The sequence below is a fragment of the Perognathus longimembris genome, chromosome 9 (assembly GCF_023159225.1).
Source record: "Perognathus longimembris pacificus isolate PPM17 chromosome 9, ASM2315922v1, whole genome shotgun sequence".
NCBI classification, from domain to species: Eukaryota; Metazoa; Chordata; class Mammalia; order Rodentia; family Heteromyidae; genus Perognathus; species Perognathus longimembris.
In genome coordinates, this window is record NC_063169.1 from 49,502,476 (window position 1) to 49,646,654 (window position 144,179).

A 144,179-nucleotide genomic window follows, 5' to 3' on the forward strand; every position below is an offset into this window, starting at 1 on the left:
TGTACCCACTGCCTTACATATGAAACTGTAACCTCTCTGTACATCACTTTGACAATAAAAAAAGTAATTATTCAAAAAGAAAAAAAAAAGAAATCCCCACAATCCAGAAACCTCAAGAAATTTGAGAAATCAGTGCTTTGTGAATGGATGAACCAAACCGGATGATCTGTCTCACCCCAAAGAGATAGTTACCATCTTTAAAATAACGTCTTTTACTCTTAAGAAGTTGGTGGTGAATTCAAACTCACCAGTCAAATTTATTCACTCAATGACTCTTGGGCCTAAGTTGTTATCACTCAAGTAATTATTAAAAATCACAGATTCCCAGAACCTCTGCCTCAGCCTAGTCAGCAGAGGGAACTCAGATCCACCTGTGACATCTGCTGGGTTGGTCTCACTGCTCTGACAATGCTTCTAAATCATTTTATCCCGTAGCCAACACTCTTGCAAGAACTCAAGATCCAACTGGCCATAGCAGTGCGGGCCTCCTATAATCTTGCCTATATCAGAGGCACAAGTAGGAGGGTTTCTGTCCAAGCCTAACCTGGCAAATCTGATCTGAGAAATAACAAGTAGCAGGAAGTGCTGAGGGGGTAGTGATGGGGATTCAAATGGTACCACTTTAATAGACTCAAAGTTCAAATTCCAAAACTTCAAATAAAAAGAAGTTACGATCTACATCAAGGGGGCTGGGAATATGGACTAGTGGCAAGAGTGTTTGCCTCATATACACGAAGCCCTGGGTTCGATTCCACAGCACTACATATTTTAAAAAAGCCAGAAGTGGCGCTGTGGCTCAAGTGGTAGAGTACTAGCCTTGAGCAAAAAGAAGCCAGGGACAGTGCTCAGGCCCTGAGTTCAAGCCCCAGGACTGCAAAAAAAAAAAAAAAAAGACCTACATCAAGAGACAGACTTTGAGTCTTCCAAAGATGACTATTTACTTGTATTTCACATTCAAAAGTATTTTACATACACCATTAACCTACATCTCTGAGATCTAGATTGTCAAATGGTTTTCCAAAGGTTAGACAATAATGAATGAGCCCAGTTCTTCTGACTTCAAATTCAGTACCATATGCAGTATATCATTAAACCTCCCAATCATTCAAATTAGCATGATGATTATTTAATCCAGCCCCTACTATGTTAAAGATCCCATCTTACTGTATGTAGTTGTAGTTTATATGTTGCACATCATATTAAATACATAACAAGAATTAACTCTTGCTAAACAAAAGTGGATACTAATGCTACTTCAATCTTACATGCAAAATAACTAAGACCTACAGAGGAATAAGCAACTTGCCGAAGGCCACACAGACAGTAAATGACAGGAATCAGATTAGAATCAGGGAGGCAGATCTAAAACCTAGTCTTTGAACAGTATGCAATACTGCATAGAGAGTTAGCAATTGTTGAATACCCTGAAATTGAGGGTACCACACATACTATCTCATTTAGTCCTCCCAAGGATACCAGCTCAGGTACTTGAAATCATTTACCCAGTGTCACATGGAACCATGAGTCAATTTGAACAATGTATAACCTAGTGGTCTTGGATTGCAAGTGGCAGAAATTTTAACATTAATAGACTTAATTATGAAAGAAATGTATTGGCTCAAATAACTACAAAGTCAAGGGATAGTATCAGTTTTGCATTCAGCTTGACGGAAGGGTCCAAAATTATGGCACTAGAAATTAGTTTTCTTGGTGCCTACTTTAGCTACCTGTGTGCTGATTCTGTTCTCCCTCTCCACATGGAGTATGTTTTTAGTCATAAAGCAATCTCCTTCCCAGTAGTTAAAAAGCAGAAGTTTTTACTCTGAGACTATGGCTCTACTACCATTGTAATCATATAGGCTTCATAAAATATTGACAGCTTAGCCTGGACGGAGGGTCTGAGAGCCAAAAATAACAGATGCCCACTGCAAAGCAAACTCTAGCCTAGCCTTCCTCCCTATAAATAACATGTTATTTGGGAGTACACTGGTGTGGTTAGAGCCTTTCACAGTGCTTTCTTCATACCATCTGTAGTTTTTAAAAGCTTTTCTCTACAACTTAGGGGAAATAATACAGGTCCACCAAATTGCTTCTCCAGTTTTACATTCCCTCTGCTGCACAGGGGGCCTTCTTGCTGACTCAGAACATTTGGGAGGAGTTTGTCGTTTATTTTACAGATACTTTGGTCTCCAGGGCTCTCCTCTGGGAGCAGAACACAGCTTCCTTCCTTTTTCACAGCCCAGTATTCTATATGGGCTCTGATCAAAAGGCTGCAGGTCCTTTAATCCACCAGAGCCAAGAGATTACTTCTCCAATTTCTTTTCCTAATCTTTTGCTGAGGAATTCTGATCAAATATGAAGATTTAGGCTTTGCCCTATTGAGAAAAAATCCTTACCTTCTTAAAAACTCCAACTCTCAGACATTTTTGCCTGTCTTCACACACCCCAAAGGCCCGAAGTGTTAGGAAGCAAAAGCCAGAAGGAGATTTGTTTGGAGAGCAAAAAGGTAAAAGAAATTAGCATATGAAAAACAATTGTTAATATTTTAGAAATATTTTCCCCATATCTCTACCATCTGTCAAATATTTAAAGTGTACCAGAATATAGAATGAGCACTTTGTACTCTCATTTTTCACAACTACCTACTATGTCATCACTGCACACACAAGGAAACCAAAGCTCAGAGAGGTGAAGTAACTTGCCCAGTGTCATAGGGCCCAGCCTCCAGTTTTTCCTTTCTGCACACATTTCCTCTTCACTCTGTATGGGGAAGGTAGGCTTCCTTCTCCAGATTCCCACCCCAGCTTGACTGCCAGCTAGCTAGACCAATAGGAGCACAAAAGCGACATTGGAGGGTGAAGGTGAAGGAGAATCCATATGTTTCCCTCACACCTTCTAGTTAAATAAGCATAGGAATGATTTCTTTTTGAAACTATTTTTTCCAGTAAAGGAGAGAATTAAGAAGATATTGTACTCTGACTCCATTTTAATTACTAATTACTCTAGAAGGTTGGTATGTTCAACATGTATTCAATAAAATATGGCTAATTGATATTTGTCATTATAAAATCCCAACTAATTCTCCAATGATGTAAATCCATACATGTTGAGATAATTATCTAATTATTTTACCTTAAAATCTGAAGTTGTTAACAATGTCTATATAGACAAACCTATTACCTGCACATACACCTGAAAATAAAAGATTAATGCTAGTTTCCACTTAATTTCTTTTTACTATGGATATCTGATGTTGAATTCATAAAGGTAATTCCTAAACCACATAGGTACATAGAAACAATGTGAAACAATTTACAGCTCTCCAAATGTTTACCTACTTCAAAAAGAATCTTTGTTGGATATACCTTCAAGAAAAGAGCCAAACCAGATGATCAGCCAATACAGTCAGCCCAATAGCCTTCAGCTCAGAGTATAGCAAATTTCATTATCACCTCCAGGGAACTTTTCCCAAGGCATTTCTCTTCCAAGTTCTACACTCCAAAGAGTCACCCAATTTTTACTATTCTATGTGACAGTTAAAACCATTAGTCTGGGGGCTGGGGATATGGCCTAGTGGCAAGAGAGCTTGCCTCGTATACATGAGGCCCTGGGTTCGATTCCCCAGCACCACATATATGGAAAACGGCCAGAAGGGGCGCTGTGGCTCAAGTGGCAGAGTGCTAGCCTTGAGCAAAAGGAAGCCAGGGACAGTGCTCAGGCCCTGAGTCCAAGGCCCAGGACTGACCAAAAAAAAAAAAAAAAAAAAAAAAAAAAAAAAAAAACCATTAGTCTGTTTGTAGTCACTTCTAGACACAGTGATTCAAAATCTCAACATTTCTGCATGTGTTTGGATTGCACATTCAATGGCTCCTTTCAAAGAAAATTTCAGCACAAAGGATGCATCAATACACTGGAATCCAGTTACCTACTGTGCCATCAGAAACTCAAGGCTTTCAGTTGAAAAAGTTTCTGCTAGAAATTTTATGAACCTAGCTTTACTTCTTTTTTTTTTCAGACACAATTAACTGTTTTCTTTATTTTTGAACAATACCGTTTGTTTGATTTTTCCATGTTAGTTCTTTTGACAGTATCATTGACAATAACAACCTGTGTTTCCCAGGATTCTGGAATAGTTTCATCAGGCCACCTATGTCTGGACAAAACATTTACAGTCACATGAGATTCAACAGAACTAGAAGAACCTACATAGGAAAGGTTTTCAGACTGATAACTCTTCTTACTAACAAGCAACATTGTAGGAGAGAGGGGAGCAATCTGGCCATCTTACAACAACACACCTTGTCCCTTTCATAGTGGAGATGATGTAAACAAAAGTTTCCCTTTCATAAAGTTCACAAATCACCACCATCATCTTTAGCCATCCATGAACCCTGACCCTTCCTTCCCACACTCAAAATGGCAGCGGTAAAATCTGGCACCTAACATCCATGTTAGCAGTGACTAGGCCAAAGAAGTTCTTTCCCAGTGCATGGATGCAAAGTATCACGGGACTGAGGATGCCCACTCACTTCATCTCTCCCCCACTTCTACCTTTGCCTTGGACAACTTCTGTGTTAGGTCACCTCCATTTCTGGGCTCTGTAGTGCCTCTGGCCTGGCCTGTGGTCATGATGACAAACCAGGTATATTTGTGTGAAAACAAGAGGTTCCTTGGGATGGAGAACTTCCAGTGCTAAACTGGACAATAGCCTAAATAACTGACCTTCCTCCTGCTAACATCCCTCCGCTTTACCCTAGCCTGCTTCTTCATTCTGAGGTGGGACATGCCTGTCTACAGCTATCCTGAGTCTCTAACAGGCCCCCATATCATGTGGATACTCTGTTTCCATGGCCTATTCAACCCATTCACTTTGTTAAATCCCTTTCTTTGGAACTATTTGTAAATTTTCTCTTTTCTCTGTTAGAATCATGCTAGTATTTTCTATCTTACAGAAGGGATGGGGCAAGGAAAATAGCCGGTAAGGTCTGATATGATAGCCTAGCAAGTAAAGGGCAACGGTGACATTTTTACCAAAGACTGTGCTTTTATCACTCAAATGTATTATATTAGAAGAATGCATTTTTCCTTGCAGTGCAGGGGAAAATGCCCCTCTATACCTGTCTATCCTCATAGCTGCCTGTCCCCATAGCTGCCTGTCCCCACCTACATAATATCACCATCAGGAAATATGATTCTATTTTAGCTTCCTATTGGAAGAGTAAGTCAACTTACACATGAGTTATTCTTAGCCCAAGCAAGTGTCTGCTCTCTCAAGCAGAGACAGGAGGAAAGAAGGGCAAGTGGCTCCATGTCTGACGTTCTGTTGAGACCAGAAGCTGCTGTTCCTCAAAGAACCAGTGGTTTCATGTAGAATAGCAGAGGCCACCCAGCTCAGGCCTGAGCACTGTCCCTGGCTTCTTTTTTGCCCAAGGCTAGCACTCTACTACTTGAGCCACAGCTCCATTTCTGGCTTTTTCTATATATGTGGTGCTGAGGAATCAAACCCAGGGCTTCATGTATGTGAGGCAAGCAAGCACTCTACCACTAGGCCATATTCCCAGCCCCCAAGTTTTTAAAGGTCTTTGTTGCTTAAAAAATGTAAATGTAAGCCAATCTATAAGAAAGAAATAGGATCTTCATATTCAACAGCAGAATCTTAAATACATTACAAAATAGTGATATCAGGCAAGTGTTATTTAGTTCAAATTAGAACTGGTCGTTGTATTTCCAAACCAAAAAAGTTCTTATGAAGTATCTTTGAGATCAATGTGCTTCTCATTTGTATTTAATTTCCCTGCAAAGGTTGAAAGACAGAACAGTTCATGCTGAGCAATGAGCTACGCAGTTGAATCTAACAACTTCTAAAAGCTTTGATCTGAAGTATCTAAGTTCGTTATAGTCTGCTTCTAGATTTTACTTCACTTATAGACAAGTTATCAAATAGCCTGAACTGAGGAGACTATGGGAAGAAATTGCTTTATCTATTGTCTTCCATCACTGCCCCCAAAGGCGTTGTAGAATGGCCCCCTTTGGTTGCCCATTAGAGAGGTCTGATGCAAGAGCCATAGCTTTCCTGCTGTTTTTTTAAGATATAAAAACTCCACACTGCCTCAGTTTATTTATAACTTCAGTCCATCATAATAAGCTTAGCTCCTTCCCCCTGAGGGACCAGGCTGGCCTCTACTCCACCTGGAGTAAAGACCAGTCAGTCCCTCCACTGGGGTTAGGTAGAGAAAGAGAGAGAAGGGGATTTGACTGTGGGGTTAGTTGATTATGATTCTCACTTGGTTGTAGAGAGCCTCCCCTCACCCCTACTCTGCATAGCTGTCCACCCTGGGAGTTCTGCTCTGCCCTTCTCTGACTTGGGGATCATATCTATGGTTCTTGTTGCTTGTTCTTCACCTGCCAGACTGAGACCTTGCATGGCATAGACTCTACTGCTCTCTGAGTGCAGGCTGCATATCCTTTATCCAAAATGCCAAGATCAGCAGTGTTTTAGATTTTGGATTGTTTTGGATTGATGACTGTTTTTCAGATTTTGGAATATTTATAAACACATCATGACATACAATGAGGATGAGACCGAAGTCTAGGTAGGAAATTGTTCGAATACACCTATTCACATGGGCTGAATGTAGTTATAGTCATTTTGTGAGTGTCACTGGACACATCATTTCAGAGTTTTAGATACGGATGCTCAGTCTGTACCTACTTGATTTATCATTCCTTGTCCCAACCACTCTAGACTGATTTTCTCCTGATTCCCCAAAGCACTGAGGGTATATTTGCATAGAGCTTAATTCTGGCTCTCAGCTAATGCCCAGGCTATGGGTGATTTTCTTCCAGCTCACCTTCAAGTGGCTTAGGGATAGGAGATGAAGGCTTACTTTTACCTCCCCGGGGGAAAGCAATTGTGTTTCTCTTCTCGGACTAACAACACAAATATCTGCTTGGACACATTTCTAGATTTCTGTTTAATGTTTGGACTACTGATGGCAGACCTAGTTTTGCTGCTGGGTTAAGAGCTATGTATAGTCTCTCATCTCATTGTTACTTACTGTTTTCACTTTTAGGGATTGGAAATCAACTCTATTTGTCATTCCATTCAACAGTGTATTATATAAAGTGGAAATTTTACAAGACTATTTTCCTCAAGCGGATGCAAACATATTGGAAAACATTAATATAGTGAATAATCTAGAAATAGAGTGTTTATCAAAGCTATCTACAGAAGATATAGAAAAGTCCCAACTGATTTTTCTCAAAGTAATAGATTGCTCCCTCAGGCATACCATACAATAGCTTCACCAGTAATTCTTCTCAACATTGATCTATAGGTTCTACCTTTTCCTTTGTTTTCCACTTTATTTTTTCCCCTTCTCCTCAAAGAAGTAGCTTGGGATTCATTTGCTGGTTCTACTATTTTCCTGCTAATGCATATATGTATTCTATCTTATTTACCCCAGTTTGCTTTTCCTTTTTTCTTTTTAGCCAAAGGTAAAGTCTTCTATTTTTCACTTATATGAAAATATATAAGAATGGCAAGTTGGCCGGGCGCTGGTAGCTCACACCTGTAATCCTAGCTATTCAGGAAGGAGGCTGATATCTGAGGATGATGGTTAAAAACCAGCCTAGGCAGGAAAGACTGCAAGACTCTTATCTTGAAGTAGCCACCAGAAAAACCAGAAGTGGTGCTGTGGCTCAAATGGTAGAACATTAGCCTTGAGCTGAAGAGCTCAGGGACAGTACACAGGCCCAGAGTTCAAGCACTACAACCAAAAAAACAACAACAACAACAACAAACAAACCACAAAACAAAACAAAACAAAACCCCACAAACTAAACTAAAAAAGAATGGCAAATATTTTTCTCAGACCACTACATGTATTCTTAACTGAGTACATACTTGTCCTTTCAGCACTCAGGAGTCAGAGACAGGAAGATCAAATGTTCAAGGCCCACCTGAAGAAGGTAGCAAAATGCTGTTTAAATTAATAAATGCATACATACATACATACATACATACAGTGTTTTTATTATTACATTTTAAAGATATCTTTTGACATGTAAACTGGGAGGGTCATATTAACCCATTTTACTGTTAATTATACTTTGTTGTATTGTGCTAGAAAAAGTGTCATTTTTACTTTTGGAATATCTTCATTTCTAAATCTCTACCAACAATCCTTGAGAAACAGGGCACATACACATTTTTAATATAGCCACCAACTCACCTAGTAACTTGTTCATTTAATTGTTAATTACTAAACAGTAATGATAAGATTATTGCTAGTTGTGTTAGTAATTTTTTCCCTGTACCTTGTTTCACTTACTTGATCTGTTGTGGACTAAGTGAAGCCTCCTGACCTTAGCGCATTTCTGCTCAGGTCTTCCTGAGGATCTGCAAATCCTGCCTTGTGGACATTGCTGCTGTGTTATTTATATCTTCACTGTGAATTGCACTTTTTAGCATTGAATTGCTGAATGCTCCTTGACCTGAATTCTATATTGTCTGATATTAGGACTATGACCTAGTATTTCTTCTTTCTCAAGTCTCTTCATTTCCCTAATCTTAAGAATTTATATTATTTTACTTAGGATTTGTCTTTGCACTGTTCATACTTGTTGTTGAGACTTAGTGGGTCTGAAATTTTCCTAGCATGTACTTTTGCACTTTAAACCTTTTAATCTTTCTCAATTTATTGTAATTGTCTATCTTGTGTGGTACAAAGAGTTATATATTGCTTTGTGGTTCACTATGAAAATCTATTCCTTCTAGTAAGTATAAAGCAGGGCATTTTACATATGTATGTGACAGCTATGTCATGACTTTTTGTTGACGTGTTTTTATAAATCTTCCTCAAGGTAGCCTATTTGCTTATCTTACATTTTACTTCTAAAATGTAATTCTAATACATAGAAAGGCTTATATTTTTCTTCTAATTGCTCCATTTAGAATTTTGTTATTCATGGTTGTTTTGCATTTTGTAGTTTCTGCTAGTGTTCTGCTTCGAGAACCTTTTCTCTTTGTCTTTTCTCTAGTCCCTCTCTTCCTCTACTGTATTTCATTATCTTTCTTAATATTTAAATTTTATATCATTATATGTATCCATACATAGATTACTTGACTACTTTACAATATATACTATGTGTTAAACTGTTTATTCATATAAACAGTTTATTGACTGTGTGGAAGGGGATAATATGAGACCCACTATGAGACCTAGGTGTTATTTCCAGCAAGGCAAATGAGAAATCACAAACAAAACAAAAACAAAATAACAAAACACCCTTAAACTGTCTCCCTTACACAGTGTTTACTAGCTTTAAGAAGAAATAAACAAAACAATAGACATAGAGTGGAAAAACAGGACTATGTCTGGACAGGAAGATGAACATTAACCTGTCATGTATGTCAGGGCCAGGTCAACTTCACATGACCCAGAATTTGGATAATGCAATGTGTAAGATACAACCTTCAATCTAGGAATGTAAAACCTACATCCAATCAATCACAAGAGAATTTTGATAAACATAAATACAGATTTTTTCCTAAAAATAAAAGGAAGTGTTTATAAGTGACCCTTAGTCCTTTGGTCTATTATTTCATAAAAGGCTAAGCCTGAGAAAACATTCTAGATTAAAGAAAACTGAAGAACATAACAATTTAGTACAATACCTGACCCATGACCAATAGATGGGGAATATGCAATAAGTACTGTAAATGTTATAGTTAGATCTCCTCACAAAGGTGATTAATTAGACAACAGAAGTATTATATCAGTGTATATTTATGAGGTTAAAAATTGAACTGGAGTTAGGGAATACAATATACCTATTAAGAAATACATATTGTCTTATTTAAAGGTAAGGTCCATGTGTAACATCCCTTCAAGTGGCTTATATACAGAATAGATAACTGTATGTCTGCATACATATTTATATACTGGTATTTGCATACATGTCTATATAAATGTATGCCTGCACATCCATTTTATAAGTGTGTATGTATATACATACATGTCTATATATGCAAATGCATGTATGTATATACATGTTTATACATATGTGTATGTACTGAAAAAGAAATGAACAATAAAGCAGCTGGGTAAAGTATTAAAATATGTAAATCAATTAAAGAAGACCAGAGATACTTTTGGTTTTGCAACCTTGTATAAATTTGAAATCATTCTCAAATTGGAAAAAATTTAAATGATATCATTTGAATCTTGGTATAGACAAAACCATCAGTAAATGTCACTCAAATCTTTGCATTTCCTTTTCTTCTCTCTCTTATTCCATCACTGGAAGTAGTACTTACTACTGACATTCTGATGGACATTATTAGATTCCCACCTTTGTCTTCGAATTACAGTTCAATTTTTTCAGTATTCACTTCCAGTCCTTTTGCTCTGGTTTACATGAAGCACATATTTATATGCATATATACATACATTCAACATGAATACAGTCATCTCTTGATTTGTTAAAGGCTCCTCTATGCTAATCTACTTAGACTCCTTAAACTGGAAAGAGTATTACAAACAATATTTCTAAGCTCTTGCATTAGACAGTTACTTTTCTGTAGACTTCACATTTGAAGGACAGCTTGCCTAAAGATAAAATTCTTCATGAACACTTGGTTGAAATGGTTCTATTGTCCTCTGGCAGTAGATGTAATCAGACAAGCCTGCAATCAACTGATTTTCTTCTCCCCATAAAATAAAGACTTGGCACTTTTTCTGCTGGCTGACAACAAGCTTCTTTTTCATTGTTATTGTAAAGTCCAAATATTTTAACAGGGTATTTCTTTGTGTTGACTGACCTGGGCCAACTTTGTCTGAGACACAGTTTTAGTGTATATGTTTGAGCCTTCAGAAAAAATCTTGAATTATACCTTGGCAATGTATTGCATTCCATTCTTTTGTCTTAGGTTTTCTCTTTGAAAGCACCATATAGGTTCATATTAGATGTCATCTGTCTTGTTTCTATAGCTTTCACAGGATGGAATGGTATGGAAGTAATTGTCTACTGTTGGCTCTTAGCTCCATACTCTTGTTCACGTGGACATTAATGGCCATATTGTACCTGAGAAGCAAAATGTGCACACCATGCTGCCCAAATCGGGTTTCCGTCTCAGTTTTTCTATACAGTGTTTCCCTATTTTCCTATCAACAAAAGAAGATAGCTGTATGGAAAAGAAAAGTAGGGGCTCCCTTCTTGTTGGCAACAGATACTCATGATTTCCCTGTCTTTTAGTCTGAAAAAACATAATCCAGTGATGGTTACAAGCCCAGTTTGGTAGTTAGCATTTGCTGGTGCACATCGTGACCTTTTTGTGTTTCATTCACACTCACTGCAGCACAAAAAGAAATCTGAACACTTTTCCCCTTCTAACTCTCAGAATGCAGTTTCATAATCCATAAAATGAGCCCAATAAAATTGGTCTTGTGGGATTCTTGTGGGGAGGCTTACTCATAGAATATGTAATTTTCTATTGTGGTGTTTCTTAGGATATAGTGGTACTTACCATCTGAGTAGCTACTGATCTTTCTGTAAGTTTATCTCTTTGCTTCACAATTTTACATTATAAAACCACTAAACTCAATAGAAAGCAAAAACGATTTGGGGAAATTTAGCATATTCCAGAGTTGATAGAATTACAGAAATGAAATTGAAAACAAATTCCCTCTTTGATTTTAGCTCAGTTTAGAAAGTCTAATTTTTGTGCATTTTGCTTTCCAAGCAATATTTAAAACTCAGAGTAGGAAAATACCTTTTTATATTTATTCCCGTGATAATAAAGCATATCTGTTCATGAGAAATGACTTGAAAGGTAGTTTTGAAGACTTAAATGGTGGGAGAAAGATCCAATGAAACACAATAAAAAATTTTAAAGTCAGAAATACCCAGCAATGGAACTTGGTAAGTAGACAGGCACTCTACCAACAGAGATACCACTCAACCCTCAAGCTACATGGCTTGGGTTTCAGTCTATACAATTCCTAGGAACTTAAAAAGGGACATTTACCTGTTTTATAGGACATTAAGGTTAAATGAAATAAGAGATATGAACACCTATATAGTCCCAAAGTATTGTACTATTAAAATAGCTTTGCCATTCATTATTCATGCTTATAAGTCTGGATTCCTGTAGCTTCTATATTCATTGGGGGGCGGGGGGGGGGCAAGGCCAAAGCTACACCAAAGTGATGATTTCCTTTGCTTAGATGTTATCTAAGAAATCCAAGAATGTGTTGATTTCAGCATACTTTTTCATAATTTATTTGAAGCATGAAGAGTTTCAGCATCTGGTTAGACCAAACAAGCATCCTCAGATCATTTCAGCTGGCACTGAAATTTACTCTGGAAATGAGAGCAAAGAGCATAGGGAACAAGACTTGTCTGTACTCATTTCTAGGGCAGTCAATTAAGCCCTTACTGTTACATCTGGGGAAAGGTCTTTAGAGATCCATCATTGTCTGAGCCCTGTAATAGCTATTCATACGTGGTTCTTGTATTTAGTCAGTTGTCCATCATCCTGAGACACTGAGAAAAAATCATTTCTTTTAAGATTATTGTGGACGTGAAATTCTTAAAAACTCTATGGAAATCATGTCTCCAAGGATTCCAAGTGTGAGACCAAGTGTGGTGATCTCTGAATAATGCAATTATCAGAGGATATGCCCATAAAACACTTCAGTAAGCAGTGCGCGTGTTCTACACATCACCCTCAAAAGGCATCAGTGTTGCTGCCATTTTTGTGATCTTATTCATGGCTTCTAGACACATCCCACAGCCATTCTGACAGAGCTCACTTGATCCACGGGAAGCCCCATGTCATCTCTGATGAGGTTATCCCCAAACTAAAGCAATCACTTTGTTATTGTGGGGGCTGTTCAATGTCTGCCAGGTTTGTTTTATTAACATTTTGAAAAGACAAACTTTCTGAGTGTCTCCAACTCACAAGAGAAAGGAAAATTGATGGAGTTGAAATCGCTTCCCCAAAGACAATTTCTGGAATGTCAAGCATTTCCTGACTTCCAAGTCAGAACTGGTTTGCTATGATAACTGCACACTTACATGTTAAGCGCCTGTTTTCTATCATTTATCTACCACTTCACAGAATGGGAACACTGTTTAGCAATAATTTGTCTAAGGCATCTAAGAAATAACTTGCCAACAGCAAGCAAAAATGCTTTCTACATAGTGGAATTCTATCTAAACAATGTAAAAGCTTTGCTATTTCCTCTGGGATCAAGATGACATCCTCCCATGACCCCTCCCTCAGCATAAGTATTTGATAGGTATTTTCATCATTTGAACTAATCATGTGATTTATAGAATTTGATTTGTATGATTACAAAAGAATTTGCAAAAAAGCATTTGGACTGAGTAAAAATAGAGTTTCTAAAAAGAATGGCTTCGTATTAATACAATATTGAATATATGTCAAGTTTATTCTCTCAAAAGATCTTCATGATAAGATACTGAAAGATTATCCTTGTCTGACAGATAACCAAATAGTTATTTTGGAAATATGAGAAGGGGATTTAACAAATGGGCTTTCACAATGAATAAGCAGAGAATTTACCAAAACAAAAGTCAATACTCAGAATAATGTGTGCATAGCCACTGATTGGTTCATATCAACAGCTGATACACATGATGAAAAGACCAGACTATACATCACTAGGACCTTACAAACTGGGCTCACTACGCAATGCCCACCAAAGAGCCACTGTATTCAGGACACACCATCCAGACCTTTCTGGCTAGGTACTGGCCCTCTCCAGAGACAACTGTTCAGACACTAGAACTCTAGTGTGGAGCTAGACTAGAGCTCTGCACAAGTGGCATGGCCTGTGCAGAGAGCACTATGTTATTTCAGGTGTATCCCCTATACCTGCCATCAATACCTGTCTTTAGAGTTTTCAGCACCACAGAAGAAAAGGTTTGAGTGAGCCATTTTCTAGAAGATGGTTTCACTTTCTCCAGGTCCAGATTTATAAGCTCATCCTGAAATATTTTCACACACAGCCTCACGAGAACGTATTCTAGAATCTGCCACATATAAGCCTAGTACCGCTCATCAGTCTCTGGACTGAGTAACACACAACACGTAGTCTACTTGGCCATAAAGAAAAGTCTTATTCTCCATTCTCACTTTCTCCAGGCTGGGACATTCTGACCTGAGAATGCTTTTTAATGTGGTAAGGGTCATTTTCTTCATCTGAGCCATGCTTTAGTATCTGATAAGGCAAATCTGGACCAGTGGAGTTCTTTTTGGATTGGATTGTTTCCAATGATTATTACATAATCAGTATTCCATGCAAATTTTTCAGCTTCAATAGAAATTCTGCTAGGAATGTTGACTATACAGCATTTACTTTGTGTATTCATTTAGGAAGGAGGCAAGATTATATGACACCATCTCTTCCTCTCAATGGCCATGAGAGCTCAGAGTTTACTGAGGTCTTAGCTTTTGCCTTCCAGTGACAGTTTCCTCTCAGTACACATATTTACTTTTCTCACTAAATCTATTGGTTGTTACTCCATTGTCTTTGTTTCTATGGTGAATAGGATTTGCTGAATGGGGACTACCTAAAAGTACAGAAGCCACTGATTTTTCTATGTTAATTCCATGCCAAATCCTCTCAGGACTTCTATATATACTTCTAATAGCTTGCTGTTCATTGCCATGTACTTCCCAGGTAAGAAATTATATCATTTACAAACAACCAAAGCTTTTATATCATTTTGTTTCAAATCTTCACACATTTAGCTTCTTTTCTGCCTTGTAGTACTGATATATAACCAACATCTGTTTTCTAGTTCTAATTAAGCTCACTGTGCTCCTAATATTTTACCTCTAAGTGCATTCTTTGCTAAATATTTCTGTATGTACACTATTTTAATCATGTGTAAGTACTGAATTTTAAATTTCTAATTAATTTTTCTCTAATTACTTGTAATTAGTTTTCAGGATGTAATTACTTTCCCTAATCATTCCAATGATAGTATAGATTCACTCTATATACCTTAGTTTTGTTTCATTAGCTGTTTTTATTCTGACTGTGCTCTGTGTTCTATCTAATTTTCATTGGGCAGTTTTCATTCTTGACTTTGCACTTACCTCTTTGAATAAATCTCTGATGAGATTTAGGTTGTTCTCAGTGTATGAAGCCTCCCTGGAGGGAAACGCAAGGCATTGGGAATCTGCTGGCATTAAATGAGTTTAAAAGGAAGACAGATGCCCCTGGTGGATGTCTTGGCACCTGGTCTTCTGGACTTAATAGCTCTTGTTCCTCCACCTGCCACCAAGGACTTGGTACTCTGTCCTAAGAATTTCTTCTCTTGGAAACAGATACCTCTGTCAAACTTGCTTCTTCTAAAATTGTGTTTGTGATGGGGCTGGGGATATGGCCTAGTGGCAAGAGAGCTTGCTTTGTATACATGAGGCCCTGGGTTCGATTCCCCAGCACCACATATACAGAAAATGGCCAGAAGTGGCGCTGTGGCTCAAGTGGCAGAGTGCTATCCTTGAGCAAAAGGAAGCCAGGGACAGTGCTCAGGCCCTGAGTCCAAGGCCCAGGACTGGCCAAAAAAAAAAAAAAATTGTGTTTGTGAGAGAAAGAGAGATAGAGAGTCAGAGTGAGGGAGAGAGAGAGAGGAAAAAGAGAAAGAGAGAGACAGAAAGAGACATGAAGAGAGGGAAGGACAGAGAGAGAAAAGGAGGGGAACAGACTGCTGAGACAGAGAGAAGAGAGACAGAAAGAGAGAAAGAATGGGAGGGAGCAAGGGAATGGGAGGGAGCAAGGGAAACAGAGAAAAAAAGAGAGATAGAGAGAGAATGTTCTTAAGGCATTCACCAGAAAAGTAGGTTGTTTCATTACCTAATAAAATATCCTTCTGGGTTGTCCCTTGCCCTTGTTTTGGTTCTGGTTTCCACCAGTTGTTAGCTTATAACACAACTAGTATTGTTCTCACTTATTTTTAATTTTCTGTGCCTTTCCTAGAGCTTAAAATCAGGGCCTGGGCACTGTTTCTGAGCTCTTGTGCTCAAGGCTAGTGCTCTACCACTTTGAGCCACAATACCACTTCCGGTTTCCTGTTGGTTAATTGGAGATAAGAATCTCATGGACTTTTCTGATCACCCTATCTTTGAACTGCAATCCTCAAATCTCAGGTATGAGACATCAGTGCCCACCAGTTTTCATTTTTGGTGGTGTCACTCATTGGATTATGTACATATTGTTACCTCTTTTAAATATGATCTCATTGGCTCTAAATAATTCAAGGCTTCATCACTGTTTTGGGGGGGAAACTTCTTTTTCTGGGGACATATATGACAGAGAGATGCAAAAATATGCAGATATAAGCAAATTTCTAGAATTTCTTGTATCATGTCAGTCTTCAATGAGTTCCCCCTGATATTTTGAAATAAAAGCATGTCCTCTTTAAACTGGAAGTATTTTGTCCACTAGAGACACTTTCTAAAATTGGGTTTGAAATCTTGATTATTCAAGCCATCAGTTGTTTGTGGTGGAACAACAAATATATTTTTGAAAAAAAATGTGAATTTTTCTCAGAATAGCTTCTGCATTTAAGGATAGAGATTGGAATTGAACACTTTAAAAATTCCATATTGTTGTGTTTACATCTTACTGGCTCTATTTGGGCACATAGCAGAGAAAATCCATTCATCTCATCAGCTAGGCAAAAGAAGAACATAGCCCTGTGGAGGCCCTGTGGTCCACTCCAAAGGCATTCCCTAATGACAGAAATCCTCCCCACAGGCCCCACTTCCTAAAAGCTCCACCACCTTCCGTTTGCACCATGTTGGTGATCATGCCTTTAATGCATGGACCTTAAAAAAAAACTACTTATTAAAACCAATATACCAACTTACATAAAAATATACTTGATGGAAATACTTGCCTTTTTTCACAGAAAGTCAGCAATACATTCTTTTGAATCTACAAATCATGTTGACTTAGAGAATGTAGAATGCCTTGTTTTTAGAGTGGGTTTTAAAGTCAGGCAGATGTGGGCTCTAATCTTCACTTGCTTAGTTTGTAAATCCTTTCTTGAGACAATCAGAGATCCTTGGTGCATGTGGATTTCTTGATGCTGTTTTCCTGAAATAACATCAGCTGACCTGAAGGATTAAGAGAACATCTCTATGTCTCATTAAAATCCTGTATTGGGTAAAATGGTGCAACTGTTCAAAGCCTCAGAGAAGATTATTGAAATATCCTGATTCTTACTGTTTGTCACACCAGTCTTTCATTAGACCTGTTATTTGGGCTTGCTAAATTGCGAGTGTATCTCCACATCTGTCCATCCAGAGTTACTTAGGCTTTACCAGACCAAAGAGAAAGAAAGAGAAAAAAATAAGGAAGGAAGGGAGGAAGGAAAAGAAGGAGGGAGGGGGGAAGGAGGGAGGGAGGGAGGAAGGAAGGAAGGAAGGAAGGAAGGAAGGAAGGAAGGAAGGAAGGAAGGAAGGAAGGAAGGAAGGAAGGAAGGAAGGGAAGGAAGATATATTCTGGAATCCTGTGACACCAATTCCTTTTTCAGTTGCTTAGTGTTAGTCTTTACTAGAAGCCATGGGTCTAAATCTTGGCTTGTGTTGAGCTCATAGATCTGTCTATAATGAGCTTCTATTGGCAACATCACCTTCATCAACCACAAAGGTGTTTTTCTAGAATGAGGAGACCTCAGCCACATCACTTTCTAATTGCTAACAATGTGGGGATATGTTTGTTTGCTTATATTTGTTTACTTTGAGTGCATTTAGTTTGACTTTATTTCTCTGAAAAAAATCTATAATTCTATGCTGAATTACCCTCATTCTCACACAACAGGGCATCCTGGACCAGCCCCATAGTGACACCATTTAGCAAGGAAAGGTTGTTGTGTTGACAAGATTGCTCTTTGGTACTTCTTGTATTTACAGACAACAAAATTAAAAGATGACAGTACTGAGAAATTTTGAATGTATGAATTAGTTTAATTTTAAAAAGCCCTATTTATTATTTCTTAGTCATCTTCACTGCTCTTCTGCACATGGGTTAGAAGACAATGTGTTTTGCTGTTCTCCTTATACAGTAAGTTTATCTTCTCATGAATATTAATAACTAGCCTATCCATTGAAGGTCATTGAATGTAAATAGTCCTAACAGAGAAACCTAGAGCAGAAAGTAGCTCCTACACTTACTGTATATAACCAGTAAGGAAGAACTAGAGCTCATGATGCTCTGACTCTGGTTATCAGGCTTGTCATTCAATGAAAAAGCAAGCACGTATTATTTACCACCAAGCACCCTAGATAATTGGATTCCATTAATTGGAATAAAGATATAATGATAAATGACCCATAAGTTCAATTTGAAGCCCAAATGATTCTATTTCTCGCTAGAAAGCAAAGTAGATGCAAGAACATGGAATTTGTCCTGGTCATACTAATCACTGTGACCTGGCCAAAGAAAAGTCAGCCCCAAAGCTGTCAACTGAAGATGCTACTTCTTCTGAGTGCTTTCACTAGGATTCTTGTCAAAACTGAACAATGGATGTGAAACCACTTTGTAAATGACTGTCAAAATTGCCTTGTATTTACTTCATTATGAGCTTTTTGGAGCAATTCTAAAAACATATTACTGCCCATTACAAGAGCAGGTTGAAATCACTGCACAAATCTCATGTTAGAGTGATGCTTCTTTAACTTTAGTCCTCAGGGTTGTGGGGCTGGAATTACACCCTTAGGACAAAGGCTCTGAAGGACAATTTGTGTGTGTGTGTGTGTGTGTGTGTGTGTGTGTGTGTGTGTGTGTTTTAATGTTCATTGTTTTATTTATTCTTTTTTTAATTTTTATTTTCAAACTGATGTACAGAGAGGTTACAGTTTCATACATTAGGCATTGGATACATTTCTTTCATTGTTTGTTACCTCCTCCCTCAGTCCCCCCTCCCCTTTTCCCTCCCCCCCCCCACAAGAGTTGTTCAGTTCATTTATTTTTATTTCCAGAAACTGATTTGGTAGGAAATCTGTCTCTATACTTCTGTATCGTACTTTCTCTCATAGTGATACATTACTTCTTGAACATTTAATCTTTCATCCTGTTATTTATTTACTACACATTTCTTTTTATCCAGCACTAGGCTGTGTTGGAAATGAAAAGATGCAGAAGAACCTTCTTCAGAAAGCTTATGTCCGTGAGGAAATGTGTTCATTCCTAGGGAACAGAATTGCACTAAGGCACAGAGTAAAACAGCCAGGCTCGGCTTTGTTATGGTGAGAATTTTGTCTGGAAGGTAGAAGGATCTGGATGAGTTTATATGCCAGAAGAGGGTATTATTCTGTCTCTCAATGTGGTTTTAAGGCTCTTGTGTGTGTGTGTTTTTCTACAGTAACTACCACTACCCCTCCCAGACAATTGTCCACCCTGTTTCTCTGACTCTTAGATTTTAATGATGGCATCATTTCTTCTGACTCAGGTATGTATAAGCATGGTTATGTCCTGTGTATCATTTCAGCCTCCATTCCCACTCCAAAGAAATGACTCTTTCTAAGCTTACCATTAAATAACCCCAAACCAGCATCTGTTCAATGCTTTTAGTTCTTCATTGCAGAAGGCCATAGTATAAATGTCATACTCAGCAAGCTCCTAGTATTTGATATATGAAGGCAGAAAATTTATTTTGAGTGGCTTTAGAATGTTGTTTTATTTCCTTATCTACTATTAGCTGGGCTATGTACAGTTGCTTATAAGTTTATTTTTGAAGGTAGTTACGGAGGGAAACAATCATCCAACTTCTTTTTCTTAGTATTTTTTTTATTACTTTGACATTTCCCATGCAAAGGAACAACCAATTCATACATAGTGCTGCCTTTTGAAAACAAACAACAGCAACACCACACACACACACACACAGAGAGAGAGAGAGAGAGAGAGAGAGAGAGAGAGAGAGAGAGAGAGAGAGAGAGTTTGAGGTGTGTTTGAAATTATACACCACAGTTTAAATTACCCTGGCAACTTGTTCTAAGCTTTGGCCTCCCCAGTGAGCTGAGCTGTAGTATAAGGATTTTCATTTAGTGTATACCCACAGCCAAATGTCAGATACCCCAGACACTCCCAGTACTTGTCATGTGCAGTCCAACATTCTGTTGTTGTTGTTTTGTTTTTGTTTTTGGCCAGTCCTGGGCCTTGGACTCAGGGCCTGAGCACTGTCCCTGGCTTCTTTTTGCTCAAGGCTAGCACTCTGCCACTTGAGCCACAGCGCCACTTCTGGCCGTTTTCTGTATATGTGGTGCTGGGGAATCGAACCCAGGGCCTCATGTATACGAGGCAAGCACTCTTGCCACTAGGCCATATCCCCAGCTCCCAGTCCAACATTCTGGATTTCCATATACAAGGATAACAGGTTTCCTCAAGCTTTCCAGTTAATACACGCTCAGAGTAAGGCTATGTGTGATCCTAGGAGATGAAATAGAGCTCTGGCCATAGGCATCTCACTGTGAGTTCCATAGAAATGAACACAAAGTCCATTCAGCACCCAGACTCTTCCAGGCCCAGGCCAGCCTGTCTCTGCTAGTAGTAGTGGATAGTCCCACTGGGTGCTCTGCCTTTAGTACAATCCACTTTCTTCATCCCTGCCTGCTTTTAACAGCTCTTTCTCTCATTCTCTCTTTCTGCCACCTACCATTTGATCCATGCATATCTCAATAGTGTTTCTCACTTGAGGGTACATCAAGGACAGTGAACAAGTTATAGGTAAGTCCTGAGATTTGATGTACCAGATGCTAGGCCTGGAACAGGACCAGTAGTGAAAATAACACTGTCCATTTCATAATTAAGACTGGGTCATTTGGCCTTCCTTAAATAATTATTGACTAATGACTAGTACTGACAAATGTATTCAAGGAAAAGATCTGTAAGGAGTCAATCACCATTACCACTGAGTTGGGGGACAAGGAAAAGAAAGAAGTGGAAAAGTAGGCGGCTTGAAAGAAACAAGGACCATGAGGGCAGTTCCATTTGTTTTACTTACTCAGTACAACAGGGGACAAAGGATAGATCTACTCTTGGCCATTGTGCCTTTAAAAATTTTTTATGCTTAATTCATATTAACTGCAGAGATTAAAGAGTTTTCTTGTTGTTCACAAACATACATAATGATCTCCATTCAACTCCACTAACCTAATAATCTTTCATCTTCATCTCTCCTACACTTCCCATACCCAATTTCCTTTCCTTTCCCTTTAAGCTCTTCTTCTACTTTCAGGCAGTCATCAGGTTCTTAAATTTATATTCCACTGAGAGGAAATGTAATCCTTTCTATTTTGCATTTAGTTTATTTTGCTTCACATGAAAATTCTCATCACTATCCATTTATCTGCAAATGAAATGAGTTTTTTCTTCTTTATGGCTAAATACTATTCCAGTATATGTGACTCTGTGTGTGTATGATAGATAGATAGATAGATAGATAGATAGATAGATAGATAGATAGATAGATAGATAGATAGATAGACAGATAGAGAGAGAGATAGGTAGGTAGAGAGAGAAAGAGAAGAGACAGAGAGAGAAGAATCACTGGCAAAACTGATTTGTGGATTTCCTTTGGCTGATGTGGGATCATATATATTGAAAACATATGTCCAAGTTCTGGAGTACTAAAGGTGAAAATAACTAAAAGTGATAGCAAGTGAAGACCATGGCATGAATTTAATGGTTCACACTGCCATTTAAACCCGAGTCTACAACTCACAATTAGGCCAAGAGACATTGAATCACTTCATTTTGGAGAGGATATGAAAATGTCACAAGAGGGCCATGTAGACAAATTCTTTTCCCAGAGCACCTTGAAGATTGCGTTCTTTAATCTCAAACTGGCTCAGATGACATATAACTCATCTACTAAACCCGGACAAGGGACGATAGTCTAGAGTTGCAAAACCTGTCGCTGGTTTTCATTTGTTCTGCAGAAAGGCTAGATTCTTATGTCTTGCCACATTTGTATCCAAAGGGTATTGAGACAGATTACAGGGCAAAGTGTAAAACTTTGGGAGATGAGTTTAGCCTCTAGCAATTGTAATAAGGAAAATAATAAGCAGAATATCCACTGAATGCTGGTCTTCCTTCACTATTATCCTTCCCTCTTCCAAACTTAGATTCACTGTATGCCTTTACATGTCACTGCAAATTTGCTCAGGGCTTGACTCCAAGAATCAACTATATGTTTAAATAAACATTCAAGGAATTCAGCATACATTTCTCAGAGTCATTCCAACTCTGAACTTTATTTTTTAAATGATTTTTCCAACTCAAGCTTTAAGAACATGATAGACACAAGGGATATTTACGTGGATTTGTACAAAAGCATTAAAGGAGAAAAACTGTTTTTTTTTTCTGCACACCTAGGCTTTATTATCTGCCTAAACAGTGACAGAGACAGTATTAGTTGTTTGTACCAGTCCTGGGGTTTGAACTCAAGGCCTGGGCACTGTTCCTGAGCTTTTATGCTCAAGGCTGGTGCTCTATCACTTGAGTCACAGCTCCATTTTGTCTTCTTGGTAGTTAATTGGAGATAAGAGTCTCACAGACTTTCCTGCTCAGGCTGGCTTTGAATCATGATCCTCACATCTCAGGTTACAGGTGTGAGTTACCAGCACCCAGTTTATATTGGTTATTTTTAGTTGCATAACAAACCTTAAGAGTTAATTAATATTATTTTATTCAATTATGGAAAACAGCACCCAGGCCATGAGTTCAAGCTCCAGGACTAGCAAAAAAAAGTATAGAGCATGTTGGTATGACTCTATACCATGGATCAAAAATCTCATTGCTTACAAATGAAAACTAGGAAATAGAATGTGAATGAAGAAATACCAATTAATTTTTGTGTTAGATATACTAGTCAAAATCCAAGCTTGAAAGTCTATGGCCCATTAATTATGGTTATATTGTTTAAAAAAGGGGTTTACCAGCCCTAAGAATTTGTGTCTTTAAGAGACATAGTTTAATGGCGAATTAGCCGCTTTACAGAATATTTAGAGGCCCCTGATCTGAAAAGGTCTTTGGTTTTTCTTATAGCCTGTGTATATTTAATAGGGGCAGATATAAAATGAATTCTAATTTAAGTATCATGGATACCTTTTGCACACCAAATGAATGGAGGATATAATAAAGGAATATGATAAATAAAAAATAAAATAAAATAAAAAAGGGGCTTATTTGTGTTGTTTATACATTCCCAAGAATAGAGCCTGGATCACGATAGACAGAGATAACTTTTAAACAAAGAAAATGAAGGAGGAAATCTACTCTATTCATGTATGTTCATGAGAAAATAAAGGCTGGTTGCTGAGTGACTCAGATTTTGGGTTGCTGTCAGTAAACTCATTAGTTGAGTGCTCACTTGTTACTTATGTGCAAACAACCCCTTCTCATTCTTCTTCCCCACAAAGACTGTCCTCAGCTTGTGTACTGCTGTCTCTAACACATTGGCAGTGAAATGTCTTTCCTTTCTTTGCAGTAGAGAAGGAATTTACACCTAATTCCCTCCTTTCCATTGTATTGCTATGTGAATGACATGTCTAATTGGACGGAAATTTGGACTGTACATTTCTATACTTCAGCCCCATTAATCTAGCATTTTGAGTAATAGTAATGTGGGGGTTAATTATCACAGTCCCTAGCAAGGTTATCTTAACATCCAATTTGGCAGATCCTCTGTCTTCATATTCCTTAATAAGGAGATAGTTATAGAAATGATGCATAATGATCCATCTTTCTGCTGCAATGAAAATTTAGTTGTCGACTAAGTAACATTTCCTAGCCTTTTCCTCATTCTCTGTACAGGTAAAGCCATAGCACAGGTGAGGACATTGAGGTAGAGAGGGGTTAAAAGATTGGGGTTGCACATTAAGTCAGTGAAAAGGCAAAAATAGAAGCAGCCTTTCTGAGTCATAGCCCCGTTTTCCAGCCAATGGCAGACCCTGTGCTGATGCAGAAGCTCATATTAGCTCACAAAATAACCACGGGCACAATTCCTCTGAATCCAGGCCGTGCACTGAGTGCATGCCCTGATGCATGTGCAAATTAATTTTTGGCAGCAGGAGGCCCTGGTACATTTCAACTCCAATGTACTAGTGGTTAAAACCAACAGAGACACTTCCAATTTTTTTCCAGGTGAGAGAGCCAGAGTTCTAGGTCAAATTTTGAAAAGTTTTTGGATTTTTCAGTAAACTATAATGAGGGGAAAAAATCCACCCAAAACACTTTAATTGCAGTATTAGTATTTTTGTATGAATCCCCTTCCAGAAAATTCTATTATGTACATGGGAATATTTGTCAAGACTACTTAGGAGGATGCAATGTACAGTATTTTGAAACTGCATGCAGCAGAATTGCAAGAAGTGATTTTTTTGATGCCTTAAATTGGAAAAAAAAATGTTTCCGTTGTTCTCTAAGCAATGGAGATTGGAAAATTAGGGCTATCATAGGAAGTGTAAAGAAATCAGGTCGGATTATGTGGTGAAGCCTTGGAAATCCCTGATGTTTTATTTTATGTAGAAGTCAATGTAGAACTAAATGGCCTAATATATATTGCCTGAACTGAATTTCAAAGTGCAAGTATTGTCTGAACAAACCAATGGTTAGAGACATTTAAAAAGTAGAGGCTGTAAGGCAGGTGCTGGTGGCTCACACCTGTAATCCTTGCTAACCAGGAGGCTGAGATTTAAGGATCATGGTTTGAAGTCAACCCCAGGCAGGAGAGTCCGTGAGACTCATCTGTAATAAACTACTCAGAAAAGGCCAGACATGGTACTGAGGCCCAAGTGGTAGAGCACTAGCCTTGATCAGAAACAGCTCAAAGACAATGCCCAGTCCTGATTTCAAGCTCCGGGACCTGGGAAAAAATGTAGAGCCTATGGATACACTGTATTTCAAGTTGTAGAACCACAGGAAGTACTACATACCCATACAGGTGCTCTAATATACTATATGTTAGCAATAGAAGTAACCCTAATGTATCCAATATGTATAATGCATCTATTCTATGACAGGCAAAGGAAGACCCTAGAGATACAGAAATAAGATGCTTAAGTACTGCCTTCAAGGAGCCCACAGCCATTAAATGGGGCAGCCAACCAAGTAAATGAACAATCTAACCATGGAGCTCTCTGCAGGTGGATCTCAGTGTGCTGTGAGAATTCAGTCATAAGACTTAGGCAAGTGGAGACAGAAATTGTGAAGAAAGGAAGTTAATACTTGACATTTCTGTCCATCAAGAATGGGAGGTGTATGGCTTAAAAGTTATGTGCTTCTAGACTGAATGGAACTTATGCAAGTCCAGCAAGGTGGGATAGAATACAATGAGGTGAAGGATTCGCTCATTTCTTTGTAGCTTTGAGTAATACCCATCCTGCTCTGTTATTAATGTACCACTGAGCGTTTCTCTGTTTGTTTTAAAATTTTTATTTGGAAGCTTGGCACTGGTGGCTCATGCCTATAATCCTAGCTACTCAGGAGGCTGAGATCTAAGGATTACAGTTGGAAGCCAGACTGGGCAAGAAAATCCCAGAGACTCTTATCTCCAAAAAGCTACTCAGAAAAGGCTGGAAGTGGTTCTGTGGTTCAAGTTGTAGAGCACTAGCCATAAGCAGAAAGAGGCTCAAGGATAGTGCTCAGGGCCTGAGTTCAAACCTCAGGACGGGGGGGAAAATATTTGGAAAGAGCAGAAAGGTCCCAGGAAGTAGGAAGAAAGGTTATCTGTTAGGAATGAGTTGGAGAGGAACAAGGATCAAATTCAGGACCACAAATTTCCTTTTGTTAATAGTTCTCTTAAGTCTCAATTTTTTAAATCATTATTTCTAAGTTAAAATTTACATCTAGTAAAGTTTACCCTTTCTAATTATGTTATCCAATGACGTTTGACAAATCAAAAGGGAGGAAAACATGACATGTTTTTCAAGAGTAATTTAATGACAGAATATTATTAAAGCCAAAGATAAAATTTAATAGATATCTTAAATTTAATATGAGAATTAAGGTCAGAGAGTGATGTCTATAGCAGTTTTGTTCCACTTTTACATTTGGAGCAGACATAAGACAGCAAATGACACAATATATTTTGCAACAGAAGTAGACTGATACCGTTACAAAGTTAAATAAGATACAGTAGGTAGAAGAGACAATGGGAAGGCCCAAGCTACCTAAAAACACACCTCAAATGCTGGGCTATAAAGCTAGAAGAAAGGGAACTATTGGAAGAAAGCTGCCATTTTAGGAAGACTTCTCTGATGACACTGTAGACAAAGGGCTAGAAAGGGTCAGGCACAGGGAGTCTCATTCATAGACTGTTACAAGAAGCCAAAGGAAGTAGAATGAGCAATAGTGAAAGAAAGAAGAGAGGCTAAGGATTAAGCATAGACAATTAGCAGCTAATGGAACAGTTTTTGTGAGCAACTAGAAAAGGATGGCATGATAAAGCAGGCAACTCAGTAAATCATCTAAGATGATTCCACATGATCTGGTATCACAGACAAAGATATAGTAAACTGAATATTTGACTTTGAAGCCAGATAGACTGGGTTCAAAACTCAGGTCTGGTATTTTTATTTAACAAAATATCTGACTTGAGGCAACTTTCTTCTATAACTTTTAGTCTTGTTTATAAAATGAAGATAAGATACCTTCTAAGACAGATGTGAGGATTCCTCAAGAAAACATGACATGCAATGTTCAGTCAGCATTTATATACAGAAAGTGTTTGATAAACATTATTCATTGATATTGTCTACTTCTGAAGTCTCTGGGTATGATAGAAACATATTAGAAAGGTTAGAAACATGGAAGCATGAACTCATTAGTTGTATCAAACCATAAAATACCTTGAAGAATCCAAAAAATTGGTATGAAGGGGAAAACTGTGTATCTGAGTGTTGACTGAATATGACTGACAACTACAATCATACTGAGACTGAAACACAAGAAATGTACAGTGGTCAGCATGTATCCTCTACATTGTACTTTTGAAGTTTTCTCATTAATCTTCACAACAATATTAGAAATCCATCATTCATTGTAATTTGCATTTTACAAATAAGAAAATCTCAGCAAAGTTAATGTCATATACAATAGGCCAGGCTTTAAAACGCTATGATCTTTCAACTATATCTTAATCACATTAACAGCTATTTGCAAGTGTCAGGTGCTATGTTAGGTATGCCACATATAATTTCTTATAAGTTACTCATAAGCAACCTAAAAGTACCTTCCACTCATCCCATTTGATAGCATAGACAATGGAAGTCAGGGAGAAATTTATGGCTTACTAATGTTATATTATCTGGTGGTTGATAAAGCCAGGGTTTAAACCCAAGAAGTTTGACTCTGAAGTTCAAGCCTTTAGCCACCCTGCTCAACTGCCAGTAATTTTTTTTTTTTTTTTTTTTGGCCAGTCCTGGGCCTTGGACTCAGGGCCTGAGCACTGTCCCTGGCTTCTTCCCGCTCAAGGCTAGCACTCTGCCACTTGAGCCACAGCGCCACTTCTGGCCGTTTTCTGTATATGTGGTGCTGGGGAATCGAACCTAGGGCCTCGTGTATCCGAGGCAGGCACTCTTGCCACTAGGCTATATCCCCAGCCCCAACTGCCAGTAATTTTTGAGGAACACTAGTAGAAATTCTGAGTGTATGCTAGAGACCAAGAATTCAATGTAGAATGAAGGTCTATGAGAAGGTCTAAATTATACCACTTTGGTCTTAAAACAAAATTAAGCAAAAAATTAAACAAAATAGGGAGGGAGGGTGATATTTCAAAGTTCAATTAGATTTATTAACAAACTAGTCATCTCTTTAGTACACAATTCCTATCTCCTCTTATTAAACTGTTAGTTCCTTCCCATTCTGCCTGGCTTAGATTTTAATTTCAGCTATTCATTGAATTAGCAATACTCCTGAGTTGTGTGTTGAACTCAAATGTGGTAAGATCCTATTGTCTATTGCATCTTAATCCCTGATGAAACCAATGACTGAGATAGTACCCACTGACCCACCTTTAGCATTAAGCCACAATCAGTTCTCTTCTATAACTATTTCAGGACATAAGACAGCAAGCAACCTGAATATAATCTCAAATGATGCCACATAAAACCCTATAGGGTTTAGTTACTAGGAAACTGAACTAAATAATCAGCCATACAAATCCAGCTGTACAAATAATCCTAGCCATAAGGAAACCATCTTTTTTTTTCCTAAACATCACAATCAAAAGCAAACTTTAAATAAAATTTATTTGCAGAAGGTGTTGGAAACAGATAAAGAGACTTAGTAGCAGGCAGCTGAGGATGGGAAGGAAGCCTCTTTGTTCCTGTGGGCCTGAGTCTTGCCTTCCCCAGCCAAAGACACCAGGCTGAGAAGATCAAAGGTGCCTAGCAAAGGCAATAGTCTGGCAGTCTAATATTTCTCTTTTTCTTCATGTCTTAAGTGTTCCCTGCCATTCTAATCTTAACAAACATCAGGATAGTGAGCATGCCCCGCATCAAGCCCATTCCCCTGAGAAAAACTCTATGGCCTGGCCTGAGAAAACTCTTTAACTCCATTAATGAGCATCAGTGAGGGCCATTGAGAGCCAAAGTTGTACCTGATAACACACCATAATAAAACCACAGAGGTTCTGCAAAGTGAATTCTGCCAGAATAGCCCTCAAAAAGAGGCCTGGACCTATATGCTAAACTTAAACAGGGTAACTCCTTCTAAAATAAGGGTGACATCAGAACCAGGTTCTACAACATAATAGATAAAATGCCAGAACACAAGGGGAAAAAAGTAACCTGTACTGTTGAAAACCCAGAAAAATCAGAACTTGAATGACAAAAAGCAGTCAAATGATGGTCAGCCTTGGATGAATCAGATGTTGAAATTCACTGACAAGGATTTTAAAGTAAAATTATAAAACTGCTTCAATGGTCAATCACAAATTCTTCCGAGACAAATCTCAGCAAAAGAATAGGTTATTAAAGAACCAAATGTAAATTATACAACTGAAAAAACACAATACAACAACTTCTTAGTAAAGCAATGGAAAACATGCTGGATGAACTCAATAGCAGAGTGGAGATCACACAAGTTACTATCCACAGTCATCTCATCAGAATTCTGGAAAGAGAATAAGGCAGAAAGAATATTTGAATAAATAATGGCTGTAAACTCCCCAAATTTGGCAAAAATCACAAACCTATACAGATAAGAAGTTGAATAAGACCCACATAGAATACACATAAAGAAATTCATATTTAGCCACCTGATAGTTGAAAATGAAAATGAAGAACAAAAATTTCAAGAGATAAGGCAGTGCCAACAGAGAATACCAATTGGAGTAATAGTAGAATAGAAGGAAGTGGCATAATATTCATTAAGTACTGAAAGAAGAGAATTATCTACTGTGGATTCTTTTGTTTGGGGGGAGGAAGAAGGGAGCCAGTTGTAAGGCTTGAACTCGGGGCTTGGGCACTGCCCCTAAGCCTCTTTGTGCTCAAAGCTACTACTTGAGCCACAGCGCCTCTTCCTGTTTTGCATGGTTAATAGGAGATAAGAGTCTCACAGGCTCTTTTTCTGCCTGGGCTGGCTTCAAACCACTATCCACAGATCTCAGCCTCCTGAATAACTAGGATTGTAGGTGCAAGCCACAGATGCCTGGCTTACTGTGGATTCTTATGTCTGGCAAAATGCCACTGAAAGGATGGACATATGAGAGCAAGCTAAAAAGATTTGGGCTTTTTAGATATATCCTTAGGAGTTCACTTGAGAACTTTCTTTAAATAAACAATAAAATGGAAGAATCTATGTTCATGAGGAAGAAAGAATGGACAGAGAAGGAAGAATTACATGTACATACAATAAACTATCCTTTCCTTAGGAGTTTCATAATTCCTATTTTGATTATTTAAACAAAAATTATGACATCATTTGAACCCCACGACTAGAACATTAAAAATTGGGGGTGGGGAGGAGAAAAACTTCAGTCTAAATAAATGTTGAGCTGGGGATATGGCCTAGTGGCAAGAGTGCTTGTCTCATATACATGAGGCCCTGGGTTCGATTCCCCAGCACCACATATACAGAAAATGGCCAGAAGTGGCGCTGTGGCTCAAGTGGCAGAGTGCTAGCCTTGAGCGGGAAGAAGCCAGGGACAGTGCTCAGGCCCTGAGTCCAAGCCCCTGGACTGGCAAAAAAAAAAAAAAAAGAACTTAAATAAATGTTGATTCTAGCAGACTATCTTAAGTCAATGTTTGTATTGCTGATACCCAGAGAAATCACTACACAAACTACACAAATCAAAATCACTGCTCTAAAATTATTCACTTAAAATCACTTTTAATTAGAACAGAGTTCTAAAAAAAGAAAAAAGAATAGTTAAGAGGCAAAAAATATTAAAAGAAGAGGAAGAAAGAAACAAAAACGAGAAGAAACAAACAAAACCCACAAAATGACTGTCTAGAATGCTGAACTATAATTACTTTATATGCACACAGTCTCAATAACCAATCAAAAAACAGAGAGGTAAGTAGGTAGCAGATGGCTGTGTTTGTAGAAGGACAAAGGTCAATATAATACTGGAACTGTTTAGTATCTGAGTCCACACAGGTGATTCAACTCTTTAGAATGTATAATTACACATGAGTAAGAACAAGAAAGTGAGGAAATCTGAATAACAGAACTAGGCCATCTCATTGTCAAAATTTCAATTATAATATAATACTATAATCTTACAAAATATTTCCATTAGGTGAAACAGAGAAAGATGTATAAAGGTCTCTTATAAGCACGTGTGAGGGATTGGGGATTTAACTCAGTGGAAGGTCACTTGCCTGGCAAGTGCAAGGCCCTGAGTTCAGTCCTCAGTTCTGAAGGAAAAAAATGCTATAAAAGACCAATAGATAAATAAGGCAACCACTGCATGTGACTTTATAAGTTGTACAATAAAAAATGTTAATTGGAAAGATACATCAGCTGGGCACAGGAGGCTCATATATATATTATTAGCTACTTGGGAGGATGAAATCCAGGGATCATGGCTTGGAATAAGTCCAAGGAATGCAAGCAAGACACCTTCTCAAACAAGAGCTGGTGTATACCTCTCATCTCATTTATGTGGGTAGGTAATATTAGAAAAATCATAGTGTAGGCCAGCCCAGGCAACAAAGCCCATGAGTTTCAAAGAGAAGAACTTGGGTGTTGTAGTTCATTCTTGTCATACTAGCCACGAGGAGAAACATAAAACACATATATCCTAATACAGGTATAGACCCAGACAAAAGCAAAACCCTATTCCAAAAATATCTGAAGCAAAAAAAAAAGAGCGAACTGTAGTTCCTGCTTACCCCACACAGGCTCTGAGCTCATAACTAATACCCCCACCAAAACAAAAATGATTCTTATTACATTTTTATTCCATTATGTCATAGGATGTGGCAGAGTGATATATGTATATTTGTATTCCATAAACTTAAACAATTTATGTCTTTGATTAGAGACTGAGTCTATTCATCTTGTTAAAATTGAGAAGTATGTAGAAGAGCCTGTCATGTTACCTCCAATTTTGGTGGTGTGTCTCTTCTGTTCAGCTTGTGTTTATCTGCTCATCTGGTAGGGTCTGTTTTTTCTGCCTCTTTCATGTTCCTGTTGATCTTCTGTAAAGAAGGTCATTGAGTATCATCTGTAGTGCTGGCTTAATGGTGATAAATTGTTTTAGGTTTTGCCTCTATTGGGATGTTAAGAATGAAAGCTTGGCTGGCTGCTTACAGTAATCTTGGTTGGCAGCTGTTTGCTTTCAGTGCTTAAAATACATCATATCCAGATTCCTTGCTCTTAAGGTTTCTGATGAGAAATTTGCTCTTATGCTGATAGATTTTCCTTTGTAAGTAACCTGTCTTTTCTCTCTAGTAGCTCTAAATATCCTCTCTTTATTCTCTATACTACAAGTTTTGATGACAAAGTACTGATCTGTTTGATAGGGTTTTCTCAGGGTCCTGAAGCATTAGTCTCCTCAGAAAGAGGTAAAGAGGTTAATACTAGGAGTGGTTAAGGAGGCTACTCTTCTTTGGAGAAAAAAGAACTTATCAAAATTTGGAGTTGTGTCACAGTGTCATCAGTGTCCTCCCATGTACTCTATTCTCTCTCAGCCAGCACCCTCACATTAAAAGTCGATACTCTGGAGTCTGAGAGTTAAACTTCCCTTACAGTTTAGCCAATTGTTTGTGTTGCTATTCAGCAACCTCAGCCTTTTGGCTACAGAAGTTAAGATTCTCCTTCAGGGCACACTTAAAAGATTTTAGGCTATTTGTGCACATCTGGAACAGGGAATTTGAGTCCCTGAGCTCATTCTTTGCTTTCATCACTTTGTCCAGCTACACAAGAAGCCATCAGCCAGCATTCATTAGATTACTTGATTTTCTACAAACTTGTAAAAGTATCCAGTGTACAGTCACTAAATTTCTGGCCATTTTGGTGGTGAGTAAAGAGTGTAAAATGAATTTTGTGCTAGTCAGATTTTTGTCTCTGTGACCAGATGCCTGAAAAAAAAAATAGTAGCTTGAAAAGAAAAGAATTATTTGATAGGTTATAGTCCATAGTTGACTGGTTCCACTGTTTCTATGAGTATAGAACATCATGAGGTGCGGTAGAACATCATAAAGAGATGGCATAGAGGACCAGAATTGTTCTTCATATGACATCAGGAAGGAGAAAGAATAGCAGGAAAGGGCTAGAACTAAATGCACTCTTTAAAGACATGCTCCCAGAAACTCATTACTTCCAATGAGGTCCTACCTTCCATAGTTTCACCACCTCCCAATAATCTACACAGATTTTTAATCCAGGACAAGATTAAACCATTCATTAAATCAGAACCCTCCTAATCCTATCTTCTTTGGAAATGTCCTCACAGGCAGGCTTAGAGGTGTGCTTTACCAATTTCTCAGGTGTTTCTCCATCCAATCAATTGACAAGCTTAGCCATCACATTTGGTTTGTATATCTCTGTCTATGAACAATTCTCTATGAGCACCCAGGGACTATGGGTGTATTCTATGCTATAAAAGTACAGTCCCTAACATTTTTAGATTTAATCAGACAAGAGAGCCAATTTAGAAACTTCTAAAGCAATTAACAAACTTTATTCCTGAAATTTTATTCCTCTAGAATAATTTCTTGGTACCAAAATCTGGGTTAGTTTGGATTTTCCAGGAAAACAAAGTACATAGGAGGGAAAGATAGAAGTAGTGATTTATTAGGAAGGTGGGTCACAGAGTTGAAAAGTTTAGTAGGCCGTAGGCCAGCTCAAAGGTAGAGCACCTGTCTAGCAAGCACGGGACCCTCATTCAAACTCCAATGTTGCCCACCTCCCAAAAACGTTTGAAAAAGAGAAGAAAGAAAAATCAAAATAAGAAATAATCATTCCACAGCGCCCATTTACAAGAAGTTCCAGAGAAGCTGGTAACATGACTTGGTTTAAGAATCAAAAAGTCTCAAACCAAGGAGGTCCAAGGTATAGCCCCCTTTCAAGACAAAAGCACCAACAACTTCTGCAGGGCTGCAGGTGCAAGTTCTAGCATTCAAAGGCCTAAGGGTTGCAGCAGGAGAAATACCTCACTCCGGAAGGAGAAGTCAGAGAGATCATCATGCTTTCTGCTCTTCTATCCTATCTGAGCCCCAGGATAATTAAATTGTGCCCTCCCACATTGAGCTAGGCCCTCTCCACCAATCCGTGACACACAAACCAGTCTCCCTCAGAAGCACCCTGAAGCACTCAGAAGCACCTCAGAAGCACCAACAAGCACTGCTTTACCCCTTCCCCAGCATTCCTTCATCCAGTCAAGTCCTCCATTAGCTATCACATAGCCCACTGTCAAAAAGCACATAAGCATTCAAGCCAGTAATAGAAAACCTGGCCCATCTAATTATAAAGTCTTATTTCTTTCCCTCTCTACCATTTGTCTAATGACTCTTTACTGGTTAGAATTAAGTCTACAATATCAGTTCCCACAGTTGTTTTCTTTATCTTGCAAGACATTCAATGGTTATCAGATGTTCAGCCTTTTGCCAAACAAGATAAGGTTTCCTACAGCTGTCAGGAGAGTTAAAAATCCCCCAATACTTTTATAGTTTGTTTCTGTGCAATATAATCTGGACATGGTTTGTATTTCTTAGAACACATTGGAAAGAAATGAACACTCAAAACCAATTTTGCAATTTCAGCCTGAGTCCCTACAGCCTGGCTTGCAAACATTAAATTGAAATGAACACTTTCAGAATTTCAATCAATTCAGCATTAGGAATTAAATATAGAAAATGTATCAACAAATACATTTAAATGATTTATAATAATGACTTATCTACATGGGGATGTAGGCTGTCTATCAAATATCTTTTTGTAATTTTCTTTAAATTACAAACAGAACTTCACGTTTGCTCATGGTAACAATATGTTAAAAGTTTGAAGGATTTTGTTTTTCAGACTGTTTTACAGCTATGGTGTCATATGAGATGTAAGCAGAACTCCAGGAAATTCTTCTTAGGGAAATTGGACTTGTTTATCTGTGTCTTTTACTCTTTGCTTTTTTCTTCTGCCCGAGAGGAAACATGATGCTAAGGGTAAGGCAGCCACTTTGCCACCATGAGGCAACAGTCTTGAAAATTACAGATATACATTAAAGATGGTTGAAAGAGTCTAAATCCCTGATGCTACTTGCCTACCCAGTCATTTTTTTTTCTTTCGGGAACAGCATTAAGTTCTTGCTCATAAATTGACTTTTCAGTTGCATAGCAAACTGATGTAGCTGAAAGACCTCCCTGTCTTAATGCTTTAGGGGGATTCTGGGAGCTTCATCCCCTTCATTTAGAAACTGTAACAGTCACAGTTGTTTGATTGTTTATTGCTGTGGCCATGGTTAAATATTGAATTGGTTTAAATATTTCCCTTGCTGCTTATCTCCACAGGGCTTGATGGTGTACAGCATTGAATCCATGCACATATGGCATGTGAACTGACCTATGGCAGCAGGCAGAAATGAACTGAAGACAGCAGGTTGCTATTTGCCCATGAAGAGTGGATGGTCCAAAGAGCTAATTAGCATTTTTCTCCATCTTTCTCTCCCCATCTCACCATTCTCCAAACTCACTTATCTTCTCTGCAAGAGACAGTCCTTCCACAGAGATGAGGTCCAGTTCTTGTTTTCACTGAGGTATCTTCAACCCTTGGGAATTTTAGGCCACCTGATGTTTCTGTAAACCACATCACTCACCCCAAAGCTTAAGACACAACAGCAGCAGCAAAGCCCACACTTCCCATTTCCTTGGGTCTCACAAATCCCTCCTCCAATGTGTATTTATATATATTCTTATTTTCCATAAACTGGATGGGTAGAAAATCTGGTCCTATTCATAAAGGCACCTGGCTTAAATAGTACCAGAAATGTGGCTACCCTGTGAGTTGAGGTTCACTTTATACTTCTATATGATTTACTGGAGTGGGTAGTGAGTGTACTCGTTTTAAATATTTTGATTCTGTCATATTTTCCATTAAGTTTTTTAAAAAAATTAAATTGGATATTAAACGGTGTGGACATCATTTATTAATTTTAAATCGTATCCCTTAATAACAATCAGGTTCTTAAGGATAAGTTATCCCCAGTGAAAAGCATGGTAACATGAACTTTTGATACAAGTGTCTTGACTAAATACAGAGTTGGCTAAATTTTTAAAGTGTTCAACACCAAAATGTTAAGTAATTAACTGCTAGATTGAGTCAGTCATCACATCTGACTAGAGACCACTTTCTTGGCAAATGACTCATCTATGTAGGTCTGTTCTTCTAAGGCAAGGGCCAGCCAGCTATGCACAATCCAAATCTCACAGACTGCTCCTTTATTTGTAAATACCTACCTATGGATGCTTTCCCACTACAGTGGCAGAAGTTGTGACAGAGACTAAATTTAATCCACAAAGCCTTTTCACAAAATCACCACAAAGTTTGGCAGCTGTCATCAAGGAGCCAGGGTTAAGAATAATGTTGGTTTGAGGGTTTGGAATTAGAAGACTAGTTTATAAAAATTTTAACAACATGGAAATAAATATGAAGTTCTAAGGCCATAAATTATCTAAGAAGTTAATGTGAGAAAATATTTTATCTAATTCTGTCATGAGAATTTAATGAGGTAAGCTATTCTGGTCAATGTGGCATTAAAAGGAATATAAGTTTTTACAGATAATTCTAAACACTTAGAACAATAAGTAATATTCACATTTAGTAAGCATCTTCATGCTGTGATCCATAATAAGAGATTTTGAGTTTTATTGTACTTACATAAAGGTAGCATTAAAAAGACAACTTCACAAAGTATGTTAAAGGGTTTATAGAGAATTGAAAGTATTTATTATTACCAATAACAGCCTTGATAGCCACGATAATTTTTTCCCTGTGTAAACATTGGAATTATACTACAGGCAGTATTCTTTGTGTTCTGTGGATTTCAGCAGCCAACTTTCAGTGAATGCAGAATAAAGTCTACATTTGTACCTGAACATAGAGCAGAAGATATAATGGTTACTTCTGTTAGCTCTGAATTTCTCTCACTAAGCCATTGATATTTGGCCATCCCTATTCTGAGCACCAAATGGTTACTGTGATTGTCAAATAAAATTGTGCTGTGTGTCAATCTTAAATCAGCCTAACTCTTCCTGACTAGAAAAGCAAATGGCACCATATGGGTTTAAAACATTGGATTTGTAGTTGACATTAATGAATTAATCCTCTGTTCATATTTTAAATAGGGGTTTAGACTCTTAAGTTATTTGTACCCTATACCCATTATAAAGTAAAATGGTTTTTTATGATTACTCCTTATTGCCTTTCTTGAAATACATTGTTATGAAAAGGTTTTTATAGTGAAATCCATCTTAGAAAATTAGGAAAAGAGGAAAATAGCAAAGTATTTATTGTTCTGTTTATCATAATTTAGAACTCATACTCAAGTATTTTGTAGTTTTTACATTCCTTCTTTTTAATCTATAAAATGGAGAATGTAAAATTTTCTCCTAAGTTGTATATTGTCAGTTCTACTATGTATTCAACATCAATGATAAACATGTAATAAACATGAAAATAAAGTTAAAAAAAAGCGAGTGGGAGGAGTTGGAGGCATGATTCAGATGGTAGAGTGCCAGCCAATGAGTTAAAGCATCAATTACCAAGTTAAAATTCCTGTCTTGGAAAACAAAATTTTTCTGAAGTAAAATAAAAAGGAGTGATCACTTCAAAGATCCAGATGAATAAATGTTTCTAACCTCAGTGTAGTTGTCCAACTTCTTTTGTAAATTAAAACAAATGGAGAAAAGATTTGTTACATAAACAAGTATAGAATTGACTCATTCTAATGTGAATCAAATTTTCAACCTGCTTAACATCTACCATAGCCAACAGATTCATCTGAAACTCCACAATGCCATAGATGAGATGCAGATTATTGGGGGGCTAGTAGGTTCAGGTTTTCATTCTGGATGACAAAGTTGCCTTTGACCCTGCTGTTTGGCTAAGAGTCCAATTTCTAGATCTGACTGCTTTCACTTTGACGTTCCCGCCACTGTCCAACAGCTGACATTTTTTTCTTAATCTGAAAACGGGAGAATGTGGAACAAATACTTCTTATGCCATCTCTCCTCTACATATCTATGGGTTAGTCTGCTTCTAAAATAACATATTGGCCTGCTTTTTTTTTTTTCTCCTCCTAAGCAACGGTTTTAACAATTCACGGGAAGACAGTTTTTCTATTTTTTTGTTGCCGACAAGTGTGGGCACCGCGTGTTTTGTTCCGTGCTCTTCACATGCATTATTCAGAATGGCAGATCAGATGGCAGTAACTCCATCCAGGCAGGAAGTGGCATTTATGTATAATCCATGTGCTGCCTTTTAAAAATGCACAACACTTCAAATGAAGTCAAGTCTAGTCTCAAGGCTCCAGTTTGGGTCCTCAAACATATGAAAGGATTTATTTCTTAATTAGCTGAATAACCATTATCAAATACCATAATTTGAACATGAATGACTTCTTGGGAGCATTACATGTATGTCCAAGCCCATTCTCTTCTTGACCCTCAGCATTCACATTTCCATGATGCTGGAAAATACAATACACAGTCATTTGAGCCATAATCCTGTCGGACTTCACCTACTACTGGACCTGCCCGAAGGAAAAACTTTGCGCGTCAGGCCAGAGTTGAATTCATTTCACGACCATATTGGAGCCTGTGAGTGTCATGAATTAAACAGAGACTTCTATGTATGTCATTCATTATCTAGTTCTCTCCGCAACTGTTACTGGGACCAAATGTGAAATGGTTACTTTCAGTGACTCTTTTTCTCTTTAATTAAACCACTTTTGAAAACTGATTTTGCACAACGGTGCATTCTCCCCTGGAGAATGTTTTCTTCATCTGCTCCCCATATTTTTTCCTCCTCGTTAAAAAAAAAAATGCATCTGAGCTTTATTTCTTTTCTTCTGTGAGTAACTAGGAGATTCTTGTCTCTTTTCAAATTAGTGAATCCCTGGGTTTATGCGTCCCAAACCCCTCGCTGACTATGTGTACGGTTGGCCTGATACTTCCTATGCATTAAGTGTTTTAAGGTTAAAGGGACTAATACTATATCTAAAACCCTTATTTTGGATTCTCTAAAGAGAAGCCGAGAAAACAGCCAATGGTATTCATTCTCTAAAAGGAAAGCAGATTGATCACTAAGTAGCCACTGGAATCTAAAGCAAAATTTTACAACAAAGCAATCAATGTTTTTGTTAAACATGGATTCCCACATAAATCCCCTTGGCAGCATGAGTTGAATTTCACTTTGATTATGTTTGCTCTGTGATGTTTTTTCTGTGTGTTCACCAGTAAAAACTATCAAATAACCTGTGTGATATGATCATGAAATAGATTTGGTCTCAGAACTCACCAAGAAAAAAATGAGTTGGATTTTCAAGTTCAGTTTTGGAAACAAAACACACACCAGTGGCATAGTGAGTAAAGTAAGTGATTACCCTCCATTGAGGCTGAAGGAGTTTGCCTAAGAATAAGGATCCTTCCAGCCTGTGTTTATGTAAGCTTGGAGGAGACTACAGAGTAAGTAGAGAAAAGATTGTGTGCATTAGCATAAAAATTGTCATTATTCTGAACAATTTGTATAGGTCCATGCCTGTGTAAATACCCATACTGCTTTTCTTATAAAGTAAATTACATAATATAACTTGAAACAACATATAAAAATATAGTTTGGACAAAAGTACCACATCCCAGTTATCCATTTATGCAAGTGCCTTCTCAGAAGCATTACTGCTCTCAGCTTTTTCTTCTGTCATAGCCTTGACTTCTTGCAATGAGACTGATGCTGACAGGTCAAAGTCAACACGCTGAGACGCTCAAACCCCATTTCACGTTCTACTTTCTCCTGTCTTACAGTTCATCCCTTCCTATCATTCATTTTATTTTTTATGTCTTTACTATTATCTCTCTTCCGTAATACAGAGCAAGGAATATGAGAACTAGAATATTATGTATTTCCCCATTTATTATATTATTTTTTAAAATAGGTGTTGGTGGTCAATATATTTCAGTGGGTAAATGACTCTACACAGAAAACCGCATGCCTGATAAAGCATATGTACATATATCTCCCATATTTTTACCCAAAGGTTAATATTAAAAAAAACAGTAAATTTTAGTTTCTTTCTTATCTAATAGGATTATAGGAAATTGATAGAAAGAAAAACACTGGGCCAGGTGTCAAGTGGCTCAGGCCTGTAATCTTAGCTACTCAGAAAACTTAACCAATAGATGGATCCTATTGGTTGAATAGCCGTCATTCCAACTACTACAAAAATAATAAAGATCATGGTCCAGGATGCTTAGTGAAAAAAAAATAAGAAAAGTCTGGTTATCTCAGAAATAACCAGAACAAAATTGTTTGGAAGTGTGGGTTCAGTAGTAGAGCGACTGCCTGTGAGGCCCTGAGTTCAATATCATCTCCTAAAGAAACAAAACACACACACACACACACACACACACACACACACTCACAAATACACACACGCATTGAAAAAAATAATTTTAGTAAAAAACATATTTATACATCCTGGTGTTTTTAAACTTTACCAGGCTATACCACAAAGTGTGAGTATTTCCTCTCCAAGAGATGGATATTATGAACTGGAACACCAGCTCAGTTGAGGAGGTACTACCACAAAGAAACAGGAAGATTCAGTGAAGATTATGTAAAGAAGAATGCTGAGATTTTCATCTAGGGACGAGGGGAAATTCTCCGAGTAAGTTGACTCACTGATAAGAATTAAGGATACAGACATTCAAGTTTGCCAAAGTATATCCCAAACAAATCCCTTCCACCAAAACCCAGGGCTGACAAACCCTTCTGGCACTATGGCAAGTTTGGCAGATGGCCTCAAATGTGAAAAATAGTAGTTGAAATAAATAGATGGAAAAGTAGTTTGAAGGAACCATAGTAAAGAGGAAGAAGAATGTCTGCCAGGAAGAGTTAGCAATCATGCATATGGTACAGCTCAACCAACAGCATGATGTACAAGTATACCATACTCTAAACATTGACTCTTGGTATAATCATGTTGGCAGGTGTATCACTTCCATACAAGTCTCTTCAAAAAAAGATAACTTATTGGCTAAAACACTTTAATCATAATTTTTGGTGTAGAGATTTGGAGGCAAATATCTATAACCAATTAAACTATGTGAAGAAATCTATCTCTGAGAAGCAGAAAGTGACAGCTAGAATTGAAACAGTGCCAGGTTATTAATAAGACTTCTAGGATTATTTAACCATCTGATATCAGTAGCACTTACAAGGTATGAGATATTATTAAGGTAAATTTAAATATAAATGAAGTGATGCCAGGGACTTCGGGCTCACACCGGTAATTCTAGCTACTCAGGAAGTTGAGATCTAAAGATCAAGATTTGAAGCCAATGGGTCAGGAAAAAAATGTGAGACACTTATCACCAATTAATCAGGAAAAAAAAACAGAAGTGAAGCTGTAGCTCTAGTTGTACAACCCTTAACTTTACAGGAGTGCCAGTCTTGAGCTAATTAGCTAAGAGACAGCACCGGGCCCTAAATTGAAGCCCCATTACTGGTATAAAAGCTAACTAAATAAATAAATAAAGTAAAAACATTTTGTAGCAAAATAGTTGGGGAAGAGAGGGTGCATGTAGGAAGAACCAAGTTTATTCTAACTAAGGGACTGTATGTTAAATCTATTCCCTACGCAAGTTTCATCTTCATTTGAGATTGAAGTTGTCAGAGTGGAGTGGTTTCTTTATCTAGTATTTTGTGATGATTCTGGCTTAAAACACACTGCCATATAAGTATCCACAGAAAACCCATGTAAGCTGGGAAGCAACACAAGTGTTGGTAGTTTCTTTGTTTTAATCAGTCCAGGAATTTTTAGACCGCTACCCATCAGTAGCATCTGCAGTGAGATGTGTTCTATTTGAAAGGATCTATGGTCCTTGTGGGTCATATATTGAAATTATATCAAGTCATCTGAAATTAAATTCTATGGGATTACTCTGTAGACTTCAGTACCTAAAAGAATGACCAAACATAAAGTAGATCATTCAATAAAGGAGGAACAAAGGAAAGGAGCTAATATTTCTCAAGTATCAGACACTATGGCAAGGGATTTACATATTTTATCTTGTTTAATCCTCACAGTAACACTACTGAGTGGATATTACTATCTTTGTGTTTAAGAAGAAGGTGAGAACTTAATTAAAGGCATGCAGTAAGAAAAGAAGCTAAGGGCTGGGGATATAGCCTAGTGGCAAGAGTGCCTGCCTCGGATACACGAGGCCCTAGGTTCGATTCCCCAGCACCACATATACAGAAAATGGCCAGAAGCGGCGCTGTGGCTCAAGTGGCAGAGTGCTAGCCTTGAGCGGGAAGAAGCCAGGGACAGTGCTCAGGCCCTGAGTCCAAGGCCCACGACTGGCCAAAAAAAAAAAAAAAAAGAAAAGAAGCTAAGTGGAGATCTGTTTTTATATAATGTTTCGTTGTTCTTTTACTAACATTGAGTTCAGGCTCTGTTCAAACTAAATAAAATGAACATTGTTGAAAATGGAATACTTGGAGCATTCCATTGATATTTTGGAGTATGAAGAGAGAATTTCACTGTGTATTGAGATATATTAGTCCATCTCCTATTGCCATAACAAAAAAACCTGTGGTTAGGTACTTTGTAAGGAAATAGAGTTAATTTAATTTAGGAGTTTATTTAGTTTACTTTAGTGAATTTGTTTCATTTGGGAGGTTAAAGATCCAAGATTGGGTAACTTCATTTATTTGGCTTTTGGTGTGGGTCCCCTTGGCTTCTGTGTTACAACATAATAAATAACATCATGACAAGAGCATGTGCAAGAGAACAAGGTCACATGGTGAGATAAGAAGTGGGGCTCCCCGCTCTTATTAACAACCTCCTGCTAAAAACTAAGTAGAGTTTCATGACAATCACCTTAATGCCTTCGAGGGGAATTTCCTTAATAACCTAGGGACCTCCAATCCCAGGAGACCAGAAATCATAAGGATATTACCACCTCAGCACTGTCATGGTGAGGACCAAGCAACACACAAACCCTTGGGAGACAGAGTCAAACTGTGCCCAAACCATAGCAGATCCTTTTATTTCTTGTGGGGAGATTCTGGTATATAAGTCAGTGGGAAAACACCAGATACATACAGATGTTTCCTTCGTGCTTGAATCACAGAAAGCACATCTAATTATAGAGATCAACCTGTACCAGGAAACATCCACCCCACAGACTCCAAAGTACATTTTTAAGCTCCACAGAGAGCCAGGATTTGCATGACAAGTAAAAGTCTTTGCTAACTGTAATCCCTTGCTGAATTAATCAGGGTTAATCTCTTCCTTTGAGATTGAAAGGAAAAATTAAAGAATCTTTCCTCAGGCTAGGAATGTGGGTTAGTGGTAGAGTGCTTGCCTAGATGCATGAAACCCTGGGTTCGATTCCTCAGTACCACATAAACAGAACATAAACAGAAAAGGCCAGAAGTGGTGCTGTGCCTCAAATGGTATAGTATTAGCCTTGAGCAAAAGAAGCTCAAGGACAATGTCCAGGCCCAGAGTTCAAGCCCCAGGACTGGCAAAACAAAACAAAAATCTTTCCTCAATGGGCCTCTAATCCCAGAGACATAAGGATCTTGAACTTGAAGCCAGCCTGTACTACACAGTGAGACGCTGTCTCAAAGAAAAAATCATTTCTGATATTGACAAAGGTTTTTCAGTCCAGGCCATGAGCACACTTCAGGGAAAATAAAACTGTGCTATTATACTGGTGACTAAAGTCAAAGTAGTAATCTATACATGACATTTATCTGAAGAGCAAGCTTGATTCTTAGATGTATAAATAGTGAGGAAAAGGGCCTTGAGCAGTTGGTGAGAGGCTGAAAGAGAGACGAAGACACGGATCAGAATTGGTGACATAACTTTAGAAATTTAGGAGTCATGGGTTCTTGACATTGTAAGATTAGAGGTCAGAAGTAGAGCTATATTCTACTCTAGAGGAAAGCCCTAATAGAAAAGAGCCATAGGCACCTCAGGGTCTCTCTCTCTGGAGCTCTATTTTGAAAGATGCTTAGAGAAGCCATGTCTCCTCCTCCCCACTTCTGACTCATAGACACAACCCTAGCTATAACACTTTGAGACCAAGTGGTGCTTGTCACACAGCCCTGGAAGTCTTCACACAGCCTCAGCTTTGTTGCCCTTGGTATGAAGCAACTACAAAGCTGGGTGTCAGCTCATTGTATGTGCAGACAGCAATAACTGCTAGCTATGCTGAATCAGAAATCTTCCTGTGACATCCATATATGCATTGTATTTCTGTAGGCGTGGTGCTCTCCTGTTTATCATTTATACAGCAAGTATTTGGAGATAACATACAGTCTTCTAATTGTTTTGTAATTATATTCATATATAGATGAGATCTAGATGAGTTAGTTGAACCATGACCTAAAATATAGGCAGTCTGATCCAGCCTAAAATTCATAAACAACTTCTGACACTAAAAGTTGCAATGTCAGATATTGACCCTTAAAAGCTTATCACTTTTCTGGTCACCAGTGGCTCATGCCCATAATCCTAGCAACTCAGGAGGCTGAGATCCCAAGCTCGATGACAGTTTGAAGCCACTGGGCAGGAAATTCTGTGAGACTTTTATCTTCCACTAACCACCAAAAGAAACAGATGAATCTGTGGCTCAAGTGGTAGAACACTAGCTTTGAGCAAAAAAGGCATAAGATAGTGCCCAAGCTCTGAGTTCAAGACTGGCACATGTGTGTGTGTGCGCGCGCACACACACACACACACACACACACACACACACAAAAGAATAGTGAGTAGATTACAGACTTCATTTCTCCTCTACTAGAGTCATGCTTCAAAATGTCTTTGGAAGTTATATCAAAATATGCATGTGGAGACCACCTCTCTGGATAGTGTAGGCATGGGAATAATCTGTGTATTTAGAAAATGACTCAAATAATTCTGAGACATACTCCTAGCTGAGAACCTGTGTCTACTGTTGGTTCTAACATTTGTGGTATCATCTCTCATTCTCATTGACTAAGAACAATTTAAGTAGATTCAGCTTATGCCAGTCATATATTTAATACTATCACTTTGACGTCCCCACATGGTAGTAAATGAGATCTCTAAGGAAGGTAAAATAGTAAGAGTGGAAAATGTAGGTTCAAAAATGAAGAACATTCAGACTGAGGACAAGAAAACAGCTTATGGCAAGAATTGTTTATACGGAGTAGCTGGAGGAGGAAGAGAGGAAGGGGGCAAAATTTAGGACTTTGAAAGTGGGTAATGGAAGTAGCAAGATAACATCCCAATAAATCTAAACTGCTCTGGCCTGAGCTCAGGTTGTCCACCAATCCCTGTTCCATTCTCTAGTATCCACATCCTACCCTCAGACCTAAGGAAAGTTCTCCTTTCTTTACACAGGCTCTTCAGATCCTCTTTGTATTCCCTTGAATAAGACAGGGATGATATTCTTCATCTACAGTAGTCAGTAGATCTTTGATCTGGATATTGTTGTTGTTTTTTTTGGCCAGTGCTGGGGCTTGTACTCAGGGCCTGAGCACTGTCCCTGGCTTCCTTTTGCTCAAGGCTAGCACTCTGCCACTTGAGCCACAGCGCCACTTCTGGCCATTTTCTGTATGTGGTGCTGGGGAATTGAACCCAGGGCCTCATGTATATGAGGCAAGCACTCTTGCCACTAGGCCATATCCCCAGCCTGATCTGGATATTGTATAGATCTTTGAAATATAAATCTTTGAATACAAGATTCACATTTAATTGTACCTAAATCTAAAGCCTGTATGGTCAATTCTCATATTGCATTGCCTTTCCTTATGACAGTTTGGTAATGAAACCAGAGAAAACAATTCTAGAAGTAGTATCCTCCCAAAAACAAGTCTTGGGAAGATAACAGAGTTGAGAGAACTGGGAGTCATAATGTAAATGGTCAATAGGAGACAATGTCACTGTCTGAGGATTACGGTCTCCTTGCAATGACTAGTATTATACACTTTTCATGTACTGAGTTTAAGTCATTTAATGATAGAGGCCTCATCATTAATTTGTGGTCTGTGATCACTTTAAAGGCACAGAGTGCAAAACAATATGGAGTTCTAACTGTTAAAGTGATGGAGTTTTATTCTTAAGAAAATTTGGTGAAAAGAAACTATGCTATGACACTTAGAAATTATGCCTAGTAAGAGGTAAGACTAACAGAAGCAAATACCAGGGGGCGGGGGGGAAACATCTTTATTCTCTACAGATAGCACTTAAGAATTTGAGTAGGAAGGATGAACAATGTAATTGTGGTACTCAGTAGACACTATGTGGAAAATGAACTATGCAACTTCTGGGCAGGGATGGGAGGAGGAACTGGTGGAAAGTGAAGGAAGGGTGACATTGGCCAAAAAGAAATGTACTCATTACCTGACCTATGAAATGGTAACCTTTCAGTATAACACCTTAGTGATAACAATAAAATTATATATTAAATAAAAGAATTTGGGCTGGGAATATGGCCTAGTGGCAAGAGTGCTTGCTTCCTATACATGAAGCCCTGGGTTTGATTCCTTAGCACCACATATATAGAAAAGGCCAGAGATGGAGCTGTGGCTCAAGTGACAGAGTGCTAGCCTTGAGCAAAAACAAACCAAGGACAGTTCTCAGGCCCTGAGTCCAAGCCCCAGGACTGGCAAAAGAAAAAAAAAAGAAGAAGAATTTGAGTAGGAGACCCTATTCGTTTCAGCTTAGTTAGACTACCTTGCCGATGCATTTTTGTTCAGCATCTATAGTGATGTTCCCTGGCCGCTTAGAGAGAGGAAAGTATAGCTGGAACACAGATCTTGAATTGTTACCTCTTCCTTCACATATAACGAGCCTCCCATTACAACTAGTTCTGGCTACACCATCATGTAGTGAATGGTCACAAAATAAGACAGAGAGTTATGAACAAACTTCTGAGAAAAATTGGTGGCACTATGTAGCTTGGCTCTAGATATCACGTTGAGGTAATTTAGATACATCAATAATTCTTTGGTCTCATGAACACCAAGAGACTGACAAAAAAAAAAAACAACACAAATTCCAGGGACATACATGGTCTTAAAACCTTTGAGCAATATACACTATGACTTATTCACTTCATGTTTTGGGCCAGGAACCCTGGTCCTTTGCTGGCCACTGTTGTGTTTTTCAGATCATGCACACCTTCTAGAGATTGATTTGATTGTTTCTATCAGCCCTTTCTCTCACAAAGAAATGTCTCTACATTTTGTTCCAAATATTATCAAATATATCTGAGTAAATTCTCTACCTTTTCATATCTTAGCACATATAATTGGCCTGGACATTTTCTATCCAGAAATCATTACTGTGGAGGCCATAAGAATATTAATATTTCAAAGGTACTCTCAAGTTGATTAACTCATTTATCCTAAGAGAGTCTGTATAGTCCTTCAGGAGTCAGAGTGCTTTTCTTCTTCCTTCCACATCCTTAAATATATTGACATTTTCTTTGTTACAATACTCTTGTTCTAATAAAGAGAAAGCACACACTCATCGGCTAACAAGAACCTTTATTCACAATGGCTGGTATTGAATGTAACAGAAAAGATGCTTAGTCATTACTAGTCTGAATGTAACTAACAAAAACCTAACAAGTCAAAATATATTTGAATGTCCAGATTTCAAAAGAGTGACTAATTTATTGTAGTTGATTCTTATCTCCTAAGATATACAAATAAAAGTACCTGGAGTGTATATAAAAGGAGTGTCCTGACACAAGTCTTTGTGATTCTGGACTATAATTTATAGTCAAGCTTCCTGCATATGGGAGGGTTGATCTATTCCTGAGTCTTTGTTCACGGAAGGCTGTCCTCCTAGAAGGATGCCTCAATCCTGCACCCAGCCTATGAGATGTAGGCCCCTCCACCCTGTGACCTAGCTTCTACAAAACTGGAGAGGCTTACTTTACACTATTTTTTTTATTCCTAAGACCTGCTTAAAGAAGAATAGCTTAATTACCACATCAACTGATTTATCTTAACTGGGGAAAGTACACAATTTTTAGAATGAAGACATCTTTACAGCTAGTTCTTTTCAGCACAGATTTACTTGTAATTAATTTCCAAGGAAAACATTCTGAAGTGAAACAAATTCAGGATGATTTTCATTTTTTAAATAATGTTATTACCACTTGGGAAATTTTTATAAAATTCTGATCAAGTATTTATGAATAGACATTGGCCAAGTATAGAAGGAGAGAGAAAAATTTCAGGCAGAAAAAAAGACCCATACAATCAGAATTTAAAAGGATTTATAACACTAATAAGCTACAAGAAGATTGGAATGGATGATGCCATAACAAATATACACACACATATACACACATACATATACACATATATGTAAATACATGTGTATACATACACAAATATGTAAATACATGTGTATCATACACAACCCATATACATGTACACATATGTGTGAATGCATACATATAGATATACATATAGGTTGTAAGAAAGGATGACAGATAAGAAAAAAAAAGTTTTCTTCTGTGTTAACGACTTTGAGTTTTATTCCAAAGCTTGCAGGAGCTACAAAAAGACTGACTCTGTGAGTGATATGTCCAAACTTAGATTTAGAAAGATTTACAGAGCAGCAGTGAGAAGGGTAGGTTGGACAGCATCAGGTTGGAGACAAAGACAGGTATGACCTTACATAAATTCCTTCAGTTCCTAGAGCCTTTATTTGTATATCAGTGATGTGGAGAGTAATCAAACCTAATTAGTTTGTAATTAATTCAATTGCACATGGAAAGTAACTTGGAAAGCGCTCATCAAGAGACTATAATAAAGCAATCTGGACAGGGGTAGGGGAAGAGGGTTGGGAAATAGTAGGACTGGGGGAAAAAAAAAACATTTCTTGAACATCTACTGTCACCCTAAGTGCTGAATGATAGGGTATAAATGCAATCTAGTAGACAGATCCTTAATGTTGACATGCCTTATGTCCTAACCGAAGCCATCAATAGCAAAAGATGACTTACACTGAAAATACTCCATGATTCATGGCTAGAGTTTCTTTTTTCCTATTATGATCAGAAATAAAAGATTATTTTAAAAATATGTCTTGCTTAATAAATTCCTCAATTCCATGGTCTGTCAACACATCAGTGATTTCTTTACAATACCTATCCACATGGGCTTGCGATTTTGTGAGCAAAAATCAAAGCTAAGTCCATGAATAGTGAGTTGGAATTTCAATATGCACAATACCAACTTTTTTTCTACAATGTTCTGGTAGCAAAGAATAAAAGTGGAATGTGCTCATTAGATGAAATTTGCTCTACATTTTGTGAAAATAGTTTAATATTGTACTTATTTTTTAGAGGCACAAAGTAAACATTTTTATGCTGCAGGCTTTATAATAAAACTAAGTTAAGATAAAGAGCTAAAATTCAGCTGGGGTGCTAGTGGCTTGTACCTATAGTTCTAGCTACTCAGGAGACAGATCTGAGGACTATGATTTGAAGTCAAGTTGGACAGGAAAGTCTATGAGACTCTTATCCCCAATTAACTATCAAAAAGAACAAAAAAAGTGGAGCTGTGGTTCAAGGGGTAAAGCACTATCCTTGAACAAAAATGTGCAGAGACAGTGAGTAGGCCCTGAGATCAAGCTTCAGGACTGATAAGCGCATTCACATGTGCACACATACCCTCCCCACCCCCGTAAGATCCAGAACTTCAGAAAGGATTCGTAGGAATCAAAGAAAGGTTGGACAAATGGGACTGCATCAAACTGCAGAGCTTCTGCACTGCAAAGGACATAGCTTGTAAGATAAACAGAAAGCCCACAGACTGGGAGAAGATCTTTACCGGCCATTCAACGGACAAAGGCCTCATATCTAAAATACATGCAGAACTAAAAAAATTACCTTCTCCAAAACAAAACCGCAAAGAACTAATAGCCCACTCATCAAGTGGGCTAAAGACCTACAAAGAGACTTCTCTGATGAGGAAATGAGAATGGCCAAGAGACATATGAAAAAGTGCTCTATATCACTGGCCATAAAGGAAATGCAAATCAAAACAACATTGAGATTCCATCTCACCCCAGTAAGAATGTCATATATCAAGAAAACTAACAATAACAGTTGTTGGAGGGGATGTGGCCAAAAGGGAACCCTACTTCATTGTTGGTGGGAATGTAAACTGGTTCAGCCACTCTGGCAAGCAGTATGGAGATTCCTCAGAAGGCTAAATGTAGAACTCCCCTATGACCCAGCAACCCCACTTTTGGGTATTTATCCAAAAAAACACAAACAAAATCCCAGTAAAGCCACCAGCACAACAATGTTCATTGCAGCGCAATTTGTCATAGCGAGAACCTGGAACCAACCCAGATGCCCCTCCGTAGACGAATGGATCAGGAAAATGTGGTACATATACACAATGGAATTTTATGCCTCTATCAGAAAGAATGACATTGCCCCATTTGTAAGGAAATGGAAGGACTTGGAAAAAATTATACTAAGTGAAGTGAGCCAGACCCAAAGAAACATGGACTCTATGGTCTCCCTTATTGGGAATAATTAGCACAGGTTTAGGCAAGTCACAGCAGAGGATCACAAGAGCCCAATAGCTATACCCTTATGAACACATAAGATGATGCTAAGTGAAATGAACTCCATTTTATGGAAATGATTGTTATATCACAGATGTAACTACTTTCAACATCCCATGTGTATCTGTAGTTTCTACTATTGATGATGTTCGTGTATCACCTTCTTGTGATTGTATCTACACTATCTCTGTAATCTTATCTGAGTGTATGTGGGAAACAGTGTGTACTGGTATTAGAATTAGGAAATTCAAAGGGAATACCAAAATTGAGAGACAAAGGGTAAAATAAGAGAAACAACAACAAAAGCAATACTTGCAAAACTGTTTGGTGTAAGTGAACTGAACACCGCAGGGGGGGAAAGGGGGAGGGGGAGGGGGTATGAGGGACAAGGTAACAAACAGTACAAGAAATGTATCCAATGCCTAATGTATGAAACTGTAACCTCTCTCTGTATATCAGTTTTATAATAAAAACTTTTAAAAAAAGAAAGGATTCGTACGATGCTTATATTGGTATGTTATTAAAACATACCTCAAGAAAATTAAAACTGTATTTAAAATGATATAAAACCACCAAGTTGTATCATTCATATGAAACTTTCCTCGAGAATGTTTTTAAATTCATAATAAAACAAACTAAATTTTTAATGTTTATTTTTAAATAAGGCAGTGGAATTTGTCTTGAGTATCTAGGAAAAGTTTTTTTATTTTATAATGAACTAAGTTTTTTTATTTAAATAAGTTTTAAGAATTAGGGCTGGGGCTGGGGATATAACTCAATGGTAGAGCCTTTACCTACCATGTACAAGGTCCTAAGTCCTATCCTCAATATGAAATAAACAAAAAGCCAACTATACCTGTTCATTTCCATGTTCTATGAATCATAGTCAGAATCAACCTATGTAGCTGTCACTCTTTGATAACTGTCTACATGTTCCTCTTTTACTAATAACAGAATTCTTCCTTAAGTGCTTCTAAAGTTCTTCCTAAAGTACATCTGCCTCAGGCCTATCATCTCATTTGTCAAAAGTTCTTAATGCTGGATGTAATCATTTGGTAAAGGAAAAATTCAGGTGATATCAAAATAGAAGTCAACCTCAGACCAAGAACAGGTGACTTACTCTGAAGTAATATAACACATAACAACATGCAGTTTCAAATAAATAAATGTATATGATTGTGTTCTTTGCCAGACATGTACAAAAGAAGCAACAATTATTAATGTATATTACCATAAATGCATAAACAGTAAATGTCTGTGCAGTTCTGAGTGGCTTTAATAAAAACTTCAGACAAATGAAAACTTTTGAAAAAAGCACTAAGTCCCTTCTTGGAAAAAAAAATACAATGACTTTGAATTTTCCCAAGCAAAATATAACTTAAGTCCTAAGATTCTATCTTTGGTTCATTCATCTCTTCTATAATATATGATCAATTTTTATTTTTGTTTAGAAAAAGACTTTAGGAGAAAACAGATAGAAAATTTTTAGAAATCTCTTATTTATTCTTTACACAAATTAGTTAGGGAACACAAATCAATAATCTAAGGGACTATTTTGAATTGTAAAACTCCCCATCACTGGAAGTTCTTGTTGAGAAAGTCACATGCATGTCTCCACGTAAGACCTGCTGGCTCCACGGGGACCTGCATGCACCATTACTTTATCTGGGAACAAACATGTAGACGTAAAGAATGACAAACTAACTGGGAGGAAGGTTGTCCTAAGTGTTTGTATGTATGTGAGGCAGCAAGCGTGCCCAGGTGGTAGTGAGTCAGCACTGGAAAAGAAAAACAAAAGTAAGGATGCCATGCTATTCTAAACACAGGAGTGCTGTGATCTTGACTAATGTTGGAAGACTACTTCTGACTGGTATATTAGAACAACTTTATGAGGGCAAGAATGGAAGAATAATGACCATTTGGAGGAAAAATACATGAAAATAATTTATTGGAGTAGTGTAACCAGATTGGAAAGTGATGAAAATAAGTAGAGCTTAATGATTTTTTTTTAAATCACCAGAGTGACAAGTACTGGGCAAGTTTTGTGTCTATTGTTAAACTGTGCTAATAATAAGAAATTCATTTGCTATCTGTATGTGGCTTCTTGTTTTTATATTCTTTACAATTTGCCAATGTGTGCTTAGAAATATTTTATTGTATCTTTATCTGAAGGTTTTGTTGGTTATTTTTATTTCAAATGTGTCTCTCAGGAAATAAATATATATTCTCTTAAAAAAAAACTCCCCATCACTGAAAATAGAGATACCAACTCATTGTGGTGTGCATTAGAGAATGTAGATATCTAAATCGACATCTGTTTTTAAAAGTACAATTTTTAAAGTATCTTGAAATTATTGCCCAATATAAACCCTGAGCTATTTTAAATTTATGTTGGTATTTTTAATTTTCATATTACAAGAAAAGGCATATAATTATATAAATCTGTTTGGGAACATTCCTTCTAAGCTTCTTGTCTAGGAATAAGTTTACATATAAAGATATATTTGGCCACATTTGAATGATAGAATAGCATGAATGTATTTAGGAATAAAAAAATTGTGCAAAGTAGCTACAGATGTGCACAATTAATCCTCCTTAGTCATAAATACCTGGGCTATCTCACCAGCTATGCTACTAGCTAATTCAGTAGATAACAGAGTATAAGTACAGAAGGGAATCTACAGTTTATGTAGCAAGCTGCTTCGTTTTAGAATTCTATCTACCAGACATGAAAAATTTTTAATCATAAATTCTTATTTTAATCATGGGGCTGGGGCATTTTGGAGACTCTTTTATTATTTTTGTTTTGTTTTGGTGCTAGTCCCGGGGCTTAAACTCAGTAAGTTGGCCTGAGACTTTTTGCTCAGGGCTAGCACTGTATGCTTTGAGGCACAGCTCCACGTCTAACTTTTTGGTGGTTAATTAGAGATAAGAGTCACATGAACTTTCTTTCCCAGGCTGGCTTTGAATCATGATCTTCAGAACTTAGACTCCTGAGTTGCTGGGATTACAGGTGTGAGCCACCAGCACCTGACTGGAATTTTCTCTTTCTTAATAACTCTAGTGTTCACACAGATCCATTTAAAGAAGAATAGAAAAGGGACTTGTAGTTCTCTGTTTTTTAATTTCCCATAAACCAAGGAAACATACACACACACACACACACACACACACACACACACACACACACGTATACACACTAATGAGGTCAGGCTCAGGCAGGATAAGTACAAAGGAAGGATTTAGGTTTTTCTAGAGATTAAAACTTTTAAGAACTTATATTCTTACTTATAATAAAATAATGTATGTACAGTGAATTAAATGGTATCTTAGAAAAAGAGAGAGAAAAGGATAGGTCTAGTTCCTGTGACTTTAAATAAAAGGTCTTTGCATATACAATCAAATCTATAACTTAGGATGAGGAGATCAACCTGAATTATCTAAGTGAGCTCAAAATCTTGTGACATATGTCTTCATAAGGGACATACAGAATTGGAGGCATGACTCAGTGATGTACTGAGGTCAAACCCCAGTACCACCAGCATGCAAACAAAGTAGAGAGAGAAAGAGGGAGAGAGACAGAAGAACAGCCCATGTGACGCTGGAGGGAGAGACTGAAGTGCTGGAGCCACAAGCCACGTATAGCTGACAACCACCAGAAACTGGAAGAGCCAAGAGAAAGAATTTCCCAGATTATCTGAAAGGAGCACAGCCCAGACCAGAGCCTAATAACAGAATTGTGACCTACAGAACCACTAGAGAATAATTTTCTATTGTTTTAAGTCACATAGGTTGTGATCATTACAGCAGTCACATGAAACTAATAGAATATGTACTTATATACTTGGGTATGTATGTACATCTTATATTTGCCATATTCAAGCACTAAGCCACTATAGTTACCCCTTACGCACACATCAAGCCATGGAAATTTTCATTAAATCGAAGTGAAATTAATCTATTCAACACCATATCTTAAAATCAGGTTGAGTTTCTGCTATTTATTGAATGTAACTGATCTTCCAAGGACTGTATGAGACCTGTGGAATGAACAGTTCCTCAGACAGCATCTGTATTTATGGGATACCCCAAGGGATCACAGAAAAGCAAACATTCCCATATGTTATGAATACCTGGGCCACCGTGGATGTGTGGGGCCTGAAGAAGAGCTGGAAAGAACACAGTTTTCCAGGAGAAAAATAAAATAAAATTAATTGAAAGCCAGGGACTGGGAGCTCACGCCTGCAATTGTAGCTATTAAGGAGGCTGAGATGTAAGGATAACAGTTCAAGTCAGCCCAGACAAGAAAAGACTGAGCCTCTTATCTTTAATTAACCACAAAAACCAAAAGTGCAGCTGTGGCTCAAATGGTAGAGTGCTAGCTTTGAGCAAAAGAGCTCAGAAACAGTGCTTACATTCTGAGTTCAACACCCAGGACCAGCACAACACACACACACACACACACACACACACACACACACACACACACAATTAATTGGCATAATGGTGATAAAATGACATGGGATTCAGACTGGAGGAATAGGGGAAGAATAGAGAGCATTTGGGGCTGGAGAAACAAAATATATATAATTCTTAGAGAACTATGGGTCTGAAAGAAGCATGAGATGACATGGGACAAAACAGAGGTCAGGCTGTAACAAGTCCTGTAAGTCATTCTAAAGAGTTTATATTCTGCCATGAAAGTATTAGGAGCCATGGAGGGTAGGGGTGTGTGTGTGGCGGGGGTGGGGAAGTGTTAGGCAGGAGATAAGACCATTACAAAAAATCAGTGCTGGTGGAGAGCAATGGCAGGACGAAAATTGAAACCAGAGGTACATTTTATGAATCTACACCAGCAACCCAGGCAAGAAATGTTGGTGTTTTGGCTTGAGGATCCATGCCAGGCTGAGAACACATATGATAATTTCATGGACTCATAAAGAAGATGTAAAGAAAAGGAGCTGACACTCAGGTGAATCTAGGTAAAGAACAGAGACCTGGGTTTGTAGCTTGAGTAACTGAGGGGTCAATTGCTGAAATCTGGGAAGTGGACCAAGGAGGAGACTTCAAGGTGGAGGTATGGACTGAGGGAGGGTGAGGAGAACCCCTCCCCAGAGGAGGTACTGAGACGACTGGGCATCTGAATTGGTTTGCACCCACATCCAGATGTCTCTCTGCAGAAACATCTGGGTCAGGGGCACAAACTCAGATGTCATCAGCTGACAGATAATTGCTGAGCTCTATGGGGTAACTGGGGGATAGAAGGAAAGCCAGTATGGAAGTGGCAGGAAAGCCACATCGAAAAAGGAAAAGGACCAACCACTGAAGATGACAGGAGGAAAATCAGGAAGGTAAGGTAGTACAGAGTCAGAAGCAGGATTATTTTTATAAAGATGGACGTCATCAGTGGTATTTCAATGCTCCAGGTAGTGTCATAATGACTCAGAAGTTTCCAGTGCATCTATCAACAAAGGGGGTGATCCATGAACTTACCAAATCATTCAAACAGACCAGTGGCTACCAAAGCCAGACTTCAGCAGAATGGAAAGGTGAAATGTGGGAGGCAGCAGCAAGTGCTGTCAATTCTTACAAATAATTTCAAGGGGCTTAACTATAAAGGTAAATAAAGAGAAATTTTGTTCTCTTTTATTTGGCAAGTTGTAAAAAGTTTGCAGTAACAATAATCACAGACATTTTTCTAAAACGTAACAAATACTCATTTGGGCTTTCGGAGTTTAGAATAGTCATAGAATTGGAGGTAATCTTAAGTTAAATTCCTGACTATCAGCGTTCTTCCCATTAAGTTCCCTTTCAGACTCTGTTAAGATACATCTATGACTACTTTGCTCTGGTTACATTGCTGGGCAGCTCTGCCATTTGTAAAACACCTTTTTTTAAAATTTTTATTGTCAAACTGATATACAGAGAGGTTACAGTTAGGCATTGGATACATTTCTTGTACTGTTTGTTACCACCTCCCTCATTCCCCCTCTCCCCTCCCCCTTTCCTTTCCCCCCATGAGTTGTTCAGTTGATTTACACCAAACAGGTAAAACATCTTCTTAAAGCAACATAAATATGCCTGGGTATTATAGGAAGGCGCTGTTGGTTTGTGGCAGTCAACTCATCCTATAAGATTCCTGACTTTCAGGTTGTATACTTTGGAGAGGACACTGCCCAAGTAAACACACACACACACACACACACACACACACACACACACACACACACACACTGCATTTAGGAACTGAGTGAATCATGTGACAGATGGGAACAGGGTATTCTGAAAAGTAAAACTGGGGAAGGCTATTGCTGAATTTAGTTTGACAAGTAAGAAAAATGGCATTAAGCTGAAACCTGAAGGGTGAATACATTGTTTTCTTTTGCTTTTGTTTGGGTCCAGAGAAAAAGGAGCTGTATTTCAGGCAGAAAGAATGTATGAACCACTTACCCAAAGGTGCAAGAGTTGTTTCAAACCTTATTTTTTCCCTATGGCACACAGACTTCTGAGATTTCTTGGTGAGAATGTAAAACATATAAGTTAGTGGATGCATTTGTAGATGGCGAAAGATGGATTCCTTGGCATGCAAATAAATCCAGTATGGTAAGAACTCTTTATCAATAGTTTTATATCTACTGGAAACTGAAGCAGTTTTCATTTAAGTTTATTTGGACAAATAGCATGAAATCCTTTGTCATAAGTCTCTTCCCACTGTATTGTCATTATTAATGTCATCTAAAAAGCACCATTCTATTTTTAAAGCCCAATAGCTAACCTTTCAGAGATGAATAGAAGACCTTGTCTTAGGAAAGGTTTGCTGAAAAGATGCATTCTGTAAAATACACATAATTATCCTCCTATCTGTCTTCAAGACCATCAAATGAAGCTCTAGGGTAACCACCTATCTGGCTCACTATTGAAGGTTGGTGTCCTGGACAATCTCTATAGTTAGGGGCTATCTACTTCCTAGAGGGGCCATGTATATGGTTTAATGATTTGTTCTCCCTGTTTGGAAATTCACATTTTAGTGAGGGCTCCAATTTTTTTGTGTGAAACAGGAGGTATATGTGGTTTTATTTACACATGCATGAGATGTACACATGAGTCCTCTGTTCATTTTCTTTGCTGTGTAGCTGCCATTACAACTGGGACTCTGATGGCTGGCTGGGTTGTTCTTTCTACGGTAGCTTTATAGTTCTTAGTGGAAACATTGGGAGCAGTTTTAGCATAGTAAGCTTTGATGCACATGAACAGCAATTCCAGATCATTGATTTTGTGAGCCAGGAACTTTCAGAAGCCAATGGGTTCCATATGCTGTTTGCTCCAAAAGCCATGTTGGGCATCAAGATCTGGCCCTTAAATCCCCTCTACACACTGTTGTCAATACCTCTGGATTTCTACCAGTTATAATTAATTTTAGTATGACTGATACCAGATGAACTTCATAGTCCTATTTTTATGATCTTGGGTTACATGAGATGTCTGAGGGGAGCCACAATTCATGTAGGAGATGGTCACTACCACCATAGACAGCACAAAGGAAGAGAACCATTCCTATTTATCGCTGAGCTCCACACATTATTTGGCTGCTTGTTAGAAAGTAATATTCACTATGTCTTACCATGTGTTACTGAATGGGTGGCCTTATGTTATTTCATCTAATAATTTTTTACCACCATGAAAGGGAGCTATGACTATCCCAGTTTCACAGAGGAAGAAACTGTGGTTTGAAGAGGTTAAACAATAGGAAAATAGTTAACTAGGAGGAATAGAAATTCAAGTTATAAACAGCCTAGTCCTAAGTACTCTGGGCTTTCTATTCTGCTGTTTTGCAGCTTAAATGCCACCCACGGGTCAGGTATGTTAATCACAAATGAACAGGTGCTGGCAACTTTCTAGAGTTCCATCTAACATACTTGACCCATGTTAAAATCACCACTGCTTTACACAAGAGCAAATCTTCTCACTACCTTAACCTTGACATCATTTTATCACTTTATTTCTTCCTTTAAATTTTCCTTAAAACAAAAGTGGTATGTTTATAAGAATGAGGGTTCAAAGTTATTCTCTAAAAGAAACAGGCAAATGATTCCAAGTTAGGAAATAATTTGGGAGAAAGAATCCAATATACTTCTGACACAAAGCAACATGGGCCAAATATTTCCCATAATTTCCCTCAGAATTCCATGAGCTATGTTTATTCTGGTCTCTGGTAACCATTTGGAAGCAGAATTTGAATTGTCCATAGACTTTTTATATAGTTTCTCAATGGCTGTGTTCATTAGAGAATTCTTCTGAATGTCTATCAGAGCTGGATAAGTAAGATTTAATCAACTTCCATTTTAAATGTTACCTAGAAACATCAATATAATTTAATTTGCTCCTACTGGCTAACCCTACAGCAATTTGGGCACTATATCTCTATAATTACATGATTGTATTTACCTCAGACCTAAGCAACCACTATATCCAGGTTTGTTGGAATTAAACATCACTGTATGAATGTTTAGAGTGTTGTTTAATCATGTTCAAGTGTAAGAATTTGTCTTTTACTAGCCATTAGGTTTACTTGTAAGGTTTATAGTCACATTCTAATTATTACAAATGAGGGAAACCATGCAGCCTATGTTTCTTTCATCTGACTCACTTCACTGAGCATAATTTTTCCAAGTCTTTCCATTTCCTTTTGAATAGGGCAATGTCATTCTTTCCGATGGAAGCATAGAATTCCATTGTGTGTGTATAGTACATTTTCTTTATCCATTTGTCAACTGAGAGGCATCTGGGTTGATTCCATAATAAACAATGCTGCAATGAACATGGTTGTGCTGGTTGCTTGAGTGCAGCCTGGCTTGCGGCCATTTGGATAAATGCCCAGGAGTGGAATTTCTGGGTCATGCAAAGTTCAAGAGCTCAGCAGCTATGTGCATATTGTGGGGATGCTGGCCGGATACGTAGAGGGGCGGTCCCCGATCGACCACCCTTCTTCCCGCCCTGGGACGGAATGGCCAGAAGCCACTCCTACGCCTCCAGGGTCCGGAACCGGAAGGAGTAGTTCTGGCTTGGCCCGCCTCCCGTCTCGATCTCAGGCCCACGTGGATGCCTCCAAGATGGCGCCGCCGGTGCCAAGGGGCGGTCCTATTGGGGCGTGACGTCAGCCCATGGGGGGAGTCCCAGGATGCCACTCTGACCGAGACAGCCCAGTTCAGCCAATTAGCGAAGCCTACCTTCCCGCCTTCCCCACCATAATAAAAACCTTCCCTCGCCCCTTGGGCGGTGATTTCGGTTCATAACCTCAGACCGTCTCCCTGGAGTCTTTCTTTCTCTGCGCCAATCGTCGACACGTGAGGAGGGGCAGGGACGGGGGACTTCAGTAGTTCACTCTCCTCGGCTAAACGCAGCCCAGCGAGAGCACGCCCTCATCTTCTGCGGGCAGAAGATAAGGTCAAGTGCTCTCTCGTAGTTTTTTGAGGTTCGGACCATTCTCCCCGAGAATTTGGGGAGAAAGGGATCGTCCAGATCCCAACACATATGATCATATAAAAAGATACTATTCAAAATGAATTCCAAGAAATGGAAACAAGAGATTTTTTTTTATTATATTGTTTTTTTCTTTCCTTTTTCTCTTTGGTTTGTTCCCCTTTTTGTTGCTGTTTTTTATTTCTGTACCACTTGTCTTATATGTAAGTTATCTGATTTGGGGATTTGTTCCCCAGAAATGATGGAACAAAGGGTAAACCAATTCAGCAATGATGCTCACTAGACACTATTTTAGAAATGAAATATACTACTTGGGGAATCAGGAGGGGAAAAGCTGGAGGAGAACGAGGGAGGGGTGACACTGTTCAACAGGAAATGTATTACCAGATGTAGGTAACAGTAACCACTCGGTACATCATCTTTACAATAAAATTAGTTTAAAACAATTTTAAAGAATTAAACTTCAAAGTTTCAGGGCCTTTAAAGATCTTTGAAAGACAGAGACCATGAAGACCTTAGTACTGTGTGGCAAAGTGGGGGGTGAAATACACACACACACACACACACACACACACACACACACACACACACTTCCATGCCATAATGCAGGCAGTTATGGTCATCTACACTGATTCCAGCAGAGCTCCTCCTTGTTATAAAATCAATAAGTTGGAAAATTTTCAACAAAGAATTATTGACTGAGACTTATAAGCCCAATTTGGAGATGGTGTCAATCCTTCATCCCCTTATGCACAGTTGAGTAAAACAAGAACTATTTTTCACACATCAGCTGATAATGTTAAATTCTCATTATATCTGAGCCCATATAGCTGCTGAACATACGTGCTGATTCTGAATGCTGTGAGATTTTTGTTTGCTAACATTTCTGAATTTGGAGAGTGTTTCTGCATGTCCATTTATTACTCTAACAAGAAGCTGTAGATTGGCTGCCATCCTCTTCCTGCCTATGGGAGTTGATTATACTTTGCCTCCTCTACTAGTAACATTGAAGATGATACAGTCTGTGCCTTTAATGTTTATTAGAGGGAAAGAACCAACTGTAGAGGTTTGGAGTTGTTCTGAGCATTTCCTGAAGGGAGTTTTGCAAATGCATCATTTCCTTTATCACCCCCTTATCTTCTCGAGAATTGGTTGACTATATTTGCATGCTCATATGATAGAGTAATTGTAGTCAATGCACATTATGCAAAAATTGACCTACATTACTTGAGGGTAGGGATGGGATGGGGAAAAGATGGGGGAGAAAAATAAAAAGAGTGATCAAGATGCATTGTACTTATAACCTGACTCTGGGATTGAATTACTTTTATACAGCTACTTAGTAAAAACTAATAATAATAAATAAGTAGTTGAATAACAAGTGATTAATATAAAATATCTGCTAAAACAAAACATTTTAATTGGCTCAGTGAGCTTAGCTGATACTCAAATAAATCTTTCTATATGGACAAGTAAAAATAGTCACCCAACATGACTCTGGATTCTATCTTTCATGGAGAAACACCATCATTTCAAGAGGGCTGTCATAATTAATTCTGTATAATCTGTGCCCTGTCAAATGGAGCTTTTTCCTGTCTTTCTTAGGGACATATTATAACTTATCTGGTAATGGGACGAACTAGAGAAATTTGGAGTTGAATCTAAATGAAATACCACTCACTGGTCAGACATAGGACCGATAGCAGTTGGCAATGGCTCAGTAAAAGGATGGGTGTGCAGAACATGAGTTCATAAATAGGTCCAGAATTAGGAAGTGCATCTAAGGAAAATGTTTAGGAGACAAGGGGAACAAAATGCATGGCAGTATATGAAATGTATGTGTTCTGAAATAAGAAGCAATAAGCTAAGGTATTGGAAAGTAGGTATTGGAATGTAGGTACAAAGCATTGTGCATTCATTGTTAGATGAGCACAGTCACTAGGCAACAAGGTTGGGACTGCATATCAAATGGTAATGCAAGAGATAGGTTACTAGGAAACTGGGTACCAAGTCCAGGAGGAATCATCCTTCTCTACATCAGAGATTATATATTCTATCCCCATGTTAATGCAGTATGGCTAAAGATTATAAATGAAATCTGCAGAGGCAAAAAATATGTCAACCCTTAAGGGCCCCCACATACACACACATGCATGCATGCACGCACGTACACACACGAACAATCATTGGAGGGAAAATTCAATTTATTGTCTCTCCATGAATCAAATATTTTAATTTCTACACGTGTGGATTTTGTGGTACAGCAAAGGAGTAAAGAAATGCAACCCTTTATTCTGGAGCAGCAGCTGTGCATTATGAAAGTGGCCTCTAGTTAACAGGTGGCTGTACCTCATCTGCCTGGAAGCGGCAACCAACACCACACAGTTTTGCTAAGGGAAATATATAATTGGTCCCCTTGGTTGTCAAATCAAAATCTCCAGAGGGTTACTCCAATAATCTAAGAAGAAATATGAAAATCCTATAGAACATAATTGAATATCTTACGGTTTCTCCTGAACTCTCTCATATGTGCTTGCTAATCAACTGAAATACATGTCAGGTTATAAATAAAACATTTAAAAAAAAAACAGTAGCAGAAAAGCTGTTCCTTGTGAATATATACAAATATTGATTATATATGTACCTAATAAAGTAAGGAGACTTGATTTTTTTCACATGATATTTCACTGCTAACAAATTTCCCCAACCTTATATTAGGTCTCTGTGTCAATCACTCTAATCAAATACCTGAAATAATTAACTTATAAAAAGAAACAGTTATCTTGGCTCATATTTTTGGAGGTTCCAGTTCAATATTGGGTGGGTCCATGGCTTTGGTCCTCTGGTAGTTGTGTCAAATCATAATTGGCAGGGATTTCATGGAAAAGAAAACTGCTTACTTCATAGCCAGGATGTGAAAGAGGGGGGATGGGCCAGAATCCCCTTCAAGGCCACGCCCCGCAGTGACCTCAGGACTTTCCATTATGCCCCACCCTCTAAAAGTTCCCTCATCTTCCACAGTCACCACCCCAGGGAATAATCTTCTAACAGGGGACATTCAACATCTGAAGGACAGAAGTTAAGTGTTTCAAAATTATTTCATTGCGTTTGATTGTCAAATCTTCCAACTCTCTAAATAAATATTTAGTACTACAGAAAGGGGAGAATTATTAGTTACAATAAGTGTTATTATTTTGCTTTTCCTGATTTTCTCTCTACATCAATGGTTCTCAAAATGTGATCTCTGGAACAAAAACATCAGTATCATCTGGGAATTCTTTGAAGTACAGATTTTAGGCCCCAGCCCGAAATTTACAAAACCAAAAACTCCCAGGGCAGGATCACAAAACCTGCCTAATAATCCTGCCAGATGATTCTAGTGGATTCTTGAGAACCACCTTTCTATACCACACGGATGGTTTCTAACTCTATAGCTGTCCCAAAATATCTGAAGAACAGATAGAATTAGCACAACCCAAATAGGAAATTAAATTTGTCATTTCTTTGATAAAACTAGTTCACCTTTTCCATATTTCCCATCTTCATCAGATCTGCCCAATAATTCAAGGTATTTGTAGTCTAGTGTTGAATAACAAATCACCAAACCTTAGCATATTAAAACAAGAGTGTTTCAGATATGAGAAGCAGCATTGCTGAGTGATTCTGTCTCAGGATCTGAAGCGGTTCGGTTAAGATGTCAGATAGGGCCAGAGTCATATAAAGACTCCTTTGAGCTGCAGAATTGATTTCTAAACTGACTCACATGTCTGTAGTCAAAAGGCATCCATTCCCACAGGGCTTCTGACTAGGAACAGCTGCTTCCTCTTAAGCAAACATGCAAGGAGTGAACAACCAAGGTAAAAGTTATTTGTAAACTAATATTGAATGTCACATATTCTATTGGCCACAGAGAACAACTCAGGTACAGTGTGGGATGGGAGTACCAGCAGATGAAAGTCATTGGGCCATCTTGGAAGTTGCCCACTGTACCCAGGATATTTCCAATTTTGTCTTTCTGCTAGCTACAGCTCACTGTCAGGATTTATCTCCTAGGTATTCAGTATTCCCCAGGCCTTCCTCTTCTTTATGGCCTAAAGCTTCCTTGCTCAGCCTTTTACCATCCTGTCTCCATTCTCTAGCCTCATGGCTATTCTCTTTTACAGCTAAATAACATTTTTAAAATATGCTATATCCCCTCAAAAAGGTTCAGAATTTCTCTGTTAAGAAGAAAGTGAGCACTCTTTAACATGACACTAAAGTCCCCCATGCCCTGAGGACAATTCTTCCCAGACCATTTCCCACTATAACTCTTCCCAACTTACCCTCTGTTCCCTGCTAATGCTTGCCTAGCGCCTCTAAGTCTCTGATCACAACCGAACTTTTTTGATGTGTTCGATTTATCCAGCATATCCTCTCTTTACTCCAAGACCCAGAACAAATGCTGTTTATCCATCCAGACCGATTTTTCTTTTCTGTGGTATTTTAAAATACCCCCATTACAAGATTTGTTGACATTGTAGTTAGTTGTTTGAGTCTCTATGTCACAAACCGAATTTAATATATCCAGAGTGAAGGGTGTTTAATTTTTATTAAAATTTGACGCTACAATGTCAGAGGTTTTTTTAAATTAAAATGTATAATTTCAACAGGCCTTTTGATAACAAGAGATGAGTCACTATTATTAATAATATAAAGGAAAGTATCTGAGTTAAGTGTTAACTATGACTATTTCTCTAAAGAGTAATACTTTCTAAAATGCTTCCAAATTAAAAGAAAAACAAAAACCGTCCCATATACAGACTATATTTTCATTTGGGCGACTTTCCCTAAGGACAGATGGATTTCAGCTTCCATGGTGAAATATTATTTCAAGAGTGCTGTCATCATTAATTCTGTATTATCTGCACATTGCCAAATGGAGCTATCCTGTATGGTTTCCAAGGACATATTATAGCTTATCTTATATAGCATGAAGCCTAAAGGGGGATATAAAGTGGTGAGAGACCGTAAGATTTATAAGTGCATTAAAAATATGGCATATATATATAGTTAACCAGGCTGAAGGTTGCCCCTAATGAGTTTCCTCAAGAAGCATCCTTGATCAGAATTTTTGTGGGGGCCAATTGCCTCTAACACAGCCAATTGCAGGCTACCTGACATTGTGTGGCATCAATGAGTCATGGGATGGGATGATGCTGATAGAAAGGTCTCCTGATAGTAGGCAGAATGGAAAGAGGATAGTTGCTTAAGAGGCAGATACAGTGGGATATGATGATTAACTGTGAAGCAGAAAAGTAATGGTCTTAAATTATGCCTAGGTGAAGACTTTGTACTTGTGAATCTGGACCTCTGTAGCAACACTCAGCATTTACTTTACATGGTACCAGCATCATAGTCCTGTTTGGAAGATGATGGATTCTGTGGGGAAAACGAAGGAACTATCACGAAATTACATTGACCTTTTCGCACAAATGAATAGGCTCAAAATTAGATTCTTACACCAACTGACTAAAGGGAAAGCTATTAAACTGTCAGGCCAGAACTCTGCATAGCTTTTATGAATTACCATGATTCATCTTTCCAGGGTAAAGATCTGAGGGAGAAGCATTTCCGCTGCTTCTCAGGAGCTCCAGAAGGCTCACACAGGAGAGCATTAGAGAATGATTCGCAATAACGGCAGCAAAGATCAGATTGAATATCAAAACACAAAGTGTACATTCCTGCTATCTTATTCTGATTATCAAGACTAGTATATAGTTTTACTAAATCAACTTGAGTTTTCTGGTATAATACATGTCCTTCATCAGTGAGGTTAGCGATTATAGAGATATAGACTATAGCTAGACGTGAAACAAAAGCTACCTAAACATAGGCAATTGATACCAATTGTGGAAGCCTTGCCCACAAACATTCTTTTTGTTATTAAGAAAGTGGAGTTTTAATATGGCATATGACATTGGAGAACTACCAGAGAAATTACTAGTAAACACAACATATCTTACATAAAGCTTTGATGAGCATTTTCATTTGAGGGAGGAAGGAACTTCTAGTCCACAGACATAGACATCCTTCATTTTCTCTGGCTCTTGGGGCAGGCAGAGACAGGTATCTTGGAGAGTAGTGAATGCAGATCCCTGAGCCAGTTCGAAAGTGAGCAGAACAGGACGATTTTAATGCAACTTACCTTCTTTCCCTCATGTGTTCTTATGGTAAAGTCAGAAATCTCTAAGAAAACTCACACAACCCTGTGTGTCTGGCTCCATCCCTCTTCCTAGTCCCTTGTCCTACTACTTACTCACTCTCCAGTCCCTGACTTATAGCCTCACAAAACCTTACAGGCCAAGAAGTAGAGCACTGTGCCAGCTTATCCACCGTCCCCTTCAGGACCAAGACATTCATTTTCCTCAGACCCCAGGAGTTTGGGCTCCTCTGTCCACTGCTGAATAGTCCTTCTCCTCCTCCTGCATTGCCCTCAGCTGGCTGTCCCAAGGTTATGTCCACCTTCTCTCAAGACCCGTCTCTGTATGCAGGGATCCAGAGAAGTCTCAGTGGAGGCAGTTCATAAAAAGCCCCACAGCTCCAGAGCCCCCCACATTGGCTCACAGGTGCCATTCCTAAAAGCACCATCAACAAACATCTGCCCCCAAGCAGATAAACATCTGGGTCTGTTCAGAGGAAAAACAGCTAACAAGGTCAAAACCTCCCCACAGTTTCCCTAAAGCCTTTGCCTCCACTCTTGCCTCTGTTTGTAACATTTGTCTGCAGTCTTCCTCTCCTTTGCTTAAGTGTCACTCTTAACACTTTATTTCCCCAAGAATGTCAGGTCCCGCTGTTCCACTCTTTCATGGAAGTGATTTTCCATCATCCAGAGGTCTTCCATTAGCAAGCATACAGGTGTTCATTTGTGGGTCTGACTCACCTCCAGCTCACCTGCTCCATAGCAAACTGTGAGAGGAAGAGCTCTGTGCTCTCTCACGTCAGCATTTCAGCATCCTGTACTGAATCTCGCTCAGATTTGGAAATCATTGATTAGTTGTTTAATGAATGAATGGCCTCTCCCATCAGAGTCCTCTCTTTTTTCCTGAATCATCTTCCTAAGAGGAGGTACCCAGTTTTTGCCGATCTCCTTCACTGCAAGATGAATGTGAGCCATATAATAAGCTGTGATCACTGTTTTGATTAAAGTCACCTTTCAGGTTGTTACTTTAATCCATCAAATGCTAATCTTATATGAATGTTGACGCTGAAACAAGAACAAAGGAGAATTCTATATCTCCACAGCACTGCTTCCACAGTGACAACCACAAACGGTTAATGGACAACAATACAAAAATAATAATTAGGATTTCAATCAACATCTGTATTTCATTATGCTCTCTTAAAGATGTTGTAGTGAAGTAGTGGGAGATGGGTTTCTAAAAAGGAGTAGAAAAAGCTCTCTGTTTGCTTCTATTTTCAGAAGCTTTTGTTCTAGAGTTTATTTTTAGTGTTGATAAAATATGCTAATTGAGAAAACTAAACTGAAAAGCATTATATTTGGAACTGAGGAAACATTTAAATAATGTATAATGGTTCTTCAAGCAGATTTAAAATTAGAGTTATGTTTTTTTAAGCTTTTCCTTTTTTTTTTTTTTTTTTTTTTTTGCTTAAGCAACAATAAAAATAAAATACCCTAATGGTCAAAGATGACTAGAGAAAAAGGAGCCCAGTGGCACTTGCTGAGTAATGATTGAGTAAGAGAGTCAAGGCCATGGCTGTAGCTGTCACTCATGCTCTGACCTGAATGATTCTGAAATCCAGTTATTGCTTCCGACAAAAAGAAAAGAAAAATTGATCCCAAGAACCAGGACCGGGCCTGGCACTATCATGGGGACCTTAGTGTTGCTGCACACTAGCCTTACACTCAAAGCTTGGCGGGTTGTTTCCTGCTGAACATCAACAATTTCTCAGTGCAACCACAGCAGCCCAAAGGCCTATCATCTGGATGAAATCAAGACAACTCCACATAATGTCTGAACCCAGAACAAGAACACTGCCCAAACCACTAAAATGACTAACCCTTATTCTGGCTCATCTGAGAGCTGTTCCCTTACCACTTACAAAGTTATTCTCTCTCCCTTCCTTGTGCTAGCCACATGAGATTATGAAACATATTGAATCACAGAACTCCCACTACATCTTGACAGCATCCAGGCCAAAACTCCACTTCCATGAACCTTGCCCCCAAATTATCTGAGGGAAGCCCACATCCTACAGGTCCAATATAATGGTCTTTCATGGAATCACCCACAGCTCTCCATGATGTGGACTCTGACTTATTGCAATGAGTCATTATACCCCATTTTGTTAAGCTATAGCTATACTCCTGGTTGGCTTTTACTGAAGTCCATTAACAACTTTCAGTAGGTTTTTGGGTTTTTTTAGTAAAACTTCAGAGAGCTGCTATAGGAATAGCAGCCTTTATCAAATATTTGATAACTATTTGAATTCAAACATAGTCTCTAGTTGCAAATGGCAATTTATATCAGCACCATTTCCTATAATAAAGTTTGATTTATTAACTCACCTGTAAAAATGTCTGTGTGATATTAAACCCAAAGCAGAATGTTACTATTAGTGTTAATTACGTAAGCTTATTTTAACATATCTAAAAGTCACTTAAGCAAATAACAAAGCAAGATATGTAGTTTCCATAGAAACAGAAGCTAATATTATTGAGAAAATTAAAAAAGAATATTCCAGGAGACAACATCTCCCATTGGGGACCCTCACTTGTGGCCAGTTCCTTGAGCAAGTAGAATTATGTGGGTTCTACCACCGAATGCTTGTTAATATTAGTGATGTCTAATAAAGACTTCACTAGGCACTTGATCATCATGATGGAAATTAGATGGCCTAAGTAATTCTGGTTTTTCTTTTACATTGAAACTTAAAAGTAAATCTATTTCATCTTGCCTTCCTAGGGAACAATATCTGTGCTAAAATTGAAAAAAGGATGATAATGTCAGAGTGTGTAGTTGCCTTTTCAATTTTGAAATTTGGAGTTATAAAGAAAACTTTTTCTATAGATTCGTGCACGTGTGTGAACACAGCTTAATGAACCCCAGAAAACATGGAAAAGGGAGGGAAATGGAAGAGGAGCAATGCCAATATAGTGGAGAGGTTGAATTTGTTCAAAATTCATGTGTGTGTGGAAATGTCACAATGAAAGCCTCTCATTTAACCAATTCATGTCAATAAAAAAGAAATAAAACAACACTTCCTGAAACTGGCTATTGAAAGGATAGTAACATTATGAGGATACAATGGAATGCTGGTTGCCCACACTGAAGTCCATTGTGCCTAGTTCCAACAGAAAGTAACTTTATGAAGTCATCTATGAGCTTCCAGTCCAGGACCACCTTTCCATCTGCGTCTTTGGAAATTGTCTGACTGGTATAACCAAAAGCACATGGCTGTCCCAAGTTGTAGGAAAATTTAAGATTAGAATTATTTGCAACTTAAAAAAATAACCCTTTGGTAGGTAAGGCAAATGCCCCAAAAATAAGCTCTGGAGTCAGAATAGCCAATGTCCATTGCTAGCTGCTAAGAGAGTTGTAGGAGTGAAGAATCCAGCAGGATGTGTCTACCACTCCTCAGGGAAGAGGTATGCTGAGTATCAAGAATTCGTTCTACTTAGCCGGTCCATATGTTATTGTAAAAAGAGTAAGGTGTCTCACCACATATAATAAAATTGTCCATGAAGACTACATAGCTCCCTGGGCTTAACTCATATTCTTCCCATAGGTGGTTGTTTTTTGTTTTGTTTCGTTTGTAGTCTTTAAATTTCCCCCAAAGCATGAGCTTACCAACTACCAAGAAGAATAGTCTTCTCTGTCTTATAATAAATTAAGAACATTTGTTTGACACTATCAGGCATTATCTGTAAATACTAGACAAACCAGTCCTTGAGGGGCTCACAACATGATGCTGGAACTAAAGTCACCAAGCAGCATGCTAAATGCACATCTGAAATGAACAACTGAAGTGAGGCTGGCCCTGAAGTCCTGCCCCTACCAGGGGGTACAAACCATGCTAAGTCCAAGTTTCATGATTAAGAGTCAACCAACGGAGAGGTAATGGAGAGAGGCGTGTTAGGATGAGGAAAGGAACAAAGGTAAACAATATTAGTTTCTTTCATTAGTTCCAAAGAGCTGGGCGGAATGGAACATGGGAGAGGAGGTGGGGAGAGGTATGAGAAGAGGGGAATGCCAAAGCAGTGAGGCAGAGGGACAGATGGAACCAAACAGACATGTATTTCTTGTTAAGAAATTTAAGGGATTCTCCTCACCCCTTCATGCTTTCTCTTTCAGTTAATTTCTGGAAACTGTGTTGAGAACAGATTCAGTTTCAAAAAATGTCTCATTTGGGGGGTCTAAACTTGAGACACACCATCCTACACTACATACTTGTCTTTGTGGGTTAACAGACCGCTTACTTGATGTGTTCAGCTACCTGCATTTTCTTTCTTTTAGCATTCAAATTTGGTCTTTTTAAGAATAAGCATGAAAAAAGGCAAGATTTTTCTGATCATACTCTCAACCACAGAAGACATCATAGAAGGTGGGCACTTGAAAGAGGGTTCTTTGGAGAGGAACAAAGTCTTCCTGTACCTCCCTCGGAGACACCTGGGGAGCTGCGCTGTGACTTCAGAAAACAGTTGCCTGAACAATAATTATGCTTTGGCATTTGCATAAAGATAATAGGAGATTAATGGGACAGAAGCAAATTAGATACCCTTGTAGCCTTCATAAAAAGAGAAGAGCATAAAGACAACAGCAAAAGAAATAAGGAACTCTCACATTGCACATTTAAACACTGTATTTAGGTGCAACCTATCATCATGAAACACATCACTTGCCAGCTGCACCCAACAGGGCCTGCCTGATATACTCTTGTCTGTTGCTCAGAGCTTAGCAGAGGTGCTGCTTGCTAACTGTGGGTTGCCAAGTAAACTTTGTGACTTTGGATAGAGTTAAGGAGAAGGAAGGGAAGAGAAGGTCACAGGAACATTAACTGATTAACAGACTTGTTGTACAACCATGACAAGATAAATGGATTTCTCTGGTTCATAAGGTCAAGTCAACTGGGCCTCATCTGTGAAATGACATAAATGACTTTAAATTAGGGGCAAATCTTACGAATAAAAGCATGTTCAGATCTCTGTCTATTGGGAGGGATTAGGAAAGAGAGAGAGAGAGAATCAGGAGGTAAGCAGACACGCATGCAGCAAGTTGCCTGTAATCACACAGGGTCTGGCCCCTGCCACTCCAACCAGCTTCCCAAATGGAAGAGTCCACCTGAGGCTGGCTTGTAAACCAGGATGTCAGCGTGTTACTCCATAGTAAAGAACTATTTTGATTAAATGTTGATATTCTTCTCTATGCTGCACCTTTCCTAGACAGGTAATGGGCTTAAATACAGAGTATCAATTTTCAAAATTTTAAATCTGTAACATATCACATCAAACAGTTATTCTCCCAAACTCCCAGGGATATGGCAAGATATTGAGATGAAATAGACCTTTAATATATAAGCAAATAATGTGTTTATCTAAAAATAAAAAACCAGATATCCACTAAAATCTGTTCTTTCAGTCTTCTAACAGCAAAAGAATTATACCCAGACACATGGCTAAGATACATTTTCTAAACTCCCTTACAATTGTGACCATGTAACTGAGTCCTTGTGGATAGAATATGAGCAGAAATGACATGGCTGCTCCACCAGAGAGTAGGAATATGTAGCCAAGTACTTGCTCTCCTTGCTACTGGCAGTAACACAAATATGCTTGTGGCCTACTCTGGACAGGTAACTAACGAAGCTCAGGGAAGGAAGTGTCTTGACTTCCTCTTTTTTATGTGTGCTAAAACTGTTTAAACCTGGAATATTCATATTAGAGTGATACCTGAGGAAGAAATTAAACTATCTCTTCTTTAAGATCTATACTTTGGGTGTCAGGAAAACATAACTCCTGTTTAATAAGAATCTCCTGTTTGCTAATAATAATCAATAAAATTGATATTACAATATTTAAACAGTATCATTTTTTGAGAACAGTCATAAATGTGACCTAACTAATATTCTTGCTGAACAAACTTGTAGGCAACTTATCAAAATCAACACACATTCCCCTTACCCTGTCACGCTATCCATATGCATCCTACACTTTTCTATGTGCTCAGCCCCAAGCCATTGGAGTTAGATTTGGCACCACTCTTTCTATGAACCCCGCACTCACCACAACCTTCTGTCCTTCCGCAAGCCACCACAACCCCTTGCAAGAATCTCCTACTTTGTCTCCCTGGTTTCATCACTGTCTTTCTGCCCTGATTTCCACAGGGCTACCAAAGTCTTTTAAGATGCAAATAGGAAGGTACTCTTTTTGCCTGTACTGAGAGAACTTGCAGATAATTCTTAGAAAATCTTAGAAAATAAATGATAGAATATTAGCTATAGTATATGCATTTAAAATGTGAGACAACTTTTGACAACAAATTACTTTCTAACATAATCTGAGAAATGACATGCAATTATAATGCATTTCTGCTCCCCAGAGTTCTACCTTGTTTTGATCATATGAATGCCAAATCATTTCCCACAATGCCCCCCATACCCTATTTTAGATAAAAGTTCAAGGCCTCCCTGATCTGAACTACAACTACTTTTTTCCTTCAGATCTTCCTATATCTTTACCCAAACCTTTTGCTGTAGCCAAATCATGTTTTTCAGTCTTCCTGGATGCACCTGTCCGGCTTTGGTGCTTGTGTTCAGGCCATCCCGCTGGAAGCCATGCTAATTCCATGCTGTCTCTTTGAACCTGTGTTCTTTAGAAACCTCCCCCCACTCAAGCCCACCTCACCCAGACAATCTTTCTCAGCTTGCAAGCCTGAAATAATGTTCACTTATCTGTCTATAACATAATATCTCGGGGTGGGGGGTGGCGAATGGAGGAGGAAGATTGAGCAAATGCAATCATTACATTCCGTATATATTATGTAAAAATTGAACTATGTAACTTGAAGTTAGGGATGGGGGAATGAGGGAGAACAATGGAGGGAGTGACTTGTGGGATTGAAATCTCTTTGTACAACTATTTAAATGAACAAATAAAATTTCATTCTTTCATTGCTGTGCCTAACTCCCACTTACTTTCAAGACCCAGTTCTTGTGTCACTTCCTCAGTGAATGCTTTCCTAATTTTCCAGGCTTACCAGGCAACATTGGGTTTTTAAAGACACCCTATGAATACTTCCATATCTTTCTATATACGATTAAATATCTCAACATAGTGAACATGGTTTATTTGGGTTTTTTCCTTGTATGCTCCTCAACTACTTGGCTCAAAAATATAGTGGAAGATCTCAAACTATTGATTTTCCCATAGCAATCTGCACCAAGATATGCACAAGGAATGCTCATTTCAGATTTCCGAAATGAAAGCAATGAGATAAATGCCCATCTCTGTCCATGTGAGTAGATATAACAAAATGCCACCCACTGAGAAATTTATAAGTAATCTGTTTATTTGTCACAGTTTCTGGACATTGGGAACTCTGAGATGGAATAAGGCACAGCTGTGTTTGGAATGTCATCAAAGTTGCTCTCTGCTTCCTAGACAAGTGTCTTTCAGTTGCATCCTCTGGATAGAAAGAATGCTTCAACTTAACTCTGTGGTTGGCAGAAGGCTCTCACCAGTTCCAAACAGCCTTTTCAGAGGCACTAATCTATTCATGAATCTTCATGGCTTTAATAGTTTTCCCCAAAGCCTCACCACACTCTGGATTAAATTTCAACTGTCAAATTTTCAGTAATTGTCAAAATTTCAACTGTGTCAAAACATAGTATTTGGTAAATTTCAGTTGTCAAAATTGCAATAACTCAAAATTTCAATAATTTCAATTGTCAAAACAGCAATGTCCATTAATTGAGAAGTGGTCAGATCAACTCTAATTAATCTATACTTGTTCATATTGTAGTAAGTAAAATAATAAGAAAATAGATGCATTTAATCTCACAGGAAAGTAGATTTAAGACATTCTCAAATTTAAAAATCTATCTACAACAACATTCATTCAGTATAACTTAGTTTTATAAAATCATCTTATCTATGTGTACTTGTGCAAATGTTGAACAGGAAATTGTGTGAATAGACTCATTAAAAAGTATTTATAGTAGTCACTTTTGGAGAGAAGAATGGAATGATGGAAGCTGGAATTAGAGGGAACATTTTTTGAATTCAATAAATATTGAGGCTATTTTTGTATTAGAGACTGGACTAAAATCAATATTAGAAGCTACTCAAATGTGTGTGGGAAAGCAGTTACTAAAAGCTATTCATGATGGTTGCTGATGGCTCATGCTTATTATTTTAGCTAGTCGGGAAGTTGAGATCTGGAAGACTGAAGTTCAAAGTCAATCTGGGCAGAAAAGTCTTCAAAATTCCATTTACAATTAACCAGCAAAAAGCCAGACTAGTGGTGTGGCTTAATGGTATAGCACCAACCAGAGCAAGCAAGTCAAGTGGAAGGCCCTGAGTTCAAACCCCAGTATCCCCACCAAAAAGAAACAGTGCTCAAATTTTCATGACAAAGCATTTGTTGAAACAGGAACACTCAACAATAGAAGCTACGGTTTCACATGGCATGTTGAAAGTGATTACAACAGTGATATAACAGTTGTTTCCATACATGGAGTTCATTTCACTTAGCATCATCTTATGCGTTCATAGGGGCATAGCTACTGGGCTCTTGTGATCTTCTGCTGTGACTAAACCTGTGCTAATTACTCCCTGTGAGGGAGACCATAGAGCCCATGTTTCTTTGGGTCTGGCTCACTTTTCTTAGTATAATTTTTTCCAAGTCCTTCCATTTCCTTATGAATGGGGCAATGTCATTCTTTCTGATAGAGGCATAAAATTCCATTATATATATGTACCACATTTTCCTGATCCATTCGTCTACGGAGGGGCATCTGGGTTGGTTCGATATTTTAGCTATGACAAATTGTGCTGTGATGAACATTGTTGTGCTGGTGGCTTTAGTGTGTTCTTGTTTGTGGTCTTTTGGATAGATACCCAAAAGTGGGGTTGCTGGGTCATAGGGGAGCTCTATGTTTAGCCTTCTGAGGAATCTCTATACCACTTCCCAGAGTGGCTGAACCAGTTTACATTCCCACCAACAATGAAGTAGGGTTCCCTTTTGGCCACATCCCCTCCAACAATTGTTATTGTTAGTTTTCTTGATATATGACATTCTTACTGGGGTGAGGTGGAATCTCAATGTTGTTTTGATTTGCATTTCTTTTATGGCCAGTGATGTAGAGCATTTTTTCATATGCCTCTTGGCCATTCTCATTTCCTCATCAAAGAAGTCTTTAGCCCACTTGTTGAGGGGGCTGTTGGTTGTTTGCGGTTTTGTTTTGGAGGAATTTAATTTTTTTACTTCTACATATATTTTAGATATGAGGCCTTTGTCGTTGTATGGCCGGTAAAGATCTTCTATTGTCAATGATCCTCTTGTATCCTCTTCCCGTGGTTGTACCCGCACTATCACTATATCTAATCTGAGTACACTGGATACTGTATATTCTGGTACTAGAACTAGGGAAGTGAAAGGGAATATCAACATCGAGAGACAAAGGATAAAAAGACAAATGACTCCAAAAGCAATACTTACAAAACCATTTGGTGTAAACCAACTGAACAACTCATGAGGGGAGAGGAAAAGAGGGAGGGGGGAGGGGGGAATGAGGGAGGAGGTAAAAAACAGTACAAGAAATGTACCCAAGGCCTAATGTATGAAACTGTAACCTCTGTTCATCACTTTGACAATAAATAAGAAAAAAAATAAAACCACTTCCCTAAACTAAGTAGAAAAGGTATTTTTAAATGACCATATTTCTATAAAATTTGATATATTCTAAGATTAACTTTTTAATCTTTAAACAAGTTTTTTAAATCCTACAAAACACATTTTTTGTGTATTAGCTTATAGTTATGCTAGAACTCAAATTGTCTTTCCCCTAAGAACATACACCTTTTAAAGTATGGATCCTATTGACTAACAGAGATAGGTCTTTAGTATATAATCTGGAAAGGTGAAGTTAATAGTTTTAGAGGGTATAGGAATGATCGAGGGGGGTAATCATAAAGACCCTGAGAGCTGGGACACAGGAGTCAGCAGGTGGGGTGCTACTGATGTACACTGATCTGAACGTTCCAGTTTCAACATCTGGATGAAATCATTCAGCTCTATTCAAAGAACATTTTCAAATAGAAGGAGGAAGATACTGCTGGCAGGGGATTGAGAGAAATGCAAAAAAAATAAGGAATATTGTATTAGAAAACACTAAATAATTCAGTTGTTCAAGAAAACTATAACTGCTTGTTTTGCACTTTACTTTTCTACACCAAGATTCACCTGTCAAGCCAGAATAACCTTTCAAGAGAAAGATTAATCAAACTTCACTTTCCCACCTGAAACAGGCTAAAGGCAAATCGTTACAGTCACAAGATTTGTTTTAGCATTAGCAGCACTTCTGTTCTATAACCTAGCACAGAACTAAAAAAAAAAAAAAAATACTTTGATCACTAACGAAAATTAAAGTTTTCTTCTTATTATTTTAAGATGAAACATTCTAGAAAAAACATCAGCATCAGTAGCCAAGGATCAAAATAAATTCAAATTATGACTCCAGTGCTCTTCAGAAAGGTCATAAGAAAAAAGCTCTTTTATAAGTTATTCCTGATATTATCCAGTTCAGCTTTAAAGTAACACCAAACAGCCAGGACTCTTTGATATTTATGACAAGGTTAAAAACAAAACAATAACAACAAAAAAGATGTGAAATTGAGATCTTGTTTCATTAGATAGATGTTTGTAAAAAGGAAATAAAAACCCTAGTTGAATTCAGTTTACCAAAACGGCCAGATTAGGTTGTCTTTTTTAAGTGTTAAATGTGGATCGTATGCTTAGGAGTGTTCCAGGGTTACTGGAATTGTAAGGAAACACGTGGTAAAAATTCCTGCCCTTTAAAGATGACAATCTAATCAAGAAAATAATTCTCACTCCTGTGAAAAAGAGCAGGCACAACTGGAAAGTGTTAAACTATGAGAGGAGTGCCATGAACCCTGGGAAGCAACAGGAGTTGGACAAGACCAGAGTTAGAGAAGATACCAAGTTACAGACATTTGCATTATAATTGTGTTACTCCTACTAAAATAAAACATGGCTTACAGCCATTAAAACTACCTATGAGTCAATGATTGCCATTTTCTGGCAAGTACTTGACTGTCATTTTCTGAACTTTCTGTGAATGCATAAAAATTTCCCATACTTTAAGATTCTGGACCTTCTCTTTTCTGAGATGAGGCAGCTGGAACATCTTTCGTTTGTTTAAAAAAGTGTGTCAAAACTACATCATTTCATTTCATTGTATATACTCTTGAGATATCCCTGTTTACCATAAAGCAATATCCCTAACAGTTTTTCACATGTTTAACAAGGCAGGAAAATATCTAACCTGGTAGCCCAAATCTGAAAACCTGTTTTCAGGTCCTATTTTTCAACTGATTCAGAATCATGCCTTCTCTTATTAACATGATTATTTGCTATAAAAACAGCACAGGCTTTTGAAAAATTGGAAGAAAATAAAACTTGTCTTTGAATCAGTCTGACCTCTGTAACCCTGGGAAAATCAGTTCACTTCTCTGATCCTCCAGTTTCCTGGAGATTAGTTACCCCAACTGGGCAGATTGTGTAGGAAAGACCTAGTAGAAAGTTGGGAACACACAGAAAGAGAGAGCTGATAGAATTTTTCACCTGCTGGCATGTAATTTTTGCCATTGCTGAAACTGTTAGTACATTTCTCATCAGACAAGCTGTCTTATACAGTTTCAAATAGTATGTTAAAAGTTCTCAAAAATCCAAAAGCTCTGAGACATTCCTGTTCTTTCATTTCCTATCTTTGGCTGTCTTATTTAGAACCTTTATTTGTTCCATTTGGCATGTAGTCAAGTGTTTGATATGGGATATTGCTATGGAAGTTCCCAACCAGGCCTTTTGAAAAATATCTAATATCTGCAATGCATCTGCTCTAAGAGTCATGGATAAAGGACCATAGAATTATGGTTGTTGTTGTTGTTGATGATGATGATGATGTTTCCATCTTATAGTAACACGACAACTTAGCTAACTTTCTTTGCTACAATTTTTCAGTCATTTGAAGTATGATTTGGGGTGTGTGTGTGTGTGTGTGTGTGTGTGTGTGTGTGTGTGTGTGTGTGTGTGTGTCCTGAGGTGTAAACTCAGGACCTAGGTGCTGACCTTGAGTTTGCACAAAGCTAGCACTCTACCACTTGTGCCACAGTTCCACTTCCAGTTGTTTGATAGTTAATTGAAGATAAGAGACCCAAAGACTTTCCTGCCCAGGCTGGCTTCAAACTGTGATCCTGAGATCTCAGCCTCCTGAGTAGCTAGGATTACAGGAATGAGCCATCCATACCCAGCTGAAGTATGATTGACATAAGAACAGCTGTTTTCAATAAGTATAACTATAAATTTGGTAAATATGTTTTTGCAACGTCACCAGCATCAATGCCGTGAAAATATCTATCAACTCCAAAAGTTTCCTCCTACATGTATGCATACATGTGTTCATTTGAAGAACATTTAACATAGAATCCAGTCTCTTAGTAAATTTTTAAGCATACTTTAAAGTATACTTTTAAGTATACATATTTAAAGTATACTTTAAGTATACTTTAAAGTAAAGTATACTCAACTCTGTACATTATTGTGTATCTCTACAGCTTATTCATCTTGTATAACTGAAACTTTGTACCCTTGGACTAATTCTCCCCATCTTTTTCATACCAGCCTCTATCTCTGCTTTTATGAGTTTGACTTTTTAGACTCTTTATATAAATAATATTGCACAGAATTGGCCATTCTGTAGCTTTTTTTTCACTTCATATGATATCCTCTAGGTTCATACATGTTGCTACAAATGGCAACATGTAGCCTTATTTTTTAATATTGGATAATATTCCTTTGTGAGTATATGCATGTATATTCTTTTGTATTTTTGTTATCCATTCATCTGTTGATGGACATAAAGGTGGATTCCATTTCTTGACTATTGTGAAAAATGCATAAATGAACAATGGAGTGTAGATACACTTTTGAGATCTGACTTTAATTTCCTTGAACCTTGAAGTGACATTCTGAATGATATGGTAGTTCTTTTCTATTTTTTAAGAACTGTCCATATCATTTTCTGCAATAGCCACACCAAAATGCAACTCCTTCCAATAGTATATAAAGGTTCTACTTTCACCACATCTTGTCAATGCTTTTTGCCCTCTAGAATTTTTATAACAGCCATCTAACAAGTTTGAGGTGATTGTGGTTTTGATTTGCATTTCCCAGATGATCAGTGATGTTAAACATCTTTTTTCTATTTCCTGTTGGCTATTTGCATACTTTCTCTGGAGTATTTCAATTCATGTCCTCTTCTCATCTCCAAATTGGATTAAACAGTTTTATGATTGCTCATTTTATTTTGTTGTTTTGTGTTTTGTTTGCTGTGAATTGACTACTCTATAAATTTTCATATTAATTATCTATCAAATATATTATTATAATTATTTTCTTCCATTCTTTTATATTTTCATTCTGTTTATTTCTTTTAGAACCTTCTTAGTTTGTATGACCTGACTTGCCTATTAGCTTTTATGGCCTGCATTTTTGCTTCAATATCCCAGAAATCATTGCCTAGATCAGAGTCATGGACCTTCTCATAATGTTTTTGCCTAGTGGTTTTAGATGCAGGTCTTACATTTTAGTCTTTCATCTCATTTGAGTTTTGTGTACCTTGTAATGTATAGGTATAATTCCATTCTTTTGTATATGGACATTCAGATTTTTTTTAAATTTTATTTTATTGTCAAGGTGATGTACAGTTAAATACATAACATAGTGAGTACATTTCTTATCAAACTTGTTATTTCCTCCCTCATTTTCCTCCCACTTTCCCTCCCCTCTAACCCCCTCCCCACAAATTGTATAGTTAATTTCCAGCATGTTGTCTTGTGCGTATCTCTGTTGCATTGGACATCCAGATTTTATGACAACAGTTGGCACTGAGACTTTTCTTTTCCCACTGTATATGCTTGGTATGCTCATTGAAATCACTTGATTGAATAGCCTAGGTTCATTTCTGGACCCTCTATTTTGTTCCATTGTTCTATGTCTGTTTTATATGAGAATCCCAAATTGTTTTGTTACTGTTACTTGGTAATTTTTTTTTTTTTTTTTTTGGCCAGTCCTGGGGCATCAACTCAAGGCCTGAGCACTGTCCCTGGCTTCTTTTTGCTCAAGACTAGCACTCTGCCACTTGAGCCACAGCGCCACTTCTGGCCGTTTTCTGTATATGTGGTGCTGGGGAATTGAACCCAGGGCCTCATGTATATGAGGCAAGCACTCTTGCCACTAGGCCATATCCCCAGCCCATTTGGTAATATTTTTTTAAACCAAGAAGTACAATGCCTCTAGCTTTGTTGTTCTGGCTCAAATATTCATTTGGCTATTGGTAGTCATTAATATTTGCAAGTGAATTTTAAGATTATTTCTCCTATGTCTGTGAAAAATGCCATTGTAATTTTGACAGAGATCATGCTGACACTGAAAGTTAATTTGGGAAACATGGATATTTAACAATATTAATTCCTTCAGTCCATGAACATAAATTATCTTTACTTTATTTGTCTTCTTTAATTTCTTTCATTAGCACTTTACTGTTTTTTTAGTGTACAAGTCTCCTACTTAGTTAGCTGAATCATTTCATATTTTATTATTTTTATAACTTTTACAAATGAAATTATTTATTTTTAGATTCCTTCATTACCCAGAAATATTTGAGTTATAAATAGACATTACCATTAACTATAGAAAACCCATTAATATTGACATCCAAAGTCATCATTCAATTATCTTTAAAAGAGACAACATATTTGTACAAATTCGAAAAGAATTACTTTATTTTTTTTACTTTCTAAGTCAATTAAAGTCCTAAGTCTAGAAAAATTAATCAACTTCAATTCCTATACTTCTCTCAACTTAAAATTTAAAAGAAAAAAAAATCAGCCTGTAATAGCTACTCAGATGGCTCAGATATGAGGATTGTGATTCAAAGCTAACTCAGGCAGAAAAATCTATGAGGCTCTTATCTCCAATTAATTATTGAAATAAAGCCCGGAGTGGAGCTATGGCTCAAATGGTAGGGCACTAGACCTAATTAAAGAAGCTCAAGGATAGCACCTAGTCCCTGAGTTCAAGCCCCAGGACAGGCATTTGTTTTGTTGTTGTTGCTTAATTATATTCTTACTCTCAGCTCTATCCTAGTAGGACACAAAATTGAATTCTCTAGTTTTTGTTGCTATTGCTATTGTTATTGTTGCTACCGCTGCTTTTAAGGTAATAAATATACCAGAAGCAACAGAGTACTTAAAAGCCAATCAATTTTTCATGCTCAACAAGTTGCTGTGGCAAGATTGATGAGTCACTTGCTAGAATAATAAGAAGGAACAAACTTCTTCCTGCTGGTGGGATAAAGTAGTACTCAGCTGGGAGCCTTTTCTAATGGCCAAAGAATAATGGAAGATTCTCTGGGAGGCCCTTAAAGGATTTAGTGTCTCTAAATGACACTCAGGGAAATGAGGAGCATGTAGATCCTGATGCTTCATCAATTTGCAGCTGCTGGTGTTCATACCCTTTGCTAAGACTAATTCGCATGTTGTATTAGTAATTAATAAAGAAGACTGTGAAGTAATTGAAAGGGAAATAGTAAAGTTGCTCCCTAGTTTGGAACCTGTAGGAGAGAGGTGGCAATACTGGGACTTAAAACTCAGGTCCTGGGCACTGTGCCTTAGCTTTTTCACTTCAGGCTGGTGCTCTACCATATGAGACATAGCCACTTATGGCTATTTTTGCTGATTAATTGGAGGTAAGAGTTTCACCAACTTTCCTGCCTAGACTGGCTTCAAATCACAACCCTCAGATCTCACCCTTCTGACACCTAACATTACAGTCATGAGTTACTCATGCTTGGCTATTTTGGAACTTTAGTAAAATATTATTTGCACATCTGGATTTTTATTTTACCATATATTTAAGTCACATAAAATAGACCAAATGATAGGGAAATACTAAGGTGATACAGAGAGTTCATTATTTGTGGCCCTCATCCGCCTTTGAAAAAGCCAGTTCTTGTTAAATGAATTTGAATTTTTAAGAACAAAAATGATTCATAATACAAATAATTGTATGTCCTTTCTACAAATCAAAACTAATGTTGAGAATTTCACCACCATACACTCAATTGTACGAAGGGAAATGGCAAATTGTTTCAAATTCTTAAGGTGGTAGGACACTATCCAAAAGCCAAGTTCTCTTTAAACAGTAGTGCATCAATTGGAACTTGCAATAGTTGTTGGCACCCTGGGTGACACATTCCTCTCAATTCATATTGTAGCACTGTTGCGTGGGCCTCAGATTACCTTTCAGAAAGCAGGACCAGCACTAACTTTGGAGGAGAAAATGTCACTAAGATTCCATCTTCTTTTTGTGTATTTCTTTTTTATTTTAATTTTTGTTGTTAAGGTAATGTACAGAGGAGTTACAGTTACATACATAAGGTAGTGAGTACATTTCTCGTCCTGTTACCTCCTCCCTCATTTTTCTCCCCAACCACCACCCCCCCCCACCCCCAGTTGTACAATTGGTTTACTCCACACTGTCTTGTAGGAATTGCGGTTGCATTGGGTCCCCTTTTACCCTTTATCTCACTGTTAGGATGCCATATTCTATGTGTCACTGTGTCTTCTTCAGAAAAGTGAGCTTCATTCCCTGTCAGCAAGCACAGGGACCACTGACTCACCTCTGAGTGAGTTCAGCTTGCTCAGTGAAGGTCAAACAGCTTTACTCTACAACCAAAGGAAAGGCCTATAATATGAGCCAAGAAATGGGACTCAGATCCCATTTGAACACTCATCCTGCAGGGGTGAAACTTCTTAAAATCTGGAGAATGTGGATGTAATTAGGTCCTTTACAGTCCCAGGTAGGCTGTATCAATTTAGCCAGTCTAAATTTTACATTTGCTTGAATTATCAAGCACTATCAGAAATTTAACATTTCATATCAATTTTCACTTCAGATCAAAGACCTCATTCTAGTTTCCAAATCTGATTTAGTAACACATCCCAAATTAAATCACGGAAAATATGACAATTATCTATAAAATTCTAATTTAGTATTAAAAGACAATTATGTGATATGTGAACTGAGAGCACCCAAAGCACTAGAAATGTTCACCAAGAAAAATGTCAGTAAATATATTTCATTGAGATAGCATATATATGTGCATATATCTATCTATCTATCTATCTATCTATCTATATATATATATATATATATATATATATATATATACATACACAGAGAGACAGAGAAAGAGAGAGAATCACATAAAATTAAGAAACAAAAACTGGGTAAAAGGGCTGGGAATATGGCCTAGTGGTAAAGTGCTCACCTTGTATACATGAAGGCCTGGGTTCAATTCCTCAGCACCACATATGTAGAAAAAGCCAGAAGTGGCTCAAGTGGTAGAGTACTAGCCTTGAGCAAAAAGAAGCCAGAGATACATTGAGTGGTATGCAATTATACACCAATGTATTAACTGAAATACAGTAGACTAAAGGGAGAACTCAAACGGCATAATTCTTTAGGCAAAATCAAAGTTCAGCAAAATAAGACACTAGAAAGCAGGTACTCAACATAGGTGGGTGGAGTCAAGGAGAAAAGGGTAGCCAAATGAAGAAGAGAAGAGGAGGAAAATGCAGTCAAGAATCCAATGTATATCCTCCAAAATTAAGAAGATGAGGGAAGAGAGAGGAATTAGTGAGAATGTTGAAAGGAAGAACATTGATCAAGATATATTGTATTCATAACTGTTTTGTTAAATGGCAACTCCCTTGTATGCCTACTTAAAGATAATAATAAAAAAACTAGCATATAAATAAAATGAATATTAATACAAAATGTTTTGGCATTTTTTTCACTAAAACCTTTTTGTAAAAATGCACACACTTTAGACCAAAAAATATTTGCATAAAGAGACATTCATTGTCTGTTACTTGTAAGTAAAATGACTACCCAGAAGTTTGAGAAACGAGGAATATTTAAATCTATTATTAAAATAATGTACAAGTATGCATTATGTATGAATTTAAAAGTTGCTTAAAAAGACTTTTTTGTACTTGAAATGTTTATGGTATATTATAAAGTACATAATTTTTTATAACAAATATGATTTCAAATGTGGAAAAAGTATGCATAAAAATATTGAAAATATACCAACATACTAGTGGTGATTTACTCAGCACTTCATTTGTTTTGAGTTTCTCCTTTGTACATTCTGTAATTTTTAACTCCTCATGAAAGATATACAGGGGAAATTGTGAACTTTGTTTTAAATATGCATCAATCCAGGTGCCTAGGTCAGAAGGCTGATATCTGAGGAACCCAGTTTGAAGTCAATTTAGGATGGCAAATTTATAGGACTTTAATTTCCAATAAATGCACCAAAATACAGAATTGGAGGTATGAATCAAGTGACAGAGCAACAGTCATGACCAAAAATGCCAAGTAAGAGCTCTAGGCTCTGAGTTCAAATTTCAGTACTAGAAAACAAAATGCATAATCTTACATGTGTGACAAAAGTAGTAGTGGCAGAAATAATTATGTATCTTGAAAAACTATTGCTGAACCCAGAAATGAACCCACAGAACTACACCTACTTAATCTTTGATAAAGGAGCTAAAACAATAGTTTGGAAGAAAGATAGCCTCTTTAACAAGTGGTGCTGGCAAAACTGGCTCAACACATGCAACAAACTGAAACTAGATCCTTATATCACCCTGCACCAAAATCAATTCCAAATGGATTAAAGACCTCGAAATCAAAACAGACACCCTGAAAAAACTAAAGGAAGGAGCAGGAGAAACACTTGGGCTCCTTGGCACAGGACGGAACTTCCTGAACAAAGACCTAGAAAGGCTACAAATCAAAGAAAGGTTGGACAAATGGGACTGCATCAAACTGCAGAGCTTCTGCACGGCAAAGGACCGCAAGATAAACAGAAAGCCCACAGATTGGGAGAAGATCTTCACAGGCCATTAAACAGACAAAGGCCTCATATCTAAAATATATGCAGAACTAAAAAAATTACCTTCTTCCAAAACAAAGCCACAAAGAACCAATAGCCCCCTCATCAAGTGTGCTAAAGACTTACAAAGAGACTTCTTTGATGAGGAAATGAGAATGGCCAAGAGACATGAAAAAGTGCTCTACATCACTGGCCATAAAAGAAATGCAAATCAAAACAACATTGAGATTCCATCTCACCCCAGTAAGAATGTCCTATATCAAGAAAACTAAGAATAGCAATTGTTGGAGGGGATGTGGCCAAAAGGGAACCCTCCTACATTGTTGGTGGGAATGTAAACTGGTTCAGCCACTCTGGCAAGCAGTATGGAGAGTCCTCAGAAGGCTAAATGTAGAACTCCCCTATGACCCAGCAACCCCACTTTTGGGTATCTATCCAAAAAACCACAAACAAAATCACAGTAAAGCCACCAGCACAACAATGTTCATTGCAGCGCAATTTGTCATAGCGAGAATCTGGAACCAACCCAGATGCCCCTCAGTAGACGAATGGATCAGGAAAATGTGGTACATATACACAATGGAATTTTATGCCTCTATCAGAAAGAATGACATTGCCCCATTTGTAAGGAAATGGAAGGACTTGGAAAAAGTTATACTAAGTGAAGTGAGCAGACCCAAAGAAACATGGACTATATGGTCTCCCTTATTGGGAATAATTAGTACAGGTTTAGGCAAGTCACAGCAGAGGATCACAAGAGCCCAATAGCTATACCCTTATGAACACATAAGATGATGCTAAGTGAAATGAACTCCATGTTATGGAAACGATTGTTATATCACAGTTGTAACTACTTTCAACGTCCCATGTGTATCTGTAGCTTCTACTATTGATGATGTTCTTGTATCACCTTCCTGTGGTTGTATCTACACTATCTCTGTAATCTTATCTGAGTATATTGGAAACCGTCTATACCAGTATTAGAACTTGGAAATTGAAAGGGAATACCAAAATTGAGAGACACAGGGTAAAAAAAGACAAACAACTACAAAAGCAATACTTGCAAAACTGTTTGGTGTAAGTGAACTGAACACCTCATGGGGGGAAAGGGAAAGGGGGAGGAGGAACGGGGGAATGAGGGACAAGGTAACAAACAGTACAAGAAATGTATCCAATGCCTAACGTATGAAACTGTAACCTCTCTGTACATCAGTTTGATAATAAAAAGAAAAACTATTGCTGAATTTAAGAACCATTTGAAAAATGCACTTTCCTCTTTTGTGGCAAACTGTTCGCTATAGAGGAGAGCAATAATGAGCAATAATATGTACACAGTGTAATGTGTGCATTTGTGTACATTTCCAGACATGGTGAAGTCTGAGAGCCACTGCTGAAAAGTGTGCAGGTTAACAAATGCAAAGAACAGAACTCATTTTCCTTTTATTTCCATGAGTAATTTAAAGATTCCAAGAAGACATCCTAGACAAGAGAGGAAGGAGTTAATCATTACAAAGTTTTCTTTCTCAATGTGGTACATATACACAATAGAATTCTATGCTGCTATCAGAAAGAATGACATTGCCCCATTTACAAGGAAATGGAAAGACTTGGAAAAAATCATACTAAGTGAAGCGAGCCAGATCCAAAAAAACATAGACTCTATGGTTTCCCTCATTGGTACTAATTAGTTCATGTGTAGGATAGTCCTAGCAGACGATCACAATAGCTCAATAGCTATATACATATGAACACATAAAAATGAGTGGTTTATCTTTGTTGTTATTTTCAATGTACCATGTGAAATTCTGCTTTTTTCTTTTGTCTTTCTTCCCCATGGTTTTACCCCTGATGTCACTATAACTCATTTTGGTACCCTGAGTATTGTATAAACATTTATCAGTGCTGGGGAGGGAGAGGGGTACACCAAGGTAGAGAGACAAAGAGTGAAAGGAGAACCAATGCTGCAGCAGTGCTTGCAAGACAATGTGCTATGGACCAACTGTGCAACTTGGGGGAGGGTGGGGAGGAAACTGAAGAAGGGGGAGGATGGGGGAAAAATGAGGGAGGAGGTAACAAGTTGGATAAGAAATGTACATATGAAACTGTAGCCCCTCTGTACATTATTTTGACAATAAATTTTTTTAACTTTTCTTTCTCAGGACCTCTCTTTCTACAGGAATCAGTCAAAAACCATATTGACATACTACTGTTGGCCAATAAAGTAAGCAATGTTTACTGTGATTTTGCTTTAAACACAACAGATTCGATCTTATACTAATTAGCTGCCACAACTGCTTAACAAGGCTAAAGGTACATATGTCTCTGTCTTACTTGGACTAATAACCAATATTTTTTTCTCACTTTCTTTTTTTAATTTTTAAACATATTTTTATTGTTAAGGTGATGTACACAGGGGTTACAGTTACATACGTAAGATAGTGAGTACATTTCTTGTCAAAGTTGTTACCTCCTCTCTCAGTTTCCTCCTGCCTTCCCACCTCTCCAATCCCCCCCACAAGTTGTACAGTTAGTTTACAACATATTGTCTTGTAAGTATTGCTGTTGTATTGGTTCACCTTTTACCCTTTGTCTCACCTTTTTTATGTTCCCCTTCCCTTCCCTACTTCAGATAAACATAATTTTACAAAGTGTGTTAAATATAACAGCAATGATAAACCACTTGTTTCCATATCTTGGAGTTCATTTTGCTTAGCATCGTCTTATGTATTCATACGGACATAGCTATTGAGCCATTGTGATGATTTGTTAGGACTATCCTAGACATGTACTAATTATTAACAATGAGGGAAACTATACAGTCTTTGTTCCATTGGGTCTGGCTCACTTTACTTACTATAATTTTCCCAAGTCTTTCCATTTCCTTACAAATGGGTCAACGTAATTCTTTCTGATAGAAGCATAGAATTCTGTTGTGTATATATGCCACAATTTCTTCATCCGTTCATCTACTGAGAGGCATCTGGGTTGGTTCCATATTTTAGCCATGGTAAATAGTGATGCAATAAGCATAATTGTGCTGGTAGCTTTAGTATGTCCTTGTTTGTGATCCTTTGGGTAAATGCCCTAAAGTGGGGCTGCTGGATCATAGGGGAGCTCTGTGGTTAGCTTTGTGAGGAACCTCCACACGGCTTTCCAGAGTGGTTGAAAAAGTTTACACTCCCACCAACAATGTAGTAGGGTTCCCTATGGGCCACATTCCCACCAGCAATTGTTGTTATTACTTTTCTTGATAATGGACATTCTTACTGGGGTGAGGTGGGATCTCAATATTGTTTTGATTTGCATTTCTTTTATGGCTAGTGCTTTTGAGCACTTCTTCATGTGTCCCTTGGCCATTCTCATTTCCTATTCAGAGAAGTCTCTCTTTAAGTTTTCGGCCCATTTATTAATGGGGCCAGTTGTTCTTGGAGGACTTTTTGGGGGGAACTTAATTTTTTTTAGTTCTAAGGATATTTTAGATATAAGGCCTTTGTCTATTATATGAGTAGTGAAGATCTTCTCCCAATCTTTGGGCTATTTATCTTGCAAAATGTAGCCTTTGCCATGCAGAAACTCTGGAGTGCCATGCAACCCCATTTATCCACTATTTCTTTGATTTGTTGTGTTTCTGAATCTTTATTAAGAAAGTTTCTACCTGTGCTAAGGAACCCTAGTGTTTCTCCCATTCCTTCCTGTAATGTTTTCAGGGTATCTGCTTTATGTCCAGGTCTTTGATCCATTTGGAATTGATTCTGGTACAGGATGATATATAAGGATCTAACTTCAGGTTTTTACAGCTGTGTAACCAATTTAGCCAGCACCCTTTGTTGAAAAGCCTGTCTTTCTTCCATCCTATTTTTTTGGCTCCCTTATCAAAGATTAAGTGGCTATAATGACCAAAAATTTTAATTAGGTAATAGTTGCACAAGAAAATATAGAATACACTACTTTGAATCAACACTACTCCTGAGGAAGAACATAAATAAAAGGTAAATGTGTCATGAAAGTTGGTCTGCAATTTGAGATTCCCTGGGATTCTTAGCTCAGGGCCCAGTGAGCCTACCTACCACCTGGAATTGGCAGCCAGCATGAGAGGGGTCTCAGATCCTCCTGCCCACTAATCTGCCTCTCATGCCCACTCAGGTACTGGGGGATTCAGAGATGAAGAAAATAATTTGTTGGTTTAAGACAGAAAGCTGCAATGCTAAGGAAATGCATTCATTTGGGGACCTTGAGAATACGAAAGATAGATTCTAATGGGTCAGACAAGACTCCGGAGGGAATACAAAGTTTTAATTTAGTACACAATGAACCAGGTTTAACTTCAAAGTATTATTTGATTGTGTCTCTGATTTGGTGGTCTTAATTAATGGCTTAAGAATATCCTTTCTGTTCTTTCTTCTTCCTCTTCCTCCTCCTCTCTCTCTCTTCTTTCATTTTTTGACACAGTCTTGCTATGTAGTCGAGGCTGACTACAAACTCATAATTTTCCTGCTTCATTCTGCTGAGTGTTTGGATTATAGTCAATACCACCACACCCAGACTCTGTCATATATTTAAGATACCTGATACATAGAAACACTTTCTATCATATGGACTTTTCTCCAGTTACCCCCTGGGATTATTTGAGATTTCATCACAGATTACTTTATCTAGATTTAAAGTTTAAAAATAGGAATCTTAACAAAGATTGGTTTCCTGGGGAATTTTATGGGTTTTTTTAAAAGATCATAATAGTTAAAAAATTCCTCAGCTGATATATAACAACCTTAGACTTAGTATCCTTAGTTTTGAAGGCTCTTAATCTAACAAAGTTCTTAGTAGAATAGTCTTGTTTGTATAAATATTTATTTCTACATGAACACAAAACCACACATCTTTTGGTCAGTAAGACTGAGATACTAAGAAATAGATTCATGATCTTTCCTGGAACTATAGTTTGCTGAAAATAGTGAACAGATTTTAAAAATTGAAGAAAGAAGGAAAGGAGAAAGGAGAGAAAGAAGACTAAAGATAATAGAAGGAAGGGGAAGGGAGAGAGAAGGAGATTGGAAAGGAGGGAGGATAGTGGAAAAAAGAAGGACTTGAGTATGAAACCTTGATCAAGTTTAACATAGCTTAATCACTCCAAGCATTAAGCTAAATGGAATTTTTTATCAGGCTTTTTTTAGGCATTTGTCCTAATGACACCATTAGCCATTCAAATTGATAAAGATTTGAGCTTTCTTCTACAATTCAAAGAAGTAGTTTGAAAATGGTACTTGATTTACAAATACTGTTTATTAATATTGCAATTTACATTTATTATTTAACTCCAATAAGTTTACTACAAAATTCCTAGGGTAACTTATTTACAGAAATGACTTAAATTATTGTTTTAACTAACATCATGAATTAGAATCCAAAGAACATCAAATACTAGATTTTTAACACTTTAATTATAGTTTAAATATATAATTTCATTATGTCTTCTTCATATAGATAATTATGGTTTTGACACCAACCTATAGTAAATTCTCTACTTCTAAAGCATAATTATGTTCAAATTATAGTAATAAATTCTTAATATAACCAAACACTGGTAACCATGCAAAAGATTGTATTGAATAGCTTAATAATATTTTTAATCACAGAATAGCATCCTTTACTCCACATTGCTTTAGTTAAAATAATAATAAATGTACTTCTTTCTTTATAAAAGACTTAAATATACAGTGACCCCATTGACTTTTATGCACTGTTTGCTTGATCCGAACCTTCTTTCTGATGCAGAGGTTTTATTCCATCAGCATAATTTTTAAACCTGATGTCTTTCTTAAATATACTAAAAGACATATTTTTCATACTGACTAAATAAACAAATTAGATATAGTGTGATTGAGATGCCATGAAACTTCATTATGCAACAAGCTATGTACACAAACAAGAAAATATTTTTGCATACTAGATACAATGTTCATTTTATTCATTCATATTTTTCTTCAGTATTCTGATTTTGATTTTTTGCAGTACTGAGGCTTGAACTCAGTGCTTGCTAGCCAGATATTCCAGCACTTGAAACACACACCTATTTCTTTTCCTTTCTTTTCTTTTCTTTCTTTTCTTTTCTTTTCTTTTCTTTGCTTACTTGCTTATTGAGTAGGGCCTTATATTTTTACCTAGGCCAGCTTCAGATTGTGATCCTCTTGCCTGTGATTTCTGCATTGCTGGGATTACAGGTATGAACCAGTATTCTCTGTTCTTTACAGCAGATGTTTCTGCTGAGTAAGCCTGCCTAGATCAAATATCACTTCCAAGTGTTGGTAGGAATAGTTTTTAGCTACTGACTTTCAAAAGCAACACAAAAGTTATCTTTTGAAAATAAAAATTCCAAAAAAAGAGAAATAAACAAAAATCCAAGTGATGACAAAGGGGGAAAGACCTTTTTTATCAGAAGAAAACAAAATAACTAGTGTAAGTGAACTGAACACCTGGGTGGGGGGAAGGGAAAAGGGGAGGGGGAGGGGGGCATGAGGGACAAGGTAACAAACAGAACAAGAAATGTATCCAATGCCTAACATATGAAACTGTAACCTCTCTGTACACCAGTTTGATAATAAAAATTTGAAAAATAAAATTAAGCCATTGAAAAAAATAACTAGTGTCGATAAATACAAGTGTAAACCACATGCTGCTGCATAAACACAAACTGTGGATAGTTAAAAGGGTAACAGTGTGGTTCTGTTTTGCTCTGCTTTAGGAACTAGCAGTCCCTCCCTTCTGGAGCCCCTTGAATTTCTTCTGCTTTCCTCCTGTGCCTTTATCCACCTGCACCACCCTACTCCACCTCTGCAATCCAGGGACTTGATTGAGTTCCCACTAGGTCTTTCATTTCTTGAGTCATAATTGACACATTGCAACACATTTTCAGTGTTCACCAAAACGCTCAAAGATGTTTTTAATTCCAGTCCCCCACTGGAGGTTGACTGAGCAGTGCCCACTATAAAGGCTCTAAGTGATCTGGTGCAGTTCTGTAACATTCTCATTCTCCATTCCCATTCCCTATTCCCACTCTCCATTCCCACTCTCCATTCCCATTCTTCATTCCCATTCTCAGGAGAAGACAGTTAAAGCCTCTCTTCTGACTGAGACCCAACCCCTCATTTCACCCTTCTTGATTCCTGCACCTCACCATATGTGCCCACTTCCAAGTCTGTAGTGTGCTTGAAACTGTCCCCTTTCAGGGAAACATTTTTATTTTTTTGATCTAGGCTCCGGTTATAAAGCTGCATTAAGTTTGTGAAATTCACTAAGCTGTGGAGTTGTGATTGTTGGACTTTTATAGCTTATTTTCAGTAAAGAACTTTAAAGAAGAAAAAAGAAACCACACTGTGCCAAGACTTTTCTGGATGCCAGCTTCACACAAGATATAGTGATCCATAGTTTCTAGGACATTGGCAGGATATACAGTATTGGAAAACATTTCCCTAGACTTTTACAGATGTAATCAAGATATATATTTGGCGTTAATAGTATATAGGTTATTTCCTCTTAATCTGCCATAGCTTATTTCATTTGGGGTAAATGTGTCACATTACTAATACACCTGTGTAAGTCACTGGTGAAGTGTTTCCACACACAAGCTCTGCTGTCACTCAGTTCAACACTTCCCCTAACACTGCTCTTTATAGCTGGTCTCAGCAGTGGAGAGCAGGCCTCCACATGTTATGTAATGACTTAACTAGCTGCCAACTGGGCCCAGTGCAGATAACGTCTTGTTGCCTAGTGACTATTATCCAAGGCAATCAGAGTAAATAGCAAATAGCATAGATATTTTTGAGCAGCCACTTTCTTGACCCAGATGCAAAATTTATGTGGCTGCCTAGTGTCTCAGACGTAATTGGGCTGTGTCACATTCTACAGAAGAGAAATTTGTTATTTTTTAACTATTCGTCACTATTCTTTGAAATACTTTTTTAAAATTTTTAATGAAGAAACCTTTGGAAAAGAAGAGATAATAAATTCCCAGTAGGAAACTCAAAAGTCCCTCAAGTTTTATTTTTAATTCACATGTACTAGAAATGTTTCCTACAGCAGCACAGGTGAATGCCTAAGAAGGACTGGATGTTGTGACTGTAAAGTCCACTCCTGGGAGGGCTCCATGCTGATGCCCCCAGCCTGTCTAAAGTCTCTGCCCAGTACCTGCACTACCTTGGTAACTAGCATACCTACAGGCAGCCACCTCCCCTCACCTGGCCACACCTCCTTGTAAGGTTTATTAAAGTAGGTAGCCAATGAAGGAGAACACCGTGTGGTATTCAGGCAGGAGAGAAAAGTTTATTTCCTAACTGCTGAATTGCTGGCCTGTGGCCGAGTTGATGCATGGCTGGAGAGAAGGGCAACCAATCACCTGTCCATGCTTTATCTAGGGCAGGGGAGGTGTGGTCAGGGGACAGGAGGTGGGTGCCACTAGGTATGCCAGTTACCTAGGTAATACAGGTACTGGACAGAGACTTTGGGGAGGAAGGGGGCACCTGCATGGAGCCCTCCCAGGGGTGAACCTTACAGTAATGGTTCTTCCTTTCTCCTGAATTGCATAGGTGTGATACTTCCTTGATAGTGAGAATTACCATAAATCAGAATGAAAGCAAGTTGACCTTAACCTCTGCAAGACATTAAAATGTGGATGAAATATCCCAGAAAAGCCACTCAGGCTCAGTGTTTGGGGGTACTTTCCTTCCCCCACAGAATATATGTCCACCAGCCCTTCTCCAAGGCCCCTTATCATGCTGATGGTTGATGATACATGCTGATGATGATGGTACAGCTCTGTTGAAGTTGTTAGCACATGATGATGCAGAATTGCCCTGCATTCTGCTGCCATAATAAAGAGATACTTCTCAGAGAGATATGGCCCAGTCATATCCAATGCCTCTTGACTGAAACAAAGTCTGCTAAAGACATGAAGCCTTTTATTCTGCTTGGTTATAACCTGATCATTTTATTTAATGTTTCTTCAAGACTGTTATGAATTGACTGTTTCCCCAAATTCATATGTAGAAATCCTCATAGTCAATGTAAGCATATTTAGAGAGGCTATCTTTGGAGGTAATTAGCCTTAGATAAGGTCATGGAGGTGAAGTTCATGTGATGGGGTTTACCAGTTGTCTCTCTCCACCAGCTGATGATACACAGAGGTTATCTATTCACCATGAAGAGGGCCTCAACAGAGGTCAACCATGCTGCCGTGCTGCCTTCCTGCCCTCAGGCTTTCAGCTTCTGAAAGTGTAAGTAATAATTATCTAATGATTGTGGTATTTTTATGGTAAATGGAGATAAGACAGAAATCCATTTTAAATATGTTATTTATCTTAATATTGGATATATCATTGTATAGAAAAGGGAAAATGTTATGACTCGGAAAACTGTGCAAAACAGTTCATTAGCCACTTAAGGAAAATCATGAATCCTTTACTCCTCAGGCCAAAATAAATTCTTGAAGTGACAAATATTTCAATGTTGAAAGGAAGTGAAAGAAGGAAGAAAGTAAGGAGAAAAGAAAGAAGGCAAGGAAGTAGGCCACTAGATACTCAGATTAATAGTTGCAAACATGGTTCTACGTTTGAAATGACAGAAAGCCTTTTATGTACCATACATACAAAACTCAGGAACTATGAAGGAAAATTTTCCCATGTAATTTCTTTTCTGCAAAAATCACACATCAGTAGCTTTTCTGTATACTAATAATGAACAGAGTGAGAAGGAAGAAAGCTTTTGTATGCACTTTGAACTCCAATGCACATTTAAAAATTGTATGTCATTTTATTTTCGTGCACAAAGTATGTCTATTAATAAAAGATAGGTACCAAATCCTGGCTTCAAAACAACAATATAAGACTATTTATGCTCGCACAAATAGAAACTTTCAGCTGTCTCTGATAAAGAGGATTTGAGGTAAAGTTGTTAACATTTGCATTTTACCTAATAAAGTTTTTTAGCTTTTCTAGAAAGTAATAAATGTATATTACTTTTATTATTTAAAATTATTAATTAAGTTAAACCACCAATTAAATTAAAATCTAGCAAAAAGTGCCTTCCCCTGACACATTTGTACAACTTAACATAAGCATTCAATGTTATACCTAAGCAAAATATCAAAAAAAGCGAAATAAAATAATATAGCCAAAATAAATCACACTGACAATAAAGTAATCCAGAAACAAATAGCATATGCCAAGCAGTTGACAAGCTCCCTCCCAGGCACAGAAGTCTGGAAGCCCTGAGAACACCTGTAATAAACCCTGCTTTCAATCACAGATGCATGAGGGTACAAGTCAAGAGAGGAGAAAGAAGCCTTTTCTAAAGGAATGAAGAGACAGAGAGGGAATATTACAGAAAATAACAAATCATCATTTATAACTGGTTTACACAAGATCAAAATCAGCTATGACCTCCAGTAAAGATAGACTTTGAAAAATAGGTTCTTAGCTAAGAAAAGTCACCAACGCAAAGAATCCCATATTTCTTCATTTTAAATTCAGACCCTACACGTAAGCAACAGATGTATTTTTTTTATTTTTTTATCTTTTTTTCTTATTTATTGTCAAAGTGATGTACAGAGAAGTTACAGTTTCATACGTTAGGCCTTGGGCAACAGATGTATTTATATGTGCATTGTCTGCAAGGACATGGGAAGGGGTAGGGGAGGCAAGCTGCCCACATGGGAACCATAGTATGTCCTAACCCACACATGCTCTGACTTCACCTTGCACTGATCTCGCACTGCTAAAGACTTACCTCTTACCTATGAGGAAGAAATATTCATTTGAAGCCATAAAGTGTCCTGTGAGAGTAAGAGCTGTACATAAACATGTTTACTTTGGGTTAGTCTCTACTTCGCTAACATCCAAGTAACTTCCAAATACATATGCTTAAAAAAAATCTCTTTCCATGAGACATTTTTTTCCTGTGGAGAGAAAAATATGAGAAATCACAGGTCTCTTTATCCTTAACTGCTGGTACTGGTCGAAAACAACCGAACTCGGGGTGAGTCTAATAAAGTAAAACTTTTTTATTTGAGGTAAATACAATGAAATACCTACTCGTGACTCATGAGTTTGCATGTAATGATTCTTTCTTTTAGTTCTTTCCTCCTCTCCCTTTTCCTAAAAATCTTTTGCTCAGTAAATTATATATACATATACACACACATGCCTATGAGATCTAGTAATGATATCTGTTGAGGCTTTGTTTTGGTTTCTCATATTACAGTAATAAGTTTTCTGGCCAGAATTATCCTATAAATCAGCAAATGGGTATTCGTATCTGCAGAGTGACTCCTGCACCTACAGCAGCAATAATTGTGTAATGGTAATGCTGGACTTACAGATGCCTTTTACTCAGAAAGCAGCAGCAATACTTCAAAGCAGAAGACAAAGGACCTGTCATACTTTATGGGCATGTGAAAGAAAATCATTGCTCCTGTTACATAGCTTGGTTGCTACATCTAGCACCATGTGGCATAACATCTGAGTTTTTTGAAGGATGACTATCACACATTACATAGCCAGGGGGCGACATATCCCAGCCCTCAGGAGACTGAAGCAGGAGGATCTGGAGTTTGAGGCTAATGTGGGCTTCATAATGAGTTCTAGGGACAGCCACGTTACACTAATGAGAGGCACCATAACATTGCAATACCCAGTCTTGGGTGTTGCTCCTATGTGTTCAGAGCAGCTTTAAAACAATCTTCTAAGCCAATGGCAAATCTATAGTCCCAGCTTCAAGGGAGGCTGAGGCAGGACCATGTGAGCCCAGGAGTGAGGAAATGGTGAGACATCAGCTCAAGAAAGCAAACACAAATAAAATGACCTTCACCAACTAACCAAAGAAAATGACTTCACACCTGTATTTCCTGTCCTCTTCTTTTCTTTCATGTTTAGAATCATTTTCTTCCTGTTCTTCATTGTTCAATGTAAGGAAAGGCTTCAATGGCAGCCTTCCTATTTTGCCAAGTATTCTAAAACCACAAAAGAAGAAAGTTTTTCAAGGAGATGATACTCAGAGATGTAGCTGTCAATCTATGATGACTGATCTAGGACTAGAGAACTGTGAGGTAATCAGAACTACATCTTTTTTTTTTTACTTACTATTTATTATTTGATGCCTGAGTGCCTGAAATAATTTTGTGTTCAAATAGTATTTAAGTCATTAATAACTGTAATTTGTTAATAAATAATAAACTTATCTCTTCAATCAAAGGAATAATATAAATGAGTATAAGGATGCTAGTAGGCATATGTATATTACATTTGTAAATATGTGATAAATGCAAGCATATAAGTACATGCACTATATCAAGGAGTTTATAAGAACCTACACAAAAACAGTGATATCTGTGGAATATATACTACATATGTAAACACACGTATGACTATATGCAAGTATATAAAAATGTATATACTAACAAAGAGCTTCTAAGAATCTACATGAAAACAGTGATGTGTCTGGAACATATATTACATGTGCAAACATGCATACATATATGTAAGCATATAATTACAGGCCTTACAGCAAAAAATTTACAATGATATACATGATAGACAAGTTTATATATATATAGATATACAAGTCTTCAGATTTGTTTTATTTGCATAATCATAACAGCTTAATTTAACTACTAAACACTTTTTAAGCATTCCTCAGTTGGTTGTAGATGCTTTTCAATTTCTATGTATAATAGTTTCAATCATTAAGTGATGACATTTGTTACATTTCCAAGAATGCAATTCTGAGGTTTATGAAAAGGAAATTTTAATTTTTTTCCAATTATCTCCTTTAAAGGAATTTGATAATGTGCTCTTCACATCAAGAGACATGCAAAATTGGAAGCAATGAACCACTTCAAGATACTAGTGATGGAAGGAAACACCTACAACATGAGGGGGAAACAAACAAGAGACCCGAGGGCTTTGCAAACATTGCTATTATAATAGTAATAGAGGCTGAGTAAATTCTCATGTGCAGATGGCCTGAACTGAGCCAGAAGTTATCCCCTTTAAAGGGGAAAATAAATAGCTCTGAAAATGAAGTTTCAAAAATCAAAATAAATTATAAACATGCTACACTACTTTTTCCTAGGGTACATTAGTTGCTTTATTGGATCTTTCACTGAGATATAGAAGCAGTAAGTGCAATTGACTTATAAATATTAATTACTTTCCACTGGGATAATTGTCACCTTAGTGGTGAGATCCGCACAGCTCAGTGAGGGAGTCTCCATGCATTGAGCTGGTAAGCTTGTGGACTCCATGACCTGGGGTGGGGGATGGGGCTCTAGGAAAGGGGGTCGGGACAAAGGAGGAAGAGAAGCCATCTATGCCCTCAAAATGTGTCCTCCAAGTATGGAATACATGAGAACAAGACACATAAACTCAAACTGTGCAAATTTGCTTCTGTAGAATGAGTGGCAATTTTTTTTCAGCCATGATACTCTTTGGATGCTTGCCCTGAGCTGGGACTGCCTTGTGCCACAGCAGCTCATGCATTTTTTTTTTTTTTTTGGCTTGGTATGGAGCTTGACATTTTATTCTGTCAGGAAACACATTGGTGAAACCTACTAGCAACCCTCAACACTGTCTCTCTCTATAACCATAGTGAGAATTAAAACACCAAAGCCAAAAAGAAAAAAAAAAAAAAACAATAAGGAAGCTGAGCAAAGTGGCATATGCCTGTAATTCCTAGCATTTAGGAAACTGAGGCAGGAAGATCATGAGCTCAAGGCTAGCCTGAGCCAGACATAGTACGTTTTACAACACAAAATGATCTCCTCCTGATTCTGGGAGGCAGGGCTACACTCTTTCTGAGAGCCCTAGTGGAGAAGCCTTCTTTTCTTGTGGCTTCTGGTGGTGTCTGGAAGCCTGTTGGTTCCTGGCTTCCATTTATATACTCAAATTTCTGCCTCTGTCTTTTCAGGACATTCTACCTGTGTATCTAAGTCTCTGGAACCAAATTTCCCTCTTGTATGGACACCAGTCATCTTGGATTTAGGACCCAACTAAATCTCATATAACTAACTAACCTATTGCAAACTATTTGCCATAATATGCATACTTACATACTTACAGGCACATATGTAAATATATTGTATGTATTTACACATTTCATAAATATTCCACAGGTATTATATCAGATGTAAGAGTGGCAAATGAAGTCACTGGGGGAAGGGAACACATGGAGGCTGCCTACTACAAACACGTAGCATGTTGGCTTGCTAGGTGAAGGCTATGTGAATACAGCTCCTGTATGGGGGTCATAATCAAAAGAAGCAAAGGTGAGCACTTATCACAGTGGTTAAAACAGTCTTAAAATTTATATGTCATATACAGACATCTTCAATCTCTAGAAATAAATGTATACATGTGAAATCCTTTTTTTAACATTTTTCAGGTTTTTTCTTTAAATTTTCCTATTATTTCTCTTTTTCAATAAATGCTCATTTTATTTTTTTCATATACAAGATAAAACAATTGACTTGCTGTGCATTCTATCAATATCCTTCCACAATAATATTTATTTTCTTCTTTTTTTTCATTTTTCCTGTTCTGATTTTTTTGTAAACTTTTTATTGTCAAGGTGATAAACCAGAGTAGAAAAGGATATTGGAAATTAAGTGGCAACTCTTCCATTTTAGAGCTGGAGCACCGTGTCCAACTGACAAAATTCCTCATCTGACTATTCCTAGTTTCTCCTCCTTTCTCAATAAAGGAAAATGCTAAGGCAGAATTGTGTCTTCAGCTAGTAGTGTTCATATCCATGCTACAATGTCTTTGAGAAGGGAGTGAATTAGAGTGAGTGTCCATCCCCACATTTCTCTGTGCCTACTTCCAGAGCATCTGCAGAGCGATTTGTCATCTAGTATTTGGGTAATCGGCTCCACTCCTATGCAGTGATGCTCGTGTTCACTGCTGGGCAGTGAATGAAGTGGCCTGTTGTCACAGACACCAGGCACAGCTGGGTTCAACTTGCCTAGCAACAGGGGCTCTACTGTGACTTCTTTATTTCATAAAATTCAGGCCTCTGAAGTACTTCAAGGCGTTTGCAAATCTTGTGTCTGTCTTACTGTGTACCATATGATCTACAACATATGTCCACAGATGAGAATAGAAGCCATTATGAATTAGAGGATGTTGAATCCAGGGTAGAACTAGCATGGAATATAAAGTGTTCACTTTGTACTTACTCAGGTAGATAATAATAGAGTAAGAGTTGCCCACAGAAGAGTAGAAAACTACAAATTATTTACAGTGCTCACCATAAAAATGTGGAACTAGAAACACACTGAGTTAATATTGAAAGGAAATCTGTAGGTTGGAAATAATCTTGCTTTGTTTGAATTTCTCCTAGTTGACCTTCTAAAAACTTAAGCTCAGTTTATTTAGTCCATCCCATATTGTTTATCTTTCATTCAGCTTTCATCTTAACAACAAATCCAGGGAAAGACTTTCGATATATTCGATTTCCTGTCATACAACTACCTCTGAGTTCTGGTGTGATTGATTGGGAGATTTTAATAGCCACTAGGTATATGCCTTTGCAAATTGCAATTCTTCTTGCATTTTATTATCTTCACATTTCCAGGCTCTTTTCATTTCTAGAAATGAAAATATAATATTCTTCAATCCATTTATATGATTGATTAAAAAACTATTCTATATTCTTTTGAATAGTATGCTGCACTTATAGGAATCCACTTAATTTTCAGCTAAGGCAACGATCAGCTGAGAAAAGAGAAGGCTTTCCTAAGAAAACCCTCCTTTGTTCTCACTGTGTAAATGTCAAGAGACCTGTATAATTTATCATATACCACTGTATTATTTGTCTTTTACCATCCAGTGTGTTTACTTATAGCACACTCTAGTTATCACAAATCAGGGAAATCATGCAGCCTATGTTTCTTTGATTCTGGCTTACAATACAATTTTTTCCAAGTCTTTCTATTTTCTTACAAATGGTACAATATCATTTTTTCTGATGGAGGAGTAGAATTCTACTGTGTATATGTATCACATTTTGTTGATCCATTTGTCCACTGAGGAGCATCTGTGTTGACTCCGTATCTTGGCTCTGGTAAGCATCACCTTTATAATAACAATAAACTATACATATATCTATATTAAAAAAGGTAAGACTGAAATTCTGAAATGACATACTCAGAAAAAGCATTTGCCATTGATAGGGTCTAGGAATTGGAAGTATACAGCCTACTACTAAATATATAGAAAAGTCTGTTGATACTGTGTGTTTCTTATACATACTATTTAAATATTGCTGATTATATAGCAAATACTATTAAATTTCTTGCATTTAATTTTGTGCTAAACATTCTATGAGCACTTGTAATAAGTATGCTGGTTATATTCTATGTTAAAAAGGATTGACTTCTTACCTTTAACATAAACACTCTTAATGGTTTAATCTTGTCTTATGGGTAAGTCAATACACTATTAGATCTATGGAATATTATCTCTCTTTAAGCACTGTATTTCAGTAAAAGTCCTTCTGCTAATCTGCTACACCATACCAGAGTCCAAAACTAAATGTAAAATTTAAGAGTAATTGAACACAACAGCATTTTACTTTAGAACTGTAATAGTTCTTACTGTAAGTATGTGCAGGTCTGCGTTAGGGGCCAGGCTCGGGTTGGTGTGCTTCCATCTTACATTTACCTAAGGATCCAACACAAATAAGCAGACAATAGGCTAGAGTTGCTTTGCTACAATGATTTCATCAGCCCTCAAAATAGCTAACATTTGTGTGTGCTGGTTTTGTGTCTTGAACTTGTGGGCCTGGGCTCCGTCTCTGAGCTCGGGTGTTTGGGTAGTTAATTGGAGATAAGAGGCTCACAGACTTTCCTGCCCAAGCTGACTTGCAACTATATTCTTCCTAAGTGCTAAGGAATTATAGGCGTAAGCCACCAGGACTAGCAATTGCTACCATTTTCTTGAAAGACTCAAATTCTGTAAAACTTTGTATAAATAATAACTTTCCATTTATTATTGCTAATTTCTAAATAAAACACAAAAAGTTGTTTCTCTTTTAAATATCACACAAATTTCAGAATGGTCTTGGTAAGTTCTAAAAATTCCCCTGGACACACATTCTTCTCTATGCTGTAGGTCACAATATCCTAGAATTTACCCAAAAAAATATAGGCCAGAGAAAGATGTGAGAGTAAGTGCTCTAAAGAAACAACCTTCTAAATACCTAATTTACATTCTAAAGAAGTTTAATTTTTCCTAATCACCCAATATCAACTGTAATCTACGTGATCAACACAGTCTTGGGATTTTAGTAGCAATACTAAAAGCATACATACTGATGGTAAAAGGAATAGGTGTTAAACAGAGTGTATAGAGCTCTATATGAATCCTGCCATTTGCTACATGGGCATACTTGAGTTGCATAACATCTCTACATTTGACCTTCATGGTCTGTAAAATGGGGATATTTCTAAACATATCCTGTAAGGCAGCTGTACTTAACCAGAAAATACATTTGGTATACTCTGGACAAGTGGAAGATATTCTTTTTCTCCCATCCAAGTACTAACCAGGCCCAGCCCTGCCTAGCTTCTGAGATCAGACGAGATACCCCCTGTTCAGGGTGGTATGGCCGTAGACTAGATATTCTGTTTCTGAGATCACATTTACTATGGTGTTTAACAATTACAACAAACCACTTAAATAAGCATTAGGTTTTGTGTAGTCATAGAGTGAAACACAGATATTGATACTGTAACAGCTGAAATTTTTTTCAAAGTCTATAGTGGTAGTTATTAGAGACAATGAGCACCACTGTCATTGGTTTTGCTTTGTCCTATTTTCCTGTCCACGTGGCTCCATCATTACCACCTGGAATTCCCACTACTTCTATCCCAACTACAATTGAGAAAAACACTAGCCTGTCTGGCTGATCCAGTATGGACGTGGAGTTCTGCTATAGACATAGACACCATGCTCTACTAAGGTGTGAAGTCACTAGAGAAGGAGGATACTGCCTAATCAGAAAAGTGGCTTTCTGTGGGACCCCTTCACCCTCGCCGGGGTTCCGGGTGGAACAGCTGGAGTGTGGCCCCACGTGAAAGCCTTGGACTGTGTGGAGAAGCGAAGACGCCCGCCCACCCTCTTATGCTTAAATGAGGACACAGGACACAGGAGCTTTCTAGGGGAAAGCTTCATGGAATTCCCCCATTTAACCAGGGGAGGGGTTTATAGGACAGTAATGGCGGCAGGAAGGGGAGGGATCTGCAGTGGCTAGCTGGACGGTAGTGACAGGCTGACCTGGGCTGTCCATCACTGTGATGTTACGGAACTTCCCCCAGAGGCGGATATCACAGCCCACAGGACCGCCCCCTGGGGACCTTCCCTTGGGTTCACGGTGCCATTTTGACATACATATGCTCCGAGTCTGGAGGTGGGCCTGGTTAGAGCCGCCTTTCCGGACCTGGAGAAAAGGTAGGAGTGGATAACAACCTTGCAGCCCCAGGGTGGGAGAAGAGGCGGCCTCTCAGGATTGCCCCCTCAATGCCAAGCAGATGCCCAACAGCTTTCCTTTAAAAAAAAAAATGGCTCTAGACCTGTTTCAAAATTCTAAGTTTGAGCTTTGCCTCGCACGTCTGAAGCCCTGGGTTCAATTCCTCAGTACCATATAAACAGAAAAAGCTAGAAGTGGTGCTTTGGCTCAAGTGGTAGAGTGCTAGTCTTGAGCAAAACAAGCTCAGGGACAGTGCACAGGCCCTGAGTTCAAGCCCCAGGACTGGCAAAACAAACAAAACCTCTAGGTTTCTAGAAGGGCTCAAAGCATGACACAGAAATTCTTCTACATTCATTTTGCAGGAGTAATCATGACCTGTAACACCTTGAAAAATCGGATTTGGATGTTAGGCAGAAGCTATCTTACATTTATTTGTCAGATGGTATGTTCGTTTGTTTTATTATTGTAATATGAAACCTGACACTGGATGCTTTGTTTTTAAAAGAAGCCCATTGAGCTCACAGATTTGGAGGCTGAGAGTTAAAGATCAGTTGACCCATTTTCTTGGCTCTACCACATGGTAAATGGAATCACAATGGTAGAAGCACATGCAGAAAAAGCTATAGGGTAACACCAGAGCCAGGGAGATTCAGGAACTAAATTTGGTCATTACATAATTCACTGTCATGGGAACTGCCTAGGGTCCTGAGAAAACCTCACTGGCACCTGTGAGGGTTGCTCCCCCAATTTTCTAAGCCCCAGAGTAACTCATCAAAACTCATATATTCTACCACCAATTACCACTAAGCCTCTAGCACATGAACGACTGGGAGACGCACTCAAACTAAAGCTAAACCAAGAGCATGGAATATATTTCTTTGTTTTATTTATTGTAGTTTTTTTTAACAGTTCATGTGTGCTTTCAATGTACTAATCACAACCAGAAGTGATAACAAGATATTTGCTTTATGATCAGTCTAAATCAATAGTATTTCCTGAAAATTTACACACTACAGTCTGACTCTTCTCCCAACAGAGCATCACCTCACTGGCTTCAATGTAGCTCTCTGAAAATAATGAGACAGGAGTGAATCACATAGAATCTAAATACCACTCAGGGGCTTAATAATAAGTATATCAATCTGAGACATATTACACATGATTACTAATAGGAAAGCCTATGTATTTCATATTTATAAAATATGTGGCACTGTTTACATTGCTGTTTAAATTTGTTTCAAATTTACAACAACCCTGTGAGGTAGGCTGAAACTGGAAGTAGAAGGTGTTCAGGAACATGCTGAAGGGTAGACTTCAAATTAGCAAGCCTATCTAACATAAGCCCTCTGACCCAGGGAGCTGTCCATGAGTCATGGGAAAAAGCAGTAATTCTTTGTCCTGTCAAATCAATCATTTCCAAATATGGGCACTTACTGCCAGCCAAAGATCTTAAGTAGGGAACAAACAAATAAAACCTCTGGAAGAAGAGGAGGCCAATAAGCTCAGAGGTCAGGCTTTGACAAACAGGAAAACCTCCAGAAGCAATAAAAAGTAAAGACCTTCTGTCTAAGGAAAATCCACGTGGCTCATGGGCCTCATTGTGCAGTATCTATGAGCCACATAGGACTGTTGTGTGGCCTTTGAGGGCTAAGGAAGCCACAGGAAAGAAAGCACAGTCCCTGGGCAGTTGAACGCACTCAGTGACGCTCAAAGGAGATGTCTGCTGAGCACACACAGGGGCAATCTGGAGGACAGCGGCCTTGCTGAGATGACATTTCAGTGAATGGACTTCCCAGAACCTCTGAAAAAATAAGCCATGAACAAAGCCAAAACATGGTCTTTGATCTTTGGACTCTCCATGTTTCTCCTCTATCCATGAAACCATTAGTCACTGAAAACTTCCAATCCATCTGAATCCAGGACAGCCTTATACTACTAATTGTATCCACAAAGACATTACTAAATAAGGTTACATTCTGAGATGCTAGATAGACATAAATCTCAAGAGATTCAAGAGATAATCAACTGCAAGCATTCATAGTAGCTACTCTTAGCTTGCCCCAGACAAAAGAAAAAGAGTTCTGATCTGAATTTTGTATTGAGAAACAGAGTATAAAAGTATGTTTCAGTTTTAAAGAGGAAAACATAAAATAAACCGTGCCATAGTACCTTTTAAGAGATGGAAATAGTTTTGTATGTAAATAGTCATCGTAATGGTTCTCTTTTGCCTTCCAGCAAAATCATGTGTTAAATAGGAAGCTCTAATGGTTGTCTGATGTTCTCCAAATGAAGTCACTGGCTGTACAGAGAATAAAAGCTGCACCAGCTACAATATGTAATGGAATACACTCAGGGTATCTAGGTTCAGCTCTGTTATAATTATGATCTTCCCCAGTACTGATTGCATGCTACTTGATCTGGTTTTCCAACGAGCACCTTTAGATTTTTGGTGCCCTTATAATGGCAGGTGACTTGGTTGATTTCTACAGGTAGTTCATTTACTCAATTAAACTAGAATATCAGAGTCAAAGGCTCATCTAATTAGCAGCCATAATAAATCAAACACAACTAATTTGGTTGTTCTCAATGCCACAGCATTTCTTTTAAGGTCACTGCCAGGGTATATGCAATTAGCAGCCTGTCTCCCTGAAGGAATAGTCTGGCCAGACTAAATTGTTCTGTGGTGGGAGAAGTAATTGGGCAACAACCTGCTGGGTTGTTATAATAAACACCCTCACTGTTATCCTTCAGTTATCCTGTTATCACTGTTATCTTTTGCTACCTAAATTATCATTTTTTATTCTTTTTTTATTTTCTCTTACTTAGGTCTAGTTTTCAAAAAGATGTGTCTTTGTAAATTATCTCAGTTATAGATTTGAAACATCAATCAATGTATTATCTTGAAAAGTATTTTAAGTCAGAATTTTACATATATATGCAATCTAAACATACAGATATAGACATATATATAGTCATAGACATATATATGTGTTCTTATATACAAGCTTATTTCTAAGGAGTCAAATTAAAATCAAAATCCGATCTAGTAGATAAATAAAGCTCAACAACATTTCCTTATTTAGGATCTTACTTCTTCCATTCCATGCACCATTTCTGTTGACCTTCCTCTGATCACTATTATCATTGCTCCCAAGTGTCTGTTCCTTTTCTTCTCTCTTCTTAATTCCATTCTGTCTTCTCATAGTCTCTCTACCCACACTGTCCATGAGGGGTATCAGCTGAGCTTAGAGTGCCATTCTCTGAAGACTCACAAATCAGTACCAAAGCCTGATGCAACTCTTGGGAAACAGATTTTGCAAAGAGGTAATTCTTTGCAAGTTGAAGTTATTAAAAAGAGGTAGAAGAAAGACAAAGTTATAGTGGATGTTATGAGCTAACATGTTGGTTTGTTTGTTTCAGGTAGAATAGAAGAAAGGATACTTCAGACCATCAGAAGGTACAGGCAGTGTGGGAATGCCAAAATGAGAAAGGGCATGTGGAAATTACTACCTCAGCTGGCATGTGACATGTGACATGTGAGCGGGACAGGGCCTCCAGAGTTACAAGTGGAGGGATAAAGAGACTCAGACAGCACAAGGGGCTGAAAACTTTGAAAGGCTTCCACAAAAGATGGTGGAAGGAAGTCCTGTTGTGGAATGATAGATGTAGTAAATCAGCCTGGTGGTAGAGTATAAGATGAATTGTATCAAAGGAAATTAGTTACGGGGCAGTTGTGGTAATTAAAGCACAAAATGAGAAGCTGTGGACAGAATGAAAAAATAAAACAATCAAGAAATAATTCCCAGAAAGAACTGGCAGGCTCCCACGGTAGATGTAAGGAAGGAGCTAAAGAAGCAGGAAAACAATAGAAGTACTGGGTGATGAAGAAGAGTAGAAATGAACTCAATCCTCACCCTGTCACCAAAGACCCATTTGAATTTGAATGGATGTCTTCTTGAATGTCCAGAAAATAAAGGAGTCAGACTAGACAGCAGTTAAGGTCTTCATGCCAGCTAGTGTGCTTGCTCAATGGTCCTCTAGGAGCAAGAGAAAACATATCCAATAAAATCCTTAAGTCACAAACCACTTAAAAGGATGGATCCACAGTAGTATGTTTTTTGTTTTTTTACCATCAGTTTTGCCATCCTCAACATAAGTCATGGGTCACAGATGTTACTTAAAAGTGTAAGCCAGAGGTGCTTACATTTTTTGATTTAGAAAATTCAAGGCTCTGAAATGTGTACACATTCAACATCCAAAACACAGGGATTGCTTAGAGGAGCTGACTGTGTCCGAGAAGGTCTTGAAGGAGTAGCTTTCTTTCTCCTCTCTAGAAATTCCTAAACAGTTCTGGGTTGCTATTTCACACTGCTTTTTGAAACTCTTGAACAATTTTAAGGATATTTCAATTTCTTTTTTTTTTTTTTTTTTTTTTTTGGCCAGTCGTGGGCCTTGGACTCAGGGCCTGAGCACTGTCCCTGGCTTCTTCCCGCTCAAGGCTAGCACTCTGCCACTTGAGCCACAGCGCCGCTTCTGGCCGTTTTCTGTATATGTGGTGCTGGGGAATGGAACCTAGGGCCTCGTGTATCCGAGGCAGGCACTCTTGCCACTAGGCTATATCCCCAGCCCCTCAATTTCTTGATTCAACAAATTCTCAAAATAATAGGCCTGATGTTTGAAAACAAGTTTTGTTTTTGTTAGTCACGGGGTTTGAACTCAGAGTCTAGGCACTCTCCCTGAGCTTTTTTGCTCAAGGATAGCACTCTACCACTTTGAGCAACAGCACCATTTCCTGTTTTCTGGTGGTTAATTGGAGTTAAGAGTCTCACAGACTTTCCTGCCTAAGCTGGCTTCAAACCGTGATTCTCAGATCTCAGCCTCCTGAATAGCTAGAATTACAGGTGTGAGCTATTGGTGCCCAGCTAGAAAACAAGTTTTAAAAAAATTCTTAAGAATTATTGTAACGGATTAGCATGTACTATATCCGGTCATCTCGGAAACACTATTGTCAAATAAATATTAAATTTCTGCCACATACAGAAACTTGGGGATTTTGGCATAGTCAAAGTAGAGGGCATTGGGACACATTCTTACAAAGAAAAGAAACAGACAACCAACCCTTTCTTATGACTCCTACAGTCTGGCAATGTAACAGCTTCTCTCATTATATTCTAATCATTTTCTTCTTACTCTTCAATTTGTCTTCAACTCATAAAATAATATGAAACTCTATGCACTTTTATTTCTATCCATCTATAATTTGAGTGCATATGCTCTTTTTGTATTCTAGGGGAAAAAATAACCATTTGGTAATTCAATTTCATTCCATAATGTATTGGCTTCTGCTACATATCTAATAATGGTGGGTACAGAACATTTGAAAATAAGTTCTGTTCAAAGCAATCATTTAAATTGATCTCATGTTAAGATTGCTGGTAGAAAGCATAGGCAATAGTTTTTCAGCTCTTATCTCTGATATTTGCCAAGGCATTTTCTTCATTTTCAGGAACTATTGAGGGAAGCTGGATAAATGTTCGCTGGGTAGAGTTACTCAGGAGAAGGTCTTTCAAGTTCAACCTGAAGTTGTTGACACTGCAGAGCTGCAAACACTCTTTTTATGTTCTTGAAATCATTAGAAAAATCCGTTACTCACGAATAGCTTTTTGGGGTAACAAAGGATATATTTTGTTTTCTTGTGGCAATTGTGAAAGCGTCTGAGCACTTGAGCTGTCCTGAGTTGTGTGACAAGGCAGCAAATAAACTATACAATGTCAGCAAAAGCTTAAGCTCAGAGAGTCAAGTAACTGAAGGGGTTCACACTGGGGACAGAATGGATGAGAGGCTGAACTGACCTCAGTTCTTGACAAACAGAGGATCTGAGTTGAACTTTAGATTAGAAAACAAATTAAAATATTCATTCTTTTATAAACCCAATTTATGGGGGTCTGATTGACATACAGATATTTAGTGTGTAGAACTTGATGAGTGTGGAAGTAGTATGCACCCATGAACATATCACTGCTATGTGATCAATTACTGGCTATAAGTATACTCATGACATCACAAAACTTTCTCGCAATATTTCTGAGTTTGTCTCCCCACCTTGGAAAACCCTTTGTAAGTCAAAACACACTTGAAATATAAAAGCTAAACATATGATCATTTGTTTGCTTTTTTCCCCTAAAAAATACTACAATTAACTTGTGTGTGTGTGTGTGTGTGTGTGTGTGTGTGTGCATATGTGATTAGAAAAATAGGTAGGACTAATTCCAACACAAGACTAACAACCAATTTTTAATCGCAACCAGAAAGCTTGGGGGAATTATATAGAACTTCATGTTTGTCTCTTATACTTTTATATACTACATATGGCTGATTTGACATTTCTATCTCATCCCTCATTTCCACTTCAAGTCCTACGCCTGCACATGCTGTCTGCAGAGTGCCTCTCCCTCACTTGCTCTCTACTCAATAGCATCTTCTGTATCAAATCCATTGTCTTACCTTCCATTACCTTATTGAGTTTCCTCACCTCCTTACCAGCTCCTTGACCATGGTGTTTTTCTTGCTCTTCTGACAGACATCACCTTTGTGGTCACCCTACAATTCTATTTACCAGGGTTTAGCCTGGCTTCTGGGAAGGGCTTTTGTTTTCATTATCTAGTTCTGTTCTTTTTATTTTCTGTGGGGTTTTTCTCTCAAAACTTGTAACTGGCTGAACCTAAACTCTGATTGCTTTTCTTTCATCAGACCCTTTTTATATGCTTGTACCTACATGCACACAGGCGCAACCCCTGACTCAATGTCCACTTCAGTGCTTTCTGTAAAATGCACCACTGATATTTGAGTCCCAGTTTTTGTCTGTTCAAAAAAAAGAATTATTTCTTCAACAACTCATGCTTTGAAATCCTCTGTGTATGGATCATTTCAAAGCCTATGTCAGTGTCTAGCGTTCCAAATTAAACTTTGATATTAAAGAGTCTGAGTCCTTCCCCAGCTCCCTGAGATAGAGAAGTGAAAGAACTGATGTATTGCACAGAAGCTGCTGAGGTAACAACCAAAACATGATCAGAATTATCAGGTAAGCACAGAGGGAGTTTAAACGGATTCTACACCATTATGTACATATAAAATACATGTATAAATGAATGTTTTAAAACAGTTATTTGAGGCCAAGACTAGTGGTCCTCTCCTTTACCCAACTACATAGGAGGCACAGATCAGGAGGCTCACAATTTGAGACCAACCCAGGTAAACATTAGGTGGATCCCATATCAACAAATATACAGCGCTTGATGGTTCGCACATCCAATTTGCCCTACACAGGAAGCAGACGTAGGAGGATCATAGTCCCAGGCTAACCCCAGAAAACAAAGTAATAGACCTTATCGGAAAAATAACTAAGGAACAGAAGGGATAGGACTGTGGGTTCAGGTGCTAACACACTTGCCTAGCAAGTAAAAGGCTCTGAGTTATGGAAAACTCAGTGCTACAAGAAAAAAAATGGAAGAGAGTGTCCTGATATGATTAAGAGGGAAAGTATAAGAACACTTAAAAATCAGAGTGTTCAAAGAAAATGTTTTCAAAGCTCATATTCATTCTGATTAAGATCTTGACAGATGGTCTTTAATAGACCATTTGTGCAGGGTAATATACCCAGCAGTACAAAATATTAAAAACAAGTACTTCTGCTTGCAATAGCTTAAAGCCAAGATCACTAACTTGAAAATGAGCCATAATATAACATAAAATGTATAAAGTTCACAAAAGGAGAACTTGATTAGACTGTGCTGAGGTGAATTTTCAGAAAGAGATTCACAAGAGATAGTGGTAGTCCTTTATCATGAACAGTGCCTAGTACTCAAAAGAAAGATCAAAGTACAGGTGTGGTGGCTCACATCTATAATCCCAGTTACTCAGGAGGCAGAGATTTGAGAGAATCATGGTTCAAGGTCAAGTAGGTAAAGCGTTAGCAAGACACTCCCCCCACCCCCACCCCGTATTGCAACTAATAAGCTGGACCTGGTGGTATCCGCCATGATCTTAGCTATGTGTGAGGCCCATCAAGGATCACAGTCTGAAGATGGCCTGGGCAAAATAGCAGGATCCCATTCAAAACATAACAAGGCAAAATGGGTTTAGTGTGTGGCTCGAGTGGTCGAGGACCTAAGGCTCTGAATCCAAACATCACCACTGCCAAACAAGAAGATGAGAGACTGGAAGGATGGGTGAGTGAGCTGGTTGGTGAATGAGAATAAAATAACATTTAATTCAGATTGCAAAGGAAGGAAAAAAATTCATCCTGCAAAGATTGTAGAAGAATGCCATTTGAAATGGAGAAAAGACCATGAGCAGAGGCCACAGGTAGAAAACTGCATAAGGTGTTCAAAGACAAAAGAAAGTGTTTAGTTTGGGTTACATTTTACAAAATGGTCCAGAAAATAAACTGAACAAGATAATTCATGTCTTGCAAGTAGAGGTGCCAAAGCTGATGTCAGCTGCTACAAATCCATACAGTGGCAGCATTATTGCTTACTACCATATTAAAAGATATGCAAACAGCTATATTTATAACCATAGATAGAAGACAGATGATCAGACAGATTAGATCCCTGTCTACAGTGGGATCTAAATGTTTCCCTAATGTGAGGCTCATCCAATAGTCCAGTCCATTAAGCAGCCTGACAGTTGAAAGTACATGGATAGATGTGAATTGGAAATAGAGATGTGTTCAATCCTAATTCTGCCATTTACCACTAATGTGGTGTTGGCAAGTTAGAGTCTAAACAATAACACACTTATTTCAGAGAGCCACTGTAAAATTCCATGAGCAGTGCACACAGAAGATGCTCAATAAATCACCACCTATATTTATTGATCACAAGGTTATTTGTTATTGCTCCTCCCCAGAAAAATCACACTGAATTCACTAAGGAAACAATTGCTTCTGACTTGATGACAGTTTTTACCTACCCCAAACTATTCCCTTCACAATTCTGAAGGGATAGTTAAAACCATAACCTTGCAAAAGTATGTTTGAAATGTGAGGAACATCTACTAGGAGGTTTATTTCTTTCCTGAGATGATCACAACTAGAGGCAACATTAACATCATAGAATGAGCTCCATGGTAGGTTGCTTTTTGTCTCTTTCATTACCACATCCTCAAGGTCCAGAGCAGTGCCTAGTATGTAAGGGTAGCTCAAATTTTTCTATGATGAATGAGTGAATGAGCGAGTACATGAATATATGAGTCTGGGTGAGGAAGAAGCATGGGTCTACTAGCAAGATGGGGTTATAAAAGTGGGCTCATGTTAACACTTGGGTGGCTTATAAATATCTATTCTTTTTCATTGTTCCTTATTTTCTCCTATTATGGTTTAGGAATTGCCTCTTAGCTCCCATGTGTACTTAGCAGAAAAATTATTTAAAGGTCAAATGTGAATTATAGCTTTGAGCAAGCCAAAATTTAAATTAGTATTTTCAAACTAAAGAACAAGACCCATGAGTTGGTTATGACCCTTGATTTAGTGGATGATCACCACCATTTGCTTAAAAGATAGAGGAGATTATAATAAAATAGAAACTTTCAGATTGAACTACACATAAAGTCAGCATTACATGATGAAATATGTTTCTGTTGTATGTATTCATCTGTGTCTGTGTGTGCTTGTACTTAGCACCAAATTTGCTATTTACCATAAAGTTGTGGTTCCATTTGTTAATTATTTGCCCTATTTGTTGTGTCTCTGGAATTCTATTCAAGAAGTTTCTTCCCGTGTCAACAATATCTAAGCTAAAAAGAGACTACAGAATGGGAAAAGGTCTTTGCTAGCTTCCTAGCAAAGGTCTAATAACCATAATATACAGGAGCTCAAAAATTAAAACAACAAAGATTAACTCAAATAATAAGTGGGCAAAAAAGCTAAACAGACACTTCTCAGAGGAAACATGAAGAACTTCACAATAAAAACATGATGACATGCTCAACAACTCTGGCCACAAATGAAACAAAAAGCAAAACAACATTTCATCACACTTCAGTAAGAATGGCCATCATTTAGAATACTAGTGAGCTTGAAGAGGAAAAGACACCTTAATACACTGTTGATGGGAATGTAAACTAGTGCAACCACCATAGAAATCAGTATGGAGATTCTTCAAAAAACTAAACAGACCATTTTAAGCATTTATCTGAAAGACTGAGTGTCAAGATAGAACAAAAACACCTGCTTATCCATGTTCATCACAGCACAATTTATAATAGCCAAGTTATGGAAACAGCCCAGATGTCCCTCAACAGATTAATGGACCAAATCAAACTGATATACATATATGTGTGTGTATCACACTTACATATATAGAGAAATATAGATCTAAATGTATTTAAAAATACATCTCCATAGATATATGTATATATATACAAATATATAGATATAGATATATGTGCATATGTATATCTATACATATAATGGATTTTTATGCAATGACCAGAATGAATGAAATTATGTATATTATATAGTGTATATTATACTATCTATTGATAATATAGAGAGATCCATATGGATATATACCAATATATAGATATATGTGTGTATATATGTATATATATATATACATTTAGTGCAATTTTATGAAACTACCAAGAGGAGTGAAATTTTATCTTTGCAGAGAAATAGACATATCTAGAGAATATACTGAGCGACATAAACCAGACCTAAAAAAACAAATGACATGTTTACTCTCACATGTGGATCTTAGACCCATAATATTACCAACCCCCATATAATCACACAAAGAAGTATATGATTCTATACACAATTTAGCTGACATCTCCATAGAGTAAACCTTTCAAACAAATAATGGATAAACAAAATGCATGCCAGAAGCTGAAATAAAATTGTGAGGAAGAGGGTACTAGAAGTAGAAGGGATAAATAAAATAGGGAACAGGTGACAAATACAGCAAGCGCACTCAATGTAAACATTTAATAAAGGAAGTGGGAGCCAGGCAGTGAGTTGGGGGTAGAAAACAGACAAGATAGGAGAGAATTACAGATGGAGTAACACTACAGAGCAAGCATTAGACACTTAGATTGTTATGTATCTTAATTTGTTACCCCTTTGTACAACCTTTTAAAGTTCAGAAAAGTAAATTAAATGAGAATTGGTAAAACAATAAACAGTCTACATGTTTGATTTTTTAAATCTCTCTTGGATAAAAATCCCTCCCTGTCCCGGAATCTCTGCCATTCTTCCTGAGAGCCAGAGCTGGGATTGTAAATTAGAAAGAGCATTGTAAGCACATATACAGAGTGTTTGTTTGGATGTAACAAGTGGAAAAATGCAAAACTTGAATGCCCACCCAACAATATGTCTCAAGCTCATGGCTTTGCTGAAAACTCTGAAGAATGTAAATGTCAGTCTGTTTTTCTTTTTCTTTTTTTTTTTTAGCTCCTACTCTAAAACAAGAATTTTCCTTTCCTCTCCCTGACTCTACTCTGGGAGGAATGACACTGAGACACTTGAAAACTTTTCCAAATGTTATCCCACTGACACTTAGGAAAACAAGGAGGTCAACATTTGTCCCAAAGGACTTGAGGACTAGGGTGCCTGGAGCCAGACAGAGCTCCTCTCCTGACAGGCTCAGCATGGAAGTGGGGATGGTTGAGATGGCATTCAAGAATCAACTGAGATGCCTTTTTAAAACCACAAAGAACACCCTTTAGCTGAAATATTTGGCAAACTGATCTGACAGCCATCCTTCCTCCACTACCTCCAGCACCATTCCAAAGCAAGATCTTGCCTTGATTTGGATTCCCTTCACTGGTGTGTCTACTGAGAAGAGATGATTGCCATGGTAAGTTCATGAGTATATCAGATTTCATTCAATTTTATTGTGCAAGCCATGTTTTAGGGATCTAATAAATCTCTGCAAAATTAGAAGGAAGATAAGATCCTAAAGTTGAGAGAACCAGAAGTAAGCTTGAAGGCTTTTCTGTCCTCTGGGAGATTGAATCTACAAGTGGACAATGGTCACACGATACATAAAAATAGAGTTCTGACCCACAGCCTCAGCAACCTGTTCAGGAAACCAAGCCCTTATGAATTGTACAGCCCATGCAGCCCACCTGCTACAGGTCAGACTTGCAGGAAGCCAGTGCTATCGGTTTTGAGTGTATTCCCCACTCCTAGATTCACGTGTTGGTGGCTGGGTCCTTTGTGTAGCAATGTTGAGATCAGTAGAATCTTCAGGAGATGGAATCTAGTGCGAGGAGATTAGGACACTGGGAATTTTGTCATAAGAAAGGCTGAACTAGTCAAATAACCTAGTTGCTATAAGAGAACCATCCTGGCCCTGGATTGCTCTCTAACTTCTGGTCGCACCTGCTTAAATGTGCTCACACCACTGTGCTGTCCTTTCATCATGCTGTGACTTATAGCCAGCGAGACCCTAACCAGAATTGATTGCACCACCTCATTGGATGTTTAGCCTCTAGAATAATGCGAGAAATAAACTTTGTAAAATACTCAGCCTCAGTTATTTAATCATGTCAATGGAAAACAGACTGATACAGCTAAGTTGCTATGTCTTATAACAAGCCCCAAAGCTAAAAAACATCCAGAACAACCCAGAATGACTAGGACTTTACAATAATCAACAGTCTCCCTGGTTTTTGCTTTTGTTTCCAAGTTAGATCTAACCAGAGAGGGCAAAATATGCCTACCAACCTGAGCCATGAGAGCACATCTATTTTCCATGCTAAAGCCCCCTACCTCTCCACCTGCTTTGAGGCTCTGCCGAAACACATGTGATAATTGCTGACTTTTTTTTTATTTAATGAGCTCTAAATAGCTTTGTTATTCCCACTTGGCTGCTCTTCATTCATTTCAGTTTCACAGTCCTCGTCTTCACTATTAGGTTTATAAAGTAAACAGAGAAATATATTTTATAATAATGTAATAACTATTGTTCTCGGCTTTTATCATTTAATTTCAGGATGGTATTGGTTTTGTTTTGTTTTGAGTTTTATACTATTTCATCAAGTAAGTTAGCATCGATCTTAAAGATTATCTATTTGGAAGAGCCTTGTCTGGAAAGCTGAGACCATCACAAAAGAGAAGTACTTCCCTCCCCTCCAACCACAGCCATGAGAAGCAGATTGGTTGTGTCTCATTTTGTCATACTATAAATCATTCATCCTTTGTCGCCTTGGTTAGCTAAGATTAGAGCAAAGAATTGCCACCCAGTGAACCCTAAGACACAGCTTCTTATTGTTTTGATACACTGCATTTCTAAAACACTCCATCTCTCTCTCCCTATTCCCTCCTCTCTCTTTCTTTCATGAATAGTATGACATGTAGATTAACTTAGAGCTGACATATTCCAGACTTGCAAAAAATATAATAGATGTATGGGATGTTCAAATTGCAGAATTTAATCTGAAATGTAATACTGAAATTAATAGTCCTTTTATTTTAAAATCAAAGCCTTTTAGATTTACTTGAAAAAAAATGTGTCACATTTGAAAATGGCCAAGGCTTTCATTGTTTGCCCCTTCACAAATCCAGGGTGTTGGTTGTTTTTGTTTTTATGTGCATTTTAAATGATGTTGAGTACAGAAAATATGAAAGTGGAAGTTGCAAGTGTTCCTAATCAGACAATAAGTATATTAGGCAGTCTTCCCAGGGGCAACAAGATCAGGGAAGATGAAAGGAATTAGAAAATACTTTGTTAAGGGAAGGGACAAGGGGAAAGATCTAAAAGCCAGGTACTATCATCCCAAAGTAGTCCACGGACCACACCTGTTGGACGCCCTCTACAGGGAGACCCTCAGAACCACACAGCACTGTGGACTCCAGCTTTCACCATGGATGCCTGTATCTAATGGAGGAAATGGGGCCAATAACCATAAAACAACCCTGAAGAGGTTGATAAGATCCTTACAAGTGTTCACTGCTAGAGTCCAATGAAAACATTGCAAAATCATCTAGCACTCATTATCACTGCAAGAATTTTAGCCTAGGAGAACTTTACATTACATATAATTCAGTCCTTATCTTGGCATTAAAAAGAAGAGGAAAAAAAAACAGTAAGAATAAAGACCTGACAGAAAGTTCAACCTTGAGAAATGAATCTAGAAGTCTTATGACTCCCTTGTCCCTTAGCCTGCCTTGAAAGAGTTCTAAGACTTGCCTCATGGGCCTCAGTCCTGTGTGGCTACATAGCCACACTGTGGGGACCCATGCAAGATGAGAGTCCCCTTTATTCTCAACACCAGGCAGTACCACCCTATTCCCAAACAACTGGCATTTGATCCTGTGGATGCTACCAACAGGCTTAAATCCAAATTTATTATAGAATTGTACAACCCCAGTTTCATACACTAAATTCAGTACTGCTTTCATCTTATTTTTCCTATCCCTAATTTTTCTGTGTCCTGATTTTCTCACTTACTTATTTTTCTCATTTTAGTTCTACTTATTATGGTGTTATGTGTTTTGGAAAGGACTATAAATCTTTCCAGAATTTAGTGGTATATAACTGACTACCCAGGTAACTGGGAACAGCCAATTTAAAGTTGGATGGATAATCTCTGTCACTATTTCAGCTTCAAGCTATGTATATATTCTACCCTTTCCAGGAAAATCTTTTTACTGGTTGTTCAGAAAATATTCTTCTTTAGGTCCAGCTGAATAGTTAAAATCTTCAATTTTGCTGACCATGGCATCTTAAGAAAGAAGTAGCCATTTGACCTTTTTGTCACACTAAGTTGTTACTTTTTAAAAACATATTTCTCCCTCTGGTAATGATCCTTCTTGAGGGAAAGGCTTTGTTATACTCAACCCTGTAGCTCCAGCAAGAATCAATTTTGATACTTGCAGGAAGAAAGGAGAAAGAAAGCGGGGCGGGGGGGGGGGGGGAGGAAGGAGGCAGAGAAAGGGAGAGAGGGAAGGAAGGAAAGGAGGGAGAGAGGAAAAGGAGAGAAAGAAAGGAAGTGGAAATGGAAGAAGAGATGGAAAAGAAGGGAGGGAGTGTACATACAGAGAGGTGGGAGGGGAGGAAGGGGAAGGGAGAAAGGGAGGGACAGACAATGTAGAGAGCTGGAAAGAAGCTGCTCAACTTGAAAAGAAGGAGAATTTGGTCCATTTCTATTTATGACCAAAGGTAAGAAGGCATTCTCCCTGAAAAAGATATTTTTGTTGCCCTGCTCTGCTTTTCTCCATTGGTCACCTATTGCCTGTTTTGTAGATTCCTTCTACTCCCTTCTCCTGCATTCCCTCAGTGTCCACTGATAACTGTGCTGAATCCAACAGTTCTGGCAAATGCATCTGAAAGATGACAGAGAAGTGTTCAAAAGACAGGGCCATTACTGCACACAAAAGAGGAGTAAAACTTTCACACTTTTTTTCACACCAGTCCCATGTGGTGTTTTGTGATAAAGAAGACAGTGCCTCCAAAGGGAAGGAGCGACCAGCTGGCATCTCTGATCAAAAGCCTCAACATCCTTGATTAGAAATTCTCCTTTCATTTGGGGGCCTTTGGGAGTCCTCTCAGACTTCTGAGCAGACAGTGACATAATTAAAAACAAAGCCTTAGTGAGGATGCTTTTAATGGTGATGTGGAAAGTTGGGAAGGGGAGAAACAGAGAGGGGCAGTAGGCAGCACCCCACAACTGGCAGCACCCCACAGTGGCAGGAAGTAGGAGGTTGGCAGTTAAACCTGAAGGAATCTTCTCATAAATTCAACACGTTTTGCTGCCTGAGTTCAGGAAGACCTTCCTCTCTTCCAAATTAGGACATCAGTGACAGCTTAGACTTCCTTCTGAAACAGCCCCAGAAAGTTCCTTCTTGAAACTTGAAAGACCACTACCTCATCCCCTCTTCTTTCAGAGCCATTCCTAAAGCCAAGCAAAGCCAGGCAGGCCCAGAGGAGGGGCTAGCAACTTGAGCACAGTCCAGGGAACAGCCAACAGGACAATTTTGTAGTGGACAATTTTCCTCACCCCTTTCTGACCCATGCCAACCCCCCACATATCCACTCTTAGTACCTAGTGAAAGTATGTATGCAAAAGGGCTTGGATTTCTTCTCTTTTTAAATGCCCGAGCTATCCCTGTATGCTTCCATGATGGACAGAATTTTGAGAGGCTTATTCAAGTTTCACACCCCTGGTTCTGTGCCAGTGGCTCACACCTATAATCCCCGCTACTCTCGAAGCTGAAATCCAGAGGATTAGAGTTCAAAGGGAGCTCATAAGACTCCATCCCCCAAATAACAAGCAAAAGGGAAGGCTGAAGGCCTAGCAAGAGTGTCATCCAAGTAAGCAAGATGAGGACAGGGACGGAGGTCCCTCAGTTCAAACCCAGTGCGGAAGAGGGGAATATCATTCACACCCCTGCTATGCATGCTCTCTCTATATAATGCTATCCCTCTTCAGCATAAATAGATGAAATTCACTCCAGGATTAGGATTAGAATTCATTGCTGGAAAAACAGGTGATCCAAAACAATCTGATTGAACTAGTCAAATGAGGAATTCTTCTGAGTAGGCCCGACCTAATTAGATGATTCCTGATAAAAAACCATTGCCCATCTTGGAAGGGTGGATTGCAGGGGAGTTTATCTGCTAGGTTTTGTTTGTTGTTTGTTTTTAGTTTTCTGAAGCAGCTTCTCATTATATAGTACTATGTGGCTTTGAACTCCAGATCGTCCTCCTAAAACTCCCTGAATAAACAAACTTATGCTGCAGATATAGCCAGAAAATCACAGTATACTCTGATGTTTATTAATGTGCCCAGATGTATTATAAAGCTAAAATCTTTAGGAATTTGTAAAGATAAAATATCTTGACATTTACTAATCCGTGTAAAAATAAACCAATTTGAGTATTCTAGAAACCCATACACATTGTTCAGTAAATAGATACACCAAATTTCCAACCTGTTATAAGAAGTCAGATAGTCTTCTTGATTTCTTTATGCTCTTAATACAAAAATTATGTGGTTTTAAATTACCCCCTGGAGAAGCATGCAAGGATAATAGCAATCTCAATTATAACAAAATTAAAGATACATTTCTTTTGTGAGCAGTGCATTGATACAAAGGAGAAACCATGATCATTTAAAGTTAAATGCTGAGTTTGGAAAGGAAATGCCAGAGTGTTGCTAGGACATTGTTGAAAATAATCATTTTTTTAAATTCAAGGTTTAAAAAAATCCCATTAGTATATTTTCATTGAAATTTACAATTGCTTTCTGGGACATGGTTTCTTATTAGCAGGTTAGCTTGCAATTTGGGCCTGGATGGTGGTATGTTTGGGGGAAGGGAGTGTGAATTTTTGCTGAAGATGCCAGCTGAAGCAGTCTTCCCTGCCCTGGATAAGTTATTTTGGGGGATGAAAACTTAAACCACAACTTGAACAAGTCCATAAACCTTCGTAGCCACAACAGGTGTTTCTCAGGCCTCCAGCCAAGAACCTCAACAGGGTCACATCAGAAATGGGAGGACAGCAGTTTGTGACTGGGCCCCACCAGCTGGGTCCTGCTATGCAGTCCCTCCAAATCCCTTCCTCCAGCTCAAGGGATATTTCTTTTGCTACTTACATTAGTGCAGTTATTTTGTTTTCTCACAGTCCTGCTCTCCTAGGATTATCTTCTTATCCAAAGAGTACCCCAGGCCTACCTGGGCTCTCATAGCCCACATCTGTAATTCTAGCTACTTAGGAGGCTGAGCTGTGAGGATTGTAGTTCAAAGTCAGCCTGTGTAGAAAAGTCTGAGAACCTTATTTCCATTTAAACAGCACAAAGCCGGGAAGTGGAGGTGTGACTGAAGGAGCAAAGCAGCAGTCTCAACTTGGCTTTTAACGTAATACATGTAAAGCTATCATAAATATATATATATATAATTTTATTATCAAACTGAATTACAGAGAGGTTACAGTTTCATACATTAGGCATTGGATACATTTCTTATACTGTTATGTAAAGCTTTTTAATAGTGTGGGGAAGGAAAAAATAATTTCCATTCTTTCTCCTTGAGGATTTAAACCACTGGTAAGTTTCTGACATTTATGAAAAACAATTGCATGTACACAGTATTTTTAGTCAGCACAAGACTAACAGTAGTTAGAAAAATGTCAGTCAACCTTCTGTTCGTATAGCATATATCCAAGGCTATCAACTTATTAAGAGCAAAAGTTCATTTTGCAAAGTGCATTTTAGAGTTTCAGTCCATGATTAGTTGGTCTGATTGCTTAGGGACCTATAGCAAGGGAATACCTTATAGCAGAAATGCGTGGCGGAGCAGAGCTGCTCATCTCAAGGCTAGGAGGAAAGAGGCTAGAATCCCAGCGGGCACAGCCCCACCCACCTGAAAACCTCTTGGCTATAAAAAAGGCTTACATGTTGTTTATTTGCTGCTTTGTGCTGTTGTTTTGGAAATGAAATCTTGCTTCGGCCTAAACTTTGAAGTCCTACTGCCTCAATCTTCCAAGTATTTTGATTAGGGGTGTATATTACTATGCCTAGTGCTAAATTATACTTCCAGAGTCTCACATGTTGCTCATTCATAAACAGCTTGTGATTATGGAAACAATACATAGCTTCCTGGCAAGTAACATTATCTGTTAAGGTGGTACTTTCATTGGACAGAAAATTCAGCATTTTTTTCTGTCAATTTTTATTCAATACATTTGACAAAACGGTAGGAACAGGTTGCACAGAAAGAAGTAGAAATAAAGCAACCTAATAAAGCAAATTTTGAATCCTTATAAACTCTCTAAATATATAGGTTAAAATAAATATATCTATAAAATATCAAATCCTTATAAAATATTAAAATGTAGAAATAAATAAATATATAGCTATATTATAATGTATAGGTAATATTGATAATAACATATGTAATAATATATTATCTATGTATCTAATATATGTTATCTACATATTATAACATATAATATAGATATATGATATTTATGTATTATAAATTCCTAAAACAAATGCTAGAACCTGATCATGTTCCCTTTATATCATGATTGATAGATGAGTACCTGCTGTCATTCAGTTCTGAATCATCAGCTGAGCAGAATGCAATAGCATCACAGAATTCTCATAAATCTACAGATTCCTTCCCCAGCCCTTTCTTTATTTTCACTGATTTACCATAAGAACACTGAAGTGTACACCACCAGATGGTCCCTCTGGGATAGAAACATAATAGCATCATTTGAATGGAGGTACAGTCAATCCCAGCTTCTTTGCTTCTGAGGAGACAACGGAGATATTGGAAGTCTGGAAAAGCACTATAATTTTAAAGCCTGGTGGTAACAAGTCAATTCATCATCACCACTATCTTATTTAGAAAAAAAATGAGGCAAGCAGGCTCATTTTTCTATTCTCTGTACAGAGCAATAATCAGAAACCATCTTCATCTTTAGAATTTCCCACATCTCCTGGAAAATCAGTTCTGATTCATTGTTCGCCATCCTTTGAGAAAGTGTTAGAAGTTACTCTGGAGAGAACAGAACCAATCAGATAAAAAGTGCTTAGATCAAGGAAGCCCCCCAAAAGGTGGCAAAAGAACAACTATCCTTGTTCTCTCAAAACCTCTCAAAGTCCTGAAAATCTGATGAGCCCTGACTGAACCTAAACAGATGCTGAGGGGAGATAGATAGGACTGGCTCAGGAAAGGGGATGAGTGTAGAAAGTGCTAAGTGTGCGAATTAAGCAATAAAAGGTTGTCTATGCCCTTTCACCTGCAGCCCAAGTCTGTAAACTAGCAACTCACTCCCACTTGTCAGAGAGGGAGAAAACTGTATCCTGGGGGCAGAGGCAAATAGAACTGGGAGAAGAGAAGTGGCACCGAACCAGCACATTCACACCCCGACCCATCAAGTGAGCAGGTGCTACAGAGCTTCTTCTAACACATCCTGGGAGCTATGAAATTATACTCTTGGTAGAATAACAACCAAAAAAGCATCCCTACTTCATAGGTGTGTATGTTACAAGAATGGGAAAGGCTCTAGGGAGGTCTCCAAAAGGGAAGAGGCCTCTAGTTGGCCCTTGGGTATCCGGTTCAAGATGTCAAAGAGAAATAAAAAAGAATTCTAAAGGCAAGAAAATATCTTTAGGAAATCAAAGCAAAGGATAATACACAACCCTAAAATGGGTGCAGGCTCATCTGATAAGACATTCACCAGGTGCGCTAACATCGGAGTACTTATGGTAAGAATGAGGACTGGAGCTTGGTTTATATTGTTCTTAGGATAAGGGTTCCCTTTCCTTCTGTACATCTGGTACATTTACTCATTCTTGCTTTATGCTGTGTTGGCATTATCAGGTCCAGAGATATCAAGTCTGTTGGTTGACAGGATTTGAGTCACTGTGATATGAAAGTCAGTTTCTTTCAGGATCCCTTTATGAAGGATGGATTTTACCAGTTGCTCCTGTGAAGACAAGGAATATTTCCCTTTGTGAACAGGTCTGCGATCAAAAGGGCCATTTTATCAAATGTTTGAGTGCAGGATAAACATCTTTCTGTGAGATGTCCTACATGTGCAATGTCGAAGAGAAGGAATTTCTCTTTTACCATATGCTGAAGGATGTCTGGAGCTTAAAGCCAAGAAAATCGTTCCTGTGTGCTTTGAATCAAGCTAGTTACTAAGGCAATGTGTATCTTGAATTCTTGACTCCTGCTTTCAGTGCCTTGTTTTTCATGATCTATCCTCTTTTAGGTGAAGAGCTGACAGAATAATTGCCAAAGAAGGAAGGGTTGAGGAGCTGAGCCTGTGACTACACATCCCTTCCGGTAGAGCTGCTTCACTTCCTGTTTTCTCATTCTTGGTAGCTGATGAGGTGGGCATTATAGTAAGCTTCTCTCAGACCCAGTACCCACATGCAGGCTTAATGGGAAGACATGAAGGCAAATTCATTCTCCTCTTTTCCGTCTTGGGAACTTCTAAGTGTCACACAAGCCCAAAGAAGGGAAGAAGAGGGAAATTCAATGTGCAATTGGATTCTTTGTTAGGGCTTTTTTTCAAAAGCAGCACCCAGCATAACTTTCAACGAAGAGGGGAAGAGGTAGGAAGCCAAACACAGGCTGAGCACAAGAGTGAGATTGTAGCTGAAGTTTTCTACATGGTCAGGGTATAACTTCATAAAGACTGAATGGAAAGAGGATAGGATAAAACAAACCCAGATCTAACCAGAGTGAAGAAGAAAACATAGTTCATATTGTCCTCTGACCACCTAGCATGAAATTATAATTGTCTCTATGGTTGGGAAACCCCAGTATGAAGCTCATATACATGTATGTGTGCATTTGTGTTCATATGTGTGTATACACCTGTGCATGTACATGCATTTGTATTCATTGTGTGCATTATCTGCACTTTTCAGAGTCACAGAACAGCTGAGCCTGAAATAAATAAATGTTGTTGTCCTCCTCCAGCAACCAGAGGTACAAATGTATTCTGAAAAATATGATTAAAACCTGTAGCCACAGGACACTGGTAGACTTGGGTTGGTGAAAGCAATTATAGACCTAATTCCATTTGTTACTGAACATGCCTTCAGCTTGGTATTGATATAGCAAGAACCGCCAAGGGCGGGGGGCCATGGAAACAAAAGCAGGCTTCCTGCTTACTTTAATTGACTTTGGTCACAGTTCCTCCTCCCTTTGTTAAATCATGAAATTTTGCATAGAACAGTCACTATAATAGAGAAGCCATCTATAAGTGTGTCTATGCACAACAGAAACACAGCATAATGGGGGAAATTAAGTTTGCTGCCAGGGAAAAGGTCCCTTTCATCAGTAGATCCTAAGCTACCAGTATATTACAGTCACATAGAGATCATTTTAAAAATCCAGGTACCGCTTTTACAACTAACTATCCTGGTTCAGTTCACCAGCAGAAGATGAAAGCATCCATAGTTATTCAGTCTAAAGTTCATCCATTTAACAGTAAGTACATATTGAGGTTTTATTACAACTTAAGGATTTTGGCATAGAGCAGTAAATAAAACAAAAAGAGGAGCCTCAACCTTTATGGAGTTTACATATAATAAGGAAGACACACAAATAAGATTAAAAACAAACATTAAAGAGGTCAGAAAGTAAGCCAAGTAGCAATCAATAGGAAACATATTAGAGTAGCTGTAAAGGCTTCCACACAGATTTTCCCTCTGTGTATATCATAACTATATGTGTCCACACCAGCCAGGAAACTCATATCAACACACAACCTGGGAGATGGAGGAAAACAATGAGACCCCTTGGAAATGCAGGCCAAACACTTAGAATGGTTGTCATGGAGACAGTAGACTACAGTCAGATACTGGGTGTATTTTGTGTGTGTGGAGCCTATCCTGGGTCTTGAACTCAGGACCTGGGTGCTGTCCCTGAGATTCTTTTTCTCAAGGATAGCGTCTACTACTTTAGCCACAGCACTACTTCCACCTTTTTCTGAGTAGTTTTATTGTAGGTAAGAGTCTCACTGCCATGGCTGACTTCAAGCCACAGTCCTCAGATCTCAGCCTCCTGTCTAGCTAGGATTACAGGCATGAGCCACCAGCACTGGTTTACTGGGTGTATTTTTAAGAAGAACCAACAGGATTTGCTGATGGAGCTAATTGAGGTATGTGAGAGAAAGAAAGGCATTGAGAGTGGCTTTTCACTGTGAGCCACAGGCACAAATGACCTTATCTCCAAAAAGATGATAGAGACAGAGAAGGGCAAGCTTTCTCTGGGAGAAAAATAAGAGTCTAGCCTCAGACCTATCATCTTTGAGTTACTTATTAAAATCTAAGTTGAAGGACCAAACAGGTGGTTGGAATTGTGTGCAGACATAGATGGATGCTGGAAATAAAAATCTTGGCTTGAACAACATTTGGACAGAAGTTAAAGCCATGGATCTTCTTATTCTCTGTAAGGACTGGCCAAGTAAACTGGTAAAGGAAATTTCTGTGTTGGAAAGGGCTATTTCCTGGCCATAGATGGTTCTGTTGTGTTGCATCTTCATACGAGGAGGAGTTTCTGTTATGAAAACACTAATCCCATTCATCTGCCCTCAGAACTTAGTCATGTCCCAAAGGCTGCACTTCCTAAGATGGTCTCCCTGGGGGAATAGGACGTCAACACAAGACTCTGAGGGGACAGAAATACCAAATCAATTGTACAGAGTTTCCTTGATTTAGGGAACTTAGAATCAGAATCAGAGCCTGGTAGCTAATTTCCAGGTCAGTCTGCCTCCTCAGCTCCCCCTCCCAACCAGGCTCCTCTCTCTGCTCTGTGCCACTCTGCTGGGCCTAGTGCTCTCCTGGGAAGCCCTAATTGGTGATTCCAACATCTGCTCTGAAGCAGAGCCTCCAACAGGCAGCGAGGATGCCTTTGATGGAGTGGTACACACAGTCTTCCTTTATCAGCAAAAAACATCAAAGGCTCTGGTGGATGCAGACAGCACACAAGTCACTTATCTGACCTGCTAAGCACTGAAACCTGTCGTGAATTTTTGGAGGAATTAGCCACTGGATTCTGCCCTCCATCTCTGTGTGTTGTTCTTTATGGACATCACCAAGAGCAGTTTGTCCATACCAGTCAGGAGACTCATATCAACACACCATGCTGGGAAAAGAGCGACCACAGTGCAGAAGCAGGAGGCACTGCTGAAGACACACCCCACGCCTTCAGCTAGACTGGAACGAGGCTGGAGTTGGTTAAGAGAGAAGACAGGACTGGCTGACACCGGCAGGAGGGGACTTGTGGTGGGAAAGGTTGTGGGGTGGCTGGATCTGTGGACAATGTAGTATGTTTTCATTATATGCCAACTCGGTGAGGAGGAAGGGAGCACTGTACCATACAGGAAGCTTTCAACTCCCATAATAAGAGTAATTAATGTTTATATGGCATCTATCATATGCCAGGCCCTGAAATTCCTACTAACTCACTACCTTCAGATTATCTTATCTCCATATACATAAATATGTGTAAAGATGCATATTTACATATATCTGTGAATATATATGCTGACTTCTATTCCTCTTTTGAAGAAGACAGAGAAGTCAAGCAATTTCTCCAAGGTCACACAGCTGGTAGGTTGCAGAGCTAGCTCTGCAGTTTATGGTCCTTACCCATTACTCTCTGATTATCTTGGCATACAATGGAAGCTCAGAAATGGGCTCTGATGCTTAGTCTTTTCTTAGTTTATCCTTTACCAGTCTTACACAGTGTCTTCCTTTTCTTCCTTTCTTGCCTTTTAATTGACAAATAATATTTGTGTGCATAGGTATATATGAATTATGATATGGTATTTTAATATATGTGAAATATATGTGTAATATAATGGGTAATATATGTGAAATGGCTAGACCAGCTAATTAGAAACTATAACCCTCTACCAATTTGTCAGTTTTGAAGTAAGATTATTTCAGATTTTTTTCAGATTATTTCAGACATATATATCACATTTTCTTTATCCATTCACCCACTGACAAACACTTATTGACAGATTCCCTATCTGAGCCGCTATGAATAATGCTACAATGAATATATAGAGCTGCTCACTCAGATGGCAGTCCTGTTTTTAGTTCTCTGAGGCACCCTCTTGCTCTTCTTCATAACGGGTATACTAATTTACATTTAATCAACAATCTGCAAGTGTCCTTTTCTCCATATCCCTGCCAATTTTTATTATCTTTTCTTATTTTGATAACAGCTATCCTGACAAGTTGAAGCCATATCTCACTGTGCCTTTAATTTGTGTTTCTCTAGTGACTAGTGACTTTGAGCATTCCATCATACACACACTGGTCATTTTTATGTCTTTTTTTGGGAAATGTCTCTCTGCAGTTCCTGCCCATTTTTCAAGCAGATTACATATTTTCTTGGTCTTGCTATATCGACAGGATATCAAGGTTATGGCCAGGCTGTACACTTCCTTGGCATGTTTTGTCAGAGCAAAAGCTTTCTGTATTTTGCCTCCTAGCAAGTTATTACACTCTGCATAACAGGTGAGAAAGTGACTTTGCTTACAGAGTAATAAGGATAGAGAGACACTCAGCCTACCATCTCTCCCTTCTTAGGCAAGTAAAGGCAATTATCCTAAGAATTCATCAACAGGTAAAACTTTTAGGTTTGAAATAACCTATGTGTTAACCAGAAAAAATACTAATCTGAAAATATGGCTCATGTAGTAGAGCACCAATCAAGCAAGAGGGTAAGCATAGTGCCCTTGGTTCGAATCCCAGTACCAGCAAAAACCAAACTAAAGCCACTCACACCATCTTTGTTTCTAAATTAACATTCATATTCTTCCTTTATGAACTTTACACATGCCTGACAGAGACTTCCAGATAAAAATACACACAAATCAGAAGTAGACACAAATAAACCACTCAAGAACTTCCGAAATAGACTAAAGGCAACACAGCATCCAGTTGTAAATCATGTGGGAGAGTCCACATTTTTAGAACTACCATTGGGTGAGATTTCACATTGTGTGCAAGAAGTTTCCAATGGAAACATTATTCTTTGGTGGTGCCATGAAGCAGATACTTGTGTGAAGAGAAGACTGTTTAGAAGAGTGATGGCAGCCTTAATTAAAGCCCTTCTGCTGCTCCACTGTTTCTGACTATTAAACACAGTTTGTGTTATTAACATAGTACTTGGAAACATAATTGCCTTCAGGTTCTGTTTGCTGGCCTGTAGGCCTGCTGTTCTCTATATTACCTTCCTTTCATCCTTTTCTTCCAGTCTACACTTACATTTTAAAAAGGGGAAATGGCTCCTTCCCTCCTGCAAATAATATATAATAGTATTTGTCTTTTTTTATTAAATTTTTTGAGGTGATGGGGTTTGCACTCAGGGCCTACACATTTGGTAGGCAGGTATTGTAACCCATGAGCTATATTCCCAGCCCTTTTTTGCTTTGGTTATCCTTCAGGTAGAGTCTCATGTTTGTCCCCAGGGCTAGCCTGAACCACAGTCTTCTTACCAATGTCTTCCTCAGAGTTGGAATATGTAATAACATCTCTTGTGTTTGCTAAGATAGGGTATTATTAACATTTTCCCAAACTGGCCTCGAATCATAGTCCTCCCACCTACTACCTCCTAACTATAAAAATTATTGGGTTTTTTCTTAAGAGTTCAACTTCACAAATCAATATGGAAACAATGAGTATTGACTAATCAACAGTCTGGTGTTCAGAGTTGATTTATAATTTGAGAGGGAAATTAGGTTGAGACTTATTTTGTCATAAACATTTCAGCTGAGCAGCCATTTTTCTGAAAGTGAGCACTCAGGACTTCTCATCTTAAAGGTTCAGAAAAACAGAAAGATATGTTGATTACACAACTCTGGTTAGATCATGCCTCTGCTTCCCTCTCATAAAGAAAATAATGTACTTTACTAGCAAAGTAAAAGCTCTGAGAAGTTCTGAGTTCTTTTTGTTAAGATCAGTCTAATGCGTAAGCTGTGCCTTTGAATATTTTGACCCTGGCAAATCTTTTGTACTTCTCCTGCACTGTCATTGTGCAGAATGAGTGTCACAGGGGTGAGGGGCGTGGCATAGTGAAGTGGGCAGTATTCAGTGAAGGTAAAAATTACAAGTAGAAAACTATAGGACAATTCTGGGATATTTCATACAGGATTTCCAAAATATTTTAAAATCACAAAGAACATGACCTTTTATTTTGCCAGCAAAACAAAAACTATTCTCTCCAAACATCCTAAAATATTATAAACAAACACAAGTGCTCATCAGCTATAAACACTCATAAAATGTTGATTAAGAATCAGTATCCTTAACAGAGGAAGGAAAAAAAAAAAGAATCAGTATCCTTAATATAGCAAGAACATTAAAGATTAATGAGGCTGCCCGGGTGTGCTGGCACAAACCTGTAATACTAATATTTGGGAGGCTGGGGCAGAGAAGACAGAGTTCAAGTCTAAACTACATAATGAGTTTAAGGCCAGCCTCTGATAGGAAAGGAGATACTGTCTCAAAAGAAGAAAGCACAAAAGCTAGGCAAGGGGGCTCATACCTCTAAACTAGCTACACTGTTCTTAGAAAGTAAAGATATGAGAATTCCTGTTTGAGACCAGCCCGTGCAAAATTTTAGCAAAGCTTTATCTCAAAAGTAAGCTGGGCATGATATTACACATCGAGGGATGCAGAGATAGGAGAGTTGCAATCTGAGGCCAGCTCAGGACAAAAAGCAGAAGACCCTATTTGAAAAATAAGTAAAGCAAGAAAGGCTGGTGGCATTGCTCAAGTGGTAGAGCACCTGCCTAGCAAGGGCAAGGCCCTGATTTTAAATCCTAGTACTGTCAAAAAGAACAACAAAGGGACTGGGAATATGACCTAGTGGCAAGAGTGCTTGCCTAGTATACATGAAGCCCTGGGTTCAATTCCCAAGCACCACATATATAGAAAACAGCCAGAAGTGGCACTGTGGCTCAAGTGGCAGTGTGCTAGCCTTGAGCAGAAAGAAGCCAGGGACAGTGCTCAGGCCCTGAGTTCAAGGCCCCGGAGTGGCAAAAAAAAAAAAATGAAGAGAGCACCAACCAAAATTCACAGAAGATGTAGAAATGGCCAGTAGCTAGAAGTTTCCATTTCAATAATATGCAACCAACACCACCTAAACAATGTTCTTTTAGTATGCTCTTTATAGAAATAAAGACATGAGCACCACCCTCGACGCCCCCCATAGAAAGCATTCATTGGCAAATACCTTCTGAGAAGTAGTTCCATTTCTAAGATTACATTTAAATAGATTCCTTGTGCTATTTATTGTATTGGAAAGGTATAAAATTCTAAGTATCTGACAACTGGAAAATTTTAAAGAAAGGGGTATGATTGAAACAAAGGAAAACATTGGTGAATGTAGTGGGATGAAAGTACCCAACAATCCTGTATCTAGCTCAAATCTTTTCTCATGTTTCAGAAAAATGTGAACTACCCCAGCCCACATCTATGTCACCAAGTATACAGATTAGCTATCAGTATTATTACTATTACTCTAATGCTATGGTGTATCATATTAATATCACTGTATATTAGTATATACTGTAGCTAGTTATTGAGGAAAAGATCTCAGGTTGAAAAAAAGAAAAGTCAACTCCTAATTAGTGTGTTTTGCAAATGAATTAGAAGGGTGTGTTAAGAAACTTTTCTAGCTTCAACTTTTCGTAGACACAGAAAGAAAGATAACACTTGCCTCTTAGAATAATTTCAGAGAAAAGACCCCAGAAAGTAGCTGTTAGAAGTGTAGATAGCTGGAAATTCTACGAACAAATGTAGCTGTCTGCTTTTGTGGGGCCCAGGCCTCTTCCTAGGCTGTGGGTTGACCCTCTCTAACTGTCCTTGGCAAGTAGATCATTAAGACTCAGTAATTATCTTCCCCCCAGCAAAGCTGTGGGAAAAAGAAGATGTGGCAACTATATTAGAAAGTCAAAAACTTTTCACAAGACCCAATATAAGGGCTCATCCTCATTTGCAATTCAGCAAAAATCCATGTTCTTATATTCTATTCCAGAAGAAATTTTCTAAATGATCAACACAAAACAATCTTCACAGGCCTTTAAAGTAGCAGACGCAGACATGTCATTTTATTGTTTACCTCCTCCTCTTCATAATTGACATTTAGCCCTGAAATCAGGTGACAGTTTTATCCTATGTGGGATTCTTATTACAACCAAGTCATTTTTGAAGTAATAAATTTTCCAGTCCTATTCTAGTATTAGAATACAAGTTCAACCCACTTTAAATTTAGACTTTGTCAACAGATAAAACAAAGGAACATTATTTACATTACAAAGGAGCCTTCTATTTATCAAAAGATCCATTGCTGGGAAGATTCTTATACAGAGCTATCACTTCTGTTAACACTGCCACTTCCTTTTAGAGCAATGTGTTCCACCTGCAGTTTTTCAGTACTGAGATTTAGAAGCTCAGTGTGTAGCACATCTCATCACAAGGACAGAACTCTCTCAGCTGTGACTGTGACCCCTAGATCCAGAGAAGGGGGAAGGGTGCCAAGCAGGCCAAGCCAAATAGAAAAAGCAGGACATGCTAAGAAGGATAAAATCTGAAAAATGGTATTCCTCAAAAATTAGAGCAACAATGAGATAGAGCAACTTTAGGGCTTATTTACAATGCATAGTTTTTTGTTTGGTGTGTGTGTGTGTGTGTGTGTGAGTGTGCGCGCGCACGCGCGCGCATGCTGAGGCTTGAACTTAGGGGCTGGGCATAGTTACTGAGCATTTTTGCTCTCTATAGAGCACTTTACCACTTGAACCATGGCTCTACTTCTGGCTTTCGTGATAGTTAGTTAGAGATAGGAGTCTCACAGACTTTTCTGCCTAGGCTGGCTATGAACTGTGATACTCAAGTTCTCAGATCCTGAGTAGCAAGGATTACAGGATTGAGTCACCGATGCCTGCCTACAATGCATGTTTTATTATCATTATACCCCTATACAGGCTTTGGATCAGCTCTGATTAGTTGTTCATGCTTACCTAGCCATGAGTTTCAAATATAGATCTCAATAAATGTTTGCTGAATTGAAAAAAGTAATAAATGGAGCCAGGCAACATATCTCATACGTGTAATCCTCAGGCAGCAGAGGCCAGACGGATCCCAGTCCAGGACAAAACTGCATGAGACCTCATCTCAACCAAAAAATAAATAGCTAGTTAGACAGCTACACTTCTGCCATCCCAGCTATGTGGAAAATATAAACAGAAAGATGCCACCATCCATGCAACACTGGTCCAAAAAAAAAAAAAAAAGAAAGAAAGAGAGAGAAGGATTGTGAGCAATAACAAAGCACAGGTTGGGGGTGTGGCTCCAGTAGTAGAGCACCTGCCTAGCAAGCCACAGGTACTGAGTTTTGCACTCAACCCAGTACTGCCACCAAAAACAAATAAATGATACCAGCCACACATTCAACTTCCACTGAGCAGCTACAACAGTGACAATAGCTACCCCTGTGCCAGTTCTCCTTGGCAGAATTGCTTGGACTTCCCTTCCCAACATTCTAAACTGACAAATCACCCTTAAGGAAAATATGAACTGATCATTCACCTTTCCTCAACTTTTCAGAACCCGGAACATCTGTATACTTAAGAACAATACGAGAATTTGAAACTGCTCTTCTTATTCATTGACCCTATGCACCAACCAGCACACAGAATAGAAATCACCATGATGATTACTTTGCAGAAGTGCAATGTGATTGTCTAAAGTATTCTGGAAACTTGCTACAGAAAGCTAAGGCTGATTGTGACAGTTCTTGCCAAAGGGAAAAGTAAAAAGAGATGCATGCTCTACATGGGGACCCAGCACAAAACCTGCCTTCCAATGCCTTCTTTCCTTCCCTAGGAAAATATTTTCATGCACCTGAGTTCCCGAAGAGGGTCTATTTCAAGGACTGAGGGATGGTAGACCCCCTCCTATCTTCTAAGTGCTTAACCTTGAAGAAGCCTGTATTCCTTCCCACCAACTCTCATCTCATCAACATTGGCTTTTCAGCAGTAAGTTGAAAGATCTGGGACTAGTAATGTGGACACCTTGCTTGGTATTCTCAAGAAAAACAGGTAAAAAATGCCACCAAGAATTAAAATTTACCTTTCTTCAATCTCTGCTAAACCAAAACCACTAAATCACTTCTACTGACAAGGTGATTATGAATTGTCCACGCTCCCTGCAGACAGACAGTATCCCTGGCAGTGGGAACTGTGATTGCCTTCTTACACTCCCCAGCCTGCCTCTCAGAGCTGCACAAACACTATCAAACAGCCATATACTTCCAATTGAAAATGCTGTCCCAACTGGGCAGAAGCAGCAGTTTCATGCTGAAGAACCGTGGAAATGAACATTGGAAGATTTATGTCCTTTTTACAAAGACCCCTGTCCTGCCCTGTAAGCCTAGAAGCAGATTCCAGTAGGTGCCCAGGCATCTATCTACCTCACCTACTTACAGAGCCAATTCTCCATTACTTTTGGCAACAGACTACAAGACAAATGTGGCCACAAATTCTGGACCAGAGCAACCCAGCAAGAAGCCAAATTACAGAGCTGCATAACTTCAATGTCAACTTATTTTTACTCTTCTAACAAGCCTGCCAAACTCCCATATCCTCCTGCTATATTCATTCCACTGCTGCTTCAGGGTTTCCAATATAGGTACTGATTAGGCAAAGCAATAAAATTCCCATATCAGGAGAAGAGGATTTCTTTAACTTCTCCAGAAAAAAGATTACTGTCCTTGTTGCTTAGGTGACTTCAACACTGGACTTCCTGGGCTGATTTAGATCGCTCCTAGGGTTTCCTATGTATGCCTCATTGATAATTACCAGCTAAAAAGGACCAGACCCCACTTGTTGTTCTCAGCCTTCCAAATCACCCCTCTAACCATCTTCATGAATACATCTCCTATAACCAGCAGATACCAACAAAACAAATATTGAGGTGACTGAACAATCGGTATTTTCAGTGGCTAAACACCAGTCATTATGTTAAGAAGAAAGTATTCTCACAAACAAGGCAAAAGGTATAGAAAACCAAAAAAAAGCATCAAAGGAAAAACAAAACCTCTTGTTTCCATTTCTTTGAGTTCATTTTGATAAATATCATTTTATATGACCATAAGCACATAGCTCTTGAGTCTTTGTGGTCCTCTCCTAAGAATATCCTTCTTTGGTCTCACTGTGTGAATGTCTTTTTGTTTTCTATACCTTTTGTTTGTAAGTTTGTCTGCTTTGGGGAGGAGAAGAAAGTACTCTTATTTTTTGCCAGTTAAGGGAAAGAGGGAGGGATTTTGTTTTATTTTGTTTGTTCTTGGAGAAGATATTCTCACAAAGATATACTCTGCTTATTATCTGCAAAATTATTTGCCTTAGCCATTTGGTCTAGTAACCAAGAATTTTAAAACACCATCAGCAATCCCTGGTGCAGGCATGGTGATCATTTCTCCCCGGACCCTCATCTTGAAGTCACTTACCCACCATCGTGACTCTTTTGCATTAGTTCTCCATCTTCTTCACAGTCACAGCTGCTCTTGCAGTCTGAGCACAGATCACCCATTTATGGTAACTTACAGAGAATATGAGCTATTCCAGGTCTTCCTCTTCCCTCTTCAAGTTTTTTTCAACTCAAGCCATCCCATTTTTAAAAAATTATATGCCATAATTATGGAAACAGTTAAGTCTTCTCTGACTAAATGTTTCTGATAACAATGCTCAGTGAAAAAGGCCTAAGTGAATGTTGAGATGTCAGTTTTCCAAATGTACCTCAAGTCTGTGCCTACCTCATTACCCCCACATCAATCTACCCCAGTACAAATCATCATGACACTATACACAACATGGCTGCCTCTGGACCACACCATCAGTTTTAGACTTACACATGCCAATATAACTGCTAGCAGACAAAACCAACATCCACCAGCATCTACCATCCTCCCCGAGCCACCACTCATTTGTCTTCCCCCACATTCCAGAAGACTGTACAGGAATTTTATTTTTAAGATTTATTGTTTTTAGCTGGCACGTAATAAATAAAGACTAGATCCCTTTATCTGACATTCAACTTTTCTAAAAGTTGAGTTTAACCCACATTTTGTTGTTGTTGTCCCATGACAATTTTGGATCTCTTCAAAACCCCATGCAGAGCTGGCCACTCCTTCCTGCATCCCAGGAAAAAAACATTCCAGAAAGCCTGCTGACAACTCCAGAATAGAAACTCCTCAAGACAAGCTTTCAACCTGGGAAACATAGATAACCATGACGATGATGACAGCAAGAGATAAGGGCTCCGAGAAGTCACAGCTTGGTCCTTATTCAAAGCTTGCAGGAGAAATTGCTTATAGTCAGCAAACCCCAGAGTCAGCAGCATTGTGCCCACCCCCCGTCACTGGAGACACCACAGTGCAGAGGTGAGCAGGTGAACATCTTTTCAGATCTTAGAAAAGCATCACTATTCATTACTTCTAGGCCCTGCTTAGACACACACTGAAACCCCTGGACCAGACCAATGGTTTCATAATCCTATGTGCCATTATGACTGCAAATATAGAGCAGAAAATCCACCCTGAGCCTCTCTACCCTGTCCAATCTCATTCCTAAGTCTCAGCTGTCTCAGCCACTCCAAGAATCAAGCTAGGGAGTTCTCAGACCATCACGGGACTTATCCATCCCAAAACACGAGAGATTGTCAGAGTGGGTGAAAATTGAGCTGCTAAAGCAAAGACTTTAGTAAGAAGTTAAAAGGGAGAGACAATGGATTCTAGGCAAGAATTGATTCTAGGCAAGAATGGATTCTAGACTGGAAGCAAGAAAAAATGATAGCAATAAAAAGAAGAAAATGCATCATCTTCAAAGTGATAATCTGAAATTAGACTAAGAAAAAGATATGTTAAGTCAGAACACTCTTATTGTAAAGGACCAGCTTGCTGACTTAGCTGGTAGTCCCTCGTGTTTTCATGGAGAGGGAAGGTCAAATCTAAGGTTTATTTCCTTGTCTAGCAGTAAAAGGAAAAATACAACCACCACATGAAACAAAGAATATTGCCTGAGATTGCTGTCTAGAGACCACGGGCTAAAAAAGGAATTATTTGGCACTGCTAGATGCCAAAGGAATTATACTGACACGGTTAGAGTCCCTAGACAGAAGTCTTATGCCTTGGAATCTTTAAAGACATATTTCAGTCTGAAATTTTAAAGTCAGTACAGTAAGTGGCAGAGCTTCCTCTTTTCTTCCAATAGTAACAACACAGTAATAACTATTATTTCTTAAATAACAATTTAAGGTATTAATGATTAAAGGTATGTATGGGGTATGCACATTTAAAAGGATTTTTCTGAACTCTCTCCCCTTTCTAAAGAGCCAGAATCATGGAAATGAACTCCCTTCCTGTAAATAGACTCCTTGAGACACAGAACACAGTGCTAAAATGAAGCCCTAGGCTCTGCAGCCTGAAGGCTTGGAAATCCCACTTCTACCACTAGCTATGTAAATATCTTTGAGTGAGCTATTCAGTCCCTACATGACCAATTTCTTAATGCATACAATGACAATAATAATGCTTATCATTATAGTTTTGGGAAGGTAGAAAGAGAGAGAGAAGGAGAGATAGAGAGGGAGGGAGGGAGGGAGGGAGGGAGGGAGGGAGGGAGGGAGGGAGGGAGGGCCACTATTGCTAGCCCCTTTAGTTGCACAGTTCTATGTCTGTCATTTTCAGTATGATCAACCAGGCACAAACTGGAAACTCGGGGCACATGAGAGCACAGAATGCAAAGACTAAGTAAAAAGATTCAAGAGACCTTCTCTCTAGTCTAACCCCGTTGCTGCCCAACTGGCCACTCTTAATTCTACAAAAGGAGAAAAACAAAGTTAATTCAATGCCCATTTTCCTCAAAAAATCACTGCTTCCTTTGACTTTGTCTTTGTAATATGATAAGCAGGAGTCTCCTCTTGGGTGGATTTCTGTACTCATCTTACTTTTGGTGCCACCAAGTGGCCAAGTTTAATGGCACAGTTATCTTTCTTCCTCCCCAAACCTCCTCTTTACTACTCTCCAGCATTTTATTTAGCATAAAATCTGTTTGGGATAGCCTTCCCCATTCCTCCACTTAACATGTTGGACCTTGAGTTGAACAAGGAAGCACGTGTTAGCAGTGGCTCTGCAGAAAATCCTATGAAGAAGCAAATCTTCCCTGAGTAAGAGCAAAAGGTCCAGGAGCCCCATTCAGCCTTTTCTCCAGTATCTGGAAGGCTCTTTGCTCATATCTAACCTTTAAGAAATGCCTTAGACTTGCAGGAATTGTTCTGTGATGGAAGAGTACATGGTACCAATTTTCAATGAATGCTAAGTGGTCAAGGACTTAACAACAGTATTTGGCTGGAGCTGATGACTAAAGCAGAATATAGTTATAGAAAAAAAATCAAAAACAAAAGTATAAATATAGAACCTCAACCAAACATGGAAAGTTTATTGATAACATAACTAGTCACATTTTAAAAGATAAGAACATAATGTCACAAACTTAGTACTCCAGTTTTCCTAACGAGTCTATGAGCTCTAGCATACTTTTTCAATAAACTGTGATTCTGCTGAAGTTGGCCAGAGCATGTTTCTTGGGATGGTCTCTAACACTGATCCAGAAATCAACAGTGGGTAAGGAGAGCTGCTCAGTTCCTTGTAGGCTTCAAGGCTTGGTGGTACACATGCATTGCTATTCCTCCTAATGTGAATGGCTCCCCCTTGAGTTGATTCTGTTGGCTGATTCTCAACTGAGAAACATGCAGTCACAAAACATTTGTATGTTGGGATGTGGATCATGTATCTATAAAGGCTGTATTGGGAAAAAATAAAGATACTGGTTGGCTATTATGGAAGATTTATTTTAAAATAGACAAGCTTACATGGAAAGTAGCAACTTTAGCTGAATGTTAATGGCTCACGTTAGTAATCTGAAGCTGGGATATGAAGATTAGGGTTCACAGCCAGCCTGGGTAGAAAAGTCTATAAGACTCTACCAGCCAACAAAACACTGGACTGGAGGACTGGCTCAAGTGGAAGAATGCCAAGCATGGGCAAAAAAATACTAAGCAAGAGTGGGAGGTCTTGAGTTCAAGCACCTTCTCAAGACAGTTGAAGAGGATTCTTCACCCTTTTCTAACTTCTGGTGGGTGCCAGAAGCCTTTGTATCACTGCAAGCTCTGTTTCCCTCCTCACAGGTATATGTGTGTGTGTGTGTGTGTGTGTGTGTGTGTGTGTGTGTGTGTGTAGCCTGTGTCTGATTCACTTGACATTCTTCTGTGCATCTTGCTCTGTTGTCAGCCTCCCATGAAGATACCAGTCACTAGATTAAGTGTGCACTGTAACCCAGTATGACCTCACTTTCACTTGCTCTTATCTGCAAAGACCTTGTTTCTGCCTGTCTTTTGGAAGAGGGACAATTCAGTCCCTCAAAATTCATGATCTGCAGCCATGGCAACATCATGAAAGCAATGTGTGAAAGACATTTCGAAAATCTGAGAAGGGTGCAGAGGATGGAGGGATGCATCATGCAGCCAGGACCTGGGTCTAGTTAAGCATGATCAGTGAGCCTCAAGCCATCCAGTGTATTGCGATTGCTCACAATGTGTCAATATCAGCAGAGTGCCCTCTAGAATTCTAACCTTAGCAAGACGTAACTCACTGTCATCCATCCATGAAATGGATGAAAATACTGATGTTAACAGAAAGTGCAATGCACCCTGGTCATAGTCATAGTGTTGTCAAGTAGAAGCCACACGTTTTGAGCAGTGTTTCTTTGAGCACTTTGTCTTCTGATCATATTAATGTATTCAGTTGGAATTTAATTCCAATTTCTCTCTCTATCCAAAAGTAACTCTCCTGTATTCAAGCAGGACTTCCAATAATCTGGGCACTATTTCCCAGTACCTGGCCTCATCATCTTTCTTTTACTTTGTCTTAGTTCTTCTTTCCTCCCATCCTACCTTTCTTTCATTCTTTCTTTATGCTGGCAATACTAGAGTTTTGAGCTCAGGGACTGGTGCTTGGTAAACAGCAGTCCATCACTTGATCCAAGCCACCATGCCTTTTTACATGCATTATTTTTCAGATAAGGCCAGCATCAGATTGTGATCTCCTACCTCTGCCTCCAGACAGCTACAAATAGAGGAATCTGCCACTGTACCTGGCTTGTTTGCTGAGAATGGCCTCTTTATCTCTCAGATATCTATTTCACATCACATGAAAAGAGGGGGATATTGTGTGAGACTTAAGTCAGCTACAGAAAGTAATTCTTGAACTAGTAATTCAATGAACAAGATCTGAAGCCAATTTCATAACAAAAATGGGGGGTGCAGATTTAAGGAAGTCACTTTCTATTTAGGAGATCATAAATGGAGTGGTCACTAATATTTAAGAAGAATTTCTAGAGAGGAAACTTAAAGTGGAAACTTAAAATGTTTTGAATATTAGGCAAGTTTTCCTATCCTATTTGTTGAAGTAATAAAGTGTGAAAAATGGTAAAACTGATTAGCCACGCTTGTCTAACACTCATCTACAGTATAAAAGGAAAGAAAAAATCTTAACCTTCAATCTCTGTGATTTCCTGTAGTTAATTATTTAAAAGAGAAATATTCTACAGCAAATGGTGACATTCAGGCCACTGAAGAATCACTCAGGGACCAATGGGCCAACAACAAGGCAAATGCGTGTCTGATTATTGTCAGAAGCAGTTTTCTTCTCACAATGTAAGTTCAGATGCTTCTTGACTGTTTGTGAACCACCTGATGTTCCAGGACCAATGCAGGGATGCAGAAAATTGTTTCCATGGAGATGCGATGTTCCTCTTGGCAACCACTCACTCCTCCACCACCTCCCATCTTTTTGCACTATTGGGAGTTTAGGTGGAATTTCTTTGAAGAATAGGAATAGTGACACAGTAAGCATTTGGGGGTTATTTTTCCTATTGCACTTTCTGTTTTTCTATAAGCAATGGATTGCCTCTGCCTACAAGTAGAGATAGTCAAATATCCATTAGAATCCAACTAAAATCTTCTCATATTCAAAATAGCATTTTACTTAAAGTCTCAGAACATGAACAGATACAATCCTATATCAGGGATCAGCAGATATAGCCCAAAGACCAAACCTATCCTCCTGCATGTTTGTAAGTGAAGTTTAGCTGGAAAGCAACCCTACTCATGTCTTCATGCATTGTCTACAAAAGCTTCTGTGTTCACAAGGCAGAGCCGACTCAATAGTTGACTGGGGTGGTAGAGATTGTATGAGCTGCGAGATGACTAATCATTTACTATCTGTAAAGGCCAATTTTATCAATTTCTTTCCTGATGATATGGAACCAAAGTCTGGGAGGGAGGGAAGAAGGAAGAAAAAGGAAGGAAGGGAGGGAGGAAGGGAGGAAAAAAGGAAGGGAGGGAGGGAGGGAGGAAAGAAGGCCACCAAAGTAGAAGCAAGTGCACTGAGCTACAGCAAATGACAAGGAAATGAATAACTGTTAAGAATTCCCATAGCTCACTAGGAACAAAACTAGAGTGATCTCTAGAAAAGGGGCATAGGTCAGTGTACCTACTTCCACTTTAGTGGCCTTCCTTCCTTCTTTCATCCCTCCTTCCCTCCTTCCTTCCCAACTTTTCTCCCTTCTTCCCTCCCTGCCTTTGTCACAGGAGACAAGAAACCTAAGAATACACAAATATAAGGGCGAAGAGGCACCAAGTGAAGACAAAGAGAGCAAGCAATGGAAGATGAGGACCTGTGGGCCGTACTCTGACAAAAGGAAACTGAGTACTGGAAAGGAGTCCACCAGCCTAAGGAGCAGCTCTCAGTGTGAGCACAGCTTCCATGAGGAGGGAAAGGTTTGTTTATGAATAATGGGAGGTGAAGCTATGCAGCCTTTGGAATGGAAAGCAAAGGAATTGACCTGCTGGGGAAGAACAATCAGCAAACTGGGAACTGATCTGATGAAAGTTTTATTTAAAGAAAATTCAAAGGCCAGGTTAAGTAGGCTCTAGAGAAACAAGAAGCAGTAGAGAAAAAGGTAAAACTGTTGATGAATATCTACTACCTATGCCATGCTTATCATATGCCAGGAATGGCTTTCAGGAAATTCAGGAACTCACTTCACCTTCTGAAAACCCATGAAGGAACTATCACCATAACTATCACCTAATCCATGAGAAATCTATAGCTAAGACAGGCTAAGAAATTTGCTCACTGTCTTACAGGTAGACATTTGCATACCTAGGATTTGAATCTAGAGCAACTGGTTTCAGAATCAAATTCTATCATCAATTCCAAGATTATAGCCAAACTAGATGAGATGTGCCTTTAATCCCTCCTCCATAGATGGAGGCCAGAGCACCACAAAGTCAAAGGTATCCTGAGTGAGAACTTGCCTCAAAAATAAAGGGAAAAAAGACTACAAAATTTATTATTTGTATAAAATATAGATAAGAATTTAACTGGATTATTACAGCAGCATACACAGATGCAACACAAATGCATCTGGCAGGTAAATGATAAATTCAGGTAAAAAGAAACAACAGGTACAAATAGCATTAGAGAGAGAGAAAGAGAGAAACATTTAGTGTCTAATATAAAAGATTCAAGATGTTTGAAGATAATTTTAATAGTTTCCTTTAGGGCAGCCAGAAGAAGGATAGAATTGACACTCAAATGATAGAAGGGAAAATGAGATGGCCAATTCCATTTAAGACTGAACAGATGATGGTTTGATGAGATGGCAGAGCACTCACATGGAAATCCTAACAAGAGCTCAAACATAGAGCCGCAACCCAGGAGGGAGTCAGGATCCAAACAATAGCATTGGTTGTTGGACTGGATAAAAGAAATGGAGGTGACAGGGTGTCAGTCTCGCACTGATGGGGAAAATGAAGCTATCTTCATGTGTGATAGGTACAATAAATAAAACAAAGAAAACCATTAGGTGATGGCAAGGTATGAAATTGGCTTAGCAAAAAGGATGTGGGCAGCTGCTTGAAGCAGAGTGGGGAAAATGGGAACTATCCATTTATGCAGAGCCGGCTGCATGCCAGGTGCTCTGGTATCGCGTTGAGTGAGCAGAGAGAGATGAACGAGTGGCCTGTGTCCCCTTGGGATGAAGAAAACAGTGAATGGAGAAATGATTTATAGAAGGACACAGCTTGAAAGTCACAGAGCTAATTTAAACCAAGGTCTGTCTCTCCAAAGCCTACACTGTAAATATTACTGGAATTAAATACTCTTGGAATGAACAGGACCCTTCCACAAGTTTCTAGAAGTTTCCTCAAAACTTCAGAACCATCTGAGACTCTACCTGATCATGCAAAGTGTTTTCTTACTCTAATATCAGCGTAAAGGATAAGTCACAGGTGATTACTGAGAGAGTTACCACTCCAGGGGGGTTGTGATTAAAGGAGCTAATTTCCACCACTGACCAGCTGTTGGAGAAAATTAGGAGGCTATGCTAAAATATTCCTAATCCTTAGAGATGCTCACTGTGATTTTCTCCTAGTGGTTCTGGCTTGTGGTTTGTGCTGGCCTCTCTGTGGCACTTTGTGGGCAGGCATGTTAAACTGGTTCTAACCTTTGGGCCTGGAAAATGGAGAGTGCCACAATTCTGCTGTCCACATGCACAGGGTTTAATAGAAAGGCCAGGAACACTCTTTTGAACTAACAAAGAAAGATGAGTTTGTCTGCTTTTAAATACAGATAAAACAACCCTTTACACAATCATAACCAACAGGGAAAAATAAGTATAAAAGAAATGATCTCTTTTCATTTACTCATTGATCTTGTTTACCTCAAGTATGTAAATAGAGTTTGTGTTTAGATTCCCCACTAAAAGTTCTTTACAATTACATGAATTCTCCTAAATGTGATTGTCTAAATTTTCCTTTATATTCTCAATCTCACCGATTGCCTTGAAGCAAATAGCATTTTTTTCTTCTATTCTTTCTTTCATTTTGAAGTAGAGTTGTATCAACTCATATATCTCAAATAAATAAATTTCTCCAGGCAAAGTTTATTGTTGGCAAAGCTAAGGGAACAATAAAGGAAAACCTATTCAGAGACTGTGACT